Below are 141989 nucleotides of genomic sequence, written 5' to 3'. Positions count from 1 at the left end.
CCTGCTGGGCATATTGGGCAAGCGCCAGCTGCGCCTGGGTGAGGAGTAGGCGGACATTTCCCTTCCTGTGTGGCTTTTGGGCATAAGAAGAACTTGAGTCACCAACGAGGATATGGCAAGTGACCTCTTCTCTAGGAGTCACCCTGGGAACAGAACCCATCTCAGCTGGTGGCAGGAAATGGTGCCCTCAGGGCTGCCTATTACCAGTGCACTCAGGTGAGCAGCGAGAAGGTAATACATAGCTAATTACAATGCAGTGGTAGGAGGAATGACTGGGGCAACACAGGCTGAGAAGACAGGCGATCAAGTTGATGTTCTAGGTCCCTGGTAGGGGCCGCTCCTGAATCCAGAAGTGTGATCAGCAGTTAAGCCAGGATTAAGGGAAGACACTCCAGCGAGAGGGCCCCCGGAAGTGTGTGCTGCCTCCCTTCCCTGGCCCAGCCTCCCTTCTCCTTGCCTGCCTCTCGGGTGCCGCTGGCCCCTAGGAAATGCTGGTCTCTGTAATAGGGACAGGGGCTCAGCATGCTGATGTTTGCTCCTCGCCATCAACCTCCTACCCTCCCCCAGAGCTCCTATCCCTGCCTCCTCCTGCCCAGGTGACACGCCTGTGGTTGGGAGACTGCTATGAGCAGCCATCCCCGCTCCGCACACCTGGAGTCAATGAAGGCTGGGAAGCATGGTGGTGAGATGGGAGCATGGTCCTCGGTTGGCGAATTCGGGCCCAGCCACCAGGTCCCTCTGCAGGTGTTTTGTTGTTTGTTTGGTTTGTTTGTTTTAATCTTCACCCAAGGATATGTTTACTGATCTTAGAATGAGGAAGGGAGAGAGAGACATCTATGTGAGAAACGTCGATCGGTTACCGCCCATATGCACCCTATCAGGGATCAAACCCACAACCCTTTCGGTGTACAGGATGATGCTCTAACCAATGGAGTCACCCGCCGGTGCCCTCTGCACATGTTGAATGAAATTTTTTAGGGTAAAAGGCACTGCTGAGGTAGATTTACAACAAGCAAGTCAAGTCAATGTTAATTCCATTGATCTGCCATTCTGATCAATTCGATATCATTCAACCATCACTTACTAATACAGGTCAAATCCTGTGTGGGTCTGTGGAAGGTAGGACGCCAGTGAACCTTTATTGGGAAGTCTCCTGTGTGCTAGGCACCGTGCTAGCTCCTGTGGGTACCAAGTTAAGGAGAGCTGGTCTTCAGCCTCAAGAAACATCCACCACCACTGCACCCACACCCACAGCCACACCCAGGCAGCCTTTCTCTTCTCTTTTTCCATGAAACCTGGTCTCAGGAAAGTGACTGATCCATGAAGCCATGTCAGTTTTTCTCACTATCCCTTCTCTTCTTTATTTTAGTAATGAGTCTCACTCACTTCCCCGCCTTGTGTGTTGTGGCTAGACAGACAGATGACTGGACTGCCCAGCCAGAGAATGTATTTCCCAACCTACCTGCAGCTAAATATTGGCCATTTGATTGTGACCAATGGGACGTTGCAGGGAGTGAGTGATGAGCAGAATTTACTCACAGGGATGAGGGCAGCACCTGGTGGTTGGTGAGGCAACACCATGGAGAGAACCTGGGTCCATGGACCATCCCCGGAGCAGAGCCATCTGACCTCCTCAAACCTTCCACCAGCCCAGACTTCTATGTGAGAGAGAAACGAAATTCTCCAGACCATGGAAATTGGGTTTTGTTGAAGCAGTGAAATCAGTGGCCCAGTGACGCTCACTCCCGAAGCTGAAAGCCTGGAGGCGTAGGAGCCTTCTCAGGGGCTTTCCAGAGTAGCTCTCAAGTCGCTTGCGTTCAGCTTGCTGGGATGTACTTTACTTCACCGCGTGGAACGTGTCCACGGCCGTATGGCTAGTGCAACGCTGATGCCCGCGGCCAAGAACATCCCATTCTTCAGTGGAGGAGTCTACTTCCTACTTGGCTGTAAATCTATGGCAGGCGTTACCTAAGTAGATATCTTATCTCCACTCACAGACAAGGCATTAAAAACCCATCAGAGTCTTTCCCAAGAGCCCACGGCTAATAGAAGCTCAAGACTTCCCTCTATGAGCTCTTAACATTTCCTCGAAGGAAAAATGGTCCGCTCTCCTGGGGGATTCTGGTCCTCTGGCACCAACCAGGGAATACTACTAGGAAATCATTTTTGTTTTTTCTGGCTTGAAGCAGTTGTAAAAAGGGCAATTAAAGCACAGGCATGTGAGCACTAAAGAAGGAAGTTGCACAAGTCAACCCCATGCAGGTAAGAGAATGTTTAGGAATTATCAGTATTTGGAAGTCAGCAGTTACAGGTTCAAATAGTTCTAGTAAATGATCAACCACTGGGAAACTTTCAAATTGCCAGGTAGCCAATGGTTTCTAGAGTAAAAATACATACATTATAAAAGTAACAAAAACCCTCTCTCATTTCTGATACCATCTCAGCTTAGGAACAAAGTTAGGGAGGGCCCGTTACACCACACTGGACGCGCTTCCTGGAAATTTGCAAATACCAGACCACAGAGCTTGACTAATGCCTTCTGGACGTGGTGCCCACTGTGTGTGTTTAGAGAACTGGTGTGGGAAAGACCCGAATGTCTGGTCCTGACGTCAATGTCTTTGGCCTTGAAAATCACCAGAAAGGGGAGGCGAAGGTACCGGACAACCAGGGACACTCCTGTAGCCCAGAGCCCACCCACATTATTCAAACCAGCCAATCCTAAGCTTGCCCATTCCTTCCTGAGAAGACCCCAATAAAGGCCTGCTGTCCCCTCGCCCCCTCTGCCTCCTGACTAACCTGGGGTCCCCCTCCCCCAGCCCCTGTGTGGCCCTTTGTGACGGAAATGAACATCCCGTCAGGAGGCTGGGTAGAAGCTAGGTTTTTATGAGGGTCGGGCCAACCAGGAATATGGTGTCTACTATCCATCTTCCCCAAAGGTGGAAAACAAACCCTTTAAATGAGCGTGTGAGGTGAAGGGTAGCGAACATTTACTGACCGGCCCAGTGACTGGTGTCCGCTGTCTCCCAGGCACCCAGATGGCTCTGCTCAGCAGGACCTGGCTAAAGGAATGCCCAGCTCTCCTGCTTCCGGTTAGTCTTTTATTGAGGCCCACAGGACAGGATTTGAAGGTTTTTGTGGGTCAGAGGGAGTGGGAGAAAAACGGGAATGAATTCACAAGGCTCTCAACCTGGAATAGTGGGCCGCCTTCCCGGTCCATGACCTCGTTGCTGATGTAAAAAACGTGTTCATTTCCCGCAGGAGGGACCCCCAGCTGGCATCGGACTGTCAGTGGTTCGGCCCCACGGGGTGCGGAACTGCCATTTGAACAGAAGGGAGCTCAGCTCCCGGGAGCCAGCAGACAGGCGCCTGGGATCCTTCCTCGACTTCTCACCTGGTGTCTCCCCAGGTGGGAGGACTGCTCACCTCCACTGCAGCTCCCGTTTTCCCAACGGACCCAAAGCCACCGAGCCCCGTGGCCCGTGCAGAGTGCCGTGCGGCCGAGGAAGCTGGAGAAAGCTGGGCCCAAGTCCTAATCAGGCCATTTACCAGCAGGTGACTTAACCTCGATGAGCGGGTTTCTGCACCGACAAAGGAAGGATGAGAACATTGTCACACCTGCTGTGAGAGCAGATGAAACAGTGAATGGGGAGGGCTTTCTCCTTTCCTGCCATTCACAACCAGAGCTGGCACGGTGCAGCCTTCCCATTGGCCACAACAGTACTAGGTGCTTTTAGGCGCCTTGTCATTTAATCTTCACAAAGGCCCTGCAGGTAGGTAACATAATTATCTCCATTTAATTTTAAATACTGGGAACTGGGAGGATTGAGGCTTAGAGGTCAAGCCCTTGCCACCAAGAAGTGGAGCTGGTTCCCACCCCTGATGCCTGCCGGTCTCTTAACCTGGCTTCTCCTCCGCCTGCCCTCCCCCACCCACACCACCGAGAAGCCACCACAGCAAGCATGTGGCCCTCCAGCTGCGAGTCTGACCTGCTTGTGCCACAGTGGAGCACTGGGACAGCAGGCTGCTGCTGGGGGAGTGATCCAGAAGGGGGGCGCGTCACGCGCTGAGTCCTATGACGTGTCAGATGATGCTAAGGCAGCGGTTCTCAACCTGTGGGTCGCGACCCCTTTGGGGGGTCCAACAACCCTTTCACAGGGGTCGCCTAAGACCATCGGAAAACACATATAACAATTGTTTTTGTGATTAATCGCTATGCTTTATGTTCAATTTGTAACAATGAAATTGGGGGTCACTACATGAGGAACTGTATTAAAGGGTCGCGGCATTAGGAAGGTTGAGAACCACTGCTCTAAGGGGTCCTTTCATCACAGCTGTCACAAGCACACTGCCAACCTTGCCTTTGCTCTACAGGACACACAGGCACACGGAAGGTAGCGAGGGTCCCTGTGGCTTCAGGTCACATGTGGTCATGGGCTTGGCTGGGAATTAGGAAGCTGGGGTCACCCTCACACAGGAGGCAGCCCCAGCCCAAGGCAATGAACTCAGGCTCAGCACAGAATCAGAGGTTTTCAGAACTGTTTATTCCCATTACTCCCACTCACCACCCTGGAGGGGTTGCATGATCCAAGGATGGGCCCCAGCTTCTCGAAGAGAATCAGCCCCCATTTCAGACCTCCTGTGCCGACAGGAGGCTCTGGCCTCGGGGCAGGGGGCCACACTGCCGGGACCCTGCTCTGTGGGGTCTGCCTGGCCTCTCGGACAGAGAAGCAGGAGCCGCTGGCACCCGCCACCGACCCCCTTCCTGTGTCCCAGGGCTGGGAATGCACTCATCAGAGCTGGTGCTGGAGAGGAACTTACTAGAGTTCCCCAACGGGGCCTGAATGTTCCAGCGGCCACAGGGCCGCTGACAGGCTCATGAGCCCCCACAAGGCCACAGCGGTTACTCAGGTGCACGCAGGAGCCTTTCAAGGTGGAGGCTTCTGCCCACCAGCCTGGGAAGAGGAAGATGAGTGAGGAGAACAGCGTGGGGGCGTGGCTGCGTCCTCCAGTCCAGCTGCACCTTCGGATGGCAGCCCCGTCTGTCCCCCAGCCCACCTGGCCCGTCTGCTGTCGGCTGCAGCTGCTGCCACCAGGGCAGCCCGCTGGTGTCAGTCGAGTCAGGAGATGCTCCATTGCTGGCAGAAGCCAGGGCGTGGCAGTGGGGCTGGTGGCTGGTGGTGTCATTTGTTGGCCACGGCAGAAAGCTGGTCCCGGATGCGGCCCAGCCCGTCTAACATAGTGTCCAGCGTTTCCTTGCTCAGCTCCATGGTGACAGCTGAGACGGAGGGGCTGTCCCTGCACAGCCTGGGATCTTCCTTGATCTGGAAACAGAACACAGCCCCAAAGTCATCGCCGTCTCACCTCCTACTGCCCAGCAGGTGAGCCCTGGACCCGGGAGCCCACCCCCATCCAGGGAACCTCTGAGAGGCTCTTTGCTCAGAGCGACTGTCCTGTGGGGTGCGGTTTTGGACAGGTTTGGACTGAGGAGAGGGCACAGGCCTCTCACTGCCACGTGCAAGTCCCAGCTTAGAGGGCAGAGCCCTCACAGCACAAATAGAGCCAACAGGTATAGTTGTGAGCTTGAACCTATGGTCCGAACACATGGCCCCACGTGCCTGAGTGATATGGGCTTGACAGAGTTCACATGCATGTAGTTGAGTAGGCTTGAAACCCACGAGAATGTTGTAAACATCTTGATCACGCCCTTACTTTGCCTCGTGGCATCTGCTATAAAATAAAGACACAGCTTGTGGGCGCTGGTGCCGTCTCTCTATCCGGGAGCAGCATCCCACCGAGACCCAGCTTTCCTTCTCTTGTCTGTCTTTTCTCAATCCTTTCACCCCCCCACTCAGGGTCACTGAACCAGGCCAAGCTGGCATGGCACCTGAGGCGCCCTGGGGCTGAGTATGCCATGGCCGTGCCGGCTCGCCGCACTGTCCTCGCCTTGGAGTCAGTCAGCAACGGGGGAGGAGGAAGGCGATGGCTCTGAGGCTGGGGGTCAGTTTCCATTCGCCACCAGTGCTCAGGGCAGGAATCGGGGAAGCCGAGGCTCACTGACTCTCACTCAGCCTTCAAGTGAGAAAATGTCATGTGTTCACACTGACAATTCACGCAATGGGCTCTAGGGGTCCGTGAGGATCCAGTGGGATGCAGGGAACATCCCGGGGTGGGCAGGAGGAGGTTCATGAGGAGCTCTGTGCCACTGTGTGCTTCGCATAGCAAGTCGACTACGAGGATGTGTAAATGAAGGCAGGCAATCGGAGCACTCACGCACCCAAGTGCACTGTGCCACTTGCCATTCCGAGTTAATGAAGCGACTGCAATAATCAGAACCTGCATGTTTCGTTCCATACGAACAACCGCCAGCCTGCCTTTGCCCACCGCTGTATTACGACCTGTACTTATGTTGATAGCTTCCTTAAACAGCAAGCTTTCCTAATATTTAAGAACGTCATTGTTAGAGGCACCCTTACGTTCTCATTTTCTTCAGGTGTTGAGTTTCTGGGTGTCTGGTTAAGTAAATACAGTATTCCATTATCTAATTTTACGCAAACAAACCCTTAAAATGGGTCCGTGGCTTTAAAAGATTCCTGGAAAGAACTGTGAAGATAACACCAGTGAGGCAAGAGCGCGAAAACAAGAAAATGAACGGACCCGTCTCCAACTGCCGGCAGGAGCCCCTGCCCAGTGCATCACGAGACATACTATGTCTATGTCACTACACATATACTTCATAAATCTATGCCGTGTTTGGGGCAGCTTTTTTACTTATGGGGCTAGAGAGCCCTGAACCCTGGCATTTCCCATGGCCCCCGGGGGTGCCAGTCGCTGCCGCCCTCCTGTCCTTCTAGTGAGGATGACGATGGCCGTACCTTCATCTGGAGCAGGCAGGTGGGGACCACCATGCGGCTGATGCTGTCAGAGGCGGTTTTGATGTCCACTCTCCAGTCCAGATCCACCAGGCGTGGCAGAGAGACTGTGGGGGAGGAGGAGGAGGACAGCCCCGCTCAGAGCTCACGTCCCCGCGTTTACCGAGCCTTTACTCTGTGACAGGCACTGAGGGCTGTCACAGCCTTCAAGTGAGAAAAGGTCAAGTGTGTTCACAATGGCAATTCACGCAATGGGCTGTCCACGTGTCATGCACGTGATCCATGGAGGGAGACAGGCAGACGGGCCCACTGCTCCGTGCCACCTGCGCTTAGGGCTGAGCATCCCCAGGCTTCTGCCTGAACCCCGGCCCTGCAGAAGGCAGGACAGGATGAGAAGTGGCACTGATAGAGAAGACGGGTGGGGGCCTGAGGCTTAGGAAATGTGCAGCTTCAATAACAGTGGAAAGAGCTTTTGTTTGAGAGACAGAGACTTGGCTGGGAGATGGGTTCCACCTCTGAGCCTCTGCTTCCTCATCTGTAAAATGGGGATAATCTGAGCCTCGCTCCCGGGTGCTGGGAGGACCAGTGAGCAATGCAGGCAGAGTTCTTCAGCGGAGTGACTGGATCAGAGTAAGTTTCGTGATCCTTTATTAAATATCCACTTTCATTCAACCTTTCAAACTAATTTCAATGACATTTTTCTTTCCTAATGGAAATATCATTATTTTAAGTATTTCACTTACTACTTGGAAATTTCAGTTTATTTTTTTTTAACAACATGCCTGTATTAAGTTTATAATCAGAAAAAAATTAAAAAGTGGAATTTAAGAAAAAACCCACATACACGTTGAGCTTGGGATCAGGTTAATTCCCTTTGATTTTCAGTTAAAAACTCGCCACCTGGCAGGTTCGGAGCTGGGCTGGGAAGCAGGGTGAGGAGGAAAAGGCACAGTTCTTGGTACTCACTCAGATCAGCTTGGGCTTCCGCTCTCCACGTAGATCTGTGTAAGAGGGAAAAATGAGGAGAAAATGATGGCACAGGATGAAATCGGAGTCTCCTGATAACGAGAGGCCCATGGGCCTGGGCCTCTGCCCCCCGTGACCCCCAAACCTGTGATCACCTCCTGACAGGGAAGGACCACAGAAACACCTCATTCCAGTGAGCAGTCGTTTGTGTGTTTGTTTGTAAAGCTCAGTGACTTTAAGGACAAAGTGCTGTTCGTTTTCACAACTTAAAAAAAAGGAAAAGGCTCAATGTATTGCAATCTTCTTGGCCATCGTTCTCAAACAAGCATAGAAAAGGTTGGCCTAGTCTTTTTTTATATATTGATTTGAGAGAGAGAGAAATATTGATGCAAGAGAGAAACTTCTATCGGTTGCCTCCTGCATGCCTGCTACCGGGGGTGGAGCCCATGGCCAGCATGTGCCGACTGGGAATGGGACCAGCAACCTTTTGGTGCACAGGACGGCGCCCAACCGACTGAGCCACACTGACCAGGGCCGCCCATTGCCTTTAGCCCAGTAAGAAAGTAAGTGAAGCAAGTTTCTATGATAAATTGTTCACTGAAGTGAAAATGGCCAACAGCATTAGTATCTAACCCTTGGGAATCTCTTAACTGAATTACACAGAATTTCTTTACACAACGGAATATGTTTAGCCACTAAAAATGTTACTGAAGGTAAATATGTACGGACCTGAAATATCATTGACATTAATACTGTTCATTGCAAACCAGCTCGTTATAAAGGGGCATCATCCCACGGGGTTAAAAACAGACACGCCCACCTCTCTGCAAAACATAAACACGCCCTGAGGCTCCCACTAGGGAATGCACACTGCCAACCCTCTGGGGGGCGGGATTAGGGGGGCTTTTTTGCTCACCCTGTGTGCTTTTCAAGAATGAACGTATTATTTCTAGAACAGGAAGAACAAATATAAACCTTACAAGGAACGCTAAAGAAACGGGCACTCACATGTTTTCTAGGATGATTTTTGTCAGCAGGTTTTTGAGGTTCTGGTGGAAATTGGCAGGAAAGAGAGCCAGCACGGCCTCGGCTGAGGACAGGTCCCGGAACGCCGCCAGCCTGGTGAGGCGGTGCAGGGCCTGGAGCAGCTGCAGGAGAGACGGGGAGCCCCGGGCAGGCGGTGAGAAGTGGGCCAGGAGATGGGGATGGAGACAGGGGAAAGGGGGCAGGGCTCTACCCCCCGCCTGCCACACATTGCTGGTCATTCAACAGAGTCCCACCAGCCCCGAGGCCTCTGTTGCAAGTGCCAATGTCCATGTGCCAACTTCAGTGAACAAAGCTCCAGATTGAAATAATAACACCACCACCAACAACAACATGGGCCAGTTTGGGTGGCCTCCTGTGTTAGAAAACTGTTTCCCTGGAGAAATAAGGCTGTGAGCGCTCCATACCAAAAGTCCCTTTCCCCTTCCTCTTGGCCGTCAGCTGAGCTGAGGCGAGGTCCGGCCGGCGCACATCCTCCCTAACAGTGCTTGGGCCTCGCGGTTTCTGCCCAGAGGTCCCTGAAAAGTCTGCCTAAGTATCCGACAATTAATGAGCGTCAGCAAGTTACAGGTCAGGAAAGAAAAGTCTTAAAAAGGTTGTCTTGTGGCCACACTGTTTAGGCAACAAGTCAGAAAAAGAAACGGTCAGGGGCTCTGGTTCTGGTAAGTTCTCCCAGCCATGCTCATTTACAACAAGGAAATCAAGGTCCAAAACAAAGATGTTCAGTTCACTGACACTAAAAAAATAATCTATTTTAAGTTTGCTTTAATGTCAACAGACATTTAAGGGGAACATTTCCTTGGACGCAGCAATGACTGCAGGGGGGTCAAGAAAGAGACTGATGAGTTGAGAGTCTGATGCTCAAAGGTCATTTCTGGTCACACTTACTTGCTCTGCCTCCTCCTGGGTCACAGACAAGCTGGAACACGTGATATCCAAGAGTTCTTTCGAGCCAAGGGCTGAACTGGAGAAGCTCTCTTGGCACAGCTGTCTGACAACATCTTTTGAGGAAGCCTATGAATTAATCCACAGGTGGAAAACAAATTAAGTCGCCGAAAATACATGTTTTAGAACAGAATGCACATAGGGAAGATGGATTAGAAGTACTTTTCCTTCTTCTTCCCATTAGGTACAACCAGCAATCCTGGGGACTATATAGAAAACAAACCCAAGACGACTCTGAAAGGGGGTGCGGAGAAGACAGACCTGCTGTGGACCTCATGACCAAGGAATGACAGGGTGGTGAGTTCCTGGGTTTTCTTTTTGTTCAGACATCCCAGACTTTGAGCTGAAGAAGAGGGCAATGGAGGATGCCAGTGGGTGCAGGAAGCAAAAAACTCCAACGAATTCCTGCTCTCTCTAGCCAACAGACCAAGAAGGGGCAGCCTAGCAAAGCAGAAAACCTTAGACAATATGCTCTACTCCAGCCAAACACCGCGGAAAGCACTGTGGCCCCACCCTTACCCAGGTCAGCAAAGGCCGAGTGGGAAGCCTAGACTTCCACCTTGGGAAGCTGTAACGAGGTGTCCCAACATCCCTGCTGCCGTGGTGTCAGGCAAGGCCAAGCAGGAGGCTGGGGCTAAGTGGGGAGCTCCCTGCCAGGCAGTCACAAGTCCCATCACCCAGAGGTATCAGCAGAGGCTGACCTTGAAAGTCCATACCTCCAATAGGAACTCGGGGAGGGGGTGGGCAGCCACAATGAGGGTGAGCAGAGCGCGTTAGGTTTCCAGTCCCAGCTTTATTACCTCCTTCATTAATGCATCCAACAGCTATTTATTAAGCACATGCTGTGTGCCAGGTGTTGGGGGAGCACTTGTTGGCAACACATTTGTGAATAAAATAGATGCCTTTAGGGACCGAGAATAGGACAGAACACTGGGGAGGTGGTTAAAACAGCAGAGGGACCATTGCATGAATCAATGATGTTGTGCCATGAATGATGAACGTGTGCTACACACAAATGCTGAGTATTGCTAACTCAATCCTCTTCGTCTGGTGGGTTGTTGTTTTTTAAAAAGTCCCTCATGGATCTTAAATTCTTGTGAGGAAGAAAGACGACCAACAGACGCCTAAGGTCCGCTAGTGACAAGAACTGCGAAGGAAGATAAAACCGCCCCTTCCTATAGAGGAAGTCAGAAGTTAGGCAAATAACTCCATCATCTCATTACATCCTTCCAAGCTCTATGAAGTACGACCCTTTCAACCTCACAATCCTTCAAACGATTATCAATTTTTTTGGCCCTTACATGGGTCCGAGGAGTACAGAAAACCCTGGACTCGGAGAAGGAAGAACGCACTTGACTCAGGGGCTGGCGCGCAGAGACCATTTCTCCACCACCCCGCCCGACGGGCTGCTGGGTGCGGCCTCAACTGGCCACGCGGCCTGGCAATTACCCCTAATGCACCATCGCCAAAGCCAGCCCCAGAGGCTGTAGCAGGAGGCATCTGTACGGCGCCTTCACAACCGTTATCTTAGGTGCTCCCCACCATGGTTAGGGCGGTATACATTTTATTCCTTCTTTTGAACGGCTCGGAAGCGCGCAACGACTTCCCCGGGCCACAGAGAGGTAGTACCAGAGTTCTGACTCCAAATCAAGGTCCCTTTATTCCCAATTCCTACTCCGGCTAAAATCCCGGGGACAAAGGGCGCCTCGGGCTGTCCCCACCCCTCCATTTACCTTCAACAGGCTCTGGAGCGCCCCAAAGTTGTCCGCCGTCAACGCAGCCATTTCCCCCTAGTCATGTGACCGCCTCACGGGGGAGAGGCGCGGTCACGTGGTCCCTCGGCCGCCGCGGGGCATGCCGGGAACTGTAGTCCTTCGGGGTGGCGGAAACGGCCGGGCGGGGGGCACTGCGGGATGGGAAGGAGCTCAGAAGGGCACGGTGACTGGCTAGGTCCGCCAGACGACGGGAGGGCGATGGGGTTGGGAGGACGCGGGCGGGGGTTTTCAGAGGAGGAAATGACTGGGCTCGTTTACTTACGAGATCAAGGGAAACTCTGATTTTCCCTCCTAAGTGGGTAGGCTGGCTGCTTTGAGGAATGCGCCTGCATGGCACACGCCGTGGAAAGCAGTGACCAGCTACCTGGCTGGGTGGAAATACAGTGTGGCTGTGCATTATCGGAATTCTTGGAACTCGCCCCTCTCCCCTAGCTCCAAGAATGCATAATTGCTTTCCCGTGTATAGCTTCCTTCTGTGGGAGATAGATAGGAGCTGGTATTATTTGCATTATCCAGATGGGGAATCTGATTCACTTAGGGTTTTAGTGACTTTCCTGTAGACCTAGTGCTGAAGTGCTGGTGAAGAAGCCTTAAGAAGAGGGGAGTAAGAAGGAAATCGAATGAATGGAATGTTTGTTAAATAATATCAAAATTAATTTTGTGACTTTTTAGATTAATTTCTGTGACTTTTTTTTGAGGGGACATTGCCTTATTATCTGCAGCACGGTGCCTTCTTGTCTGGCTCTAGAAAGGTGAGCAGCGTGGCCACCAGCCTTCAAAGTGGCCCCCGATGACCCTTGCCTCCCTGTATTCACACCCTTGTGTAGTCCTCTCCACGTTGCACCAGGATTGGTCTGTGTGACTCACAGCAGATGGCAGAGGTGATGGCGTGTCACTGCTGAGATTAGTTATAAAAGGCCGCAGCTCCTTGATGCTCTCTCGGTTGCCTCCTCTCTTTTTCTTGAATCTCTTGCTCTAGGGAAAGCAAGCTGCCATGTGTGAGCAGTCCCCTGGAGAGATCCATGGGACAAAAAACTGGAGCCTCTGGCCAATAGCCAGCAAGAAACCAAGGCCTGCCCACGGCCTCGTTCCTGAGTTTAGGAGCAGGTTCTCCAGTCCTGGCAGAGCTTTGAGATGACAGCAGCCTTGGCCAACATCTTGACTATAACCTATGAGAGATTCTGGGGCTGAGACATCCAGCTAAGCCACTCCTGGATATCTGATCTTCAAAAACAGTATGATTATAAGTGTTTATTGTTTTAAGTTACTGAATTTTGAGATAATTTTTTACAAAACAATAATAACTGATACAAGGAGGCAATAAAGCAGAGGGACTTTAGAATTCATTCTCAGTTTGAATCCCAACTCTACATGTTATTAACCATACTTTGAACAAATTCTTGAATTTCTCTGAATCATATATATATATATATATATATTTAACCAATATATAGGAATCGAACCATGACCTCCTGGTTCATAGGTCGATGCTCAGTCACTGAGCAACACTGGCTGGGCTCTGAGCTTGTTTCCAAATCTGTAAAATGATATTGATCACAACTGCCTCAGAGAGCAGAGCTGAGTAACAGGTGCTGCCCTGGTGGGAGGGTACCAGCTCTCCTTGCCTTCGTGGGCAGGTAAGCTATGAGGGGATCCCCTGGGCTCCAGTCTGCCAGGCAGGTCCTCAAGCCTGCACCTCGCCATCCCCCTGGGGTAGGGCTGCCGGGATTGCTTTTAAAGGTGTGCCTGTGGACCGGGGAGCTTCCAGCAATTCCTCAATCAGAAACCTTTTCATGGGAAGAAACAGAACAGGATGTCAGAGTTCATTGCCATGCGTTGGTCCCTCTGCCTGGCTCTCCTTAGGAATCATCTGACTTCCCAATTCTGGGTATGTTGAACTGTGCTTTCTTTCATTTATTTCATAAACTTGCCACTTGCCAGCCTCCATCTAAGTCTCTTCCATACTTATTGATTTATTTACTAGTACTTCCCACAACAATCCCATAACACACACACACGAGTACTGTTCCCCCATTTTGCATATGGGGGGAGATTAAATCACAGAAAAGTTTAGCCACTTGCCCAGCAGAGCCCACATTCAAACTGGAGCAGACTGACGCCACTGTCTGTGCTGTTAACCACGAGGCAGTTCCTGTCTCCTTGTCTTCCCAGAGCTAAAGACTCCTGCTTCTTCTGCCTGGACATCTGACTGCCTTCCTCAGGGGGCCAACACAATTTAAGGCGTTCCTGGGCATCTGGCCCAGTGGTACGGTGAGGGACAATATGACGAGTAGAAGGGGTACGTACCTTGGGCTTTGGAAAAAGACCCAGGTTCAGTTCCTGGCTCCGGTGTACTTTTGGCAAGTTACTTCATCTCTCTGAACCTCAGTTTCCTCATCTGTAAAATGGGGACAGCAGTAACGAGATTATCTTTTGACTGTTAGGAGGAGCTTAGGGATGATTTATACCCCAAAGGGGGAGGATTGTTTATCTGTCCTTGCCAATGACAGCCCTAAAGGGCAGAGCTTTCCTCTGCTATGGGAATGGGTTTGCCCGAGGGTGACCGACCATCTCAGTTTTCCCAGGGATAAAGGATTTCTTGGGACACGGGCTTTCAGTGCTAACACTGGGACAGCATTGGGTAAAGCAGGCCAGTGGGTCACCTGGTTTGAGGTCTGACCCCCTGGGGAAAGCATCCTTTCAGAGCCCTTTCCTTCTTCCCTCGGGGACCTCGTGGGATAGGCGTGGGGCTGATGTGAACAGAGCGATATGGATGCAAAAATTTTTTAATTGAAGGCAATTAAGGGTCACAATCATAGTTTGGGTTTCTTTTTTTGGTGATAGCTTTATTGTGGTATAATTCACATATACAATTTACCCACTGAAGTTTACAGTTCAATGGATTTTAGTTACTTACAGAGTTATGTAACCATCACCACAGTCCATTTGAGAACATAATACCACCCCCAAAAGAACACCATGCCCTTTAGCCACCAACCCCCCAAAACTCTCCATTACACCCAGCCCTCGGCAACCACTAACCTACTTTCTCTCTCTATAGATTTGTCTATTCTGGACATTTTATATAAATGGAATAATCTGATATGTTGTCTTTTTATTGTTTTTCCCATCTCTTATCCCAGTATTTTTGAGGTCCATCCCTGTTCAAAGAGGAAGCGAGAGGGAAAGAGAAATAGAAACATTAATGATGAGAGAAAATCGTTGATCAGCTGCCTCCTGCACGCCCCACACTAAGTTGCCGTTCATATTCCCAAGGGATTTCTAGGGAGTAAGCACTGTTCTAAGAGTTTTACACGGATTCACTTGTATAATCCTGACAGTAACTCCAAAAGAACCCCAGTTTTCAGGCGGGAAAACTAATGGTCAGGCAGAAACCTTGCTCAAGGTCCAGGGGTAATAAGTGGCAGAGGCAGGATCGGAGGTGGGAGCATGTGAGGTCATGCTGCAAGCTGTGGGGTTCCCATGGATGCCACCGCATGATGGCTCATCTGGCCTTGCCAACAGCGATGCCTAGGCTGTGTGGCTGGACAGTGGTTCCAGCCAGGTGCCGCCTCTCTCAAGCCAAGATTTGGAGCAGAGGATATGCGTGTTTGGAGAGGTGACATTTGTGGTTCTTTTCAGCTCTCACTCGAGGCGAGTCTCTGGAAGGTGCTTACAGAAGAGGAGAGGGTGCAGGCATTCCTGAGCAGGCGTGCCTGTCCCTGTTACAGAACACCACGGGCTCCCACTGGTCTGGTGGCTCTGATGCGTGAATTCCAGAAGCATCCGACCCAGGAGGGCACTGTGGCCCCGTTTCTCATCCTTCCATCCCCAGGAGTGACACAGAAGCGGCTGATAACACGCAGCATTGTCCTCGCACACACAGGGCCCCATTGTTTCCCCCTTGCACAGCGAGGAGGCCCTGACAATGGCCTTGAATGGCACCTTGCTCTGCTTTCTCCAATGTTACACTTGTTTTTCTTCGGTCCTGGATTTGGCTAAACAATGATTTCCTGCGGGGTGTATCAGCTTTTCATCTTTACCACCTCTTTCTCCGTCAGTCCTCAGGCCCCAGCAGTGGGGAGGCAGTGGAGAGCCAGGCGGTGGTGGGGGGAGGAGGGGGGGAAGCTGGGCCTCTTGCAATGCCACCATCTCAGGAGGCTGGAAGGCCGGGGACCTCGCCTCTGCCCCGTGAGGTGAGACCTGCCCTGGAGGAAGGAACCAGACCAGGTAACACAGGAGAAAGGCTGAGAGCTGCTGGGGAGAAGGGGGGATAGAGGTGGTGCCGAGGGCCCAGCCCCAGCAGGATGGGCTTCTGGGTTCGAGACATTCTGCCAACAAACAAGAAAAGTAATTGAGGTGACTGCCTGTCTGACCCGCATTCAGTGCCTCTGAAGTGTCTTGGTGACTAGAAACTTCAGGACCCACCTGAGTTGATTGAGATGCCGCTTCCCTTAATAACAGCTGCCGTGACTAAGCTCTGACTACCTATATTGCATCTGCGTACACCAGCGGTTCTCAACCTTGGCTGCACATGAGAATCACCTGGGAATCTTTTTAAAATCCTGATTTCTGGGCCTCATCCTCCGGAAATTCTGTTTCTTTCTTACTAATGTTGTGGCCCCACCCCATCACAAAGAAACAGAATTTCCGGAGGATGAGGCCCAGAAATCAGGATTTTAAAAAGATTCCCAGGTGATTCTAATGTGCGGCCAAGGTTGAGAACAAATGGCGTACACAGTGCTATACTCATCTTCATCTAACACTTATGCAATGTGCTTCCCATTCTCGCTTGCCTGCACCCAGGCAGTCTGGTTCTAGAATCCGGGCTTTCCCTCACCGCACCTCTCGCATAATGTTCTTTACGGCAGGCCAAGGCTTCCCTTTGAGTGGCAGTGATGTAGAGCGATCATCATGTGTCTCAAGGCCTCTGCCCCATGCCGGGCAATTTTCTCGGGTTGGCACCTACTTCCTCCTTTCTCCCACCGAATGCCCCTGTGGAAGGGGTGCTTTTATTATATCTATTTTGCAGACGAGGGAATGGAAGTATAGGAACGTTAAGTAACTTGCCCAGGGGTCACAAGTGGCAGGGGCAGGACTCGAACTCAGTTCTCTCTGGAGTGCCGTGTGATTCTAAAGCCTGCCCCGCCCTGGGGCTGGTCTGGGGCTATGGAGGGTGGCATTCTGTCCCGGGCTTGGCAGGACTTGTTGGCTAGAGGAACGCAGACGCTGTTCGATGGTTTGTCCGCTGTCCGTAGCTTTTGTCTTGCTGGAAGAAGCAGGTGGAATTGCTTAGTGGTGAGGGAAGGAATGTAGAATAACAATTGCTCAGTGAACGCTGTCTCTCACTTGGCCAGACACGGGCTACGTTGCCACAGGGGGAGGATGTTAAATAAACAGGACTCCCAGGGTGTTTTCAGGAAGCCAACTTCATGTTTGCCTGTCACTGCCCCTAAGGTTTTTCTGTGCAATCACACTCTTTCCTGGCCGAGGGATGGACCTTAGGGCCGGTCCATGACTCTTCTGGCTGCCTTGCTGGTTCCAACACGGTCTCAATTCAGTAACTGGTGTGTCCACGTCTGTGGAATCACCCAGACCGTAAAACATGGTGCCGAGTGGACGCTCCTCTTCCTCCTCCAGCTGGGGCCTGGAGCTGGGAGAGGGTCTGTGGTCAGTCTCCCGCACCCCCCCGTAGGCTCCATCTGGCTCTCTGAGGGATCTGAACCCTGGTGGGGAGAAGGAGTCAGGGTGGGGAGACAAAGAGGAAGGAGAGGAGCAGGAAGTTCTTGCTGGATGGCACCCCAAAGCCCTCTACTAAAAATCATCTTGGCGAGTCATTTGTGCTCGCAACAGGCACCACCAGGCATTTCATGTGCATGTCGCTCAATCCTCGCCACAGTTCTAGGACCCGGGTATGGGTGCAAACATGGAATTTGCGATGCTAAGTGATTGCCCGCCTGTGCGCTGCTGGTCCGTGGCTGAGGGAGATGCTGGCTAAGACGCCCTTACTGTGAGGCAGGAGCCTCGCCCCGGGATGTTATATCATCTCCTTGACAAGCGAGGGCCTCGTCAGGCACGTGCCGGGGGATGCTCCTGCGGCAGTTCAGTGATGCCCTCAGGATGCTTGTCCGTGTTTCCATTTCTCTGATCTGCCATCTTCCTGCTGTTTTCAACTTCAGGAAGGCGTGGGGCTCTGGCGGTGACACCTAGACGTGGCGAGGGTCAGAGAAAGAAGGGAGCATCGGTTTCTTTCCAGAGCGTTCTCCTTGGCATGAAGAAACTTTATCCAGAAGCCCCTCCTCACTCCTTCCAGCAATCTTTCCCCACGGGCACCCGATTGCCTCCTTGGCCCACCCGAGGTCCCTTACTGTGGAGAGCGGCTACAGTGTTTGGACAGGTTCAAGCCTCGGACTAATGAGAGGGCACAGTCCTCTCATGGCCACGTGCAAGTCCCAGCTTGGGGGGCAGAGCCCTCCCAGCACAGTTATAGCCAACAGCTGTAGTTGTGAGCTTGAACCTATGGTCCGAACACGTGGCCCCACGTGCCTGAGTGATGTGGGCTTGTTAGAGTTCAGGTGCATGTAGTTGAGTAGGCTTGAAACCCAGGAGAATGTTGTAAACATCTTGACCACGCCCTTACTTTGCCTCGTGGAATCTGGCTATCAAATACATGGCTTGCAGTCCGTGGCACTGTTGCTAGCTCTCCATCAGAGAGGACAGCGTCCTACCCAGACCCAGCTTTCTTCTCTTGTCTGTCTTTTCTCCATCCTTCACGGCCCCCCGCTCAGGGTCACCCTTGGCCGAGCTGGCGCGGCACAAATGGTGCCCGAAAGGGGCCTGAGTTTGGGGTTACTGCAGTGGACAAGTGAAAGGAGGCGCCAGAGAGGCGTGCGCAGAAAGCAAAAGGAGAAAAATAGAAGGAAAAGCTGAGAGCAAACGGTAAGGAGCCGAGGTTTGGTAATAGCTCGGTGTAAAACATGGAAAAGTCAGGGTCCTAGGAAGGGGATCCCTAAAAACGATGCTTATTGGAGCATTTTTAAATTTCTTACGTAGAAAATAAGCGTTAGAAAGTAAGCGGTAGCCCTAACTGGTTTGGCTCAGTGGATAGAGCGTCGGCCTGCAGACTGAAAGGTCCCAGGTTTGATTCCAGTCAAGGGCATGTACCTTAGTTGTGGGCACATCCCCAGTAGGAGGTGTGCAGGAGGCAGCTGATCGATGTTTCTCTCTCATCATCGATGTTTCTAGCTCTCTATCCTTCTCCCTTCCTCTCTGTAAAAAATTAATAAAATATATTTTTAAAAAAGAAAATAAGAAGTAAATAAGAGGTACAAAATAAGGTAGAAATCTCTTAGGTTTTGTTTAAGCCACTGCAAAGCAAAAAATGGCTATGGTTGATGTTGTTTGAGGAAGTAACTTTTATTTCTGACCTAGATTGTAAGCTCTTGGGGCAATTGCATTGTTTCTGGGCTTTGGTTGTTTCTTTCTTGTGCGGCCTGATAGCTCCCTGGGACTTTGGGTCTGGTGAGACACTTCCACCGGCACGGACGGGGCTGATTTGACTGGGACTAGTGCCGACTCAGTACCAAGGCCAACGGTCCAAGCAGCCTGATCCAGGGGCACCAGCCTAGCATCAAGGACATCTTCGCATTGGCAGCATCTTACTACGCAAGGGACCAAGGTGTCAGCATAGGGTCAGCTGAAGAAGTTAGGGACTGAGGCCCAGCAGATGGTAAAAAAAAGCGGGGAGTGGAAGTTACTCTCTTAAAGTCTTGCACAGCCAAATCTGAGGACTCTGAGTAAGATAGGCTTCGGCAGCAAAAGACACTTTTATTTTGCAAAAATAGTCCTGAAAATGTTAACATGCCTAAAGTTTGGTTTTTCTCTCATTGCTGTGTTGCATTGGCATTGCTTTGTTGTTATCAACAGCCAGAGTTTTGTTCTCTCTTGTTGCTGTATTACATTAATACTACTGTGTTTGTTTTGTTAAATAGCCAGAAGTCATGGAAGTCGTCCCTGGCATTGCTAGAAATTGTGTAGGATGGAGCTCATGAGCCACCCACATCGGTGTTTCTCTCTGTCTGCAGGTTCAGTCCTCTCGGAGAGGAGACCTGAAAGCTTGATTTGGGGGAGATCAGGAGGAGGGAAGTAGCTGACATGAAATATCCCAGTCTCCACTAGATCATTTCCGTGTTGGGATCTCACTGGGAGACTGCCATTTCGCTCCCCCGCCCCCGGGGTCCCTCAGGAAAGGTCCTCTGGCAGGCTACCTTGATGAATGGGGCAGTATCCGTCCCTAGCTTTACGGGATTTGGAAGAGATGTGCTCCACTCCCTTCCTGGGAATCAAGCTTTCAGCTGACATGACAGATTTGGAGTATTACTCAGCAAATCTTTCCTCACCTCCCCTGCACCTTGGGGCATAGTATACACCTGGCCCCTCTGACCTGGGGCTTAATCAGTGACTTGCTTCTGCCAATGGCATGTGAGTGGGTCTGACTGTAGCAGAGGCTTTAAATAATGCGTGTGGTGTGACTTCTCTGGGCTCCTGTAACCACTATGGGGAGAGCTTAATTTGCGTAGCCAACTCCTGCTCTCTGGGCCCCAGAACTAGTCACATGGATCAGACCCAAACCCGACCTGAATCAGAGTTGCCCTCGCCACACGGCGCACCTGTGAGCGAGAAAAGAAATGCTTGTTTTTGTAAGTCACACATCCTTACTTGGCAGCAATAGCCGACTGCTACAGGCGGTGTTTCTGGGTGTTGCCCAATGGGTTTAGATGGTGGCCGATGTGTAGGACCAGCCATGAGAGAACGTCCCATCCAGCAGCCCTAGAACAGCGAGTGCTGAGTATGGTTCAGAGAGGGGATGACCTGGAGATGTTTGGGTGAGTTTCTTAGAACAGCCCAAACTGTGAGAACTTTCTATAAACTCTTCTCTGACCCATTTTCACCAAAATATTCTTCATAGCCAAGAAATTACTAAACATGGTCTTTCATCATCTGTGCTCAGACGTGGTAGGATGTAGAGGAAAGGCTGCTCGCTGGGCATGGTGTGTTTTGTACCACGGTCCAGCCCAGACTTTGGGTAATTCATTTAATCGCTCTGAACCTCACTCTCTTCACCTGCAGCTGGGAGTGATGATAAGAATAAAATGATGGTGTACGGGGATGGCTTTCAAAGTGTACCGTTAGTAGAGTGAGATAGGCAAGAGAAGACAGCCAATGGTGTGTTCAGGCAAGTTGCCACAATGGGCTTGATCCTGCTGGGGACATTGGAAACAACACAGGGTGCGACCCTTGGCCTGTTCCCACCTGCATGGCTAGGGAGCCGGGGAATGTCTTTATAGCGACTTTGGTCAGTCAAAGGTTGAAGGCTGTGGGGGTGGTGATGGTGGTATTCATTGCTGAGTGAATACTGGCAGCCAGAGAAAGCATAAGGCAAAGGGATGCAGATGCCAGTCATGGAAAGCCAGGTCTGTGTGCCCTGCAGTGGTGCCACCCAGGAGAATGTGGGCAGGGCACCAGCAGCATCCGTGACAGGGAGGGAGGTGGAAGGAGTTAGCTTGAGAATGCAGAGACTGGGGTTAGGGAAGGCAAGAATGTCAGGACAAGTCAAAGGGCATGCAGTTGTCCTCATGCACAGGTTTTAGTGCTAGTCCTATGCTAAGGGGACGGCTGCTTGGCATCGCTGTTTTTAGTGAAAATATAAGAGAAAAAACACTATCTTTTTTTCTTTTCTGTTTATATATTTTTATTGATTTCAGACAGGAAGGGAGAGGGAGAGAGATAGAAACATCAATGATGAGAGAGAATCATGGATCAGCTGCCTCCTACATGCCCCCTACTGGGGATCCAGCCCACAACCTGGGCATGTGTCCTTGACCACAATCGAACCTGGGACCTTTCAGTCTGCAGGCCGATACTCTACCCACTGAGCCAAACCAGTTAGGGCCACATACTATTTCTTGATGACAAATCGAACACCGATGTGACATTTTCACAACCACAGGGCTGCATCTCTGGCTTGGATGGGGACGGGCTGGGGGTGCTGATGTCCTAGTGGAGATGACTGTTGCCTGGTCCCTAATGGCGCCCTGGAGTTGGCAGGCTTGGCTGGGTTAAATTGTATGTTATCTTAACGAGCCCTGCGACATTAGGTTTTAAAATGTTCTATGTATAGATGACCTCACTCAAGACGTCACATTTTTCTGGGCCGAGGAGCAATGGGAACTTTGGGGCAAGGTGAACATGGCGCTCTCTCCTGGTGCAGCAAGACCTCGTGCAGTGGGGCTCCTGTTGAGTAGGCTTTGCTTCTCGGCTCTGGTAGACACAGTGGTGGGGAGTGTGGGAATTTGGGGATGCCCAGCATCTCCCTCCTAACCAGCTGAGAGATCTAGACACAAGGGGTGAAAGTATCAACTTATGAATAGAAAGGAGGTTGAAGACCACCTGAATGTTTGTTAACAGGGGGAAGTTTAGTAAACATAGTCCGTCCACGAAACGGAATACGGTGCCTCTATAAAAAAGAATAAAGATGCTCTCTCCAGGTATTCTCATGGGAAGAGCTCCAAGAAAATGGGCAGGAGTGAAGGGGGTAGCATAAGTGTGTATTGTCTTACATGTACATAAAGACAGTTTGGAAGGAAGCACAAGAAAATAGTAATAGGTAGTGCTTAGGGCTGCGAACAGGGTGGGCGGGAGACTTTGCACTGAATGCCATTTGTGATAAACGTGTAAATCTATTGCCTATTTAGATCTAGAGATCTAGAGGGTGGCTCAGAGAGGGAAAGACATCGAGGTGATGGATCAAAACAGTTACTTTGCCCCTCGTTGTCAGTCACCTGGCTGTCTGTGACCATGGCTTTGGGAAAGGGAGAAGGAAAAGGGCAGGTGGGAAAATGCAAGAGGCTGCAAGTGAAGGCTAGAGGGTGGGGGTGTGTGCTCTGCCTGAAGGTGGAGAGTACCATCTCCGTGTGCTGAGGATTGCCGGGAGCCGGTCCATCCTTGCTGTTTCAAGGGACCTGGCATATATGGCATACTGTTCTTAATATGTTTGCTCACCTTCTTGGCACTATGTGTTTTAACCAAGGCCTCCTCTCTGAGAAAGGTTGTTTCCTCAGGTAGGGATTTTCCCCTGAAGTTAGGGAGGGAATAAAACCCCTCAACTAAGTGCCAGGTGGGTAATTAATCACTTTAACTACGAACAATCATGCTTAAGCTACATAATCTTTACTCCCTGGAATGGAGATAAGAAACGCCCTAACCTTTGTAATAGAGATTGATAGGATTGAATCAACTGGTATAAATACAGATGCAACAAGACAGCAAGACACAGAACTTAGAACACAGAACTAAGAAGACAGAACCAAGAAGACAGAACCTACACTCAGAACTTAGAATACAGAGCTTAGAACACAGAACCTACAGACAGAAGAACTTCGCTGGAGAGAACATGGCAAAAGATCCTGGACTGAACCTGACTACAGAAATTGGCAAGAGAACCTGACTAGAACCTGGTGACTGAACCTGGCTGGAGAACCTGGACAGAACCTGGCTGGAGAACCTAGCGAGGGAACATGGCTACAGAACCTGGCTGGAGAACCTGGAGAACCTAGCAAGAGAACATGGACACAGAACCTGGCTGGAGATCCTAACCAGAACCTCTCAGGAGATCCTGAACAGAACTTGGCTGAGGATCCTGGCTAGAGATCCTGGCTAGGCTGCTGATCAACTGAACTCTGCCTCCGTGTCATTCCTTCTTCGCCGACTCCGTCTACACCTTTGGGAACCCCTGGACCTGCTGGGGTTGGACCCCGGCAGAGGATGCCATTGCTGTGCTTCCTACGTCTCAGTTCATTGGGTGTCAGTGAGCAGGTGCGTGGAAATACGGCTGCTAAGGTCTGAGGCAGCCCTGTGCTCTGTAATCCACGGGCACCGCTGTTTATCGCCACCCACCTGGGAGCCAGGATAGGGTGGTGGTTAAAAGCATGGAATCCGGCATCAGAATAAACCTACATTCAAGTCCTGGCTCCACCGCTAACTAGATGCGTGGGCTTGAGCATCTAATTCGTCCCCTTCGCGCTTGAGTTGACTTATGAAACAGGAGTGATCCCAGCACCCACCTCATGTTATAAGCGTCATGGACAGAGCCTGTTAGAGAGGCTCAGTAGCCTTTGCTGTTGACTCTACTAGGTGAGCCATTGATTCATGTGGCCAGGAGCATAGACCTTGACTCTTTGTACTTAAGACAGAGAGAGCAGAAGCTACCGTTTCTCGCCAGGGCAGGGCAGTCTGCACCCCCTGACCTGTTCATTGGCTGCGCAGCCTGGCGGGGGGCTCTCTGGAGGAGCGGGCTGCAGCCAGATGTTGACTCTAGGATTCCACAGGTCATTCCAGATGTTGGCGTGCAGCTGTGCTCACAGAACACCCCATCAACGCTTATTCCGCACGTAATGGCAAAGTAAGAGGCTCAACGTCATTGTGAAAATGACTCTAAACGTTAATGGTCCCTGGAAGAGGAGGAGCCTCCTCCCACCTCCCGACCACACCAGATTGCTACCTCTCTGTCTTCCTTACGTCTCATGGAAGGAGTTCCTTTTGTGGTGAGCTCACCTTGCTCGGGGCGAGAAGTAAAGCGGCCGTTAGCTGTGTTATTGGGGATCCCCAAGTCTTAATATTATTTTGTTTTTCACTCCTCTGTCAAAGACATTGGAAGCCACTGGACCAATGTCCAAAGTTTAATACATCAAAGAGAGTTCTGTCCCGATCCCCATGTTCTGGTCAGAGACAGGCTTGGCTTTGTTGTGTTGCCAAAGGCTGTCTCTTTCTGAAGCAGCAGGTGAGCCGAGGACGGACAGGCCTGCCCTTCAGATGTAATCAGATCACAGAGGCTGTGCTCAGAGCAGGGAGGGGCCCGGGCACCATCTGGCTCGAGTCCCATGCATTCATTCCCTTGTGTCTTTTCCTGTGCGAAAAGCCAGACACCTCAAAATCCATCGCCCTTACCTGCATTGCCAATGAACTCGGCCTTGAAGAAGACTGCGAGGTAGAGTGTGGGCAGGAGCTGTGGACTGAGGTTAGAGGGCCCTGCGATGACTGCCATTACCGCATCTCTCAGCACCTGTACTTCAGGCAGCCTGCACACCCGGGACATTGCGGGCTCTATCCAGACCACCACAACAAACTGAGCCATCTTCATATTCTTGCTGGTGGAGGGCCTTGCCTTCAGTTTGAAAAAAAAAAAAAAGTAACATTCGTGGCCCTAGCCAGTTTGGCTCAGTGGATAGGGCATTGGCCCGCAGACTGAAGGGTTCCGGGTTCGATTCTGGTCATGAACACGTACCTCAGTTTCAGGCTCGATCCCAGGCAGGGCACACGTGGGAGGCAACCAATCGATGTATCACTCTCACATCAATGTTTTTCTCTCTCTGTCTCTCCCCCTCCCTTTCACTTTAAAAATCAATGGGAAAATATCCTCGGATGAGGATTAACAACAACAACGAAATAAAAAAGTGACATCTGTGAAGCGCAATAAAATAGTGAGCAATAAAGCGAGGATTGCCTGGCGGGGTTTGGATCCTAGCCTCTGAAACCAGCCGGCCTGAGGTGTAGTCCCAGCTGTGTTCGTCACCGGCAACTGTGGGCTTTCCTTCCGGCCACTGAACTTCTCTGTGCCTCAGTTTCTCTTCTGTAAAACGATCATAGTAGCACCTACTTTACAGAGTTGCGTGAGGGGTAGAGGAGTTAATATGGGCAAAGGGCCTGTTTCCTAGTGAGTGACGGGGAAGTTGAATCTCAAACACCTTGTCATGAGTCTTCTTTGTCTGGGTTGGTACCTGGTACCACAGAACACTTGATTCCGTTGAATCGTGTGGTTGGCAAGAAGGAACCGAAATAAGCTCCCTGTGGACGATGTATGGGGTGTGGATGGCTGTCAGTGGGCCCCTGGGCCTGGGCCTCTTGTGTCCACACAGATAGTCTATTGTGGCCTTGAAACAATCCAGATCTTGATGCCTTGTTGAGTTACCCTAAGAAAATCTCTTTGCACGTCAGTGAGCATGGTGGACTCTCTAACTATCTCCTGACGAGCTCTGAGGAAGGGATGCGGGGTGCCCATGGCAGTGTGCGCACGCATGCGGGCGCGCGCGCGCGCACACACACACACACGCACACACACACACACACACACGCGCGCGCACACACATGCACACACCGGCACCCACACCACCGCAGACTTCAGCCTCTCTCTGGGGATTTCTTGCCTCCAAAGTCCCTGCATGGCTGTGCTGTGAGGGTTTCCTTTGGTGCCCTTTTCCCCACACCAGCTTCCCATGTTGCTCTCTTCTCACTGCCCACTGGGAACTTCACATTTCTTACTCCTTTTGCCCCAGCCCCAGCGCACAGACTTGCCCAATCAAATGCGTCATCGCTCGGCGTCTCCAACTTGAGACATTTGATGTCTCAAGACTGTGCTCTCCTGAGGGGCATCGAGCACTTTGCAGCTGCCCATTCCTCTGTTGGGCACTACCGGCTCTGTCGTGTACTCGCTCCGTGACAGTGGCCATGTTACTCAACCTCTCTGAGCCCCAGGTTACGCATCTGAAAAATGAAGAGCATGATAGAACTGGCAGGGCCGTGCTGACGACAAAGTGAGCTCATGCTGCAGAACGCAGAACAGTGCCTGCTGCTCAATAGGAATGCAATCTCTGCTTTTTGAGAAAATAACAGCCTAATCTCTCCCTAATCATAAACGGGATTTTTCCCAGTTGATGACTTCCTATGAGATGTGTATAGGGCACGACGGGGCAAAAGGGAGTACACACTGAGGTCTGTCTAGATGGCGATGGGAACTTTTGCAAGTGTCTTCATCATTCTTCCCCTTAGTTTCCTCCATTGCAAAATGGGGATAATAATAGTACCTATTTATATGGATGTTGGGAAGATTAAATGAGCTCATGCCTATAAAAACAGAGCCTCATCCAATTTAAAAGTTTAGAAAACCGTAGCTATTATTTTTTTATTATTTTTTAAAATATATTTTTATTGATTTCAGAGAGGCAGGAAGAGGGAGAGAGAGATAGAAACATCAATGATGAGAGAGAATCATTTGTTGGCTGCCTCTTGCACGCTTCACACTAGGGATCAAGCCTGCAATTCTGGCATTTGCCCTGACCAGGATTCGAACCATGACCTCCTGGTTCATAGGTTGACACTCAACCACTGAGCAACACCAGCCGGGCTGTAGCTGTTATTTTTCAGTTATGCCTTGAATTGAACTATTAGGATAGGAAAGTGTCCTAGCCTCCTTTCCTGGTATAAAATTCAAATTTGCAAAGTTCAGATGCACTTAGGGAACCTCAATGCTATTTTACTGAAGGCTTTAGTCAAGACAGAAATTGTTTAACTTAAGCGGATAGCTTTGGTTTTAGAAATTTTAAATCACTACACAATTCATAAGCTTACTAATGATTCTCTTGATATGCAGTTTAGGGAATCTCAACTTCTCTGGGGGCTGCTAGCTTTGTAGTAGTTTCCTTTCATCAGCCACATCAAGAATTAACTTGGCGTATGAGCTAATAGCCCCCCACTCCTGATCGGTGTTCCTTTTGATTTTATGTAAATTGTGAGCAACTGACCATATTCCGCAAGCAACTAGTTACGAAGACGGAATATGCATGAGCAGAGTTTAGTGTTGGGATCAAATAAGGCTTGTAACAAATTTACTGTGGTGTTGTAAAGGATATGCAAAATACTACAGTGCCGTGGAGTGACTCCACAGCAGTGCAATTCTCAGATGACTGTGGTCACCTTGCCCCAGACAAGTCCACCCAGGATTAGCTACCAGAGGAGGGGAGCAGTTAGAACAGAAAGTATCCAGATGTCTGTCTTTGGGGATGGAGCCCGAGTGACCAGGAGACTTGTTGTCTGGGGCCAGGACATGATGAAATCAACGTCCTCCTGGTCCCTATAGGGGTCTGACTGCAGGAAGTTTATTAGTCGGCCAAGGGTTGACAATCTTTCTATAAAGAGCCAAATAGTAGATAGATTAGGAACCGAGGGCCATGTGGTTTGTGTGACAGCTACTCAACTCTGCCCTTGGAGGGCAAATGCAACCACAGGCTGTACATAGACTAATGGATCTGGCTATGTTCCAATAAAACTTTATTTTGGAAACAGGTGATGGGCTGGATTTGGCCCGTGGGCTGTAATTTACAGACTCCTGGTCTAGGCTGAGGCTCTGAATGGGAAACTGGAGAAGAGGAGAACCCAAGGCCACGTCTTCCTGAGGCAGGCCAGCATCTGGGTTGATGGGTGAAGTAGAGGCGAGGGAAGTTGGGGCACAGGAAAGTGTCAAATGCCCTTTTCTCTTCCTTCCTTTACCGGGTTTGCCTGTCCTCAGGAAGGCAACCAGCCGGAAAGGTAGGACAAAATGGGTAAGAGTGTGGGGACTGACTGGGATCAAGTTTAAATCCTAGCACTTTCTGATGTAGCCGTGTGACCTTGGGCACGTTTTTCTACCCCTCTGAGCCCATCTGTAACCTTGGGTGGATGGAACCTGTCTCATAGAGTTGTGAGGATTAAATGAACTTTGTTATATAATCTGGTTAGCACACATTCAGTGGTGGATTCGGTGTGTTATGGGCAATTTTAAGGAAAGTTCAAGAGTAATTTTGCTTTTCGGGGATTTTTTTTTTTTCTTCTGCAGACTTTAGAATGCACCTCCCCAACAACTGGGTCTGTGTTATTTGACTAGATCCGTGATGGCGAACCTTTTGAGCTCGGCATGTCAGCATTTTGAAAAACCCTAACTTAACTCTGGTGCCGTGTCACATATAGAAATTTTTTTATATTTGCAACCATAGTAAAACAAAGACTTATATTTTTGATATTTATTTTATATATTTAAATGCCATTTAACAAAGAAAAATCAACCAAAAAAAATAGATTCGCCATCACTGGACTAGATCCATGATGTTCCCAGGAGTGGAATGGTTAAATCATAGGTTTTCCATGTTCAGCTTTAGTAGATACTAAACTGGTTGGTAGATAGTAACTGGGTTTCCAAAATGGTTCCACCTGCCTGGCTGGTGTGGCTCTACTGCTCATTCAGTTAGCCGAACACTCTCAGTCTCAGGTTCCTTATCTGTCCAGGGTGAAAATGGCTCCAGGCCTCTTGTTTTTGAGGAGTAAATAAGAGAATATTTTCAGAAAGGCTTTGGACGATATAAAAAAAAAGTGACATAAATGCATGGCGTTTTTACTGTTAAAGACCATAGCAGGAATAAACAAATCCCAAATGCAGCATTTCCATTTAAAGTTTGACTTCTGAAGCCCATATTCCTGCAAACTAAAATTTTGGTTGGGCCATCAATAATACCGATCAGGATCATAATGTGGAGTGTGACAAAAACACGAACCACTAACATCTATCAAGGGCTTCTTACGTGCCAGGCACTGTTCTAAGCATCTTTTTGTATATAATTTCATTTAATCTTCAAACAACTTTATGAGTTAGGTACCATAATTACCCCAATTTTATAGACGAGGAAACTAAGCCACAAAGAGGTTAAGCCACTTGCCCAGCATCCCCCGGGTAGCAATGGCCGAGCTGAGGTTCAAGTCCAGGCAGCCTGTCTCCAGAACCCAAACTCTAAGCTCCTATGCCATCATCCATCGCTCAGAGTGATGAAATCTACCACTTTGCAAGTCAAACGATGGAGCCAAATTTACCTTCACCATTTTGTGCACTTATGTATCAATTGATGCAAACGTACATTAATGGACTCATTAGCCTGTGGAAATAAATACCTCAATAAAAACATTGATTATGTTGGGTTTTGTTTTTTCTTGTGGAGACTTGGTTCTTTCGCTTTGATCTGTGGGTGTGTGGACACATCCCCAGGCAAAAGCATATTTGTGGGATTTCCGTTTGTGGGATAATAGACGTGTGGAATCAAAGGATGAGAATTACGGGCACAGTCCAATGACCAGCTATAACCATTTCACATTTCTGTCTTCTAATTTGTAACGTAGAAATGCTGTCTACTCCAGAGTGAGCGCGGGTTCCAGATCAGATGGTGCGTAGGACTGTGCTTAGAGAGCTGCCAAGCACTATAGATCTAAGATGCTTATTAATTTTCTTATTAATAATTCTCCCCAAGACCATGTGTGCTATCACTGAATCATGTTCCATAGGAAGCACTTTTCACCCTGTCTGTATTTCCATGGGATTGTGCTTTTAAATTCCCTTGGAGTCTGGCCCTCCTAAGTGGCCTGGTTTCCGTCTATGGTGGTGACTGGTCCAGGTGTCAGTATGAGGCAATGGGTTCCCTTCCCTGTTTGGGGGTCCACCTGAAGTCAGCATAAAGCGATGCTTTTGGAGGTCCTTGGGGGATCACAGCAGCCTGTGTGAGCATACAGGTCTCTAGGCATATAGAGGGAGGGGTTGTTTCTCTAGGGAAAAGTAGGGAGCCATTATCAGAACTGGCCCTGGATTCCCCAAATCAAGCATGTTCAGCAGGCGCCCCACACACGAAGCTCATCAAAGGCAGTTCTGTGTTAGGTAAAAGCTCTCTTTTAACAGAAGACCTGCATCCTAGTTGCGCCCCTGCCACTAACATGCTGTGTTGCCCTGGGCAGGACACGAAACGTCTCTGGGCCTTAGTTCTTCAAGTAAAAAAGAAGGGGATGAGTTAGGAATCTTGAAGGCCCCGTTGAGTGCCAGGTTTTGAAGGTTCTTTCCACATCTCAGTGATCTAGCCTGTTAGTCTCTACGGTGAAATACTCCGGGCCCTGGGTGTGGCTCACCCATTTGCATAATCGCTAGCTGTGGGAGCTCCCTGCTGTTACTTAATTTCTGTGAGTATGAATTTCCACATGTGATTGGCCCTGCCCTGGAGAGTGGTGTGAGGATTAGGATTATGTACGCTATGTGCCTAGGAAGGCAGCTGTGCCCTGGATCTGAGGAGGGGTTTGGCAGTTAGATTAATAGGACTTGATCCTTGTTTGGCCTTTTTCTTACTGTACCATTGAGAATTGTTGTTTCCTCATCTGTAAAATGGGGATATTTATAACCCTGTTCATGGGATTGTGGTGGAGGTTAATTGAGATACTGCATAGAACAGGCTTAGTTCAGGGCTTGGTACATGGTAGATAATCTGTAAAGGATAATTGTTTATTATAACAGCTTATAATGATTTTACTTGGCCCACTGCACACCCATTAGAATATCTGACATTTTAACAGGTTTTTGTTGTTGTTGTTGCTGCTGTTTTTTTATTGTTGTGGAATTTTTCAAAAGAAATCCTTTGGGTTTTAATGCTGTTGGTCGCTTCTAGTTATTTCTCTAAAATTGTAAAAGTAATACATGCCTATTTTTAAAAAGTGTTTGATTTTCTAGCCATTTTAGTAGGCTGCTATATCAGAAAGTAGTAGGATATACTTACCTCAGAAAGGGCATCTATTGGTCCGCGTAATTGCACAGTCATCTAAAATCCAATACAGCACTCAAAAGTGTCACTAAAGATTGTTTTCTTCCTCTGTCTACATTCTGCCTTCTGTTGGGGCCATTTTATGGTAAAACGATCTCAGGTCACGGCCATAGATGTTGCCAACAGGTTCAGGCGTTAACTGGTTCCTCTTTCACATTCCACGGAAAGAGAAAAGGTCCTTCCCAGTGGCTCTCTCAGAAAAGCGAGAACGTTTCTTTTTTAAAATTTTTTTATTAAGTTATTACATATGTGTCCTTATCCCAACGTTACCACCCCCCCCCACTCATGCCCTCACCCCCCTGTTGTCTGTGTCCATTGGTTAGGCCTATATGCACGCATATAAGTCCTTTGGTTGATCTCTCCCCCTTACCCCCACCCTCCCCTACCCTCCCTCTGAGGTTTGACAGTCCAATCGATGCCTCTCCGTCTCTGGATCTGTCCTTGTTCATGAGTTTATGTTGTTCATTATATTCCACAAATGAGTGAGATCATGTATTTATCTTTCTCTGACTGGCTTATTTCACTTAACATAATGCTCTCCATTTCCATCCATGCTGTTGCAAATAGTAAGAACTCCCTTTTTACTGCAGCATAGTATTCCATTGTGTAGATGTACCACAGTTTTCTAATCCATTCATCTACTGATGGGCACTTAGGCTGTTTCCAAATCTTAGCTATGGTGAATTGTGCTGCTATCAACATAGGGATGCATATATTCTTTCTAATTGATGTTTCTAGTTTCTTGGGATATATTCCTAGAAGGGGGATCACCGGGTCAAATGGGAGTTCCATTTTTAGTTTTTTGAGGAAACTCCATACGAGAATGTTTCTTAACCACCGGCCTCTAACAAATGCCTTTTCAAGACGAATGTGGCCGATTAGGTCAGGAACTTCTTCCTGAAAGAAGCTGTGCCCATACAGGCTGGGCATCACCAACGTGCTGAGTGGCCCACACTGCCTCAGAGGTCTTTGGGAAGGACCCTGGCAGGCGCTCTCGGCACAGGCTTCTGGTGACGTCGCCTGATGACTTTGAGGCCATCCCACTGGACTGAGGAAGGGTTTCCAGAGCCACTGGCGACGCTGACAGGGTTGCCACCGAAGCTGAGCCATTGCCAGCCCCCTTTCAGGTGACTTGGACATGTTTGGGGCAAAGAGAATGGCGGTGAGGAGTAGCCTCTGGCGTTAAATGAGCCTGGTCTGCCACCCCGCCCTCTGCTATGTAACCCGAGAGATTTTCTTCACCCTCATACTTGACTCGTTACTGGCTCTAAATCCATTGCCCCCTAAATATCTAGCTAATCCATCCCCCTCTCTCCATCCCCCCAGCCCTCCCTTACTCCAACCCTCCACTATCTCTTATCTAAACCACAGGAGTCTTCTAATTGGCCGCCTTCCTTCCATTCTTGCTTCCTGTATTCCATAGGATTAGCTTTGGCTGAGAGTTACAGAAATTCCAAAATAGCACAATTAAAAGGTAATTTTTTTTTTCTCACACAAAAATCCAGGTAGCCCACTGCACACCCATTTAGAATATCTAAAATTTAAAGTACTGGCAAGGATGTGGACCAGGGGTGGGCAAACTTTTTGACTCGAGGGCCACAATGGGTTCTTAAACTGGACCGGAGGGCGGAACAAAAGCATGGATGGAGTGTTTGTGTGAACTCATATAAATTCAAAGTAAACATCATTACATAAAAGGGTACGGTCTTTTTTTTTTTTTTTTTTTTTTTTTTTAGTTTTATTCATTTCAAATGGGCCGGATCCGGCCCGTGGGCTGTAGTTTGCCCACGGCTGATGTGGAGCAACTGACACTCTCATTCACTGCTCGGGGGAGTATAAAACATTACGCTGACTTTGAAAAATTGAAACATTTGGGGGCGGGGTGATGGAAAAGGAGTACGTTTGTGGAGATGAAAGTTACTGTGAGTTCATGAACTCCTGTCTCCCAGTGGGGGAGCTTTGAGCAATGTAGGGCAGGAACAGGAGTGGTAGGCAGAAGGCAGCAGCGGGCTGGGAGGTGTTCCTGTTGTGCGTTTCACTTGGAGGTGAGGCTCTGTTGATCTACTGGAGGGACAAACCATTCCCAAGTTCACGGTATTTATTAGATGCAGGTACAGTAAGGGCTGCTGAAGTGGGCGCGTCGGCAGGCTAATGACAGACTATACTAATAGATTCAGAGAAACGGGTTCTCCGTCGCGCAACTTGTGGTCAGCCAACTATATAACAAGAGTGGAAACCACGTTCCCAATAAAACTTTCTCCTTCAGCGTTTCCTTGATTTGCACAGCTTTGCCCAGTTCATCCAATTAGTGGGTTTCCTGATCATTCAGAGTGCAAATGCTCTGACTTCATCTTAGCTACATCTCCAAGCATAGTCAAAGCAATAAACAGAAAACACAAGCTATAAGCAGAGGGAGAGAGGGGCTTGGGGTGGGGCTGCAGAGCGCCAGTCTGCACACACCTTCCCACGGGCTCTAAGTGGCCTGCCCCTGGCCCAGGGCATCCCAGATGCGGCTCGATTTGTACCCCCTTCACCGTTCTGGCCAAATCGGCCAACCCGCCAGGGATTGTTTTATTTAATAAGAACCGACCCAGCGTTGCCGGTCTTCGTCACCGCCCGGCGGTTTTAACACTCTGTCCCCACTGCGCTCCTGTGCGGGCTGTCCCGGACACTCCGCACTTTGTCCCCGTCTCGGTGCACTCAGCCCTCCCGGAATGCCTTGGTGCTTCGTGTCCGAGCCGCACCTTTGTTTCCACGAGGCGTTCCCCTGACCACTCGACTCTGAGATGGTTTGTCCCGAACCCGAACTCGTCCAGCCACGAATGAGCCTGTGTGTGATTCGCTCACGTAGCCACGCTCTTCTTTGGATGACGTGAACAGCGTTCAGGCTTTCGTTGTGAACTTTTTGCTCATTTAGGTCTCATCCCCCACACCCCCCCCCCTCGTTCTAGATTCCCTGAGGACAGGAGCCCTTACTCAAGGAACATTCCTTGGCCACCTACCCCTCATGTGCCCCCCCCCCCCCCCGGGCACCATGTCGGGGGCTTAGTAGTGAATAAGATATGGGGTCTCACCTCAAAGCCCTAACATTTCCCATGGCGCCTGTTTTGAAACTTGCACACTCGGAGGTGCTTGATCAATTTCTGATGCTTTGTTGAGCAGTACGAGCTGACATTTGTTTAAATGATTATTACTTATATTCATAACATTTACTGAGTAGTTACTATGTGCAAGGCACAGTGCTAGCCCTTCACATGCGTCACTTCCTTCCTTTCTTACGACAGCTCTGAGATAGGCACTATTAATTTTTACAGGGAAAGAACAAGGCACAGAGAGGTTAAGTTACTTGTTCAAAGTCACACAGCTGGGAAGGGGTGGAGCCAGGATTTAATCCATGCAACTCGATTCCTGAGCTTCTAGTTACTGTACTACGTTAAGGTGACTGGAAAGTAAGGGCGATCTCATGATGCGAAGGTTCAGTGGCATCATTTAACATAGCCATCCACACTCTGGGCAGCGCCTGCACCCTGTTCCAACAAGAGGCTTTCCTAGGCCATGATGCCCTTTTCCTGAGCAGCGCCCCCAGCTGGGCACTGCCAACCTGCCGCTCCCCACCTGAGTCTCAGCTGCCCCTCCTGCGTCCCTCCTTTGCATACAATGAAAGCAGCTCACCCACCTCCGCATTCCCTGGGGCTGCCAGGCTCCTCTCTCATCCACTCTGCAGAGGCAGGTGGGAGCTACTGAGCAGATGGTGTGGTCCCAAGACTCCCGGCTGGATCAAGACCACCGACTTGTTTTGTCTTGCCCAGTGCTTATAATGGTGTTTAAACATTGGTTGTTAGCATTTACCAATTAGAAAATGCCATGCTGCCCTGACTGGTTTGGCTCAGTGGATAGAGCGCCAGCCTGCGGACTGAAGGGTCCCAGGTTCGATTCCAGTCAAGGGCATGTACCTTGGTTGCAGGCACATCCCTAGTCGGGGGTGTGCAGGAGGGGCAGCTGATCAATGTTTCTCTCTCATCGATGTTTCTAGCTCTCTATACCTCTCCCTTCCTCTCTGTAAAAAATCAATAAAATATATTTAAAAAAGAAAAAAAAGAAAATGCCATGCGAAATCTGGACTTTCGGCTTTTTAGGGAAAACTGGAAGAAGATCTGGGAAACATCGAGTCAGGCTGCCAAGTTCAGATGGAGCATGTCTGTCCGAATGGACACAGTGCCTTCTGCCTATTACCCAGACACCTACAGCCACAGTCATTTCTCCTACCAGCCTGCAGCAAATAAGAATAAGAATACAAAATGCATTATTTATATATATATATATATTCTCTCTCTCTCTCTCTCACTGTGTGTCAGACACCATCCTAAGCACTTTCATTGCCTCAGTCCCCTTTGGAAGAGGCGCTGTTACTACCCCACCTTACAGATGAGAAAATGAAGGCCCACACTAATAATAGGGCAAGGGCTGGACTCAGACCCACGTGCTGGCTCCACGCTCTTGGCTTTTCCGTCCCATCCTGCTGCCTCTCTGTGCAGCATTGGCCCTGGCCCTGTGCTGCCTGAAGTTGACACACTGAAAACCCTCAGAGCTGGTTCCCGGTACAAACGGCAGGCACAGGGCAGGGCCGCCTTTCCTTGCGGCTCTGAACAAAGCTGAGTCGCAGAGGACATGGGGACAGTGAAAGGACCCGGTGCACACCTGCCAGTCACTCCAGGGCCATCTCAGAGCCAGCGGTGGGGGAGCATCCCCCCTTATCTCGCTTCCCTCTTGGAACAGAGGGAATTACTACCGAGTCTCCATCCAACTCTCACTTGAAACATTAGCCCATAAACAAGTGTAATCCATCTCAATCCCGATTCTCTCCCTGGAGGTGGGCGGGGGTGAAGCGCGATGGCAGGCTGAGCGACATCTAGGCCTTCAGCTGGTCCGAGGTGGCCGCCCAGCCTGCCTGAGCCCCTCTTAGGCTGCACAGCGAGTCCGCAGGGAGATCAGTAGAGCCTGCAGCACAGAGAGAGATGCATTTGGTCAGGTTTGCTGCCCGCGTCTCAGGAAACAGCCCTCTTCACAGGCTCCCAAGAAGAGGCAGGGGGGTGTAGCCACTCCAGGTGGGTGATGCCTGTCCCCAGACCCACTGGGGAGAAGTGTCACTGAAGCTACTCACCAAGCACTTCCGTGCGCCAGGTGCTGTGGCTGCAGAGATGAGCAAGCCTAGGACGTAGTTAGGGTGATCCTAAGATTCCAGTTAGGGCGGAAAGAAAGAGGAGAAATGAAGAGACAGCCGAGGAGGGAAGAAATGTGGGGGTAGTGATGGAAGGAGACAGCTACTGGAAAACTCTGGAGTTACCGCTGTGCAGCATACACTGTGGCTCAAGTCTACGTGCCCATCTCTGCATGAGGCCTTCAGGGGAAGACCCGTTGCTCACGGAGGGCTTCTAGGTGTCTTGGAGGATGCAACAGACTCAGGGTGGGTGGGCGGTGAGAGCTGAGCGCCCCTGGGGAAGGCTCACGCCAGGTGAGTTCCTGAATGCCAAGTGCTCGGCCTCCTGCTGGCCCACAGGGAAGGCTCCCTAAATGCCAGTTCCTGCTCTTAGATGGCAACTCTTCTCATCATCAGGTTCCCTCCCACACCCACCTGGACACGTGAAGCTGAAAGCCAGCGGGGCAGACAGGACGGAAAATGCCCCGTGAGGACAAGGGGAGTGTTAGCCTCGCACCATTCCTTGCATTCGGCAGGACAGGGCGCAGGACGGACCTCGGGCAATCCCAGGCCAGCCGTGGGCAGCTCCGGGACTGGCCCAGCCCACCTCTGGGAGCCGAGGTGGCACCCCTCCCAGCTGGGTTGTGTGCAGAACGAGAGGAATGTTAATTAATCCTGTTATCTGAGCTGAACGCTTTCTGGTTTAATTTCTCTGATAAAACCTCCCTGAATGGAGAGCTCTCAGAACACCAAAGGAGGCCTTTCTTCGGGATTCCTGAGGTGCAGTGAGACCTGGCGAGGGTGGGGGAGGGGAGGGGAGCCTTTCTGGCCCCAGGAACCCTGAATTCAACAGACTCTTTCTTCTCAGTATTCTGACTGCAGACCCTTTACCATCCAGTCTGCTTGTCCCATTAAATGTGGCTACACTTCAGAAAGGAATGGGAAGATATAAGTTCATTGAAAGAAAGAAAGGAAGGAAGAAAGGAAGGAAGAAAGAAACCCTGGTTTAAAAATCTGTGAGTAGGTACATGTAGGAAATTCAAAATTCAGAACATGGGGTTGCCTAGAATTTTTGCACCAGATTTAATAATCATGTAATTGTTGTGTGTTTACACGTGCCAGGTTCTGTCCTTATTGCTTTACAGGCACTATGCTTGTAATTTACTCTGAAACACTTCAGTGTAGGCTGTGCCGTTTAGCTACATTATTGGAAGTGACAGCCAATCAGGCATCTGTTCTTGAGGGGAGGTCAGCTAGAACTGTATCCGAAAAGTCTCACTCCAGAAGAGGCGTTTTAAGCATTTTGGCTTTCTTTTTTGTTTTTTAATTTATTTCAGAGAGAAGAAGGGAGAGAGAGAAACATCAATGATGAGAGAGAATCATAGATTGGCTGCCTCCTGCTCACCCCCTACTGGGGATTGAACCTGAAACCAGGGCATATGTCCTGACCGGGAATCAAACCGTGACCTCCTAGTTCATGGGTCAATGCTCAACCACTGAGCCGCACTAGCTGGGCAAGGGTTTTGGCTTCCTTAACCTCAAGAAATTCCAAATGTTTTGCCAGTTAGCAAACTAAGTTTCAAAAATGGGCTTTCCTTGATGACATCAGTAGCATGTTGATGGGTTTAGTGATATTAGAAAGGGGCTCTCAATTACCATTGGTGAGTGGTATTCAAGAGCATACAAGAGTTCAAGTCTTGATTGTACGTGACTTTTTAACTATGTGGTGGTCTGAGGCTGACTATAAAGGTTTGTACAGTCCCATCTCTGTACAAACCTCTAAACTATTGGGGACCCTCTCCTGTGTTATAAAACAAGACAACACACCCAAAATGGAGTTGTTTATGCTATATCCCATGTAACCAAACCGACACTTAACAATTCCAGTTTCAGTCTCCCAGGAATGGAATCTTAAATCAGCCGATCAAGAATCGCTTGATCAGAACTAGATAGGTTATGTGCCTGATAGACCCCTGCCAACCCCTGAAGGAAAGTGACTTTGAAGTAACCAATCGGATCGGCTTTTTTGCCTACTATCACTTTCTTATTCCTATACCCATCCTTCCTCCTGCAAAGTTTTTCATTTTGCAGTTGTCTAGCAGACAACTCCTTTCTGTCTGCTAGATCTGATTCTGCCAAACTAGAGGGTGTTCTTGCTTAAATAAACTCTTAAGGTTTGTAATATGCCTAGTTTATCTTTTAACACATTTCGTACCGCTCAGGAGTTTTCTCGTGTTTCGCGCGCCATCTGTTAGGACCGCTCACGAGTGTTCTCGTTTTTCACGCCCATGGAAAAAGGAGCGAATCTAGATACTTATGTAAATTTTGTTTGGTCCCTCTTCATAGAGGAAATGTTTTACGCAGTACCATACGTTAAAAAAGTACTAGGAACTTTAATTGTTTAATTGTTTTTGTAAATAAAAATGTTATAATTATTGAAAAATAACACCGAAAGTACATTATGATGATTTAAATAACGTGCAGTTTGCCCAAAAACGTGCGGTCCCTGGCGTATGTCTTAGAGATTTCTATGCGGTACGCAATGTGTTAACAAGAAAGGCAGCGGTTGGTCTGAACATCTAAAAAAGACAATGAGGAGGGGCTTTAAATGAGCGTAGAGTGCAGGTTGTAGAAGTTATATTATTCCTGTCCACTCATAAGACTTTAGCAAATGTTGGCAGAGTAGGGGAGGAAAAAAACTTTCCTCTATTCAATTAGCTTCAGAATCTGGGGTATGTGAATTATACTGACCAAAGACAGATCAACAGGAAAAGGGTTTATTTTGTATGTAAAGAGTGGTTTTTACACACACACACACACACACACACTCACTCCCCCAAAGTGGTTGGACCTGAGAGCTTACATACCATTTTAACAATGAGTGATAAATTGTGGAGAGGTGACAAGACAAAGGAAACTGGGTTTGGGCTTCTAGGGGTGGTAAGTTGTGAAAAGGTAAATATATGGCGGGGGGCAGGGGAGAGGGAGGACTGATGGGAGAGAAGGGTTGTTATGCAGACTCCAGTCCTACTATAATTCTGTGAAGCAGGTTTTATTATTACCTCCACTTGCTGCTGAAACAGGTCCGGAGAGCCTGAGACACTCATCCAAGGACACAGAGTCAGAATATGAATCTAGGTCATTTGGTTTTAAAACCTATGCTTTTCCACCATGCAGAAATAAGTTTTACTATTCTTGATTTTACAACTATCACACAATCACAGGAAAACATGAATATATAAAACTAGAGGCCCGGTGCATGAATTCGTGCACAAGTGGGGTCCAGCTGGCCCGCCCCAATTGGGGCTGGATTGGGCCTGGCCTGCTGGGGGGAGGGGTTGTGGGCAGTTGGCCAGCTGGTCCCACCCACTGGTCAAACTCCAGTTGAACTCCCGGTTGAGAGGACAATTTGTATATTACCCTTTTATTATATAGGATAGCCTAATTCTACTACTCAGAGAAAACCACATTAACCTTTGGTGTATTACTTACAGGCATTTTTATGCATATTTAGTTGAGATTGTACAGTGCTTATGGTTTTGTCTTGCTTATTTAATGTTATAAATATTTCCTTATATCCTTAACAATTCTTCACTAACATTATTTTAATGTGAACATAATATTTCATCCTATGGTTGTGTCATACCACTTGCTGTCAGACATCTAACTTTGTTCTGATTTTTCACTACCGCAATAACAACATGGCCATCTCTGAAGGAAACCTCTTGTTTACATTTCTTGCTATTTCTTCGGGGAAGAATCCTGGAAAGGAAATTTATGGGTCAACAGGCAAGAATGTTTAATGGACATTATGAAGCATTAAACTAGACCACAGTGTGCTCTGCCTTTGTGAACAACAAAGGAAAACATGGCTTTCTAAGACAGATTTGAAATCAAGATAAATTAAAACTGAGCATTTTGACTAAGAATGGATAGACCAGCAGTTTACCTAGTGGTGCTACTTTTCTAACCAGTAGGGGGAAGCACAAACAAATACCATCAGAGATCCTCCTTGGCCATTGAACTTGACATTTTTGTAGCGTGTGTGCGTGTATTGCCAAACTTCCTTTGTTAAAATTTAGTAACAACGAAGTCATCAAATTTACAGGGAAGGGCCAGAGAGGAAAATCTATTTGACTCGAAAGATTTACAATTTGTAGGAATGTTCTGGAAAACTGACCCAGATGGCAAAGGGCTAAAGAGAAAAGGGTCTTTCCAACATGGGCTTGCTCCAGAGGCTAGGGAAGCAGGTCAGGGTGAGAGCAGCAGCAGAAAAAAACAGTGCTGGTCCGTGGGAGGGGTGGTGGTGTTCTGTGCCCTGCAAGAGGGAAGGCTGGGAAGTGAGTTTATCGTCTCAAGCAGGATAGCCAGAGGAAGGAGTCACATGCTAGCCAGCCTGAGGAAGACCTTTGGAATAGCAGGCACAAGGTCAATGATGCAAGGAAGGGAGGTGTTAATGAATCACAGAGAAATATGCTGTGTCTAGAGTAATGCCAAGGGGCGGGTGAGCCTCAAGAAGGAACATGACGGCAATGTACCTGGAGCCGGGCTTGCTGGCCCGAGAACTGTGGGCCCTGGAGAGCATCCTTACAAAGCCCATGCATACCCCGAGTGTGTGCACGGCTCATACAGAAAAACAGGCAGTTTTCTGGGGGGGGGGGGGGGGGGGGAAGAGCTACAGCTTTCAGGAGTCTATGGCCCCCAAACGATTAGGAGCAAGTGATCTGTGTATATTCCTCCAACTCCAGAACCAAGAGCACTCTCTCCCCAGAGCTGAACCCCTCTGCCCTGTTCTGAAGACACCTCTGTCCCTAAAAGTGGCAGGAAACCCTGCCTAGATGGAGCGGTGGGTGCACCAGCCTCACGCCTGGGTGATAGAGGGCTTGGCAAGAGGTGTGGGTGGGTCAGATGGTACATGAAAGACCCAGGCTGTGCACTGGGGGAGCTCAGTGCAGGACACAAATGGGAGGTGACTTGAGTCACAAGCCTGGAGCTGCCCACCTCATCCTTCTTTGTACCCAAATCCTGCTCTTCCTTCAACTCAAGTCCCGCCCCTTCTGATCACTCAGATATCTGCCTCTCAGAACTTTCCGGCCTTTCTGTTATTATTGCCCACTTGGTAACGCTATGCTGTGTTGCCTCGAATCATAAATGAGTCACTTCACACGTATGTGTCGCAGCCACAACCAAAAGTGAGATCCCAGAGAACTGGGACTTTGTCTTCTGCATTTCCAAGTGAATAATTATTAATGAGAAATTAATTGAAAAACTAATCATAGGCGCTAAATTCTAAGAGATCACTGTGTTAGATGCCTTCACATACAATTAAAATTTAATAGTATCCCAATATCCCTATAAAGTAGGTATCAATGTTCCCAGTTGACTGGTGAAAAATGGGGTTTGGGAAAGTAATTAAGTAGCTCTAGTAATTAATTCAGGACCACGCAAATATATGAAGGGGCCGGTTCTTTTTAAGTCTCTCAGTGCCAAGCACACAGTCAATTCAGAGTAAAAATGAAGTAAAGTGCCTTTAGCATCCCTCTCTGATGAATTTGAGATTTTAAAAATTGTTATATCGAAAAGTAACTAAGTTAGCCCTAGCCGGGTTGGCTCAGTGGATAGAGCATGAGCCTGTGGACTAAAGGATCCCAGGTTCGATTCTGGTCAAGGGCACATGCCTAGGTTGCAGGCTCGATCCCCAGTGGGGGGCGTGCAGGAGGCAGCCCATTAATGATTCTCTCTCATCGTTGATGTTCCTATCTCTTCTCCCTCTCCCTTCCTCTCTGAAATCAATTTTAAAAATATTTTAAATAAATAAAAGCAACTGAGTTAGAGTTAAAAAATAAGCAAAACCCAACAAGCCGTCTGAGCTTGCACTCGGTCCTTTCTGACCTCTGTTTCCCAAACAGGCAGAGGACTCACCTGGAACTGAACCAGGGCGAGTGAAGGAGGGGAAGCAGGAGGCCCTAGTCGGCTAGGGTTTCCTGCGGGAAAACCCAGGGGCTGAGTGTCCCGCTTCCTTCTGGTCGATTGTTCACAGGAAGGAAGGAAAGGGGCCCCTGTTCTTTCTCCAGAATCCCGTGATGCCCACTGTTAAGCAAGCAAGAATATTGATTCCCCGCCCCCACTAAGAAGCTCTCCACATCTCCCCTCCCTGGGGCTCCTGAAGCGGGTGTGGGGGTGCTGGTGGGCGCAGCTTCCTTTCTTTCCTCCTTGATGGCAAATGCGTGCACGTTTAACTTATCACCCTTTTCTGAACTCATCATTTTTGAACTCTGCTCCAGAGGGGACATCTTGGGGTAGTCCAGAGGTAACTGGGCTCATTCTTTCCTTTAATAACCAGAAAAAAATACGATGAGACCTGCACATCACCACAGAGGGTTCAGCAAAGGAGAGAGACCAAAACCATTTCTGGCTCTGAGCTCCTGCCTCCTGCTTTCTCCCATCACCACAAGCCCTGTCCTCATTGGTGCTGGGGGCGACTTCCAGCTCTCTGCACCATTTAGCCCCCAGGATAATGAGGTTCTATGTAATTCTCAATGTTACTTCCTATATTTTTTGGGGGGGGGCGGCTAACAGAATTAGATACATCATAGAGCAAGCACACTCACCTGCAATATAGTAAAATGGTTAAAAGTACAAATTTCCAAGTCAGACTGCCCAGGTTCAAATCCCAGGTATGCCTCCTACCAGGTGTGTGGTGTCAAGGAAGTCCCTTAACTTCTCTGTGCCTCAATGTCCTCATCTGTAAAATGGGCATCTCTATATATAAAATGCCAGTGTCCGTGATGACTCTGATGACCAAACCACCGGCCACCATGAGGGTGGGTGGGCAGGGCTGCGAGCAGCAGCAGGCTACCGAGTGCGATTTCACGGGCTGGGCCTCTAGTAATTAATAATACAAATGGGTTTGCTGTGGGGGTTCATTTGTGTAAGGTGCTTAGAACCCTGCCTGGCAATTAGTAAACACTAGACAGAGAATCAGTTATTAAATAATTCCCATAACTTCCAGGACATCTCTGCCTTTGGCCTGGTCAGTTCTGTGTTGCTGGAGCCTGTGCCCCAGCTTTCCTTGAAGGACACCTGCTTTCATTTTCTTCCCTTGTATGATTCCTGGGCCTCTCCACGATGCATGTGGCTCAGGCTGAAGAGGGAAATGGAGCAATCTTGTTACTTTATTATGGAAGACAGTTTTAGCTTCCTTTATTGCTGCTCCCTCATTCCAGTGGGAGGCAGACAACATTTCATACCTAAAGGCTTCTCACCATGCCTTTCCAAAGAGAAGATCAGTCCCCTCCTCCCCCCACCCCTGGAACAATAGACAATGCCCCTAACTGTGTTCATGATGCAGAAAGAGCTTGGTCGTAGGGTTTTAATAATAGCCTTTGTAGGGGAGGAAAAACTATTTCTCTACCCTCTTGGGTTCTGAGCCTCAGGATTGTAAATGACAGCATAACAGGGGAAAGCATACATATTTTACGGGATATTAATATTTTTACATGGCAGAGGGCTTCATAGAAAAGAAGTGATCAACTCAAAGAAACAGACTCAGGGGCTAACATACCATTTTAACAAAGGCGAGAAATTGTGGAAAAGAGATTAGACAAAGGAAAGGCGTGTAGGCCCCTCGGGGTGGTAAACTGGGGGAAAGTGACTAGGAAGTATATGGGGGAAACTAATGGAAGATAAGGGTCGTTTTATCAAGGGTTATGTGTGCAGGCTCATCTCATTGCCAGCTCCCTGTCTCTGGGTAATAAGAATGTTTATTTCTTCCTGGCACCATGGAAATTACTGCCCTGCTTTTAGGCAGAAAGGGGTAGTAGAGTGTGGGCAAAGAAGAGGCAAGTCAGCTGACTTCGGGGGACCACCATGAAGAAGGATTCTGAATCATCAGTGGCTCTCAGGGGAAGGTGGAGAGAGTGTGAAGAGGAGGGAAAACGTGCCTCCGGTCACAACTGGGGGCTGCTGGTAATCCAGGCCAACCTCCTCCATCTCACAAGGATTTAGCCCTGGAGAAACGGAGGTGGATTAGGAATTTCCACCTATAATGCAGGTGGTGATAAGGAGGGCCTGAGGGGAGAAAATGTGTGTGTGTGTGTGTGTGTGTGTGTGTGTGTGTGTGTGTGTGTAAGAAGAGATTGTCAAAGAGTGAAAAGAGGCAATTGCAAGAGATTCTTACAAGTAAATATAAAGCTTTACTTACAGAAGGATACAAAAGGAAGGGAGAAAGGGGGAGAGAGAAAGAAAGTTCAACGTTCAGAATTTGTTAAAACTAGAGAATTTTAGAGCTATGAGGGCTCACCCCAAACCTTGCCCAAACACACCCCCTTTTCAGATGAAAAGTTGAGCCTAACCGCTTGCAGGAAATCATGTTAGTTCCAGGTTTCAGGGTCAGAAATTAGATTCCTGGACCCCCAAGCTGCATCCCCAATTTTTTCCTGTTCCTTTCATTAAAATAGCAGGGCAGTGCTAACAGGGGAGCTTACTGTCCCTGGCCCATTTCAGCCACTAAGGCACACGTTTTAGGAAGAACAAACTCTTATATCAGGTTTCTCAACCTCAGCACTATCAACATTTGGGGCCAGGTAGTTCCTTATTGAGGTGACTGTCCTGTGTGTTGGAGGATGTTTAGCGACATCCTTGCTACCAGATGTAAAGTGCCATTGGCATTTGCCCCTGCTCCCAGTTGTAAGAATTAAAAATGTTTCTAGACATTGCTAAATGTCCCCGGTGGAGTAGAGGTGGGGTACCAAATCACCCCTGGTTGAGAACCAGTGCCTTATATCAATGTGCTTACAACGAGTTCCAGCATCTCATGGATTAAAAACCCATAAAATCTTAAAGGTTGAGGGCCTTAGGTCATTCATCAAGAATTAAGTTATTAATATATTCCAAATGATTTTTTAAAAAATGAATTTCTATTAATTTCAGAGAAGGAGGGAGAGAGAGACAGAAACATCAATGATGAGAGGGAATCACTGATGGGCTGCCTCCTGCACACCCCACACTGGGAATCAAGCCCGCAACCAAGGCATGTGCCCTGACTGGAATCAAACCATGATGTCCTATTTCATAGGTCAACACTCAACCACTGAGCCATGCCAGCCGGTCTCCAGATAACCTTTAGAAAGGTGATTTGTTTATCCATTAATTCAACAAACATGTATTGTTTAAGGACTGTGTACCAGGGGCTGTGGATGACTTTAGAGAGACAGCGGTGAATGAGATGGCTTTCAAGGATTTAAAGCAAGACCAATGATGTGACAATGAATGGTCATCGTTAGGATTTAAAGGGTTCCACAAAAAATGGGAGAAGGGAAAGAAGCCAGAGAAGAATTCAGCAGTTAGAGGATGTGGACAGAAAACTAGAGAACATACCGCCACACAAGTCAATCTAGGATTGGACTGCTGAGAGCATGGACTTCAAAGTCAATTGCACCTGGGCCTGAATCTCGGCTTGATATGACTTGAGCAAATGCTTTTCTTACCCTCAGTTTCCTTATCTGTAGAATGGAAATAATAACAATACTCAGCTCATGACTGTTTTGAAGATTCAATAAGATAATGCATGTAAAGTTCTTTGCACATAGCCTGGGACCTGGTAAACAGTAATTCTGCAGAAGTTCCTCTACTCATCTTTCAGCTCTCACTAGTCTACAGTCAGGAACAAAGTCCTGCTCTAGGCAAAAGCACACCACTGCTACCAAAGAGAGGAGTAAGTCCTTGGGCAGTTATTTTGATTTCAGGCATCTGATTGTCCCTTATTTATGGCCTATTGGTTGTATGTGTGCTTGGTTTTGAGGTGTCTTATGAATATTACAACATCCTTTATTTCCTATATGCACAAAAGCAATGAGAATGTTGAATGTGCTACTTTACAGGAGATGTTTGATCATAATGGAAATGCAAGTGGAGGTCATTTTTTTAAAATTGAAAGTCAGATCATGGAGAATTTGCATGTGCATTTAAGGCAAAGCATTGGGCAGTGGGGACAATGGTACATATAAAGTGCTTAGTAACAAGCTTGGCACACAGTAGGCACTCAAGAAATATCTTCCATCATCATCACCATGCAGAAAAGAGGGAATCCTAGAGTAGGTAAAAATTATAGAGATTATGCACTCTACAGTTACCAGCCAGAGGCAAGGAAAAGAGACAAGCAAGTTGGAAAAAAATCTCAAATATGTGGCTAGAGTTGGGCATCAACCTCAGAAGCCTCATGCAAATTTAGGAGGCAACTGGGGATTGGAGACACAGGGGCTTAGCTCCCAGAAAGTGGAACTTGCCGCTTGGAGATGTTTGTTGCAAGCCATGGGTTTTCCACGAATTTAAGGTTCCTTTCAATCTGTTCCTCGTTAAAATGAATCGTGGGTGGTTGGGGTATGGATCACATAGATCTCTGAGCCCTTTATGGAAACCATCTGGGAAGGGAGTGTCATTTGCCTCAACAAACGTCCAAATTGATGTATTTTAAGGAACTATGCCAAGGGAAGGCTGTATGACTGCAGCAAGGAGAAACAGTAACTTCAGAGCATAACACGTTCTCTTCCGTGGATATGCAAACTTAAACTCTGCTTGGTCACCTTACATTTACAACTCATTTTTATTGACGATGTAATATGTGCCGGACAGTGTTCTAAGCATATTTCATGGCCTTTCACCAAAACTCTATGAGCTGGATACTGTTATGTTCTCATTTTATACATACGGAAGCTGAGGCTCAACTCGCTTAAGGGATCCATGTAGTCAATTGTGCAAGCAAGAGGCGAGCCAAGCAGTCTGCTTCCCCAGGCCATTACCGACTGGCCCTTTAACACCTGACCTATTTTTATGTATAAAAGCTTCTGTAATATCATCATATCGCTATCAGGGAAACACAGTCATTGAATTGACGTCAAGGAGAATTATGATCAAGACAAAGCCATTTGATTTAGAAACAAGCACATCATTGACCCTTGAGTGGGTGAATTCTGTGAAGCTTAGGGAAGTCAAGGGAGGTGAGAAAAGGGAGCTCTGGGTATATATGTCACGTCCAGGAGTTTGGCAGAAACAGGTGAAAAGAAATAGAATTTTAACTACAAGGAGCAGCCAGCCATGTAAAGGCTTGTTTCTCCTTCTCCCCAAGGTGAGGAAGGCACACTGGAAGGCAGGAAAGGAGGCTGGTAGAGGGGACGAGGATGAAAGGGAGGAAAGATGCTTCATGGGAACACGTGGAAGGGATGGAGCTCAGGACAGTAGGGGGAGATTTGACGGCCAGTTAGATTTGGAGATGATTTGGGCTTTACTTGTTAACGATCCCCCGATGAATCAGTGGTTAAATTTTTAGTAATCTGGACCCACACCAAACTGAAAGCCCACATCCTCCCGGTGTGGATGGTTCATGTTCTAATTATTAGAGGAAGTGGGTGTGCCTCTCAGAGCTGCTACTAAATAGCTCTGTGATCTTGGACCAATAAGTCACTTCTTATCTCTGAACCTCAATTTCCCCATCTGGAAAATGGCAGATTTCAACGAGAGATCCTGGGGTCTTTTGCAAAGTAGTAACTTCCAATAGGAATAGAAGAACATCCTGCCCCTTTATGAAGGATTAATATCCCTACTGTGCGAGCCTTACCTTAGTGTGGGGGAGCGGCCACAGTCACTTCCCTCCATGCTGAAGAGAGAGAGGTGCTTTGACCAAAACTGTAAACAAACCTGTATTATATTCATAAATGCATATAATGCTCATTGACATTGTCTAATTTGTTACCGGGATTCTAAGGGCATCATTCTAAATACTATGAAAACTCATGACCTTCATTAGCCGTGTACGTATCTGAGCCTCAGGAACATCATGGCTGTGTCTGGCTTGTTGCTGGAGAATGACATTATTGTCATCTGAACGTACAAGTCCACCCGTTAGTAGAGGGATTACTGAGCCCCCTACGAGCCCCATTCTCAGGAAGGAGACACATGGTGTATTTGTGTTGCCAACCACCAGCCATTAGCAGCAGCCAATAAGCAGAAGTTCCACTCACCATCAGAACTATCCGATTCAGCTCGGCTAATGCGCAGAGTGCCTACTACGTGTCAGACACCAAACAGGAAAATGGGGACCGTAGATACCAGTTTTGCTGATCAAAGCCTGTAACCACAATACAAAACACAAAACAGGAAACCCTGACAAGTATCTGACTAACTGGTATGCGACCATTAGGAATACAAGGGGCACAACCCATCAGCTAGAGGGGTGTGTGTGTGCTTGTATGCATCTGTGGTGTGTGTTCAGTGTGACCGAATAGGCTGAAGGAGGTAGAAGGTTTTGAGGTAGGCCCCCACACAGAACACCTGCACTAGTGATGCTTTTTTTTTAAACTTAATTTTATTTTTTTAGTGATGCTTTTATCTCATTATGGATCTGCTATTGCTCATGACCATGTATCATGTATACCTGGTGTTCCAGCAGCTCCAACACACACACACACACACACACACACACACACACACACACACACACACCTCTAGAGTGCCTTGCTGTACACTAATGGCCCTGAACCAGCCATTTGATTCAAGATGTAGGCAGTATATTACAGTAGCAGGGCCCCAGGCTCAGTTGAATGCCCTGCTGCAGCTGCCTGGAAATTCTTAATGACTTTTTAAATTTTGTTTTTAAATCTTCACCCGAGGATATTTTTCCATGGATTTTAGAAAGAGTGGAAGACAGAGGGAGAAACAGAAAGAAATATCCATGTGAGAGAAACACATTAATTGGTTGCCTCCTGCATGCCCTTGACCAGGGCCTGGGCCGGGGAGGAGCCTGCAACTGAGGTACATGCCCTTGACTGGAATCGAACCCGGGACCCTTTGGCCTGCAGGCCGACACTCTATTCACTGAGCCAAACTGGCTTGGGCCTTAATAACCTTTGAGCAAGGCACCCCACATTTTCAGTGTGCACTACAAACTATGTAGCTGCTCTTTGTTGCTTGATACCCTTTTGTGGGGCCCGTGAGCTTAAAACGATTTTAATAATAATAACAACACACAAGAATAATACATAATTTGCCTTTCCCACTCTCCTCTCACACAAGTCCACAGTGGCGTTTTCCTGTGGCCGCATCACATAGGTATTGTTACAGAGTGAATGCAGAAGCAGATACGAGAATCCAGCTGTTTTTGTCTGCAGGAAGGCACTGGAGAAACATCCAGAAATCAACCGATGCCACTCTTCTCACTGTATGCATGGTATGCATGCTGCTTTTGGAAAATATAGTCAGTTTTCACAAAAATATGTTACTTGTGTTCTTAAAATTGTTATTAAAGGAATGAATAAACTTAATTTTTTCTTCAGTTTTAGTTTTTAACATATTAAAATATGGGTAGATACAATTCACAAAGAAACGAAGGGTTTTTTTTGAGTCACAAATAAATTCTAAGAGTATACAGAGGCACACAATGCAATATACAGATCATGTATCCTAGAAATGCGCCCTTGAAAACTATAGGATCTTATTAACCAATGTCACTCCAATACATTTAATTAAAAAAATAAAGGGGTATTGAGTTCAAAAAGTTTGAGAGCCATGGTTCCACAGATAACTACTGTTTCTACTAGAAGAAAAGGACCATGAAGGAGTGTGATAAAAAAAGATACAGTGGGTTTGGTTATACTTGCTATATTAGCCAGGGTTCCACAGAAAAACAGAACCTTTGGGAAATGAATGTAAATGGAGGCTTAGAATAGGGATCAGCTCATGTGACTATGGAGGCCAAGAAGTCCCACGACCTGCCCTCTGCCAGCTGGGGACCTGGGAGAGCCAGTGGTGTCATTCAATTTGCGTCCCAGAGCCTGAGAACCTGGGGCCCTCGTGTCCAAGGGAGAGAAGACGGCTGTCCCACTCAAGCAGAGGGCAAATTCCCCCTTCCTCTGCTTTGTGTTTGTTTTTGTCCTATTTATACTCTCAATGGATGGGACGATGCCCATCCACATTGGGGAAGGCCAGCTTCTTCACTTAGTCTACCAATTCACAGGCTAATCTCTTCCAGAAACATCCTCACCGACACACCTAGCAATAATGTTTCATCAGCTCTCTTGGCATCCTTTAGTCCAGGCAAGTTGACACATAAAATTAACCATCATACTTGTTTATGTAGATAAAGATATGTCTATGAGGCACAGAGATCATCTTTTCCTTACCCTTGAACTTCTGCACAATTTCCCAAATTGTCATCTAACACAATGCACTTGTTTTTACTTGTTTTTCTCCTTCGTAGAAGTTCCAGAGTGGCAGGTTTGGGGTTCTACCTAGCCATTGGAGCATTCCAGAATGGAGTGGCTGCTTAGAGAGGCAGAGAACACCCCTCCCCTCAGAGGGTTCCAGCAGAAGCTAGCTGCCCACTTCTGGAAGGTGCTGCCCACTTCTGGGGGGTGCTGCCCACTTCTGGGGGGTGCTGTCCACTTCTGGGGGGGGTGCTGCCCACTTCTGGGGGGGTGTTGTCCACTTGTGGAGGGGGTGCTGGAAAGGAGTTGAGCATGAGGCAGAGAATTGGACAAAGTGACCTGAGAGGTCTTCGGCACGTCTGGAATGTTAGCACATGACACAGTGTTCTTCCTGACCACATCCAAACTCAGGGCTGAAGTAGTAATGAAAGGGTACAAAAGTTGAAAAAGAAAAGAAAAGAAAAGAAAAGAAAAGAAAAGAAAAGAAAAGAAAAGAGAGAGGCTATTCTGCCAGCTCCTAAGAAGTGGGTAGACACCAGAGGTTCTGGTCTTGCCCAGAATGGGCACCAGCTGGAGCCTGGGGAGGGGAACTTTCTCCGAGTGACGCGTGTACGTGAGGGACAATGGGGTGGGCAGGGCAGGGCACAGTGGGAATGAAATGGCATGTTCTCATTCTCATGACTCTGACTCACGGAGATTGACATTTTTTAAAGCCACGGATCGCTCCCTTCCCTTTTAGGGGCCTCATTCCTCTACTTCTAGCACCAAAGTGTTGACGTGCTTTCTCCCCACTTGCCCTTTGAAAGTCCATCTTGTACGGGAATGCTGAGGTGTTTGCTGTTGATAGTTCAACACCTCACCCCTGGGAAAGAAACAAGGAGATCCTGGAAACCCTGTCTTTACTGCAAGGAGCAGATCTCCCAAGGAGGAAATCTGAGACACTGGGTAAGCGAAGAAGGCATTTGGGTGGGTGGGTAGGAGCTTCCTAGAATTTTGCCAACTGTGCCTACTGTTCTAAAGGCGTAATTGGTTACATCTGACCTTCCTTCTCTGCATCTATCTTTCCCTCTCCCTCCCCGCTTTCCCTCTTTTCTCCCATAAAATCTTTTACGGAGCCTCTGGTTATATCCCAGGCATTGCCTACGTGCCATACTGGGGATTCAGAGATCAATAATGCTGTTATTCATTTTGTAGTTTGTGAGGGGAAACACAGGTGAGCTGATCACTGTGCCAGATGGAGGCAAAGGCTCTAGGGGAAGGAGAACCAAATGCTAGGGCGCCCCGCCTGGGATGGGGGAGGACACTCCTGGCCTTGCTCCTGGAGGGGAAGTGGGTGTTTAGATGGGGAACGAGAGGATGAGGCGCTCCAGGCCCCGAGAGGGGAGGTCGTGTGCCCAAGTCCGCGCCGGTGCGTGGCTGGGCCAGCGCTGACACCTGGTTCCATAGCCTGTACCCTGGACCTAAACATAAGCAGCTCACCTGGCCCAGGGTGAGGAGGAAGAAAAGGAAGAGTGACCGGAATGAGTCAAACTTCACACAGCAGCAGCCCTGTCGTCACTCTGGTGAGCAGGTAGAGGGGCAGGCACGGATGGACCAGACGCAAATAAAGCCCGCTTCTTTGAGGTGCTGGGAGCTTGTAGTCACATCACAAGCTGTCTGGCATCTATCCACTGAGCGCCTGCCCTGGGCCAGGACAGACATCACTGCCTCCCCTTCCGGAGCTCTTGTCGTTCCCCAGTAGCTCCGGGCAGACACAGTGCTAAGCAGGACTCACTGTTCACGGCTCAACATCATTTCTGTAGATGCTGTGGTTGCCACTTCTCACCGCTTCCTCAGAAGACCTCCTGCCCCTCCTCCTAACAAAAACCCCCCACTCACGCCTGTTCTCTCTCCTTTCCTTCCTCCTGCTCCCCCGTCAGGGGTGCGGAAGAGTTGGCAGCTGACCCCAGGGCAGGTTTCCTGCGAAGAGGGGAGGCAGGGGCCCTGCGGAATAAGCAAGAGTTGGCCGACGTCCGCCAGCTCGCTTGACAAAGCCATTTGGTCCCCTTTACCTGCCTGACGCCCCGCTGAGAGCTTACTCTCCCGGAACCAGCGGCCCAGGGAGAATGGCCACCCCTCCCACAAGAATGCAAATAAACAATTGGCTCTTAATTTCAAGTAGCAAGGACAGGAACCCATCCAGCCAGGAAATCCAAATTGAAGAGTGATTAAGTCATTCAAGTCCCTGGCTGGGTTTAACCTCCAGGCTTCCAGGGCCGCAGATGGCTCTGCATTCCTCTTAGAGACTGTGGTTGTTTGTTTGTTTGTAGCCACAGGTTTTAGGAGAGAATTTCACCTCAGTGAAGAGCCTCCTTGTTCTTATCTGGCAGCTCTCTGGGTGGGCAAGCCTGAGGACAAGGGAGCCAGACTGCTTGGGCTTGAGCCGTGCCCTGCCACTTGCTGTGGGACTTTGGGCAGATTCTTTAACTCCCTGTGCCTCAGTTTCTTCATCTGTGAAATGGAAATAGTAATGCGGCCAGCCTCATACCGCTGTTTTGTGGTATGAGGAGAATGACATTAGTTGATATTGGTGATGTGCTTCGAACTATGTGGACGCTTTTAAGAGTTAGTTAAACTCACAAAATAAATACATGATGCAGCTGTGGGTGGTACTTGCTTCTCTCTTGTCCTTCGCTCACGATGTCAGTGATTGGACAGAAGGAGTGGATTTAGCAAAGAGGCTTAAGGGCCAGGAACTTTGGGGTCGAACTGTCTCCGTTTGAATCCTGACTCCACCACTTAATTAGCAGTTGTCAGAGAATCTCTCAGTTTCCTTGTCTATAAAATGGGTTTATGACTGTACCTATTTCTTAGGATGGTCATGGGGAATGAGCTGTGTCAAGTTCTCAGTGAAGCGCATGGAAATAAGAAGCATGCACTAAGTTTTAGCTATTATTTTCAAGCATTCTGCAAAAAAAACAACAGTGCTGTATAAACACAGCAATTTTAATGGCATAAGTTACAATAAGGCCAAAGCTAACACACTGAGCAAATGTGGCCAGAGCCCCAGCCAGCTCCTAGAAGCTGGCCCTGTGCAAGTTAATGAACAACTTGGCAGCTTGGCGAGGTGTGGACGAACTGCGCTGTCCTGCCTCTGACTCCTGGCTCTCCGGCTTGCTAGAGGCGCGATGTTGGGCAAGTTAACATCTCCAAACCTCAATCTGCTTCCTTCCGCCCACCCTTCCTTCCTTTAATAAAGATTTATTGAGTGTCGACTCAGTGGAGGCACGGTGCCAGGCTCTGGGTCTTCCCCTATGGGACAAGTCAGGGATGCAGCCCAGGCAGCTGTAAGGATGAGAGGAGTCACTGTCTGCTGGGGGCCCCGCCTGGGACCTGGGATCCAGTGAGCCCTGCTCATGCTAAGCTCATGTCCTCAGCTCACATCTGTACTTGGGTTCGTCATCCCTTCTCGTGGCTGGACAGGTCAGGGGAAATCATTGTTCAAAGTTACTCGTTTTGTTTCTGTAGTGGCAAGTGAGCGGGGATAATTTTTCCCAGTAAATTTAGGATATTATTGGTAGATTAGTCATCCAAGAAATTAAAAAAGCAGAAAGCACAGGCTACCAAGTAGACTCAATTAAGATTTCCTCTTGATCTTATTTAGTCCTGGGCTCTTTTCAAAGCAAATTTGGCCAACATACAAGTCTTCTCTCTAGGACAGCATTTCCCCAATTATACTGTGGAATGCTAGATTCTCAACTGTTAATAGTATTCCATGGAAAGAAATGAAATTATTGAATGTTTCTCCCCTGCAGACCACCACCAAGTTATTTTTTTGAAAAAAATATTTTTATTTTTATTGATTTCAGAGAGGAAGGGAGAAGGAGAGAGATAGAAACATCCATGATGGGAGAGAATCATTGATCGGCTGCCTCCTACACGCCCCACACTGGGGATCGAGCCCGCAACCTGGTCATGTGTCCCTGACCGGAATCGAATCTGAGACCCTTCAGTCCACAGGCCGACACTCTATCCACTGAACTAAACCAGCTAGGACCAAGGTCTTAATATACTCATGCATATTACGCTATTGTATGCAGTATTTCCAAACATTATTTGACTAAGGCAGCAGTTCTCAACCTGTGGGTCGCAACCCCTTTGGCGGTCAAATGACCCTTTCACAGGGGTCACCTAAGACCATCCTGCATATCAGATATTTGCATTACGATTCATAACAGTAGCAACATTACAGTTATGAAGTAGCAATGAAAATAATTTTATGGTTGGGTCACAACATGAGGAACTGTATTTAAAGGGCCAGAAGGTTGAGAACCACTGAACTAAGGGATCTTTCTCCAGCAACACTGGGCACATCCTGTGGTATCAGCCTTCCTCGGAGACCAATTTAAGAAATGTCCAGCTGGGAGACCTAAGACAGACTTCATTGATGAAAGCCAGGCTGAAACACCCAAACTCCGGTACTGTGAGTATCATATTTATAAGGAGAAGTGAAACAGGTGTTGAGTGAGGGGCTGGTCTGTGTTCTTGTCAGGCCAGAACTGCCCCAGTTAATGCTGGAGAACGAACAGAGAGTCTTTGTGAAGGGCGGCCATCTACATGCTGGCTCGGCTTACCTTGACTGGGGTGGACACCAGACCCTGCCAGGGACCGTTGTTCTAGCGGACGGGGCATCTTTGCTCCACCCACTTTCTACCACTGCGGAATTCTCATTCCCCACATCCAGCAGGCAGGCAGCCTCCCGGCAGTTGGTGGTTTGGATGAGAATATTTATCTTCCCCAAGCAGCTCTGCAACTCCCTCTTCCTAAATTGGGAAAAAGTCGGGAAGAACTTACAATGGGAAAGAAAACCGTGTGCTTGTGGTTATTTCTACCTCTGAAGAGCTATGTGACCCTGGGAAAGGACTAAACCACTTCTTTTAGTCTCAATTTCTTCATCTGTAAAATGGGGATAATAATAGCATGCATGTCATAGTGTTGTCTGAAGAAAGAGAGTTGTAATGGTAACCACGTGTGTGTGTGTGTGTGTGTGTGTGTGTGTGAGAGAGAGAGAGAGAGAGAGAGAGAGAGAGAGAGAGAAAGACTGTGTCTTTTTTCCTTTTAAAGGGGCCACTAATCCCATTATGAGGGCCCCATCTTCATGACCTCACCTAGCCCTCATTACAATGGAGAAACACTGATGTGAGGAAGACACATTGATTGGTTGCCTCCCACACGTGCACTGACTGGGGCTGGGGATCAATTCTGCAACCCTGGTACATGCCCTTGATCGGGATTGAACCCATGATCCTTTGGTGCGAGGGCCGATGCTCTAACCACTGACCTGCATGCTCTAACCTGGCATGCAGGCTGGGGCACAGGGGGGCAAGGAAAACAACTACTCTTTATCACAGTCCAGTGATACAGAGTGCTAGAGAGGAACCGCCAAGAGAGAGGATTTTGGGGGGGGAGAGGGTCCTCCAGGGAAAGCCAGGGTTCAGTTAGAACAGTGGTTCTCAAAGTGTGGTTTGGGAACCCAGGGAGTCTCTGAAAACTCTCAGAGGCTCACAAATCCAAAACTGTTTTCATGGTGATACTAAGATATTTTTTGCCGTTCATTCTCATTCTCTCAAAAATGTACAGTGGAATTTTCCAGAGGCTACATGATGTGTGATAACACAACAGATTGAATGCAGAAGTGGTTGGGAACCCAGCTGTCTTCTATTACACCAGAAGTTAAAGAGACTCACAGAAATGTAAATCAATGCCATTCTTCCCCTGACTTAGAAAAATACATAGTGATTTTTCATAAAATATGTGATAGTTTTATTACAGTTATCTTATAATAAATTAATTTAATGTTTAATTTCAAACTCAGGAAGTATTGATAGATATAACCCACACAAACAAAAGCAATAATTTTTCAGAGTACCCTGAGACCGAAGGGAGTCAGAACCACTGAGTTAGGGCACCAAGGCTAACAAAATGTTTAGAAAAAAAGGTGAAGATATAGGAGATTCTGCTGACGATGGATGATGAGTTGCAGAACAATAATTAATCCCAATGGGTTAAATCTGAAAAGAAAACAACAAGAATACTATACACACTGTTAAATGTGTATAAATTTTTGGGGGGACACCCTGTACAATCAGATGGAGTTAAATATCAGCCCTTTAGAATGGATGACAGATATTTCCAAAGACAAAGAAGAGAGTAAAAAAACCAATATACCAGAAATACCCCATTGCTACCAAGAAAAGGAAGTGAAAACTGTCTTATCTGTATCATCCAAACTTCTTCCAAAAAGAACAAACTTCAAGGCTCTCAGTTTTCTTCTGGAAGTTAAGAAGGGAGCAGAAGGAAGGAAAGCTAGTTTTCATGTGCGCATGAAGCTTTGCTGCTGGACCAAAGTTCACCGATTTTACACCCTGGTACTAGATCAGATGCTCAGCTTACTCTCCAATGGTCCCGTTTTTATGGAGGGTGCGATACTGCTGATGTATAGAGAGGGCTGATGCAAGTTCTATATCTAGATGAGTATTTCTCATGAGTAACTACATTAACTTATTTTATGACTGGAGCTCGGAGGACCTGAAAAACTGTGTGTTTTAACACTGCCCAGGCCTGGGGGACCTACCTATACTCCTCACAACCTCTGTACTGGCATCAGCAAAGGGTCTTCCCGGGGCCTCCATGTGTTCCGTCTACATTAAGGAGCTAAGTTATGGAAGGATATGAGGCTTTCCTTCACTGGCATAAATTTTTTGACATAGTATGAGACGTTGAAGTGTTGTGGAAGGAAGTCCAACCTGGGGATCAGACCTTGAACACCTCAATTCAGTTTATTCCCTACCTGTTATAGATCAGATCCCAAGGCATTAAATGCCATGATTCTGTAAAACGGAAGTGGGTTTCCCTAGCAGTCTGGGATGGACGCCATCTGACCTGGAAGGAGTACAGTGTAGCTCAAGAGCACTGAATTGGGATCAGGCATCCCTGTCCTGTCCGTTCTTGTCTGTGTATAACTTTGGACGAACACCTAACCCCGAACTCAGTCTGGTGCGTCTTTGGGGATGGATGTGCGTCACGGGCGTGGGGTGGGCAGGCACTGTTCTGGAAACAAAGGAAAAGTAGCAGAGCAGGCCTCTGGATGAACAGGAAGTGGATGGTGCTTTTGATCCCAAGGCCCTAGGGGGGCCTCTGCTTCTTTGCCCTGTCTTGAGACGTGCCAGCTTCCCTTCTATACCTGCATTGCTGGCAGGGGAACGGGTGAGTAGGTTGGGAACAAGAGAAGGGGGGGCGGGTAGGAAGTGCCTGGGCTTGTGGCAAACTGGAAGCTGCATGCCCTGTCCAAGGGGAGAGGGGTGCCCCAGCTCTAGCTGACTGTGGCTGTGCGGGCCCACAAAGTGATCAATGCCAGGTCTTCCAGAGTGTTCAAGGCAAGCCGAAAAACCATATTTTTGCATGAAGTTTTCTGATGGTTACATGTGAGCAACTATTTTTTTAAATGTTGACACACTGGGGATCAAAAGATAAACACGGAATGTACATCTAACTGGTCCACGGGCAGCCCGTCTGCAGCTGCTAGAGTCTGGAGTTCAGATAGTCATGACCTCTTAGCTTTTGTTCTAGATTCCTGCTACAGTGTGTGTGCGCACACAGGTTCACATTCCAGTAAAGGAATCTGATGGCTCAGTGTACCTCTTTCATGCCAGCGTTTGTCACAAAGTTTGGCTGCATTTGGGTCAAAAGCTTAAAAGGGGCTGCCTGAGGCCTACCTTATCAGCAGGGACCTGGATTGGGCCAACTTTCATTTCAGCGGCTGGTGTGCCTAATAAAGACCTAGAATTTACTCTTCCATAAATGAGTGTTTAAATAGAGTGATCTGTATTGGTTTGTCCTTAAAAAAATTTTTTTTTTATTTCTTAATAAGAAAAGGCAAGGTTCCAGTGACCTTTAGTTAGAATTTTGGTAAAAATTTGGGTGGTGACAAGTACAATGTATTAATCATCCTTAGGGCAAAGTTCTGATTTACACCAAAATGTCAGCTACTTCTTATTTTAAGACAATTCCATTTACAGCCCAGCCAGTGTGGCTCCTTGGTTGAGCGTCGACCCATGAACCAAGAGGTCCCCGGTTCCATTCCCTGTCAGGGCACAAGCCTGGCTGCAGGCTCGATCCCCAGTATTGGGTGTGCAGGAGGTGGCCATTCTCATCCATGATTCTCTCTCTCCCACTCCTTTCCTCTCTAAGAATCAATAAAAACATATTAAAAAAATTTAGCAACCTCTAGGATTAGAAGAGACTTTAACCTCTATAAACCTTTGTTCCAGTCTCTGAATACTCTTTTATGGCATCTCCACGGAGCTGGCATCGCCTACATTGTGGATACTCCTCTTTACCAGCGAGTGTACTTCTCCCAGAGGGAGCTTCTTTTATCCTTGGCTAGGCCCGGTGAGTATGTTTTAGCTTTTTTTTAAAAAAGTTAATTGCACAGTGCCCAACCCGCCATAAGCACTCAGTATAGAATAAATTTGCTAAATGAATCCACTTATTCCCTTATCATCATTTACTGGGTGCACGGGATATGCCAGGCACTGTTCCAGAATTTGGGGCAATCCCAGTGAACAGAACAAGCCCACGATCTTGTAGAGTTGAGGTGGCCTGGGAAGGAAGAGGTGGTGCAAGCCACTTTTTTAAAGAAGTGAATTATGTGATATGTTACAAGTCACAGATGCCATGGAAAAAGAAAAAATAGAGTTGAATGAAGGTGGGGGAGGGAGGGAGTTACCATTTTAAATAGACCCAGCAGGATGGAGCTCATTGAACAAAGACTTCAAGGAGACGAGGGAGTTTGCAACATTTAATGAATGTTCCCAAGCCAGTCTTCCTGTAGCCTTGTAGAAATAGTTTCCTTTTCACCTCCCGGACCTGCGGGATAATTATAGTCATAATAGCTTAATATCTGTTGCACCTCAGCAGAAACTCTAAGCACTTTCTCTGTATGAATTCACTGAATCCTCATAACAACCCTCAGAGATAGCTACTCTGTTATACCCATTTTCCTGGTTGCAAACTGACACACAGCACAATTAAGTAACTGGCTCGTACCCTGCAGCCAAGGGAAAGACGTGGCACACGAGCCCCCACCTTCCGGCTCCGGGCTTTGGCGCCGAAGCCCTTGGAACAGCTGCCTGGAAGACATAGTCAAATTCCCTCCCAGCCCGCACTGCCCCCTCAAGCCTTTCTTTCTTTCCCAGGCACGTGCCTGGCGCCGCGTTCCTTTCGCTGTGTGCGATTCTTGGGATAAGATTTAAAGCGTTCCTTTCGCTGTGTGCGATTCTTGGGATAAGATTTAAAGCGTTCCTTTCGCTGTGTGCGATTCTTGGGATAAGATTTAAAGCGTTCCTTTCACTGTGTGCGATTCTTGGGATAAGATTTAAAGCGTTCCTTTCACTGTGTGCGATTCTTGGGATAAGATTTAAAGCGTCTCCAACATGCCGGGGTTTGTACTGAGAATGCTTTAGCTTTCACTGATGTCACTGGACAAGTGGGGCACCCAGAGCTCCATCGGTTCCGCTCCCCTTTGGGCGCACCATGACCAGCCCCTTAGGTAGGCTTTGTAAGGGCGCAGTGATAAAAATAAACACGATTCTCTCCCCTCTCCCCCCCCCAGTTCTGACTTAAAAAGACATATCTTTTCTTCAGCAAATGTCACTGTGGTTTCAAAGACAAAGTGTGATGTGTAAGTGGGCAGCATTTTTTAAGTATTTCCTGCTCAACCATTGGGTGAAATTATGCAAGGCAGTGAGTCCTGAAAAACAGCTGCGTCTAATTCTTAACACCTGCAAAAGAAAAAGAAAGTTTTGAAAATAATTTTACGTTGTTTTTCATTTTGGGATTGGGTGGTTTTCTATTGTTTCAAGCTCCCAGGGACCTTCCAATTCATGAAACCTTCATCTGGAAAGAGACTTTGGGAGCTTTCAAAGAGTTCTGCAGATCCAGGGGCAGGCTGCACTGAAATGATACCTGCACAAATGCACTTCGAACAACTTCTGGAATGGGCCACGGGGCTGCTCCTTAAAACAACAGAAGCTCTAATTCTCTAGGGAGCCTTAGAATCACCCCTTGGCTTATCCGTGGTGTTTCTAGTCCCGGGTGGGGGGTGGGGAGGGATGATCCCGTCGTGGAAGGGGAGGGGAAAGGGGAGGGGTGTGTGGTCTCCTGTGAGGGAAGCGCAGCACCGGTCTCCCAGACCTGTGGCATCCTCCCAGGCTTTTCAAGTTCAAGAGTTGGATTTCCTGAAATTGTTGAACTGGATGTAAGTGCAGGCGCCCCCTCCCCCTTCTGCCCTCCTGCCCGGCAGCGCGAGAGTGGCTTCTGGGGAGGAGTGGGATGGAGGGAGGTGGGGACCCTCGGAGAAAAACTGAAGGGATGAACACTGAACAGGAAAAGTGGGAGGAGGAGGGGGAGGAGGAGGAGGGGGAGGAGGAGGAGGAGGAGGAGGAGGAGGAGGAGGAGGAGGAGGAGGCGGCTGTAAGATGAGAGAGGAGGGAAACGTGTCACCAGCCGGGCTGTGGGAGCTCCGCAGCCGCCTGGTTTGCTGACTCGCGCTGGAGAGGACTGGAGGCTGGACGGGACCCCGCGGCCCAGGGCAGAGCTGGGAGGGGACGGAGGAAGGAGAGCTGGGCAGAGCGCGGCGGGGAGAGCCCCCCCCCCCCCAATCCCTCATTTCTCTCGGGTGAGAAAACGTTCTCGGGAAGACAGGAAACTTTTTCCTAGGCGCGGCGCGCGGCGTCCGGGGAGGCGGCGAGCTGCGGGTGTGCACGACTCGGAGTGACTCACTCCGGGGACCCCGAGGGCGTGCGCGGGGAAGTCTCCCGCGGGGCCGGAGTCCTCGGCTCGGCAGTGGCACGGGCTTGAGAACAAAATTTCCGGGCACAATCGGGTGGGGCACAGGGAAAGGGGACTTGGGGAAAGCGTCACTTTTGGGGTCAACCGGCTGGGGATCCTCCAATCAGACGCCGCGGGCGGGCGTAGAGGATCGGACTGGAGACCCCCCTCCCCCCCCCCCCACCTCGTGGGGCCGGGAGAAGGCGCGCCCGCGTCCGCGATTGGGGTGGGCGAGGCACCCATGTGGGCGTGGGGTGGGGAATGCCGCCGATCATGGGACCCGGGCTGAGCCCAGAGATCGAAAAAGAAAGTTCGCTTGTCTCTCTCACCCTCCGTAGGCTGGTGGGGCAGATCACTGCCGTGCTCCGGCGCGGGCGACTCTGCGCCCCCAACAGCTCATCTTTTCCTGCCGCCCCCTTTTTCCGGGGGGAGGCGTGGGAGGGGAGGGCCGGGAGCGTCACCGCTTTGTCCCGCGCGCGGCTGGACCTGCGCCGACTGGGGGCCGGGGCGCAGCCCGCGGGACGCCCTGCTGGGGCTGGCGGTTCTCGGCGCCGCCGGGCGTCCCCTTTCGCTTCATCTTTCCCGCCCGCCCCCCATTCGGCTAGGCTTTCCCCTGCGCGCCTACGGTGCGTGCGCCGTGTGCTCACCGCGCACAGGGGGCGCTCTGGAGCCCCCGCCCGAGCGCTCGGACCCTCCCTTCCCAGCCCTCTTCCCCGCCGCTGCCGCCCCGGATCCGATCGGGCTGTGTACTCGCCAACAGTGCTTCAGGAATCGGCTCTGGGGTGCCTCCCTGGTCGGCAGCAGGGTTTTCCCCTCTTCTACTCGGCCCCTGCCGTCGGTCACACGCCGCCGCCTCTTCCCCCGCGGTGGCGGGAACCCGCGTTCCGTGCGTCAGCAGAAAAGCGGTGTTTATGGAGACCACGGCGGCCCCAGTGCGCGCGGTTTCAATTACTGCGATGCGCTCGTCGCTTGCAAGACCCGCACGGACAAAGCTCTGGGCCGGAGTCTCCAGGCGCCCTTGCTGGGGCGCTGTTCTGGGCCAGAGGAGACGGGCACATTCAAATGACCCGTGCAAAGGACCAAAGCGGTCAAGGACGCTAAAGGTCCAGTGACCTCCAACCTCTGCCCTCCACTCGCACCAAAGGGTGCTCACTGATCAAGCTCGGGAGCCTGCCTGCCCCTTTTGCGCCCCCCCCCCACCCCCGCTTTGGTGACTCCGACCACCCTGCTTTGCAGACTTGACATTTCGTTGGCCTACATGCAGCAAAATGTCACAGTGCCGCGCTCTGGTACACTGCTCTGGGCTGGAAAGCTCAACAGGCAGCAGCAAGTGAGTCAGGAGGGGAAACGGAGCTTGCAGAAACGAATTTAGCCACATTTTAAATTTAGCTCGCCGTGAGGTTCCTAGTGCGACTGAGAATGGGGCGGCTAGCTAGCCTGGCTGGCCTGCCTTCTCTGCTTGCAGGACTGAGACCCAGAATCTGACCTGGGTGCTGCGCAGAGCCTAGGAGGTATGCAGCAGATAAAGGAAACAATGTTTGGCCCATTCACAAGTTGTCTTCCGGTTTTCCAACCCCAACCACTGTCCTTTCAGTATTTCAGTGAAGCTTCTAACAGCCAGAAGCATTAATGGTGCAAAAAAGAAAGGCATTCGAGAGAAGTTTGTACAGTTGGCTTATTTCTCAAGGCCTCAGTTCAGACCAGCTTGTTTTGAATGAGACCTCATTTCTTTCAGATCCAGAAGGTTATGGATGAATATCTCAATGAGTCAGATTTCGATAATAGTCTGTATTTAAACATTACAAAAATGTTCCCTATTTTAAAATGGTTCAACATCACACACACACACACACACACACACACACACACACACACACACACGGTGGAGTTGAGAATGGATTCCATTGGCTACTCCAGGCTTACAGTGCCAGCCTGTACTGGAGCTGTCTCTCCCCTCAGCTCTTCAGCAGTTGATTAGAGTATAGTTGATTAACCCTTTATTTTTTTTAAAAAATATATTTTATTGATTTTTTACAGAGAGGAAGGGAGAGAGATAGAGAGTCAGAAACATCGATGAGAGAGAAACATTGATCAGCTGCCTCCTGCACACCTCCTACTGGGGATGTGCCCGCAACCCAGGTACATGCCCTTGACCGGAATCGAACCCGGGACCCTTCAGTCCGCAGGCCTACGCTCTATCCACTGAGCCAAACCGGTTTCGGCAATTAACCCTTTAGTTCCATTCCTTCTTTCCCTCCCTCCCTCCCTCCCTCCCTTCCTTCCTTCCTTCCTTCCTTCCTTCCTTCCTTCCTTCCTTCCTTCCATCTCATAATACACAGAATGGCTCAATTATTGAAAGAAAAGAAAAATACACCCTGGTTGGTGTCCTCCCACGCCCTGAAACGTTGCTGGTTTGATTTCTGATCAGGGCACATGCCTGGGTTTCGGGGCTGGAGCCCTGGTGGGGGGTGTGCAGGAGGCATCTGGATGTTTTTCTCTCACATTGATGTTTCTCTCTCTCTCTCTCTCCCTCTCCCTCCCTCTCTCCCTCTCCCTTCCTCTCTCTAAAATCAATAAAAACATATTTAAAAAGAAAAAATCCTAATATTGTCTTTAGAACCCTGTTATACTGGTATGTGAAAACTTCATGCTGGCAATCCAGACCTATAGGTCATAATCTTTTTTGTTCATTGATGATCTATATGCAATATTTAAACTATTTATCAATAGAAAATTGAGTTTAGTAAGGACTTCGTGGCTTTCTTAATTATTTCTCTACCCTAAGGGTTTGTATGCATGTATATATTTCTCTGTGTCCTGCCCTTGCGAAAGGTAAAATGTACCAAAATCTTGATTGAGTTGCAGCCTTTTTTCTTTTAATCTTTTTGCAGAGCTAGATCAATACAGAATTGATTGGAGAAATAGAGTTCGAGTCCCTCTGAAAGTCCCCTACTGTGTTTAACATCCGTCATTAAAAGGTTGTTCCCTGAGTTGCCTCTACATGCAGAATGTAAATGCTTGTTAAAAGCAAAGCTTACAGAAACAACCAGTGTGAAGTAATATCTCAGTTGCTGAAATTTGGGAATCAAACATTTTGTGGGGTTTTATGGAGGATGGGGTTAGGAATTTGGCAACAGAGAGAACAGTGACCGGTTCAGCAGAAGGCACGGTTTTACAAGGGGAGATTCCACTTTGGTGCCTACAAGGAAGATGGGAGCGTGGATGGTGCAAGGTGATGATGGGGCATTAGAGGTGAACTTGATTCAATTTACATGTTTGTTAAGGGCTGGGGAGTTAAATGAGCTAACTGATGTATTGGGCAAATACTGTGAACCAGGTACAGCCACGGTTATGTTATTTGAGCCACCCAACAACCTGAGCAGATAGATATTCTATTCTCTGCGTTCACATGTGAAAACGGAGGTGTAAAGAGGTTCATAAGTTAAGGTCACACAGCCGTTAACCTAAGCTCCTTGTTCTTCCCAGGACATTTTGACACCTAACCTGGAAGGCCTTCCATGAAGAACCCAGGGTCCCAAGTACTCAGGAAGGGCCTAGTGGTTCACCTGGAAGTTTCTGGATCGGAAGTCAGGACCAGAGCAGTGCAGGAGCTCTGAAATGAGGGGACAGGAGGTGGGTGGACAGCGGGGGAACTGAAGGGACGGTCAGGATAGTGCTGACAGTAGTAGTGATTCCGCAGAAGGAGAGAGGCCCTGTAGGAAGTGTGACTATAGAATTACCAGCACTGATCTGGCAGGGGGTGGCCGTCATGTTGCAGAGCAGGACCAGGCAGGCGGCTGGCATGCCAGGTGAGGTGCCCAGAGGGGAAGACAGTGGTGGTGTGGGGGGAAGTCCCCTTGACCTCCTTTGGCATATAAATGAGGGAGCCCCATGAGACCTGCTTTCATTTTCACTGGACTTGGCCCTTTAACATTTGCCCAATCCCTCTCTTTCAATATTCTTTTCCTATGCTTTGCCAGTTTATGGCCTTTGTAGGTCAATTCTTGCATTTTATTTAGAGGAGAGGGAGGGAGGGAGAGAGAGAGAGAGAGAGAGAGAGAGAGAAAAAAGAAAAGATTACTGATTACCAAAATTGGATTAAGTTCTGTCTGGCAGGGTTTAAAGAAATAGTGTTTACTCTCTAATTACCATCAACTAGGAATTTAAACGGTCTATTAAATTTGACTTATTTTTTTAAAACTCTCGATTGTTCCAGCTCTAACGTGTTCTGGGATTTGGGAGGCTTTTGCTATTCTTCAAATGTATGGAGGAAATTCTCTGCCTCCCCCCGCCCCCCCATACACACACACACCGCTTTTTAAACATATTATATATCTGTAGCAGGATAGTACATATTATATAGACTGGCTTCCTTAAAAAGCAGAAGCTTGCCCAGCCAGCATGGCTCAGTGGTGGAGCATTGACCTATGAACCAGGAGGTCATGGTTCAATTCCCGGTCAGGGCACATGCCCAGGTTGTGGCTTGATTCCCAGTGTGGGGTGTGCAGAAGGCAGCCAATCAGTGATTCTCATCATTGATGTCTCTCTCTCTCTCTCTCTCTCTCCTTTCCTCTCTGAAATCAATATGAATATATATTTTTTAAAAAGCTGAAGCTCACAGCCAGGTGCAGCTGGCTCTGCCAGCCTCTGGAGAGCAAACAGTTCACCAAGTTCTTGGTCAGAAATTTAAGGACGCCTGAGTGATGCCTTTTGGATAGAGTGTGGCTTGTTCATCACCCCCCCCCCCCTTCTGTAGTAAAAGATTATGCCTAGAATGAAAACCAACCACCTTTATTGTGTGTTTGAGCTTTGGAAAAAAGGTATGAGTATTCCTTTTCAAAGCGGGTGGTGTGTGGGCATGGGACTTGGCTGAGGCAAGAAGGGTGTAAGCCTGACCCTCAGGGAATGCCTCGCTGGCCTGACCCTGTTCTCCAGGGCCTCATGTGCTCATGGGTCAACTGTGCCTTGAAGGGTTTGGGGAGCTACGAAACTCACTGAAAGACCTCTCTCCCTCTTTATTAAAGTAGGTTTTTATTGGTTTTCAGAGAGAGAGGAAGGGAGAGATGGAGCGAGAGAAACATCGATGAGAGAGAAACATCTATTGGCTGCCTCCTGTGCGCTCCCTGTTGAGCCCGAAACTGGGGCGTGTGCCCTGACCTGTAACTGGCAACCTCTTGGTGCATGGGATGACGCTCAACCAACTGAGCCACGGCAGCCAAGACTCTCTCTCCCTCTTTAAAAAAATGTGTTTATTGTTTTACTTATTTATGCGCTCACTGGTTGATACTTGTGTGTGCCCTGACTGGGGAACAAACCCGCAACCTTGGTGTATCTGGACAACGATCTAACCAACTGAGCTCCCAGGACAGTTCTCTCTCTCTCTCTCTCTCTCTCTCTCTCTCTCTCTCTCTCTCTCTCTCTCTCTCTCATGGCCTATGGGAAAACCTGGTCAACATCTACCCCGTTCCTGCCCAAACCGCCTAGCGTAATTATTTGTGCAGGTTATTTTGCGTATAATCATAGGTTACATGAAGGCATCTGTTTACCTCTCCAGGCTTTCATCTGTTTCCCTCTCCTCAATTCTGAGGTGTAGATTTCTGTCATGCACCCTTCAGTGTTCTGTTTCATTTTAGGGGCTTGCCACACACCAGCAATACCTCCAGTTTCTTTTCTTTTTAAAAAAAAAAATATTTTATTGATTTCAGAGAGGAAGGGAGAGGGAGAGAGAGAGAGATAGAAACATCAATGATGAGAGAGAACCATTGATCAGCTGCCTCCTGTACAACCCACACTGGATGGAGCCCGAAACCCGGGCATGTGCCTTTGACCAGAATTGAACCCAGGACCCTTCAATTTGGAGGTTGACACTCTACCCACTGAGCCAAACTGGGCAACATCTCCGGTTTCTTGCTTCTTTCCTCACTGGTTCCAGAACTTTCTCCAGTTTGTTGGTTCTTTTTGACACAGGCCGGGTTCTGTTTTTCATTTTTTAATAGTTTATTGCTTTTTAGAGAGAGAGAGGAAGGGAAGAGGGAGAGAAAGAGAGCGAGAAACAGCGATGTAAGAGTGTAGTGACTCCCTCAGCTGCCTTATGCATGCCCCCTACCAGGGATCGAGCCTGCAACCTGGGCATGTGCCCTGACTTGGAAGCAATCCCACAACCTTTCATTGCATTGGACTACACCCAACTGATGAGGTATACCGGCCAAGGCCAGATTCCGAGTTTTGTTGAAGGCCTCTGTGTCAGCAGTTCGATCTCAAGCAAAGACTAGGGTTAAGGGACCACTCGGGCTCCCTGGCCATTCAGGAGCTAGATGAGGTGTCCGCTTAAGCCAAGCCTGGGCGAATACCCAAGCGAACTTGTTTTCGTCTTTTTCCCGAGGACTGGGGCAGAAATCCAGCAAGGGCTGTGATGTGTGTCTGCTTTATTCTGCACTAAGCTGCCTGCCACCCTGCCACAACCTGCTCATGACCTCAGCTGCGTAAATCCTCCGGGGAAAACCTCTTACACTTGCTGCTTCATTCTGAACCCGGCTCTGGAACTGGTTTGGGACCGCTCCCCAGTTGTCTATGGGGGAGGCCACGTCAGCCACTGCGGTCATTTTGGAGAACTCTGCTGCGGCCTGCTGGCTGCTGGTCGCTGGGGCCCACCGCCGTGGGAGCCGCGTGGCCACCTTCATTGTAAACGTCTGGGGTCAGAATTAGCGGGCAAACATGGTAATCCTTTGTGATGTTCTGAGATAATGAAAAATGTCATTGACTGAGAGGACAAGCAGTTCCTTCTAAGTTTCCCAAAAGCTCTCAAACCACCCAAATGTCCTTTCCAGTCCCCACGGGCCACACTCTCCCACAGAACGGGACGAGGCAATGGAGGCCTCACCTTTTTCGGTTGGCCTTGCCTTAGTTTTGCCTTGTAACTCGAGAAGAGGATGTCACCTTTCTGCCTCCGTCTTGTTTCAACTGCCCATCAATCACAGCCCTTGGTGTGTCCAGCTGCATGTATAACATGGCTTTGGGGTGTTTCCTGTGAGCCCCGGAGCCCCTGGGGCACGGGAGCCCATACTCCCTTCTTTGCCCCAAACGGCTTCCTCTCCTCAGATCCTGGCACCCCGTGAGCCTTCCATCATCTGGTGTTTAATGCACCGGAGTTGAACTCGTGACCTCCGGGCAGTGATGGCTCTGAGAGCCCATTCGGCTTTTTGACCCCCCGATGTTCAAGGCTGTCAGGCCTGACGGCATGACCCGGGAGAAGGTTCCTTCCCCTTCATCTCCTTGTCTTCTGAACAGGCGTTTCATCTGTCTGTGCGGCTGAGAGCGCGCAGCTAAATCTTAATAAGTAGCACATGTCCGTCTAGAGCACATTTCCCCGTCGTTAAAACTCCCGCTGGCTGCCAGACAGTAGCGTTGGCCTGCTCTGTCCCCCACCGAGGTTTTGTGTATGTTACGTGTCAGAAATGTAATTGCTCCCATAATGGCCAGTTAAGCTCCCGCTGGCTGATGTCTAGACTTTTGGTTTATCATCTGCGCCAGGCACTGCAGAATCACCCTGGACGGCGTGTCCGAGCCACGCCCAAACGATTTGCACTCGGAGAAACTCGGTACTTAAACGTGAGGTTTAGAGATGAGTAAGTAAGATGTGTGGTTCTTCCCCACAGTTTTGCTTGACTGGTACCAAAGCGGGGGTGGGGGGTGGCAGCGAGGGAGAGGATTTCTGGTGATTACACAGTGGCTTGCAGGCCAGGGGGATGGTGATGGGGTGATGAAATGATCATTGCTAGACGATTGGTGTTAGTTGTCAGTGCCTGGAGTCCTGTGGATGTTTAGCGAACGCTGTTAAGCAGACAGACACTCGAGCTTGCATCCTGTGCGCGCAGTGTTTACTGCCTCACACATTCGGACTTCCAGGCTCTTCTGTCTGCACTCGCTTTCCAGTGAAGTGCTGAGGAACTTGTCTCATTCTTCCTGGGGAGCCTTTTCCGTAGTCCAAACGCGACCTTAACATTTTCTTCTTTGTAGGGGTGAGTGTCTGTCTCCGGCCGGCCTTTGTCTCCTAAGAGTTGGGAAGTTGGTCCTCGATCAAAACAAACAGGCTGCGCTATGCAGAAGGCCTGTCTCCTCTGCCAAGTTTGTAGGCTCCACTAGCCAGCAAACAGACCCAGGGGCCACGTTCAATAACGCTTAGGTGGCCCGTGTGGCTCAGTGGTTGAGCGTCGACCTATGAACTAGGAGGTCCTGGTTCTATTCCTGGTCAGGGCACGTACCCGGGTGGTGGGCTCAATCCCCAGTGAGGGGTGTACAGGAGGCAGCCGATCGATGATTCTCTCTCATCATTGATGTTTCTATCTCTCTCTCCCTCTCCCTTCCTCTCTGAAATCAATACAATTATTAAAACATAATAATGCTTAGGTGGACCTGAGTTCAGTCCACTGTGAAGGAGATGTTTCTGGTCCCTTTTAAATGGGAAGACCGTTCTCCCTGGTGGCTTGAAAGTCCACGTTTCATTCTGTCACTCAAGACTACTTCCCTGTGGCCAGCGCTGCGCTCACAGCAGGATGCTGCAGTGAACGAGCTGGGCAAGGGCTGTGACTTTGAGGAACTTGCATGCTCTCAGGCCTGGTCAGACGGTGAACAAGTAAACAAACACGGTGACTTCAGCTTGCTTCGCAAGTGCTGTGAAGAAACAGCCTCCTTCCTGTAAGGGCAGAGAGCGCACGCTTGCTGCCTGGACAAGGTAAGAAGCTGTCCGCGACCTTCAAGAAGGGAAGCCGCGGGTGGCGTTCAGGTCTCGTCTCTTGCACTGGCAGACAGTGTTGCTTAACAGAGAGGGCTTAGGAGCTCAGGCCCTGGAGTCAGATAGCATTTGACTCTGGGTCCCTCTGACCAGTCTTCTGACCTTGGGCAACTTAATTCCCAAGTTTCTTCATTTACAAAATGGGAATATAAAACCTACCTCACTGGTGTAGGGTGGAAATGAACTGAGATGTCAGATGCCAAGAGCCTTGGTGCCCTCTGACCATCATGACCAGCCTGTGATGGTAGAAACTATATTCTTATCAGCAGTAAATATAATACAACAGTCTATGATAGGCAATTGATTTGCAAAATGGTCTCACTGCTCTTGAAAACCTACTTCTGATTTGATTTCCATCCAGGGGGCAGGGCGTGGTGTGGAGTTCAGACCCAGTTTCTCAGGTTGGCTCGATGGGCTCTGTTCGCTGTGTGTTTCTTTCAGCCACAGCCCGGGTGCTGCTGGCTTGCCTGTTGGAACTGTGGATCTGTGGGTTCAACGCAAAGGGGAATTGTGGACTCGGTGGTGGGGTAAGAATGAGATGAGACCGAGAGCTGGTCAGTTGAGAGGCTGGCCAACTAGATGCTGTGGTGGGTGGGAGTGAAGCCTCAGCAGAAGGTTCTGGGTTTGCGCTGTGCCACCTGCTCTCTCAGAGGTGACCAGGGCTCTCAGGCAGGGGCTGACTGTATACCTGGCGATGCTGAGAGATCATCATGGCCATCGGTTAAGCTGAACTCTTAATGGATAAGTCAGAAACCCCAGGGAAGGGAAGGGACTGGCCCAAGGCCACAGTGGCAGCGTAGCCCTTGGGTAAAAGGTGTGAGAAGGCTGGTGGCCATAGCTGGGATGGGATCAAATAGAAGTCACACACCTATAGGTCAGGCTCCTAAAGTACCCGTCAGCTTGGTGAATTCATTGCCAACACGTACACAAAAATCGGGTGATTTTGCATTTCTAAAAATCTGGATTTCTTGAAAAAGTCAGACCTGGCAAAAATTGGGCTTCTATCCTAAGACGGTAAAAACCAGATTGGACCGAGTCGTGGCTGCCTCCCGTAAGCAGGTGGTGTTGGAGGAAATGAAGGCAGGCCAGGGAGCTGGCACGCTGTGGCGGGAGGGGAGGGTGTTGAGAGGACGGACTGTAATGGATAGAGCGCTGAGCTTGGGATCGGATCAGAAGCCAAGTTGGAAGCCTGACTCCCTCCGTGAGCTGAGCGATGTTGAACAAATCCTATAAGCTGTCTTTCTGTCTTTCTTTTATAGGGGGCAGGGCAGGGGGCCCATGGTTGTTCTCACTTACGTATTTGGGTAAGTCCTACATTTTCATGTTTCAAGATCCAAAGGCACAGGAAGGTTTATAGAGACAAGTCTTCTCCACTGGGTTCCTGCCACCCAGCTCCCTCCCCCGGGAAACCAGTGTTAGCGGTTTCCGGTGGGTCCTTTCAAAGGCTTCTTACTCACATTTGATGAACTATGTAAACGCTCTTCTCATCTTTCTTTTATGTCGATGGTGGCGTGATGTGTACACCTACGGTTTTGCTTTTAGCTTTTTAGCACCCTTGCATTCAGTGTGTCCCCTGGAGAGCACCCCGATCAAGGCAGAGTTTTCACCCTTCCTTGAGCTGCATAGGGTTCCAGCGCAGGGGACACGCTAGGTCCCATGGCCAGCCCTCTGTTGGCCGACATTTAGGTTCTTTCCCATCTGTTCCCGTCACAAAGAAGGCTGCAGTAAAATCCCTCCTTATGTGGGTCACTTGACACGCCTGGAGTAAAATTCCTGGAAGTAGAATTGCTGGGTCAGAGGCGGTAGCTTTTGTCTTTGCGGTCGGTCTTGTCAAATTTCCCTCCATAGCAGCTGCCCCACACTGCTGCCCAAGCAGTGTGTGAGAGGGCCCGTTGCCCCATACCCTGGCCCTGTGTCACCTTTTGGAGTCTGTGAGGGTTTAGTGAAGAACACAGTGTTTTATAAAAATGTTAATGCTAGCTACAGTTTTTGGGGGACCCTACCATGGGCCAGGCTATGATCTAAGCTGTCTTATTTAATCTTCACAACGCTGAGAGCAGTATCACACTCATTTGACACACGAGGAAACAAGATTCAGAGAGTTTGAGTCGTTTACCCAGGGTCACATAGCTCATACATTGTAGAGGCTGGATTTAAACCAGAATGATCTAATTTCAAAACCAGGATATTTGCATCGGTAAAGCCCTAGTTTTGGGTGTTGGTGTTCTCAGGTGATACTTGCTTACAGTTCCTGTGTCCCTCCCAGCCACAGCTCGCCTCGCATGGCTGGTTCCTTTGCTCATTCATCAAATATCTGTGAATCTCTGCACTGCAGTAAGCCCTGGGGATGCATCTGAGAACAAGATAGACATAGTCCCTGCCCTTATGGACTGAACAAAAGCAATAAGAAATAGATCCGTAGTCATTTATTGTGGTAGACTATGACAGGACAAAAAAGGAGGTGAGGAGGGTGGTCTATGGGGTGATGTGATCTAATCAGGGGTAGAGGTGAAGGAGGGCCTCTGAACAGGTGATAAAACGTGTGCGGGTTTGAACCTGGAGAAGTGGGGGGAAAGTATTTCACACAGAGGGCACAGCATGTGCAAAGGTCCTGGGGCAGGGAAGAGCAGGTGGTGTTGGAGGAAATGAAGGAAGGCCAGTGAGCTGGCATCCAGTGGTGGGAGGTGAGGGTGTGAGGATGGGGTTTGGGGATTTATCCTGAGAGCTCGATGGAACCTTTGAAGGCATTGAAGCTGGAGGGTGATGTGAGTGTAGTGGGCTCTGGACTGTTGGGTTCTTGCCCCAGCACCTCCTGTCACAAGCCGTATGACCTTAGACAAGTTAATCACCTGGCACTTCCATTTCCTTCTCTATAACATGAGGATGGTAATAGCATCCTGGAGATTGTGAAGATCAGACGTGGGGGCTCTCACACATTTTGACTGCTACATACAGTCTGAAGTATGTGATACATTTCCTGTGGGTTCACATGAGTACACATGTAACCTATATGTCTCCCCAACATGCAATTGATGCGCTCTGATGTTTTCTGTTCTAACCTATTTCATTAAAGATTGTTGGTCGAGACCCTCTCCATTCATTTCATTTTTTATTTTATTTTTAAAATATATTTTATTGACTTTTTACAGAGAGGAAGGGAGAGGGATAGAGAGTTAGAAACATCGATGAGAGAGGAACATCGATTCAGCTGCCTCCTGCACACTCCCTACTGGGTATGTGCCCACAACCAAGGTACATGCCCTTGACCAGAATCAAACCTGGGACCCTTGAGTCTGCAGGCCGACGCTCTATCCACTGAGCCAAATCGGTTAAGACCTCTCCATTCATTTTAAAAACACAGAAATGATACATGTTGAGTGTCTGTCCCACAGTTGGCCTCATGAAAGGGTCCTGTTGCTCTCATCCTTGTTGTCATGATAAAGGTAATTCCGGCTGCAGTTCGAGTGGATGGGTCGAGGTCAATGACAGTATCTGAGTCCCGGTGGCTGAAGGACGCTGGTCTCCCTGCCCCTGTCCCGGGACGGGGAAGAGCCCCACGCTGGGCCTCCTGACTGCGGGAGCTCCCGAGGGGCGCCTGTGAAACGGGCTGCCTGGGTGGTTTCCTGGGAACTGACTTTCCCTCCTTTTCAGGCTGCCACTTCAGACTGTGCTGTTTTCTTTGACTTCTTTGTTACTTACGCGCAGAGTGGCTTTTTCCTGGAAGCCTCAGTCATTACAAGCCTCCCACTTCTTTATTTCAAGTTGTGCCATGATTCGACTTCCCTTTTCAGAGCCAAGGGTCGGTGCCTTAGTGGAATTCATTTGCATTTTCCACGAAGGGTACCACCTTCTGCCCGCTGGCCCCGCCTGCTGGCTGTGCCTGGTCCCTGAGCCCTGCCCTAGGCCGCTGGGATGAGAAAGCAAGATCCCACCTTCTTGTTCTCCAGGAAACACATCCTGGATTCTGAGTGTGGAGGTTCTCAAGGTGAGCCTGGAGACCGAGGGCAGCGATCGGGCCTAGTCACCCCGTGTCCGCCACAGTGTGTCACGAGCCCAGCACCCCAGCTTTCCAGGTAATGGAAGCGAACCCTTTAAGCACCAAAAACTTAACCTTGAAATCACTTTAGAAGCACATTTTCCTAAAAGTTAACCGCCTTGGTCCTTCAAAAAAGAACACCTACCAAAAGACAGTGGTTTCTTTATTTTTATTTTTATTTCCAATATATTTTATTGACTTCAGAGCGGAAGGGAGAGGGAGAGAGATAGAAACATCCATGATGAGAGAGAACCATTGATCGGCTGCCTCCTGCACACCCTCTACTGGGAATCAAGTCCACAACCCGGGCATGTGTCCTTGACCGGAATCAAACCTGGGACCTTTCAGTCCACAGGCTGACGCTCTATCCACTGAGCAAAACCAGCTAGGGCAACACTTTGGTTTCTTTAACTCAGAGACATTAGATAAAGAACTTTTTGTGATGATGATGACGACGACGACAATGATGGTGGTAGCTGTGGTGGAATTGTGTCCTCAAATTCATATGTTGAAGAGCTAGCCTCCAGCACCGTAGAATGTGACTGCATTCGGAGATAGGGCCTTCAAAGGGGAGGGTAAGTTAAAATGAGGTCGTGAGAGTGGGCCCTCATCCAGTCTCTCTGGTGTCCTCATAGGAAGAGATTTGGACACACAGGGAGACACGCCAGGGATGCTCACACACAGAGGAAAGGCCACGTGAGGACACAGTCAGATGGTGGCTGTTTGCAAGCCAAGGCGAGAGGCCTCAGAAGAAACCAAGCCGGCTGCCACCTTCACCCTGAGCTTCTAGCCTCCAGAACTGTGAGAAAATTAACGTCTGCCGTTTAAGTCTCAGTCTGTGGTATTTGGTTACGGCAGCCCTAGATGGTGGTAACAAAAATAAACAATAGGTACCCTTTACCAAGCACTTACCGCAGGCCAGGACTATTTTAAACCGTAGTTGAATCATCTCATCCAACCCCTTAGCAATCCCGGGTTACATGCCCGGGTCACACAGTAAGCCTGGCGCTGGCACCTTCGCTTGACCCTCCACTGCACCTGTGTCTGGCACCTGCATAGTTCCGGGAATCCTGGCAGGCACTGCATAGGCAATCTTTCTCATCGCCACAGCGGCTCGCCAAGGTGGCTTCCTACTCCCACTTTTCAGATGTACACACTGCAGTTCAGAGTGGTCCCACAGTGAGTATATTCCTTTCTTGTGGCTGCAGTAACAACTGTGGCTGCTTTAAACAACAGAAATTTATTCTCTCACAGTTCTGGAGGTCAAGAGACCAGAATCAGGGTGTCACAGGGCCATATTCCCTCAAGAGGCTCTAGGGGACAAACCCCCCCCCGCCCCCCCCCCCCCCCCCCCCACCGCATATCAGTTTCTAGCTGATACTAGGAAATCGGTTTCTTTTCTCTTCCAGCTTCCTTGGCTTGGGGCTGCATCCCTCCAGTCTCTGCCTCCATCTTCACATCACCTTCTCCTCTTTGTAACTGTGTTTTTGTTTTTGTTTTCCCTCTTCTGTTTCCAATCTCCTTCTGCATCCCTCTTACCAGGATACAGGTGATTATATTTATGGGCCCCCCTGGATAATCACATCTTCCGCCATCGAAGGTAATATTCAGAGGTTCTGGGGACTAAGAGGTAACTATATCTTTGGGGCGCCACTTTTTCTTCCCACCACAGTCAGTGAGTGGCAGAGTAAGCGTTGATGCCAGGGGTTGCCTGATTCCAAAGCCTCTAGTGACTGCTCATGCTTTGGAGCTCCAGGCCTGGTGCCTCTCGGCTCCTTTCTGCAGGGGCGGGTGTCGCTAGCTAAGAATTCCCCGGGCGCTTTGACCCTGCAGTTCCACTGCTGGAATGCATCCACACAAAGGGTCATGTGGTTGCTAAGACTGGCAAAAATGCTCATTCTTTGTGGTAACAAAAAGTAGGAACTACTGAAAATCCACCTGTAGGGGACTGGTTAAATGATGTATGGTAACCCTTAAATGAAATAGTTAAGAAACTATCCTATATAATAAAAGGCTAGTATGCAAATCGACCGAACAGCGGAATGACGGGTCACTGTGATGCGCACTGACCACCGGGGGCAGACGCTCAATGCAGGAACTGCCCCCTGGTGGTCAGTGCGCTCCCACAGGGGGCACCGCTCAGCCAGAAGCCAGGCTCATGACTGGCAAGCACAGTGGTGATGGCGGGAGCCTCTCCCGCTCCACAGCAGTGCTAAGGATGTCCATCAGTTGGACTTCTCCGAGGGCTCCCGGACTGCAAGAGGGTGCAGGCTGGGCTGAGGACCCCCCCCCCCCCCCCGGCCCGAGTGCATGAATTTCATGCACCGGGCCTCTAGTTAAAAATAATGAAGTAGGTAAATGCATAGCAAGTGATATGGGAAGATGTCCATGATGTATTATTAAAAGGAAAGAACAAATTACCCATTTTTAAAAAATATATTTATTAATTTGTATTTTTTTAAATATATTTTATTGATTTTTTACAGAGAACAAGAGAGAGGGATAGAGAGCTAGGAACATTGATCAGCTGCCTCCTGCACACTTCCCACTGGGGATGTGCCCGCAAACAAAGAACATGCCCTTGACTGGACTCGAACCTGGGACCTTTCAGGCCACAGGCTGATGCTCTATCCACTGAGCCAAACCAGTTAGGGCAAATTACCCATTTTTATTAAAATATTATGTGTGCACTTGAGTTTGGCTATTAAAAAGTAAATTAAAATTTAGTCCCTCAACCATGAAACAATATTTCAAGGGCTCAGTAGCCACATATGGCTCATGGCTATCAGATTAGACACACAGACGGAGAACATTTCTGTCGTCTCAGGAAGTTCTGGCCAGAGCTTCCTACGTTATTACGTGGCCAGAGGGAGGCCTTTCATTCTGTATGTGGTAGCCTTCTGTGAATGTTTACATTTTTTATAACAAATCAGCAGGTTTGCCATTATCAGAAAAATAGAAGCACATTCTATTTCTAAGAAAACATTCTATTTCTTTTTTTTTTTTTTAATATATTTTATTGATTTTTTACAGAGAGGAAGGGAGAGAGATAGAGAGTTAGAAACATCGATGAGAGAGAAACATCGATCAGCTGCCTCCTGCACATCTCCTACTGGGGATGTGCCCGCAACCCAGGTACATGCCCTTGACCGGAATCGAACCCGGGACCTTTCAGTCCGCAGGCCGACGCTCTATCCACTGAGCCAAACCGGTTTCGGCAACATTCTATTTCTTAACTTGGCGGTAGTTTATTACCATTATTGGAGGTGTATGTGCTGGTGGGTGTATAGCCTCCTTTTAAAGTATGTGTCATGAAAATATTTAAACATATATGGGGGGGAGGGAAAGGAGACTTGCCTGGTGGGGCACAGGTGGCAGGCCAGGCCTGAGGCTGGAGGACTTGCAGCCGAGTCTGGTTCCTGAACCCAGGGCTTCCCAGCTTGGTCACATCACTCAGCTGGTTTGAGCCTCAGTTTCCTAATTTGACAGAATTCTGCTCGACCTGCTTTATAGGGTTAGAGTAAATCTTAGAAGTGTGATGACCTGTGGAAAACTCCGAAACTGCCTGGCCTGCGTGGCTCAGTGGTTGAGCATCTACCTAGGAACCAGGAGGTCACGGTTCGATTCCTGGTCAGGGCACGTGCCCGGGTTGCAGGTTTGCAGGTTGATCCCCAGGAGGAGGCGTGAGGGAGGCAGCCAATCAGTGATTCTCTCTCATCCTTGATGTTTGTATTTCTCTCCCTTCCTCTCCCTCCCGCTCTGAAATCAATAAAAATATATTTAAAAAAAAAAAACCACACGAAAAGAAAAACTCTGAAACTGAGGAACATGCTACAGAGACTGGAGGAAGGGTCAGTAAACAACACATGGGTTACCAAAGGCCTGGGGAGGTGAGGTCCCAGTACAGCCCTGTGACCACCACTGGGACCAGCGACCTTGTCTGCTCCCGGATATTTTCTAGGTCTCGCTGAGGTCGCCATGAGCAGGAGGAAGTGTTGCCACAGTCCCACTAATGACCTCGCTTGGAGATTTAGAAACAACCGTTTATTTTATTTATTGGACAAGCAGTGATGTGGCGTTTGCTGTTTGCCATGCACAGTTCTAGGTGCTTTACAAACACGTACTCATTTTATCTGAATGCAACCCTGAGGTAGCCACTGTGAGCATGCTCATTTCATGCAGGAGGAAACAGAGGCTCAGAGAGGTCAAGTCACTTGCCCGAAGCCACACAGCTAGGGAGGGGTGGGTGTCCAACTTAGGCCATCTCTGCTTTCTCCTTTCACCCTGCTCCTCTTGCCCCCATCAACTGTGGTCAGAGAGTCCCTTGTGCCAGTTTCTCTATCTCAGGGGCATGAGGTTCAAATTTTGATATGAAATCTCGTGACTGAGTGTTCCTGACTAACCTGTTAGGCGCGATTCCGATGTTCTGGCTGAGCTTGGTAGCATGACTAGGTGGGAGTGGGCTGTAGCATTAGGCCAGTCTGGGCGCCGGTCCTTGATTTGCCACTCATTCGCTGTGTGACTTCTGGCAAGTTGCTTAACGTCTGTGATCTTCCAGGGGGTTTTGTGAAGGTGACGTTTACCGACTGTGACAGTGCTCATCGTCCTGTCGGGCAGGCGGTCGAGGCCTCCCTAGTCGCTCTCCTTTCCTTCCTCCTTACCTGCAGCCGCAGTGTGCTTCAGAGATGAGGTCCCCATGCCTGTCTTCCAGGAGTCCACAGAAGGCCCAGGTGGGGGCTGGGGAACCTTCGAGATCAGGAGTCAGGGGACTTGCGCTGGTGCCATTGGAGAGGTTTCTCTGATTACCTGTAAGTGGGCGCCTGGGTGGGCAGCTTTCTGATTTGTCACGTTTAGGCCAGGACAGGCCTGTGCCGGCGGGGCCAGCGCCGCGGCGGGTGGGCATGGGGCGCGTCACCTTTTCCCTTCAGGCCACTCTTGTCACCGCTGTGCAGCTTCCTCCCCACAGAGCTCTGCAGAGCCTGCTGGCTCTGTCCAGAGTCGGAGTGGTGGGAACACAGGCAGCTTCGGGTGCCCTCCGCCCGCCAGGACCTGGGGGCGGCAGGTTCTGCAGGTGCAGCATGAGTCAGACGCAGCTCCTCGTGGGTTCCTCTGCAGTGAGGTCGGGGGGGGGGGGGGAGGCTGTGGGAGCCGCAGGCATCGCCCCTTTGGGCTGAAAATTATGGAAAAGGGTCATCTGTGTGTATGGGGCTGCCCATGGGTCTTGTTGGATATGCCCGTGGCTTGGCGTGGGAGGCCTGGGGGACACCAGGTGGGAAGTGGAGGGGGACTCCTGGTGTCACGCAGCCTCCTGGAGAAGTGGCTGTCTTGGCAGGCAGCCGGAAGGCGAACACGTGGAGGAATCCGTCCAGCTCACTTTTCTACTTCCCCGTACAGCTGCCACTGAAGGGGAGGTGGTTCCATCACCCCAAGTTTAAGATTCTCGTAAAGGGTGTTAATATCCTGTGATGACACAGAGGAATTGCACTTAGCAGGCCCATTTAAAGAGGGGCTGGGAAATGGACCCTCTTTTAATAGTGTGGCCTTTACTGGGCAAGTTAACTCCTTAAGCCAGCCAGTGTCAGGATCCGAGGGGGTGTCTGTGGTTTTAGGGCTTCTTTGCCTCATTCATTGATTTGTATAGATCTTTCCAAATTCCGGTGGCACCTGTGGGGTTATGGAGAGCCTCTGAAATGTGAGCATGCGTATGATGACTCCCCCAGCATTCATTGATAAATCTTGGTCACTATTGACTCATTCTGAGAATGGGGTGGAGGGGCAGGAGACTGGAAAAGAAAATGGGGCATGACTCTGCTTTCCTCTAAATTTCACAGGTGGAGGACAAGCCATTCCCTCTTTGGCTCTTGGTCTCACAAGTTCATTGTCACTGGGCCCATTGCCTATGGACAGCTGCAAGCCCCTCCTATGCTCTCTGGATGGCTGGCCTCAGTGTCTGTCTGACAGCCTCGTTCCTCTTCTGACCAGAGCAGCATTGAATTGGGAGGTGACACCTCCGTGTCTCTTTCTTCAAATGCAAAACCCTCTCCCCCTCTCAACCCAAGGATGGACATTTATGGCCAAAATGTCTCCTTTTCTTTCAGCGTTGGTTTTTGGGTCATAGCAGAGTTAGCTGGTGAGAAAGGTGGCCGTGGGAATACTTCTGGGCTAACCTGTAAACCCTGGAGAAAAAAATTGACCATAACCCTGGTGATGTTTCCTTTTGTTCTTCACTCTGATGGGATCCAAAACTCACTCTAAGCCACTGATTGAGACTTGAGGTTCACTAAAGAATAAGAGACTGACAGGACAGGTGTAGAGGTGCCAAGAAAGAATGGTCTGACAAATTGGCAATTACAAAGTAGTCATGGGACGTAAAGTGCAGCATCGGGAATACAGTCAATAACATTGTAATAGCTGTGTAAGTGCCGGTGAGTACTGGAAATATCGAGGGGAACACTAGGTAGAGTATATGATTGTCTAACCACTAAGCTGTACACCTAAAACCCAGCTATATATATAAAAGCCTAAGCAACCATCTGATCATTTGACCATCCGGCCCATAGCTATGATGTGCAATGGCCACCAAGGGGGCAGATGCTCATCACAGGAGCTGCTGAGCTGCAGTGACTTGGCAGCTGGTGTTCTCGGGTGACACATCCAGAACCAGAGAGGAGGGAGCCCAGTTCTGGTGTGCATCACCTGAGAACTGCCCTCTTGTAATCCAGGACCCCTCGGGGGATGTTGGAGAGCTGGTTTCGGCCCGATCCCGGCAGGCCAGGCCGAGGGACCCCACCAGTGCACAAATCTGTGCACCAGGCCTCTAGTACCAAATAAAATTGAAAGGTAAAAAGGAAAGGAAAGCTATCGGTCTGAATGGAAATAGACAATTCCTGTGGGTGTTGGGTCTGATGTCTGCTGGGTATGTCATTTCACATCTTGTCAGCCCTGTGATGTTGGCGGCTGACAGCTAAGGACTCTTAGACTCCGTGTACTCACAGTCTCACCACTTGGGAGTGGCCTCATTAAGACTCGAACCAAGGTTCACTCCAAAGCCATTGCCATTAACCAGGAAGCCATAAAGTCTCCCAGGAACTGCTCAGGGGACAGTATCCATGAACTCAGCCTGCAGGGTGAGTTAGATTTAGATACGCAGAGAGGAAAAGGAAGAGAGTTCTGGGCAAGAGGAGCAGTCAATACAATCAGAAAGCCTGAGAAAGGGAATAGAATGAGGACATGGAACAGTGCCTGCTGGTTGTAAGCTACAGAGGGCAGAGGTCGTTCTCCAGGGTCACCGTGGTCTCCCCAATGCCTGAGTGAGGGCCTGCTGCCTAGCAGGTGCTCAACAGATCTTTATTGCATGAATGAATACACTGACAGTTATCTTCTCCACAGACCAGGAGCCTCTTGAGGGCAGGGACCAGGCCTTGGAAATCTTTGGATGCCCTACAGCTCCTGGTGGTGGTAAACACGTAATAAATCTGTTCTGATGGGATGAATGAATGAACGGCAGGTCAGGGATGGTGGGAGATGTGCCCGAGTGAAGAGACACTGAGCAATACTTTACGAAATCCTGAGCACTGCACATGGGCTGGCACGGTGAGGGCATCCCTAGAAGGCTTTCAGTGCCAGGACAAGGAGCTGTTGTGTTCTCCTCAAGGCATTTTTTTAAGCTATCTTTTAATGCACCCTCTGGGGGCTCTGCAGAAACCCAGCCAGTGCCTAAACTTTGATGGCATTGCAAGGGAACTACAGTCAAGCACAGCTTAGGAATCACGTTTCTTTTTTCGCTTTCTTTCTTTAATATATTTTTACTAGTGACCCGGTGCACTGCTTCGTGCACATCGAAAGGAAATTAATTAAAATTCCTGGGGCAACATTGTGGCTCAAAGGGAGTGTTTGGAGTGAGGGGTGGGGGAGGAGAAAAAGAAAGAAAACTCATGCTCGGGTCTTCCGGCTCGCAGCACTGGCTCCGGTGTAGGGACTAATGCAGGTGGTCCAGGGTGGCGGCCAGCGGGATGGGACTAGGCAAGATGGACAGGACACGCCCTGGAGCCAACCTCCCGCGGTCCCTCCCCAGCTGGCTGCACCTGGGGTGGCACCACAGCTCAAGGGCATCTGTGGAGTGTGCGGGCTCCCTTTGGCAGATGGGGTCCCTTGGCCTGGCCTGCAGGGGTCAGGCCGAAACCAGCTCTCCGACATCCCCCGAGGGGTCCCGGAGTGCGAGAGGGCACTCTGCAAAGTTGCTGTCGCACAGGGTGTGGAATGCAAACACAAGTGTGCAGTAAACCAGATTCGGCTGACAGTGCCCTAGCAACAACATAACCCATGGCCGAAGGTGGAATTGCATGGCTCTGCAAGGAATTGGGCTCTCTCCTCTCTGGTGTCGGGGTGCATCACCTGAGAACCACCACTGCCAAGTCACTGCAGCTGGGCAGCTCCTGCGTTGAGCATCTGCCCCCGGTGGTCAGTGCACGTCATAGGTGCCAGACGGTCGGACGGTCACTTGGCCATATATATGTATGTATAGATTTCAGACAGAGGAAGGGAGAGGGAGAGAGAGATAGAGACATCAATGATGAGAAAGAATCATTGATTGGCTGCCTCCTGCACATCCCCCACTGGGGATCGAGCCTGCAACCCTGGCATGTGCCCTGACCAAGAATGGAACCATGACCTCCTGGTTCATAGGTTGATGCTCAACCACTGAGCCACACAAGCTGAACTAGAAATCACTTTTCTGTCTGGATGGTCGCAAACTGATCCCCTTCACTCCCTACTGTGGGGTGACCACACTGTTTAAACCAGTGGTTCTCAACCTTCTGGCCCTTTAAATACAGTTCCTCATGTTATGACCCAACCATAAAATTATTTCTGTTGCTGCTTCATAACTTTAATGTTGCTACTGTTATGAGTCATAATGTAAATATCTGATATGCAGGATGGTCTTAGGCGACCCCTGTGAAAGGGTCGTTCAACTGCCAAAGGGGTCGTGACCCACAGGTTGAGAACCGCTGGTTTAAACCAAAACAGACCTGTTAAAAGTTCTGGATGGGACCCCGTAGGGTAGAGGTGCCTTGGGGGGGTGGGGAGGGGGAGGGGTCTTGGAGTTGTTTTTAGGATCGTTTGGCTCAAAAGTCCCAGCTGACATCCTCCAAAACGTGGTCTCTCAGTCCAGGATTTCTCAATAAACGCCGCCCTCTCTTTCCAGGTGTTGGCTAAATTTGTGGTTTTAAGAAAACCCGAGCCTGCAGGCAGCCGCCCTGGGAGAAGCCCTTTCCGTGGGCAGTCGGAACCTTCTGGACCAGAGGAGAAGCCGTCCCCTCACCTGGACTTATGACCCGCGGCTTCGCCCCCAGCCTGCCCGCCGAGGTCCACAAGATGGGCTCCTTCCGCAGGCCCCGGCCGCGCTTCATGAGCTCCCCGGTGCTCAGCGACCTGCCCCGATTCCAAGCCACCCGCCAGGCCCTGCAGCTGAGCTCCAACTCGGCCTGGAACAGGTAGAGGAGGCGGCCACGGGTGGGGTGGGGGCTGCCCGGGCCAGAGCAGGGCCGGGGCCGGGCTTGGCGTCTGCTGCTTCCGAGGCCTCTGTGTCAGAAGGTCATGGTTACAGGGACAATTGACGAAGAGAGGATGCTTTTCTCCAGGGACTGTATCCGAGCTGTCCTGGTTTTAGCAGGGGCAGAGTGGACCCCTGGGGGCCTCCAGGCCAGCAGAGCCAGTTACCTAGCCCTGGACAGTGGGGTGGGAACTGACAGGACTTTTGATGCTCATTTGTCACATCCCTACTCAGAGGACCCACGGGTGGGACCATCTAAGTAAACTCAAGTCACCTTCTACCTATGTGGGAAGGTAAGACGCGTATCTGTGAACTATGTGGGAAGGTAAGACGCGTATCTGTGAAAAGCTAAGAGACCATCACGTGACGTGAGCCGCAGTCGGCTGGGAGAGGAGACACTGGGCTTTTTAATTTTGTTTATTTTATTACTATGTCTGCTCCTCCATCTAGAGTAGCAAGTCTAAACTCTAGAAAGAGAAAGTCCTTTGTGCTGTTAACATTTCCAAGTTGGGTGATAAATAATTGCTACCCATTTGCTGAGGTGGTTCGAGACACTGGGCTTCTTTGTAAGGTGTCTCGCCGACCTTTTGCACACCAAGCAGAGTAGAGCATCAATACTCTGTCTTGCACTCCTGTGGCCACTATTTTTCAAATCTCTGCACTTACTCTCCGGATAAATTAAAGGCAGCATTCTCTGGAAGCATCACTGACTGCTTTGGGGTCAGAAGTTGAGGATTTTCTCAGTGAACGTGGCTCTTATGATGGGGAAAGAGCGGAGGCTCTGAAATGTTTTGATGTTCACTGGATCCTTGTTCTTTAAAAAAGGCCTTGGAATCAGCTCCTTGTGGAACTATTGGGGTCCCAGAGAAGGTGGAGTGGAGACTTGACTGTGGCCCTTTAAGAGATTAACTTGGATGGGAGTGGAAGGGGCAGTGAGGCTGGCCCCAGTGAGATTCTTCCAAGGAAAGTACTGTTAGAAAAAGTAAGACAAGGAATGGTCATTTCCCACGAGCCCCAGGCTGCCCTCTGAAGACAGGGCCTCCTGGGAGAAGGAACCCCAGGCCTAGGTCCCCGCTGCTTGCAGAAAGCACCATCAGGTTCCTCCAGGCTCAGCAGGGCTGCCAGTGAGGGAGGAGGAAGGCTGCCGGCCTGGAGAAAGCAGGGCGGGGAGGGGGCGGGGAGGGGGGGCTGCCTTGGGGTCCTCGTGACTTCAGTCTTCCTCTCCAAGGGCCCTGGTCAGAAAATGATGGGCTCCGGGGATGAAAATGTGGCCCTGTTTATGCCGCGTTTTTTTCCCTTCCAGCCCCCCTCATCCCTGAGCTGTTTGTTGACATGGCTGTGGGCAGATCCTCTAACCAGAACTTGCTTCTATTTATTTCCCTGCAGCGTGCAGACCGCCGTGATCAACGTTTTCAAAGGCGGAGGCTTGCAGGGCAATGAGCTCTATGCACTGAATGAAAACATCAGGTACGCACAGGCCCGGCCAGAGGGCAGAGGGCGATAGCCCACCCGGGGCCTTATCTTAAGTTTTGTTTTCTGCTTGATTCTTATTGCTGCTTCTGCTGGCTTTGTGCCTCTTATGGCTGTTCAGTTCTGAGACCCTGATTGGTCTAGGTCAGGGGTCCTCAAACTACGGCCCGCGGGCCACATGCAAACACAAATATTGTATTTGTTCCCGTTTTGTTTTTTTACTTCAAAATAAGATATGTACAGTGTGCATAGGAATTTGTTCATAGTTTATTTATTTATTTATTTATTTTAATATATTTTATTGATTTTTTACAGAGAGGAAGGGAGAGAGATAGAGAGTTAGAAACATCGATGAGAGAGGAACATCGATCAGCCGCCTCCTGCACATCTCCCACTGGGGATGTGCCCGCAACCCAGGCACATGCCCTTGACCGGAATCAAACCTGCGACCCTTCAGTCCGCAAGCCGACACTCCATCCACTGAGCCAAACCGGTTTCGGCCATAGTTTATTTTAAAACTATAGTCCGGCCCTCCAACGGTCTGAGGGACAGTGAACTGGCCCCCTGTTTAAAAAGTTTGAGGACCCCTGGTCTAGACTTTTACTCCAGAGGGGCCCATCCATTTGTTCATGGATGTACTGTGTGTGTGTGTGTGTGTGTGTGTGTGTGTGTGTGTGTGGCGGAGGGGTAGAGGGCTCATGGATGGTAGCTGTCTTCTGTTCTATAAACACTGACTGTGCTCTGCTTAACCTTCAGGCACCATGTTAGGCAAGATGCCACGCAGTTGTAATCACTCTGCTGGGGATTTTACTGCAGGTCTTTTTACTAAGTGAATGACGGACTTTTTTTTTGTGCCTCAGTTTCCTCTTATGCGAAACAGGGATAGAAAACATGTCTACATCCATAGGACTCATGTGTAGATTCGAGTGAGTTGTTACACAAATTATCCATTAGAACACGGTTGGAACACACTAAGTACTTGGTCCTTGTTGCTCTTTCTGTTGTTGTAGTTGAGGTGACATTTATTCTTTCTTGTTCTCCCCATGTGTGGACTCACTTCATAATTGTTACTATCAGAATACAGGCTGCTGTAAGGAGCAAAAATCTGACAAATGGGACTTCAGCAAGTAAGGGATTTTATTGTCTCACTGTCTAGGGAGGCCGGTCCAGGGCTTGAGTGGCAGCTACACTTGTCCTTCAGCTCTGCCATCAGAATCTTGGGGCCTTTGTGCCTTGGGCACCTGTGGGCATCGCTTCTTCATTCAAAAAGAAATTAAAGGCCAAAATGCCATGCAAGTCCAGTTTTCCCAGAGCTCTTCAGGCAGGACTGGGGCCCTTAATTGCAAGGGAGTCATTTTTACTGGGCATATTACCCTCAACAAAAGGAGCGGAATGAACACCTAAGCCATCTTCCTCCTGGGGGCTGATGCCACTGGCCTGTCACCACCTAAGTCTGGGGTGTGTGAGTCCTTGTAGTTCTTAACATCGTTATCAGTTACTGTCATTCCTGGTAGGTTTTGGGGATACAAACCTCAATAAGACATGGTCCTTGAGGAGTTCATTGTCTTCCAGAATCTTCCCAGTGGAGTAGTGTCAGCATTCATTCATTCATTCATTCATCTACTCATTCCTACATTCATCAAATACTTGAGTCCCAATAGGGTAGTGTCAACTTTCATTCATTCATCTACCCATTCATACATTCATCAAATACTTGAGTGCCTCCCTACTGGCCAGGGACTAGAGAGACATCAATGAACAAAGACAGACATGGACCTTGCTCTCCTGGAATTTATAGTCTGTCAGGGAGATAATCATTAGTCAGTCAGTCACGCTTGTAAAATGTAGAAGTGCAGCTGTGACAGCTGCTACCACACAGCTGAGTGAGGAAAGCATATGTCCCCATAACCCGACCCTGCCCAGGAGGCCAGGAATGGTGCTGGGATGCTTGTGCTGTGAGTTGAGGTATCAGTGGGAATTAACTAGGCGAAGAGGGCTCCAGGCGGTGGGAACTGCAGGTGAGAGGTCCCGTGGTGGCAGTGAGCAAGGAACTGGGTAAAGACCCATGTGCATGGAGCACCAGAGGTCTGGTGGTGGTGGGAAGTGAGGGCATTGAGGCGGGCAGGGCCCTGAGCCCCAGGGCCTCCTGGGGGCAGGAGGTTAAAGATCAGATCTTTTCATGCCCTGGCGTTCATTCCACTCTGCTGTGTTAAGTACAGACATGAAGGCAGAAGATCCCACCCTGGAGTGGGCAGAACAATAAACAAGGCCATTATTCAGGTCCTGTTTACATTTAGTCAAGGTCTGTGTTAAGGGTCAACGAGGTGTTTGAAGAGCCCTGCTTTCCTGAAAACCTTTCCAGCTCAGAAGTAAACAGGGTTGTGTTACATTTCTACCCAGGTGCTTGAATTTCACATCATAATTACACAAATATGGGAAGAGTCCATAGATAGCATCTAGCGCAAGGCCTCCTCAAGGCCTCCTCCCGCAGAGGAGGAAGCCCAGGCCCCAAGACAGAGGCAAAGCTGGGTCAGCCAAGCCCAAGGTATGGGAGCTCAGTTTTCCTCTCAGAACTCAGGCCCTGGCCTCTCCTGGGGGTTCCTCAGCTCACAATCAAAGCATAAATAACAACAGTGACTCAGGAATGTGCTAATTGTTCCTCACCTCGGGAGACCTATCCTGAAATTGTATTTAAAACCTTTGTTGGTGGGCAGCCAGGAAAAGTGGAGGCCTGGCCAGATTTTACCAGCTCAGGGATGCTAACTCGGAAGCCTCCGGGTGCCAAGCAGGTCTTCCACGTGGGTGAGGCCCACCTGGTGCAGGGAGGCGAGAGCTCACCCCCTGCAAAGGGGATTACCCCGGCAGAACACAGGTCCAGCGACTTGTCATCTTATTTCTCAAGAAGAACAGGAAATTGGGATTTTTATGTGAAATTTCCTGGCTTTTAAATGTTGATAACGAATCCACATTTCCTCAAACATTGGCGCAGGCCAAACAAAACACATCTGTGGGCTGAATTTGACCAACAGGCTACCTGTCTATTAGGTCAGCTGTGGCCTGCATAGGACAGGCATTGCTGACGGGGTTGGGGGGGGGGGGCGTGGGGGGGTGTCACATCCCAGAGTCTAGTCCAGGGGTGGGCAAACTTTTTGACTCGAGGGCCACAATGGGTTCTTAAACTGGACCGGAGGGCTGGAACAAAAGCATGGATGGAGTGTTTGTGTGAACTAATATAAATTCAAAGTAAACATCATTATATAAAAGGATACGATCTTTTTTTTTTTTAGTTTTATTCATTTCAAATGGGCTGGATCCGGCCCACGGGCCATAGTTTGCCCACGGCTGGCTCTAGTCTCAAGGCCTCTCGAGGGGGAAGAAGGGAGCCTGGAAAAGCCAGGCACCTTTCACATCCATCAGTACATTTACCCTCCTCACTGCCCTGTGAGGCAACCACTGTCATCAGTAGCTTATCCACAAAATTGTGGATAAGTAAAACCAAATACCTTGTCCAAGGTCATGCAGCCAGAAGGGTAGAATCAGGATTCGAACTCCTGTCTGACTTAGATGCCTGTATTAGTTTGTTCAGGCTGCTATAACAAATGCCATGGACTGGGTGGCTTAAACAATAGATATTTCTCACTCTTTTAGAAGTGGGAAGTATGAGATCAAGATGCTGGCAGATTTGGTTCCCGGTGAGAGCACTCTTTCTGGCCAACATCTTGCTGTGTCCACATGGCTTCTTTCTTATGTACACCAGCGGGGAGAGAGCACGCTCTCTGGTGTCCCTCCTTAAAAGGGCACTAATCCCACCATGGGGCCCCACCCTCATGGCCTCATCTAACCCCAGTTACCTCCCAAAGAGCCTATCTCCAAATACCATCATGTTGGTGGGGGTGGGTGGAGGGCTTCGATATATGAATTTTCCAGGGGAACACAGTTCAGTTCATAGCAACACCTGTGCTCTTTGCACTCTATTGTAGTGTCAGAGAGAGGGGTTTTAGGTTGGAAGAAGGTTAAGGCGATGGTCTTGAACTTCCTGCCATCGTCCCTTTCATGAGCCTGTGAGCCCATCCCTCATCATGTGCTGTGATTCTCAACACCCTCTGAGGAGCATCACACACACACACACACACACACACACACACACACACACACACCGCTGATGGGTTTTGGGGGCTGCTGAAGGTTCCCCTCTCTGTTTTGAGCGATTTTTCAGGTTGATGGGAAATACATATGGTTGGGGTTTGTTCCTATGTGAATTGAACCCAGAGTCAAAGCTGTTAAAAACCAGAGCTTCTGTTACCCATGTTCTGAACCGTCCATCTCCTGGCCCTTCTCTGGGAGGGTGGCTAGACTGGAGATGGGCTTTCACATCACGGGAACAACTCAGAGTCTAACTGAGAACGTGAAACACGCCCCAGGCCTCGATGTGACCTGGTCATCTAAGTTGAATGAAGCGGGCTGACCTGCACATGGCCCACATCCGTAAGTGCCTGCACAGAAATGAGATAATGCCCTTCTTTCAGCGATTAAAATGCCAAAAGAGACACGTTATTCTCTACTTAACGTTCACATCGAGAGTTGGGTTTTGCTTTTCCTTTTCTCTTCTTTTTCCTTTTGGAACACCTGTTGGCAGCCTACATCCAGAAACCCCACAGGTTGAGGCATGACTGGTGGTGGGGTGCATGCATGGGGGCGGTGGGGGGTGGGGGGGCACATAGGATGGTAGGAACACAGGGAAGAAGATGTGGATGGGCAGAATGTAAGTTATTCTCAAGCCACTTTTCAATCCATTGTGACAGTTCTCTGTGCAAGAAGACCCGTGCCAGGTTCAGCAGGATATTTTTTCACTTGTTAAAAGAGTAGCTTTTGGATTCAAAGAGACAGGGGATCCAGATTGAGACAGGGGATCCAGATTGGACTAGCTGGGCCTTGGCCAGTATGGCTCAGTTGGTTGGGCATCATCCTGTGCTCAGAAAGGTTGCCGGTTTCATTGCCCAGGTTTGGGGCTTGATCCCCAGTGAGGGCGTGCAGGAGTCAACAGATCGCTGTTTCTCTTTCACATTGATGTTCCTGTCCCTTTCTCTCCTCTTCCTGTCCCTCCCTTCCTCTCTCTCTATAAATCAATCAGATATCTTTTTTTTTTTTTTTTTTTTTTAAGATTAGACTAACTGTAGAACCTTGGGCTCAGCACGTCATATTTCTACGATTCTTTTTTTCTTTTACGTAATGGGGGCAATGATGACGTCAATCTCAGGGTGGTTGGGGAGTGAGATAATGCTCAACATGTCACTGGTACAGCGTCCAGTGCATAATAAGCCTCAGCCATTATTATCCTGTTACCATGGACACTTAGTCATACTAACGTGATAAATGATGGGCGCACCCCGCGTGGGAGCTCGGGGCAAGGCATTTACCCTCCTCACTGCCCTGTGAGGCAACCACTGTCATCAGTAGTTTATCCACAAAATTGTGGATAAGTAAAGCCAAATACCTTGTCCAAGGTCATGCAGCCATAAAGGTAGAATCAGGATTCGAGCACCTGTCTGACTGAGATGCCTGTATTAGTTTGCTCAGGCTGCTACAACAAATGCCAGGGGGCAAGGCGATGGGTTTCTCCAGCAGCTGGATGAGGGGAGCCACTTTGAGGAGAGAGACCCTGAGGGGCTCCTCCAAGGACGTCCGGGATTTGACATTTGGGTGAGGCTCGGTTCCTACGCGGAGAGCCAGCTGTGTCTCCTTTGCACAGAGGAAATGACCCTCTCAGTTCTCCATTCTACTTGGGCCAAACGGTGGTAAATCTTGTTGGATTGTACAAGCTCAAGGTCAAAGCCTCCATCCACCAGCTTCCCCGGGTCACCCCAGCTGGCCCGACCGTCTTTCTAACTGTGGAGTTTGCATACTCCCTGGAAAACCTGAGTTCCCTTAGATACAGGAACTCAGGTTTCCCAGGCAAAAGTAGGTTTGCAGTTGTTTGTGTGGCAAATAATACAACCATTAATACAGAATAACACGGGAATAGATTCTCTTTTGCGTATTCACAACTGTAAGCCTGCTTTTGCCCCACCCTGTATTAGCCAATGCGAAGTTTTATGTCATGGGGTCCTGAAGTGCAGTTGTTACAAACAGCTGGTCCTTTCTTTTAAGATATGTCATCAGAAATGAACCCCAGGGTACATTTTATCAGGTAGACTTTGGGCCAGCTATGAGGGAGAACTTGGGACCGAAGATGTCAAATTCTACAACATGTTGTCAGCTCAAGAGAAGGATGAGGAAACCCTATATAGTTTGAGGGGTCCTCCAACTACGGCCCGCGGGCCACATGCGGCCCCCCGAAAACATTTATCCGGCCCGCCGGGTGTTTTTGCTGCCGCTGTGTGCATAGGAATTTGCTCATAGTTTTTTTTTTTAAATTATAGTCCGGCCCTCCAACGGTCTGAGGGACAGTGAACTGGCCCCCTGTTTAAAAAGTTTGAGGCCCCCTGCCCTATAAGAACAAATTCATCGGGAATGGCCCCACTCAATAAAGTGGCAAATTTCTCCCAGATTAAAAGTCAGGGCACGTGCTCTGTTGGTGGGAAGAACATACTCTGAATGCTTTCTATTGAAACTGCCTTAGGAAGCAGGGTGCACTCATGTTATATCCCTCAAGGCAAGGAAAAAGTGACCTTTCAGAATAGATACAGTCGCCCTGGCTAGGTTGGCTCAGTGGATAGAGCTTCGGCCTGCGGACTGAGGGGTCCCAGGTTCGATTTTGGCACATTCCCGGGTTGTGGGCTTGATCCCTGATAGGGGGCATGCAGGAGGCAGCCAATCAATGATTCTTTCTCATCACTGATCTCTCCCCCCCCCCCCTTCTTCTCTGAAATAAACAAAAGTATATATTTTTTAAAAAAGAATATATACAGTCTAGTCATCATGACCTACCCTCTACCTGCTCTGAATTTCTGTCTGCCCTGGCTTGGGTGGGTCCTCTGTGACTTCTTGGCTTAAGTTCTCTGTGGGACATCAATGTGGTTTCTCCCGTCTCCGGCCAGCGGTGGCTGCGTTTTGGCCGTGGGGATGAGTCGGGTTAGAGCTGCGGGTTTCAGGAGCTCTTCCAGGAAGAAGCATGGCCGAGCTCTGCGCTACCGGAGCACGCTCTCCCAAAACAGTCTTTTCAGCCAACCATTCTACCGATTGTAGGTGACCACGCGGAACTGGAGACGTGTGAGCAAGCTGCGGGCTCTCTGTCTGGTTTCCTATAAGAATCTGTGCAAACAGGTTCTTCAAAGTGCTTTCCCTTTTGGACTGGCTGGAGCGGGTGTGTAGAGGGGGAGGGTAATCAATTCCCTGACTCATGGCTTCAGTGGCTATCTGTGGAGTGTCTGCCAGGTACGCGGCCAGGTTCTGGGGCAGCATGGAGGTGTGCGGTTCTTGTCCTTGGAGAGCCGACCGCAGAGTGAGAGGGGGACTGAGCAGGCTGTTATCATACGATGTTCTAGGTGGGGTGATGGCCGAATGCAGAGGGCTGTGGGAGTGCGGAGGACGGGCGCATAATTACATTTAGGAGAAAGTGATGCCCCAGTTGAAATCGGAAGGAGGAGCAGGTAGGAGTCCTGTGGAGAATGTCTTGCCGCCCTTCTCTCCCTGCCCTCCCCTCCCTTCCTTCCCTCTCGCGGGATATTGTTTCTCTGCAGAAATAAAAACGCTCAGAGGTGAGGTTCCCGGAAACCAGAGATGAGTTATCTGCAGCTGGCCTGAGGCAGGAAACTAACATTTCCCTCCTCTCTCCAACCACCCTGCTTCTGTCCGTGCGGGGAGGGGGTGTCAGGAAGGAAACCCCGGAGCTTTTCAAGGAAAGAGGAGGTTCCAGGAACTGTGCTTGATAGTCACCAGGTCGGAGTTGAAACGTCCTCCTTCAGCTCAGTTGGCTGCTGAGCCCCCGAAGGGACATCCACCTCCGATTTTTCCGTCCCCCCTGAGGGAGCCTCTGGGACCCACAGCTGGGGAAGGGCTGGGAGGAGATGGGAAGGCGGAGAGCCCGGGAGAGTAGACAGCGAGCTGGTGTTCCGTGAGGGGATGGTAATTGCAGACATTTGTGTAGCGTTTGGTAGGAGCCGTGCTTTAGATATAGCCACTCTTTTAAAACTCACCATATCCATTTGGGACGGGTCCTATATCCTTTGCCTTATAGATGGGGAAATCGAGGCACGGAGAGGTGGATTGACCTGCCCAGAGTTGCATAGCCAGTTAGTAGCGGAGCTGGGATTTGAACCTGAGCCTCCTGCATTCTTAAAAACACAGGAAGTAGGCCGCAAGAAGTACACAGAGCTGGCATTGTCCAGGTTTTGGCCTGACGTACTGGGACATAGATGCGTTCATAGAGCAGAGTTGGGGAGGTCACCAGCCTGGACCCTAGTTTGGGAGGGGTAAGTAAGGTCTTCTCTCATTTGGGCCCAGGTGACTGCCTGTGTGTTGACACCTTTTGTCTGCTCTGGTTCAGAAACGCACTTGACTTTGGGGGTGGGATGAATAGTTAGAGGGAAGTGGTAAATCTGAAACCTCCAGGGCTGGCTTGGATGCTGTTTGGCCTGCACAGTGTTTAGAAAAAGACATCTCCCCTAAAAACCCAGGCCTCTCTGGGACGTTCATATAGGGCAATGCTGGACCCACAGTCCGGCCTGGTACCCGTCAGCGTGAGCCGGAGCCTGGCTGCTGGCTATAGAGGCGTTGGCTGCAGCCCCACTCTTTGTGCCGGGCACCTGCCCCTGTGGGCACGGGAGGTGCCACTGGCCGGCGTTCAGGCTGCCTCAGTGTGAGTTTGGATCTTCCCGTGTAGGAAGATCTGAGCATTGCTCCCCTCGCCTGCACAGCGAGGATGCATTCCTCCCGGAGAGGCTGTGGGAGAGCTCGGGATGCCGAGTGCCAGCATCTCCTAGCACCACAACCAGGAGCTCCGGAAATGCTCTTTGTTGGTTTTCTCCGCCTTTTCCACTGTCCCCACTGCCACCCACTGGGGTGCAGAAACAGGGGTGGGGGTACTAGCATTTCACCCAACTCCGATGGGCCCCACAGTGGACCGAGGAGGGAAGGGGTGTTTCCATGTGCTACGGCTCGAAACATTTCCTGCTGCAGAAGCGAGGTGGGTCATTTGAGGGGGGAGAGGGGATTAGCGACCAGGTTGGGTAGGTACTGACCTGCTACAGGCCAGGCCCAGGTTCCTGGGGCCCCTGCTGGTCCCTGAGGAGGCCGCGCAGGATCCCACCAAGGGGTCAGGGCGGAGGGTCTGGCCACTTGGGGGTGGCCCCTAATTGCCAAATGGCATGGAGATATTGAGCAACTGATAGGTGTCCTGACTCATGCTGACTGACCTGCCTCTGAGCTGCCTCATCCTCCTTTGGGGTGTCGCTGCCTTGGGTCTTTCTGGGTGCACACGGGAGATGGTGGCTTGCATCAGAGGGATTTCTTTACCTCGTTTCTGCTGCTCCCCACTCTCCTGCCATCCTGCCACCCCTGTTCCTCTCAACCAGCCGGACCCCAGCTCCGGTCACACCTCCCTTACCTTCAAGCCCCAGAAGTGGGAAGCTGAGTTGACAAGGGCATGAGGGGCAGGACGGCGGGTCGTGTAACAACAGGAAACCCTGTCCTCCGCGGCGGTGTCTCACTGGGTCAGCCTGGGAGGGACCGGGGATGAGATAATGCAGACAGTGAGGGGTTCCCCATTTTTCGTTTGTTTGTTGTGGTCCTGTTGGTTTCTGCCTGAACTTCATGCCCCACTTCCCTTTGGGGCTGGGTCCCACAGAAGCGTTCCCTTCCCACCGTCTCACGCCCCCACTTCCCTCTCCTTGCGGCTGGTGGGTGGCAGCAGGATCCTGTTTTCAAACGCAACCTGGACGTCCAATGTGTGAAAGAGATGAATGGGAGCTGCGCAAGCTGGGATGTTGCTTCCACCACAGTCTTCCCCCGAGCTTTGCCCCCATCGACTTCATTCCACCTTCTGTTGGGGTGGTCTGGCCCCTACGCTGCGGCCCCCTTCGTGAGCTTCACCTGGGTCCTTAACGCCAGGTTAATCGCTAGTCTGGCGATACTCTTAAGAAGGTGCCAGGAGCCAATCAGAAAGGATATAGGCACCCCTATATTCATAGCAGCACGATTTACAATAGCTAAGATTTGGAAACAGCCTAAGTGCCCATCAGCAGATGAGTGGATTAAAAAACTGTGGTACATCTACACAATGGAATACTACGCTGCTATAAAAAAGAAGGAGCTTTTACCATTTGCAACAGCAAGAATGGAACTGGAGTGCATTATGCTAAGTGAAATAAACCAGTCAGAGAAAGATAAATATCACATGACCTCACTCATATGTGGGATATAATGATCAACATAATTTGATGAATAAGAATAGATCGATCTAGAGACAAATGGTAGGGGAGAGGTGGGATTAGAGAGAGACTAAAGGACTTGTATGCATGCATATTAGCATATTAGAATAACCAATGGACACAGACACTGGGGCAGTGGGGGCTTGCCCGGGGTGGGAATGGCTGGCGGGGGCAGGGGGGGGGTCAATTGGGGAAAAAGGAGACATATGTAAAACTTTAGACAAGAGAGAGAGAGAGAGAGAGAGAGAGAGAGAGAGAGAATGGAGCTGTTAGAGGAGTATGGGCTTGGGGGTCAGACGACCTGGGTCAAACCCTCCCAGCTGACGCTCACTGCTATTCGCTAGGAACTCCCGGTCTAGGGTTAATTCCTTCAGCCCCTGCAGCATCCTATGGAGTCTGTGTCTCTCTATCCCCAAGTTCCCACTGAGGAAACAGCCACAGGGACTCCCGTGTGACGTGCACCTGCACAGGTTATCGCTCAGGCTACAGCCCCCGGCGCTGCCTCCAGGCCCTTGCCGTCGGTGAGGTTCCTCTCCGGGATGGGCTTGCTGCCCGCGCTCCCTGGTCACCTCCGAGGGTCCCTTTCCTTGGGTGTGGAAAGTGGAGATGTTACTGCTACTGATGTTACTGATGGAGAGTTTTGTTTTAGCCTTAAATGAGGAAGCACATGGAGCTTGTTGACAACGGTGCCTGCTAGTTAGTAAGCGCTCAGTAAACTTGAACTGGGGGGGAAAGCCAGGCCTCATCCTAGCAGCAATTTGGTTTTTATCCCTTATTCATTTATCTGCCCATCCGTCCGTCTGTCTGTCTGTCATCTATTTTTGCTCCAAGAAGTCATTCCTTTCCTGTTTCCGGGGGAAGGGTGGGAAGGGTGGGAAGGGTGGAAGGAGGCTGCGGGATGCCAGGCCGCTGTGCTGGGAGGAGCGCACATCCTAGCATGGGGGTTTTCGTCTCTTTGCATCCAGGCAACCACAAGCCACAGGCTCCTTCACTCTGTTGTTTTCCTCCTGCCTCTCTTCTTCCTTGTGCTCTCCAAGCTGAACTGGCTCACTTAGTGGGGCAGGGGGCGGGGCGAGTTGTCCCTCTGCGATTTTAGGTCTGGGACTCCCAAGTTTTGGAGAAGGAGGCGCTAGGAAAAAATCTGTCCGAGCTCCGGGTTTGTCCTCTCCTTCTGGCTCCTAGCACCACGTCTAGCACAGCGCAGGCTTTCCGTAAAGGCTAGGAATTCCCAGCCTTCCTATTCTCCATCAGGCGCTCTTTCCCCCATTGGGGGAAGCCACTCCCCCATCCCCCTGGAGGCGGTGCTTCGAGTCAGAGGGGTGGAAAATCCCTCTTTCTCTAGAGTTTTCCGAAGCATCCTTTCCTTGTAAACCAAACCCGAGCAGAATAAACACAGAGTATAGAAATAGAAGGTGGATTTTGCATATGACTCAGCCCTGGTCTGTTCCCTGGCAGCTGGGCCAGCTCCGCCCTCTCCTCTCCCTCCCCTTGCTCTGGGTTAAGCTCACTGGTTACCAGCCTGAGAGGCTGTGGGATTCTCTGAGGGCCCTAGGACAGCCTGCTTCCTGCTCCTGTGCCCTTAATGGGAACTCCCTGCTACCACTTCTTCTGGGCTTAAAGCCATCCAGGTCACCTTCGTGGTGGTGATTGTTAATAAAAAGATTTTTTTTAAAAAAATACATATATATTTTTATTGATTTCAGAGAGGAAGGGAGAGGGAGAGAGAGATAGAATGATGAGAGAGAATCATTGGTCAGCTGCCTCCTGCACGCCCCACACTGGGGATCAAGCCCACAACCCAGGCATGTGCCCTGACTGGGAATCGAACCGCAACCTCTTGGTTCATAGGTCAGTGCTCAACCATTGAGCCATGCAGGCTGGGCAAAACCGAGGGCATTTATACATAATATTTAAAATGTATGTGTGTTGTGCGTGTTTAAAAAGCAAGGTGCTCATTTCAGCACCGAGGGCCTCCTGGGAAGCAACTCACGTAGCCATTCCAGAGTAAGCAAGTGGGAGCAGTTTTGACAGATGAATTGGTTGACATTGTGTAAATAAAAATGTGTATTGTTCCCTTTTTCACAAGGGAGCGTGTTACCCACACGGTTCCGCATCCTGCTTTTTTCTCTTTCCTTCACGTAACTTAGAGCTTTTCATAGCATTGCTCAGCGCACTTCTGCACCCTCTCTTGCTTTCTCACAGTCACGTGGAATCCTGTTGTCTGAAGGGAGCACACTTTTTCTGGGAGCACCTCCGTGGTGCCCATTCAGGTTGATTCCTGTGTTTTGCTGCAGGGGACACTCTGCACACACAGGCAGAGACCCTGTCTAGCCTGTAACGTGCTCGGGCAGGAATAAGACGGGGTTTCATAAGGGACAGAGGAGCTTACTGACTTGCCCACCCAGGACAAGAGAGGGAGAGCTTGAATGATCAGAGAGGGCCAACATTGTTCAGATAGATAATTCTACGTGACGATACCCGATGGGGAAGGTCTTGAACTCAGGAAGCCTGTCCCAGGGAACTCCCTGGACCTGGAAGCCAGTTAGTCTTGCTTGTAGCTCCCTCACCTGGTTTGGATCCAATTAAGGGAAGAGCAGTAGGGAGAGTCCCATCATTTGTCACAGGAAAAGGAGTGCGGGTGCCCATAGCCCTATTTTTCATTTTTTTCTTAGCATTGGGACTCTCTGAACTCACCTTGTGAGGGTGAGGGTGTTGATTGACAAGCTATCTGTCCACTCTCCTCCCCCTGGAATAGAAGCTGCATGAGAGCGAGGCCCCCCCTGTCCCGTTCATTCCTGTGTGCCAGGGGCCGGAAAAATCTATGGCACATCACAGGCAGTAGCTGTTCGCTGCCTGGATACATATGCTCTGTCCTCCCCACTGTGGTCCCCTCCCCGCTGCCACAGGTCCCTGGGGATGCCAGTGGTCCTACCGCCGTAGGACCACTCAAACCATGGCACCACGTTGCATGTCTCCCATGGATTTGGAGGAGAGACGGGGTGGGGTTATGGGAAGAGATGTTGAGTTTGCAGAAGGTCTGGGTTTGAATGTTAACTCGGCCACTGACTTGTGTAGGGGACCTCTCTGCGCCTCAATTTCTTTCTGTAGGAGAGGCAATCATTGCCCCTCCCTCTAACCAGACTTTATAATCCTTGGTTGAAGAATGCATAACAAATGCATTTAGGCTGTAAAGCCTGCAAATGTGGGGGCTTGCACAATTGTGGTCTTTCTCTTTCTTGGTATTGTGTTTATTTATTGGTTGGTTGGTTGATTTCACATGAAGCCAGGCACCCTGCCTGCCTCCACCAGCTCCATTCCTGGGACCTCCGGTGACTGCCTTCCTGAGAAGGCTGTGTTTGTGAGCTACGGAGCAGACCCCCTGTAGGATGTTCATCACCCCAGTTCCCTGAGAACATTGGCGGAGCGGTATCACCGGGGCCGGGGAAAGTTCACCCTCCGAGGCCTGGCTGGGTCCCTGTCATTGCCCAGCACCCGTCATTGTGTTGTGTCCGTGACCCGGACAGCGGGAGCTGTACCATCGAGGGCTGCTTGACGGTGTTTCTCTCTCCCCAGGCGGCTGCTGAAGAGTGAACTCGGAGCTTTCATTACAGACTATTTCCAGGTAAGTGTGTGGGTCTGAGCATCCATCATTATTGTGCCTGTGGGGACATGTACCTAAAAGGATGGACCCTACTCCTACTGTACTCCTGGGTCTTTGTTCAATGTCCCGAGTTCCTGCAGGGCACGGGGCGTGGGGCACGTGTGGTCCCACTCTTACGGACACATCACCATCTCAGGCTGTGGTTCCTGGGGTCTTTGGTCTCAAGATCCCTTTATGCACTTAAAATGTTATCTTATTGGATTAGCTCTACCTTCATTCACCATAGGAATTAAACCCAAGAAATGTTACAATGTGCCGTAATTCACTTAATCATAAGCCTAGTACACGTTGGCATAAACAGCGCTTTTATGAAAAATAACTTTCAGCGTAAAAAGTAGAAGAGAGCATTGTTGGGTATGTTTGCAAATCTCTGCCCCATCTGGCTTCCTAGAGGGGCCCTGGAACCTCGAATCTTCCCGCTCAGCCTGTGGCGATCTGTGGGGGGTGTCTCTGGAGAACCCCGCAGGACACGCCCAGAGGATGTGAGGTAGATAGCAGCCCGGTGTCACTAAGGAAATAGTTTGGACCATGTGGAGAAGGTCTGACCAGTGCCCCAGGGAACCCCAGACCACACTTTGAAAACTGCTTCTCTAGTGACTTTCCCTCCCGCCCCTCTGTGTGGCAATCTAATTGGGTTAATTATATGTACCCTTTAGCCAAGTGATTTCTTGTGGGGAAGCGTCTTGGTCTGCTCTGTTAAAGATGGAATTGTATCAGATGATGTAATGTTTCTCCTACCTAAACACGATTGTTATGGGGCAAATGAGTTCCAGGTTCCATTAAAGGATGGTTGCTTTCTTTCTTTTTAAAAATATATTTTTATTGATTTCAGAGATAAAGGGAGAGGGAGAGAGAGATAGAAGCATCAGTGATGAGAGAGAATCATTGATCAGCTGCTTCCTGCACGCCCTCCACTGGGTACCAAGCCCGCAACCCGGGCATGTGGCCTGACTGGGAGTCGAACCGTGACCTTCTGGTTCATGGATTGACACTCAACCACTGAGCCACAGCTTCTGGACAGAGAATGGTTTCTAGTCACTGACACAGCTGCCTTCCTGGCTCTACCCACAGGGACATGAGGAAAGGGTATGGGGAGGTGTCCCATGACACCTGAATGGAGTCAGAGTGCCCATCGATTGGCTGAGTGGTCTTGGGGCAAGCCGCTTTGCCTTTCTGTGCCTCTGTTTCTTCATCTGTAAAATGGGAATAAAAGTATGATCTACCTTATAGGTCACTGTATGGTTTCTATGAAGTAACACATGGGAAGCACTCAACACTAGCTATGGGGGACAATGGAGCGGGGTGGTCAAGAGCATGGCCCTCAGAGTCAGGCTTCTGGGGCTCAGCACCCATCATAGCCATTTACTAGCTGTGTGACCTTGAGCAAGTTGCTTTACCTCTCTGTTTTTAGTTTCCTGTTCTGTAAAAATAGAGGTCATAGTTGTTGTGAGGATTAAATACATTATTATTTGTAAAGTGCTTAGAACAGGACTAGCACAGAGTAGCGACATATTCATTAAATTTTTATATATTCACCCAGGCTGGCATGGCTCAGTGGTGGAACGTTGACCTATGAACCAGGAGGTCACAGTTCGATTCCTGGTCAGGGCACATGCCCGGGTTGCAGGCTCAATTCCCAGTAGGGGGCGTGCAGGAGGCAGCTGATCAATGGTTCTCTCTTATCATTAATGTTTCTCTCTCTCTCTCTCTCTCCCTTGTTTCCTCTCTGAAATCAATAAAAAATATTTAAAAAATTTTATATATTCATATTTGTTATTCTAAAGTGTAACCCACCTCTTTTAATGGGAAAGTGACAGAAAAATAGATAACATCTTGGTTTCAGGTTGATGGTATTATTCTGTATCTGAGGAGAACATACTTCTAAGGCAGTTTAAAGAGTTTTTAGGTTTTAAAAACAACACAGGCATCCTTTTGTTTATTTTTTTAATGATTCAGGAAGCATAGACTTTTATGTGTACTTTAAAAGAATGACAGATGCCAGGCGTTTCGTGCGCACACACAGTGGAAAACGGCCACTCTCAATGTGGACCAAGCAAGACCTTACAGAAGCCTGGGATTCTACTGGGTCAGATGTCTCACTGCTGGACAGAAAGCTCCTGCCCCGAGAGACGGACATAAAGATTAGGAAAGAGATAATTAGTCACAAATGTGAGTCGTTTCAGGTGCCCTTGACGTTAAGGTCAGAGTTGTCCTCACTCCCTCCTCTTGCTGCCTCTAATGACTGATTTTTAAATCTCACTATAGGGAAGTGGGTTTACAGTGGGTCTTGGAGAAGCCTGCCGGCCCAGCTGCCTTCCCCGTTGACATTTAAAATAGACAGGGTTTGGTGTGGTTTCAACCAAGTTGTAAATGTCAGTCGCCTTTTGGCTCGGGGGGCCACCCTCAGGACAGGTGGGGCAGGACATTTGGGGGGGGGCGACTTATTTATCTGAGGAGGCCCTGAGGTTTGCTGAGTGGTTAAGGCTGCTTGCGAAGCATGCCAGACACTTCGCAGCTAATAACCACATGGCATTTTCTATTGCGAGCTTCATCAGAGGAACTGCTGGGTGGATGCTGAGTCGCTGGGGGGGTGGGGTGGGACCAGGTTTTTGCAGTTTCGAATCTGGGGTTTTCCTGAGCTTCAGGTGCTAGACTGGAGAGAAGGCTACCCTAGACACTTTATTTAAATATAGGTTTTATGTCTCATGTGGGTGCAGAGCCACTTTATTTTTATTTTTAATCTTTATTTTAAAGAATATTTTTATTGGTTTCATAGAGGAAGGGAGCGGGAGAGAGAGATAGAAAGATAGAAACCTCCATGATGAGAGAGAATCATTGATTGGCTGCCTCCTGCACACCCCCTACTGGGGATCGAGCCCACAACCCAGGCATGTGCCCTTGACTGGAATTGAACCTGGGACCCTCCATGGCTCGGCTTTTGGAGGTGAACACGTTGAAGTTGCAGCTTTAAAGAAAGAATCACAGGAAGAAAATCTTCAGCGGAGAATAATGAAAATGCCCCGAGGGGCAGGCAGGGGGAGCGCGCGAGGAAATGGTGCTTATCTCCGGACTGCACACAGAGAAGGCGCTGTTTGATCCGCAGAAGCACAGAGAGATTTCCGTGAGACGCTGCCCGGCAGAATCCCTGGTGTTTCCAGTATTGATTTTCCTTTTTCCCCTGTCTGTTTTGAATGACACCTGGAAGGGAAATTGGGGTTTCTAAGAGGAACTCTATATCCTAGCGACAGCTCTGAGAGATAGTTGGTTCCTTATAACTCCGGAAACTGATGCTATGAAACGCTCTGCATTTTTCTGTCGCCTAATTAGCTACCGTGGTGTTCAGGCCTTGGGACGGGAGGTTTGTACTTGCTGTCTGTCTGCATCTGCCGGCGGCATTGAGTTTGCTAAAAGCTTTTCCCGGAGCCCAGGAAGTTCAGCTCCTTGTGGTTGGAGTTAGTTTTGCTTGACACAGAAACTCTCTTGTCAGTGGCTCTGCATAAGGCAGCACTTAGGAGAAGGAAAGATTAGTCACCACAATAGCCAATAGGTCATGGGCCGTGTAGTGTTTGGTATAAAGATTTCCATTTGCGACTCACGTCTGAGAAAACTGGCTTCCCCTTAGCTCATTATGACCAGAGAAGATGCATATGCTTCTGGCACATGCTGGAATGCCAGAGGAGACCCCACGTCCTGGCTTCCATGGAGTTTGAAACCGAAGACGGTGCAGCGATAGGGATGCATCCACACGGGTGACACACAGTAACACACAGCGTTGTGTTAACTGAGCACCCGAATGGGCGGTGAAGGCCCAGAAACAGGCCCAGATTGAATATATTTTGCAGGGACAAAGATGGGACTTGGGGAGAATTCCACAGAAAGTTGGGGGGAGAGATGATAAAGGGTGGGGGGAAATTTTTTTGATGCTCAACCACTGAGTCACGCTGGCCAGGCCAGCTCTTCTTTAATCAATCTGGGAAGGTTTCCAAATTGAGTGGAATTCCCCAAATGGGAAAAGAGACGGAGGGTAGTAAGGGACAGCTCACCTGTACTCTGCGTTGAAGGTAAAGTCGGGGCCAGTGTACAAAAGGGCTCTGAACAGGAGCTGGGCTTCAGTGAGGGGACAAGAAAGGGAGAGGATGGTGGCTTTGGTGCGAAGGTCATGGTGAGGGGAGGAGATGGGGTAGCGCCCCCCGAGGGCTGCAAAGAGGACCCCCGATGTTTCAGGCCACTGTCCAGGGGGGCTGCCCGCCAGCCAGCGATTACCTTCCAGCAGCTTTATTCTACTTACCAGTACTCTCCCTGGCCGTTACAATGATCTGAATATTTTTATTATACTCGTCTCACGTTTTATGAGGATAAATAGAAAAATGAATCTTGAAATTGATCACCACAGGGCTCAATCTAATTGAGATAAAGGTGAAAATCAATGGGCATGCTGAAATGGCAAATCTTTAGCCTCATTGGACTTCGGTCATTGCCCATTTTCGACTGTGAAAGAACCTGTGGGTACAAAATGCCAAGAATACATCACCCGGAGAGGAGCTGCGAATACGAGGTTAATTAGGGATTTTATAGTCCTCTTCAGCTTTATGGGCACAGAACGCCTCCTTCTATCCGGTAAGCGTCTCCTGCCACATGAGCACTTGTTTTCAGGAACCCATTATGTATGAAATTGGTGACTTCCTACGGACTACGCAAGGAATCCAGGAGCCAGCTTTAGGGCGCTTGGAGCGGGGGTGGGGGTAGGAGTGGGTGGCAGGGCTAGACACTGGAAACGAGGTGTTTACATAAATGGGGACGTTGGGCACCTCAGTGGCCGTGAGAAGTAAAGACTGAGCTAGAAGGGCTGAGGAATATTGGTCACACAGGACAGCTTTCACTGAGGCTAGGAGCTCCGAGGAGGGCACAAGTAATGATAGTCACAAGGGCTAACACTTTCAAGACTTCTGTGCCAAGCGTTGTTCTCAGCGGGCGGTTCTCAAAGCGTGGTCCCCAGACCAGCATCTTCGGCCACGCCTGGGAACCTGTCGGAGACGCAGATTCCCAGGCCCCGATCCGAGGGACTCAGAAACGGTCATGATTCCGACGCGCACTCCCGTCGGAGCCCTTCTCCAAGCAGCTTTCCCGTGCTACGTCGTTCACGCCTCCTGACAGCCCGCGGGGAAGATGTTGTCCGTGCCCGTTTGCAGATACTGCAACTGCAGCTCCGAGAAGGGAGGTGATCCAAGATTGTAAAACTAGTAAAAGGTAGAGCAAAGATCAAACCCAGCCACCTGGCTACGGATGAAAAGAATTTGGATTCTACTTTCAGTGTTGAAATGCCCTTAAGACAGCCCCTGAAAACTCCAGAGAAGAGAAATTTCAGTGTGTTTTGTTTTTGTTTTTTAGCGGGGAAGAGAGAAGGGTGTTCAGCAAAACAGGCATGGACTGTTTTCCTGCTTCTTTGTAAAATGCCTTTTTCAAGAAAATCCCCATTCACCTTTTAATAACCACTGACCCGGTGCCGAAGGAAGAATTAGCATTTGTGCCAGGTTTTTCACCTTCTGCGTTCCCCACTGGGCCTTTCTCTCTGGTCTCGTCACTTGCACACACACCCCAGAACTGATTTATTAGAGACTCTCTGGGCCCGGTGGGGTGAGCTGTGTTTATACGACTTTTCGTGGCTTATCTTGGAAGGATCAGGGTTCACAGGAAACGCAGGCATCCTTGGAGGTGCTGGCTGCACTTTCAAAGTCACGGAGGGAAAAGGCAGAGGCGGCTGCGATTTCCATCACTGGCTGGGCGCCAACCACAGGAACTTGCGTAGTCTCGGGTGTCCCTGCAAACAACAGCCTGGGGTGGAATTGCTGGTTCCTACAGCTTCTCCGTAGGCAGAGTGACACACTGCTCGGCCCTCTGGGGTCGGCAAGAACACCTTCTTTGGGAATAGACTGCACCTGGGAGCCAGGTAGTCACCATGTTAGACATCAACTGTGGACGGTGGAGACCAAGGGCCTGGGAAAGACGTGGGCGAGGCGTAAGTTGGGAAGCTGGGAGCAGCAGGAATGACCGGGTTGGATGGAAGCTGTGGGCAGGTGGGGGGAACCCAGTTACCTGGCTGGAGATTGCCCACCCAACTGCCCCCAGCATCTGGAAACCTGAAATGGGTCTCTTCTACTTCCCCCCATGGGCAAGAACCTAAGAAACGCCTTCATTTGACAGGGCAGGAGAGTGTGAGGCTAACAGCGCCAGCCCTTTTGCCAGGTAGCTCTGGATTCCAGTCCTTGCTAGAGCACTTATTGGCTGTGTGACTGCAGGGAAGTCACTGAACCTCTCTGGGCCTCCGTTTTCTTAGAAGTAATCTAGGTGTAAACATGGTAACTTACTTCAGAAGGTTGACGAGGCTAGTAGGTGAGATGCCATATGCAAAGTGCGTGGTACATAGAGAACAGTCGACAGAGGGTGGCTCTTCGTACCTTAGTGCTTTTTTAATTATCATTGCTAAAGTATAAACCAGAGGAATATATTGGGGGAAAAACATGGGCATTGGCATCAGACCAACTAGATTCTAGTCTCACATGTGCTAGTTGCTTCCCAGAGTCTAGTTTCTTCGTCTGCAAAAAAGGGAACAGGATTGTTGCAAAGGTAAGTGAGATATGCATGAATAGGGTCTACTACCGGGGCTGACAGGAGTAAGAACCAGTACACAGCTCTGTCATTCTTCCTGTTACTGCCATCGCCACCGCTAAAGCATTAGACGTGAGGGAGGGCTAGCAGCCCTTGCATTTACAGAACTCCTACCGTGTGGAAAGTTCTTTCTTCCAGAAAGATACAGGCAGTAGCATCACTCTCCAGCCCCCCAGCCTTGTTGGTTCCCTGGTGTCCTGAGTCCCAGTGGCCGGTTTGCGGAGGTGCCTGCTTGACCAGCCCCGCACTAGGGCCACCCACCCTCCCCTCTCTGCTGCCCTCCCTGCCTCCTTCCGCCCACCCTGTGTGATTACCCAGAAGGAGCTGGGTCTCCCCAAGCCCCTGGTGGTGGGATGGTTTGGGGTGCCTTTCCCCAGACATCTTTGTTGTTTGCCTTCTTCCTAGCTGAACCTCATTTTTTTGTGTGTGGGCAGCCCATTTTTCGATGCCTTAGAAAATAAATGTCAGCTGTTTTTCGTTCTGGGCTTTTCTGCCACTTCATTAAAGTGCTGTGTATTCCATGTTCAAGTAACAAAGGCCCAGTTCCAAGTCCCCAGTCATTTCCTAGGTGGCTGCTACTTAATGCAACTGTTTCTTGGCTTGAAGCCTTTGGCTGGGGAAGGGGGGTGGCTGGTGCCTCGGGGCAGGGAATGGACAGAGAAGAGCGGGCTCTTCTGCAGCCCCGTTGCCATCCAGCCCCAGCCTTGCTGCCTGCGGCAAACATCGCCCAGCCCCTCCAGAGTCCGGCATTTGTCAGGGGCTGGGAGCACTGGGAGGTGAGGCCCGGGGAGCACAGATGCTTAGAAAGAGGAACACAGTGCAGATCGCGGCCCGAGTCAAGGCCAGTTTTCTTTCCTTCTTTCTTCCTTTCCTCAGGTCTCACAGCCTTAAGCCCCCCAGACGTCCAGTTGGCGTGTCCTTGGGCATCATCATTTGCAGGGCCCAGTGCAAAATGAAAATGTGGCCGCTTCCGGCTGGGCCTGGATGGGTGACCCCCAAGAGTTTGTCACCGCTGCACTCTGGGTACATAGATTAGGGGGGTCAAGAGGCCGCTGTGGAGTCACCAGTACATGCATCAGGGCATTGCCTGCCCAGGTCAGGGAGGGCTACACCAACCGGAACCCCTCTTAGCCCCAGTGCCTGAGCCCCCCCACCCCCCCTCCCCCCACACACATAACACTGTCACATTTAGGGGCTAGGATGACAGTAATGGGGCAAGGTGGTGGCAACCCCCCTGGGCCAGGCTCCAGGAGGTGGGGAGCAGGAACCTAAAACCCTTCTGTGGAGGTGGTAGGAGGCAGGCCCATGAGTGAGCTGAGGCCCCAACCCCCCGTGCCTGCCCCATTGCCCCATCAGACGTCACTTACGAAGCACAACGTCAAAGGTAAAAATATTAGGAGTGTAGGTGGCGCCCTCACAGGTATGGGTCAGTGGATTAGAGTGTTGACCTGTGGACTGAAGGGTCCCAGGTTTGATTCCGGTCAAGGGCATGTACCTTGGTTGCGGGCACATCCCCAGTAGGGGGTGTGCAGGAGGCAGCTGATCGATGTTTCTCTCTCATCGATGTTTCTAACTCTCTATCCCTCTCCCTTCCTCTTTGTAAAAAATTAATAAAATGTATTTAAAAAAATAAAAAAAGAAGTGTAGGTGGCTACGGCAGAGCATTGAGCCCCAAGCGCGGGCCCTTAGGCAGGCAGGACCCATTGGGGTCAGGTGACTGCAGGTTCCCAGGAGAGAAGATGATTGGCTCAGTCTGAGATCAGGTGGGCAGGAACCAGGCCAGTCCACGAAGAGGGAAGATGGGGGTGCAGTTGAGGCGGTGAGCATGCATGATGGGGCTGACTCCACCATGTGGACAGCAGGGCTGGCGAGGCCGACCCGAAAGCCTTCTCTAGTGGCCTGTGCTCCAGCCGTAGGAGATGGAGAGAGACCCTACACGTAGCCTCAGCTTATTCAACTGAGAAATAACAGTATCTGCCAACTCCCAGGAATCTGAGACTTTTCAAATGCGATTGGAAGGTGCTTGAGCTCCCTGGAAGGCGGACCCACCCAACTGTCATCAAAACCGCATTGACCATTGGATCTGACCTCAGGACTGGGGAGGGGGAGCAGGAGAAAGACTAGATGTCTTTGAGGTGCCTTTTAACCCCAGTTCCAGAAATTCCATGCTGTGTGTTATGAGGATTTTAAAAAGAATGTTTTCCATTCTCTACAAGACACAAGCACCTTCTTTTCCTAAAAATCCCCCCCCCCCCCGGCGCCCCCGCCCCGCCCAATGTCTTCTTGAAGGGGAAAGAACTGGAAAGAAAGGAAGGAGAACCCAGGCCGTTTGTTAAAGTTTATTCCTTAGGCTACAATGTGATTTTTGTATCACGCAGAGGAAATGTCCGCAGACTTGAGGACGGTTTTACTGTCTAGGTCTGGTTGGTGCTCAGGGCTCGTGTTGCTTTCTGACCCGGAAGCTGCTGGCTTACCTTTGCTTGGCAGGAAGGTGGAGAACACAGTTAGGGTTTCACCTCCATGACCTGTCCATCCCATCATGTTTTGTGAAGGAGTTCTTTGTAAATCACTTTGATTTTAGGCTTTCGTCTGCCATCTGGCAACTAGTGACCGGTTTTTAAAATTAGGCCGTTATCTTGTGAATTTTACGAGGACCTATGAAATGTGGTTTATGTTACATTAGTCACAAATGTGACAGTACCTTTGAGAGAACATTTTAATGTTTCGGATGTAGGCCTATTTATTGTAGACTCCCGTTACTTCCCACTCCTGGTATGAAGATAGCTGGGCTAAGAGAGCAATTCTTGTCATCACTACCCACCACTGATTACTAAGGACGTAAATGAGCGTGTGTGTGTGTGTGTGTGTGTGTGTAGCGATTATTATTATTTTAATATTTTTATTGATTTCAGAGAGGAAGAGAGTCTCGTTAAAGTGCTGAAGCCTTCGGGCTGGGGAAGGGGTGGGGCTGGTGCCTCAGGAGAGAGAGACAGAAACACCAATGATGAGAGTGAATCATTGATCAGCTGCCTCCTGCACGCCCCACACCGGGGATCAAGCCTGCAACCTGGGCATGTGCCCTTGACTGGCATCGAACCCGGGACCCTTCAGTCCGCAGGCCAAAGCTCTATCCACTGAGCCAAACCGGCTAGGGCATGATTATTCTTATCAGAACTTTATGATATTGCTGAGATGATGCCATTTTCCAGAGGAGGAACTCAAGACTCAGGGAAATTAAGTCCAAGACCACAGAGCTTGAATGTGGCCGAGCTGGGACTTGAACCCTTGGCCTGATTCACAGTTCTTTCCTCTCTGCCACCCATGCCCTCATCATCTCTGTAACAGGGCTCTTTATAAAGGAGAGAACTAAGAAATGCATGAAGTTTTGTTATAGGATACTGGTCATCCTGGGCCCCCCACCGCATAGCGTAGGCCTTGCATAACCTGGTAATGAGGCGAGTAGAGAGGCAGCAGCTCACTCGTGCTCTCTGAGCTGCTGGGACTTGCAGAGAGGCTGCTCCGTAGCTTAGGGGACCAGCTTTCTGAGGGAGGGCAGGGGTCCGCGGGAAGCCTTGCTGGAGCGCAGCAAAGCAGAGTGGAGAGCACACAGCTCCTGGAGCCAGGTGGACCAGCGCCGTCTCCCGTGGGCAGGCCTCACTGTGCGCACCAGTAAAGTCAGGGGAATGGCACCAGTTGACAGGATGATCCAGAGGGTTGGAATTGGGTGAGATGAGGGGCCTGAGCCCTCTAACAAACACAGAACGTTTAACTATGGTTAGTTGCGGTTGCAAAGGGACTAAATCTTTCTCTCCCCACAACCTTCCCCTGCAGACACATGACGGACACATCCTTCTGCTTATGATTTTGTGTGTAGTCTTTCATGCCAGCGTGAGAAACCTAAATTTATCTTTTTGAAAAAAAACTATTCTTTCTGCCTAATTTCCCATTGCCTTCAGGTTCTCTTTTCTGAGTTTAGATGAAAGGCTGGAAGGACATTGGGCATCAGTGTCCGTCCATAGAATCCAGCCAGGCTCGCCACATGCCGCCCCTGCGGTTGGAGGGATGGCCATGGTGGAGGTTGGGTTTGGCGCTTGTCTCACTCTGTTGCGATGGGCTGTCTTCTCCTGGAGCCTCGGCCTTCCGTGAGGACAAAAGGCTTCTTAACCTTGGAGGCCGGGCGAGCTCCCAGCGCCCAGGAGGCTGGCGGGGGAGAGGGCTGCCACCTGCAAAGGAGCTCAGCTCTCATGTTCTTTGTTCTCTTTTGGCAGAACCAGCTTCTTGCGAAAGGACTGCTGTTTGTGGAGGAGAAGATTAAGCTGTGCGAAGGCAAGTATGAGGCTGCCCTCGCAGAGCGGGGTTCCCCGGACTCGGGCTTTGAGGTTTGGGCGGCCGAGGTGCTTCTGTCCAAATGCGGCCGGCCCCACGCGAGGGATTCACCCCGGCCGCTGCCTGTCCGGCGAGGCGGCAGCATTTCCATCTGAGTCAGCCTCTTGTGCCACGGCAGCTGCCACTGTGCTTCAAAAAGGGAAGTGGAACCGGGAGGTCGCTTTACAGACCTCGTGTAAGGGGGTTTTCACGGGGTGTGTGCAGCGGTCCCCTGTGATGGGATGAGTTACCCGGTAGGTCTGGTTATGCTGTTCTCCCTCGTCTGATCCAGGCTATTTCCTATTGGCCTCTGTCCTGTTTCTTGTCATAAGTGACCAGGGGCCTATCCGCTAGGGAAACGTTAGGCTAAGCAGAGGGCCACTTCAGGGGGTCTCGTTTGATAGGCAAAGGAACGTTTTCTGGCTGTAAAAGAGGTTTAGAGCCCATTGGACAAGACAGGATGGAATTGGAAGGTGGGTCCCAAGGCAAGAATCACCAACCCCTTGGACTAGCTCCACCTGGGACTATGTCAGCTCCCACCCATGTGGATCCTAACCTCGGCTGCCCCTGCGTTCATGGGTGACTGTTTGGCAAGTTTCTAGTTTCTCTGAGCCTTGGTTTTTAGTGTCTTTAACATGATAAAATGGGGGTCAGGATGGTAGGGAGGATCAAGTGCATCACCGGCACAGCACCATACCCAGCACACAGTAGGTACACAAACTGGTTCCTCCTCCTTTTGTTCATCCTGCTCTAGCCTGAGTCCTCTGGCTGTAGGACAGACTTACCTCTAGACCCAGACTTACCAGGCATTAGGTCACCCCTTTATTCTCCCATTCCCTGGGAAAGAGACTGGCGTCCAGGGAAGTGGCTCCCAGTCAGGCAAGGCAGGAAGAGAAATGCGAGGCCGGCAGGGCAGAGGGCGTTGTCTGGCACACAGTGAGTGCTCACCAGCCTGCGAAGATCAGAGATTAGACACTCGCCTCTCTCTGTCTGAGAGCTGCTGAACCTGTGGCCTTGTTTCCCTTGCATCCATCTATGCTGAGACTCCTCATGCTTACAAATACCCACCGGCCCGAGGCCTTGCTTACAGCGACTGGCTCTGATGAGCACTTAGTGGGCCTTCTGCATTTTGGTGGCAGGCTAGGACACGTGTGTGGAAGGTGGCAGGCTAGGGAAGAGAGGAAACAGGAGCATGGTCTCTGGGCACATTTGTCTAAGTCATTGGGGGAATTTTTACAAGCTCTTGCAAATATGGACAAATACCAGCTCTAGGAAAAGGATGCTGAGCAAAACCAGAGATCTGAGTGCCCTTAAAAAGGAAAGGGGACCCTGGCCGGTGTGGGTCAGTGGATGGAGTGACGGCCTGCGGACTGAAAGGTCCCAGGTTCGATTCTGGTCCAGGACACATGCCTGGGTTGCGCGCTCGATCCCTAGTGAGGGGTGTGCAGGAGGCAGCCTATCAGTGCTTCTCTCTCATCATTGATGTTTCTATCTCCCTCTCCCTTGCTCTCTAAAACCAATAAAAATATATTTTTTTAAAAAAAGGAAAGGGAATGTCTCTCGCCCAAGTGATGCTCAACAGATGCATCCAGAGTGAAGCCTCAGAATGGAGCTAGACGGGTGAGCAGGTCATCCGGGCTATTGGGCCACGGCCCCACCGTGGGCCGGCGAGTTCGGGGCCCGGGTGGTCTCTCTGTGGCCCCCTAGTCCCGGGCCTGGGTGCCAGGTCCTCTCTGCACAGTGAAGGGGCCTGAGGGGAATCGTTAAGGGTTTCATCCCCTCAGCCAGAATGTCTCTGCTCTCTCTATGTTATGCATGACGGCTCCAAGCAAGATTTCGTTTGGGGAAGAGGACTCTCCTGCTATGAAATAGAGGTTGGGAAGGACTGAGAGGACCCTCCCTGTCGCTGAACAGAGTGCACTTCATTGACCTTTTTGCTAATATACGTCCACTCCGCCTCCTGGCCGCAGACAGGGCAGAGGCAGCTCCTGTCCGCGGGGCGTTCTGTCGAGGGATGTGCCATGTGACTCGCAGCCGTCCCTTCTGAGCTTTAGTGACCTTGACTTGAAAGACGTTTCCCGTACCTATCCTCCGGACCTCTGGTGATCTCAACTCTCATGGTGCATTAGAGGAGAGTTTTCTAAGAGAGTCATCTAGAACCTTCCATCCAGGGAGGACTTGGCAGGGAGCTAAGTCCTTGACGTGGGGCTGTTTCTGGAGGTGACGCCACCTCCTTCCTTGAACTCTTGCTTCCCCGGGGCTACCCTGTGTCTGTCTGAGGTTGTTTTCTGAACACGTTCCAAAGCCTCCATTCCTCTCTGGAGTCTGCAGCCAGCAATTAGGCCCAGGCTCCCGGGACAGGCGCCTTCCGGCTGCGGGGCTGAGGGATGGCCTCACGTGCCCACGAGGGTTCCATCTGGGTGGGGAAGGGGAGCAGACAGGCGCCAGCAGGTCCGGCATCGACCTGCAGGATTCACCACCCTTCCTTCAGGGCAGGGGGGGCCTCTGCTTGTCCGTGTACGGAAGGCTTAGCCTAAGGCAGTGATGGCGAACCTTTTGAGCTCTACATGTCAGCATTTTGAAAAACCCTAACTTATCTCTGGTGCCGTGTCACATATAGACATTTTTTGATATTTGCAACCATAGTAAAACAAAGATTTATATTTTTGATATTTATTTTATATATGTAAATGCCATTTAACAAAGAAAAATCAACCAAAAAAATGAGTTCGCGTGTCACCTCTGACACGCGTCTCATAGGTTCTCCATCACTGGCCTAAGGGCTGTCAGTGAGGAGCTGGAACAGCCTCTTCTCCTTGGAGACACATTCATCTGGGTGTGGGGGTTCACCTTGGTTTTAGGTACCGGGCTGACTCGTTCCTGCAGAGAACTAGCATAGCCTGCATTTGAAAAGAGGATGCTGATGGACTGAGTCAAACATTTATTGATTATCTTCTATCGACCAGGTTCTCTCCTAGGTGCTGGGGACACAGGGGTGCACAAAACCATCCTAGGATTACAGGCCCTTGTGGCGCTCCCGGCCTGGTAGTGGAGACAGATATTAATCCAATCATCACAAAATGTAAAACTGCAGCTAGACTAAGTACTAACAATATCGTGCAATCCATAGTAGGAGGATTTGACCACTTTCCTGTGGCCCAGGGCACATGCCTGGGTTGCGGGCTCGATCCCTAGTGAGGGGCATGCAGGAGGCAGCTATCAGTGCTTCTCTCTCATCACTGATGTTTCTATCTCCCTCTCCCTCCCTCTCTGAAATCAATAAAAATATATGTTGGAGCTGAAACTACAAAGATAAACAGATGTAGGTTAGGCAGAGAGCGGAGGGAAAGAACAGTCTGGGCAAAGGGACTGGCCTCTGCAAAGGGCCTGAGGCACAAGGGACCTGGTGAGTGGGAGGGGCTGAAATAAAGCCCACAGAGTGAGGGCTAGAGGCTGAGGGGAATATAGAAGACGATGACGACACAGAGGGAAGCAGACTCTCCCCTGGCCAAGAGGCCCACATTATGGAGGTTTTCTTTAAGCAAAGGAGAGTGTTGGAGCTAATCAGGAAGTCCTGTTCTATCCTGTCCCATATCTGGGTTAAATGGTAACCTCCCTCCACTCACCAGCCCTAGTGTTTGCAAAAATAAACAACAAACCACAACCGCCTGGCTGGCATGGCTTGTGGTCGAGCATCGACCTATGAGCCAGGAGGTCAGGGTTCGATTCCCGGTCAGGGCATCTGTCCAGGTTGCAGGCTTGATCCCCAGTAGGGGTGCATGCAGGAGGCAGCCGATCGATGATGTTTCTCTCTCACCCATGTTTCTATCTCTCCATCCCTCTCCCTTCCTCTCTCTCTGAAAATCAATAAAAGAATATAAAAACAATAACAACAAAAACAACCCCACAACCCTGTACACTTAACACTTGCCATTCATTCATTCATTCATTCATTCATTCATTCATTCATTCATTCCAAGATGTCTAGAAATTGATTTATCATGCTAAGCACTAGAAATAGAATGGTGAGCAGGACAGAAAGAGCCCAGGCACTCACTCCCGTCCTGGTGGAGTCAGGGAAGTGAAACAAGCATAAGCGAGCCCAACAGAGAGTAATTAGCGCTGTGCGAGGGAAAGGGGAGGGCGCTAGGGGTTTGCGTTTTCCCCACCTACATCTCGCACTGACCTTTCCAGATCTGCATGCCTTCGGCCCTGCTAGCTGCCGGTCATGCCCTTGCTCTGCTCTCTCCCCCAGCCACTGCTTTTATTGTCCATTAAACTAATAGATGGAACGTACTACATGGAGCTCTGTATCAGTTCAGTGCAACTGGCGGTGTTGGGCCAAACGCAGCTCTCGGTGTCTAATCTTGGTTGACCCAGTTTCTCTGCCTCAGATGAGCAAAGACAGTGCCCAGTCAGCTCTGTTATCTGGGTCATTAAACAGCAGCCACCGTGCAGGCCCCTCTCAGCCACGCCCCCCCGCCTTTCCTGCAGGTGCAAAGTTCCTCACACAGCCTTCCGGTGGCACTGGGTGACCCGTGTCATCTAGCCGGGGGTGGTGCGTGGCCACGGCTCAGGCTCCCTGGTCCCAGGGGTGAGAGTAGGCCCTGCCTCGGGATTCGGGTCCTGTGTCCCACAAGGGACCGAAATGCTGAAAAGCAGTGGGTGGAGTTTCTCGGCCCTCTTTCCACCTCCCTCAACTGACAGCTCAAATCCAGAATAAAAAGCCATTGTCTTAGCGATCAAAGAACAACAGCCAAGCACTATATAAGCGAGGACAGGCTTTGCCCAGTTTATGTTGCTCAAGAGCATGGTTCTGGAATCCCGACTCTGCCTTTTTGCTGTGTGACTTTGAGCCAGGTACTTGACCTCTCTGAGCCTGTATCATAGGGTAATAGATCTACTTATGAGATGTCTCATGGATGAGTAATTTAGCACAGGGACTGATAATGTAACCATTCTCGTGATAATAACAATTGTTATACGATTTTCAAAATTCAGCTCCCTTTTCTGGGTTGGGCCCAGAAGGCATAGTTGCATGTTTCCAGTTGAGTCTTTCCATCCAACCCCGTGGTTACTGTAGTAACACCTTACAGATCAAATGTAGGTGAGGGGCCTTCGTCCCCTGCGCCCCCCTCTCCCCATGCCCCCCCCTCCCTATGTGCCCCCCTCTCCCCATACTCCAGTTGATGGAACTGTCTTCTGGCCTCTTCTGCAAGTAATGACAAGTTCTTTTCTTTCTTCCCCCTCCCGTCTTCTCGCCCCTGTGTAGGTGAAAATCGCATTGAGGTTCTGGCTGAAGTCTGGGACCACTTCTTCACTGAGACCCTCCCCACCCTGCAGGCCATATTTTACCCCGTTCAGGTCAGTCTCGCCGGAACAGCCTCGGCTCGGCCTTTGCCACTTGCAGCCTCCTGGTGACGGGGGAGGACAGGAGGTCGGGAGCCTGAGTTGGCTAAGGACTGGGAGGTCTCTGCAGGGTGCTTGGTTCCATCCTTAGCATCTCACCTCCAGCAAAGAGGAGGCCCCGCAGAGGTAGTGATTCGTAGGCCCGCGTTGCCCTCTTGGTTTGGAGAATGTCCGCATATTCCTGGAGTGGCCTGCTTCTTACTCTTCCTTTTCTTTCCCTTTCTCCCCCCCCTTTCTCTGAAGCCCGATTTTTAAGCAACTTCCCCGTTGCTCCCAGGTTGTGGAAAAGGAGTGGTGTTCCTTGAAGACCACGTGGCAGAAAGAACCCCGACTTGGGATCTCGTGGGGTTTGGGCAAACGCATCTCACTTCTCGGAACGTAGCTCCATTTCGTCTCCTGCAAAGGGAGGAATTTAGGCAGAAAGAGCAGAAGTGCCTCCTTCTGTGACCTCAGCTCATTCTCCCACTTATTTCCCGCCACCCTGCTGCAGGGCTGGTCAGTGCCAGGTCAGCGTGGACACCCCCTAAGGCAGGTGGACCCAGGTGTCACACCCCTGCGCTGCCATGCGCACTGCCCCCCCCCCCCCCACCTCCCCTGGGTTCAGGGTCCTGTCTGCTCGGGCTATTGGGCGCAGCCACAAACCAGCCATTAGCCATGGTGGGAACTGCCTGGTGCCAGAGGTAATGACCCACCTGCTTTGTTTGCTCTGAGTGCTGTTTTAAAGGAACCTGGAATTCTCTGAACTATTTGTCAAATGTTTAAAACTTGGGAGGTTATGCCTGTGGCGTCCATCTCCCATTCTGGGCCTGCCCCCTGACAATTCTGGTGGAAACCCCCAGCCTGCAGCCCACAGCTCTCCTCCCCCCATTCCCAGCTCGTCCTGCTCCCCTGAGAGAGGACTGAGAGCATTGATGTGGACAGTTCAGTCCCCTCCTCCAACACCCCGTGTTCAGAAGCGTCTCCCTTCCCTGCTGTGGTCACTCCTCGGCCAGCAGTGGGTCTTAAGAAGGCAGTCCTGGGAGGTGGGGTGGGCAGATCTAGCCAATGAAAATACAGGATGCTGAGTTAAATCTGGATTTCAGATCAACATAAACAACGCAAGGTCTGAGACATAGACTAGAGAATCATTCACATATAACTGGACACCCATCTGCAGTGGGTTTGCCGTCATGGGTGTCTCTTAGGACCATCTGGGCGTGAAAATCCTAGGTGAGGGTGCCCAGATGGGTTTAGGATGGGGCGTGTGGGATCTGGGTGGGCGTTGTCCTGACACAGTCGCCAGGGGGCCTAGAGGAGCCCAGCTGTGCAGGTCTGAGGCTGGTACCGCCCCACTTCTCTTGAAAGATTGTAAAATGTGGCAACAATTGGTTTTGTTCCTGTCCACTTCCCCCTAATTTCCCAAGTGCTGCTGCTGCTGCTGCTGGTCCAGACACCCCACTTTGAGAACCCCTGACTTAGGAGTGCTCATTATTGGTAGTAACACCCTCTGAGGTGTCTGTGAGTCCAGTCGGATCCTTCTCACAACTCCCTGTGGGTTGAGGTGTCTGCCAGACCTACTCCTCATTGGACAGCTGTGTTTCTGAGCACCTGCTGTGCTCAAGGGGGTGGAACTTGGCCTTTGGTTTTCCCTCTTGTAAACTGACAGGCTCTAGGAGATGAAGTGAGGGCAGATACCTACCAGATAAGTGGTCAGTGCCAAGTGCTGGGGCATGATGCAAAACATAGAAGCTACAGAACCTTGGAAAAGATTGGGGAGGGGGTGGACCACTGCCAGTGAGGCAGTCAGGGAAGGCAGTCCAGGGGGTGGTGGAACTGGGCCTGGAAGGCGTGGGTGGCGTTATGTGTGTGTGTCTTGGGACTGGAGGGTAGAGGGATGCAGGGTTGGCCACACCACTCTTGCCCATGTTTCTGTAAAGCCTTCCTAAGGACTTATAAGAAATGCTAAACTTTCTTAAGCTTTGGTAGTCTTGAAGGGTGGGAACCCATATCCTATTGGCAGGGTATACTTGAATGATACCTTTGTCTCTACTGAGAGCAATTGCTTTTTGGAGTGTTCTGTGTATATATGTGCAAAGGAGAGCCTGGAACATGGGCCCTTCTTTCCCTTTCTGTTTTGGCAAACTTCGGGAACTCCAAAATCAAATAGTTTAGGGTTAGCCCGGCTGGTGTGGCTCAGTGGTTGAGCATCAACTTATGAATCAGGAGGTCACAGTTCGATTCCCGGTCAGGGCACATGCCCAGGTTGCAGGCTCCACCCCCATTGGGGGTGGGCGGGGGGGCGTGCAGGAGGTAGCCAATCGATGATTCTCTCTAATCATTGATGTTTCTATTTCTCTCTCCCTCTCCCTTCCTCTCTGAAATCAATAAAAATATATTTTTAAAGAAGTTTAGGTTTGCCATCCAGCTGTACGGGCTTTAGGATTTTTCACCTTGAAGTGGGTTTTATAATAGTACCTCTCTCAAAGGGTGGTCACAGGTGTTCAATCTACATCAAGAATATCTAGAATCATGCCTAGCCATGGTCAGAGCTTAGTGTCAGTTCTTAGGATTGTTAGCTGTTATTTTCTTTCTCTGTCCCCACCCCACGTGGCTGAACAAGTCCCTTCCTTCTACTTCCCCAGTTCTTTTTCTTCCTGAGTTACTTGCATTTATATGAATCTAACACAGTGGTTCTCAACCTTCTGGCCCTTTAAATACAGTTCCTCATGTTGTGACCCAACCATAAAATTATTTTCGTTGCTAATTCATAACTGTAATGTTGCTACTGTTATGAATCGTAATGTAAATATCTGATATGCAGGATGGTCTTAGGCGATCCCTGTGAAAGGGTCGTTCGACCGCCAAAGGGGTGGCAACCCACAGGTTGAGAACCGCTGATCTAACAGGTCCCATGCTTTCCTCCTTCTCCTGGCATGCGACTGGGGCTCAAATAGTTAACGGATGAAGCTGAGGAAGCAGCCTTGAATGTGGGGAGGAGGTGGTGATCTTTGATCTTGTTTCTCCCATCTGCCTCTCTCTTCCTTCTTTCTGACCCTCAAGGGGCACCGGGACAGAATGGCCCCCAGGACAAGCATCTGTATCACCTGTGGGTTATTTAGGCAGGTCCAGCCGCACCTTATGTTAAGCAAAGCTTCCGTTCTGAAGGATGGAGGCCAAGTCCCGCCTCTTTAACAACACCCATGTGGCTGATGGCAGGTCCAGGGAGCTCTCTCCTCCCGACACCGCCTCTTCTCTCCCCCAGGGCCAGGAGCTGACCATCCGCCAGATCTCCCTGCTGGGCTTCCGTGACCTGGTCCTGCTGAAGGTGAAGCTGGGCGACCTGCTGCTGCTGGGCCCGTCCCAGCTGCCCCCGTCCATCGTCCAGATGCTGCTCATCCTGCAGGTGAGGCCCCGGGGGAGACGCGACCCCAAGGCCGAGGGAAGGAACGAAGGAAAGAGACTGTCGCTGTGGACACGGGGGAAGGAAGGAACCGAAGGACCAGAGCGCCTTAGCTTAGGGTAGTGTCCTTTCGTCGTTCATGTCCCTTAGCTCATTTTCCTTTTGCTGGACAGCCCCTGAGCATCTCTGAGGTCCGGGACGCTGAGCTCTGTGCTGGGGTCCCGGTGGGAGGGAGACGCAGTCCGGTCATTCAGGCTGGGGGCACCCTCCCCTCCTCCCCTGTTCTGTCAGGGAGTCAGGGGTTACAAGTAACAGCAAGAACCCACCGCGACCTAGCTCAAGCCGGACCAGGGCTCCCTGGAAGGTTCCTGGGGCAGGGGGCTTCCTAAAAAGACAGCAGCCAGAAGGGAGACCGTGTCAGGCCTCCGAGGGACTTGGCTCTGCCCTTCAGGTCTAGGCTCAAGGCTCCCGGGTTAGGTTGGGCCCTTCGGGGCTAGGTCACCTGTCAGGGACTAGCTTTACCTCCTCAGGCCTTGACGCGACTCCTTGGGGCTATGCTAGGCCCCTGGGGGCTAGTCTCCGCCCTTCAGGACTTGGCTCAGCCCTCTGGGACTAGGCTGCGCTCTTAGGCGCTGGGGTTGTCCCTTCGGGACTTGCTTCAGCTCTTAGGGCTGGGCTCGGCCCTTCGGGGCGGGGCTCAGCTCCCTGGGGTTAGGCCAGAAGACTGTTTTGCTTGTTTTTTAAATATGTTTTTATTGATTTGAGAGCATTAACCCCTTGAGTGCCGGGGAGCGCGATCACGCGCCTCCTGTCTTTCGCCAAAAGTCCCGGGAGCGCTATCAGAGCTGCGAAACGGCGTCCAGTTCTAAGTCTGCTTTTATTAGTGATGATGATGTTGCTGAATATGTCAGTGTAGTAAAGGTCTCCTTAAGCTTTTGAACATGTAACTTCATTTACTTGCGATTCATAATTTTTTTTCCTAAACTGCTGTAAAATCAGCAAAAAACGCCTTGGCAATTTTAGCATAGTTCCTAGGATATTGGTTGGCACTCAAAGGGTTAATTGGCTGCCTCCTGCACGCCCCCTGCTGGTGATCAAGCTCACAACCCAGGCACATGCCCTCACCGGGAATGAAACCAGAGACCTCCTGGTGCGTGGGAAGATGCTCAATCACGGAGCCACACCATCTGGGCACCACCTTGAAATTCTTCATTATTTTTGAACAAGGGACCCCGCGTTTTCATTTTGCACTGGGGTTTGCCGGGTGGGAGGGTGTTTTAAAATCCAATCCACTTTGAGAATTTGACAGGACGGCCTGTGGGCTGAGCACGGCACCCATGGTCCTTGCCTCTCTGCTCCCCGGCAGCCCCTGGGCCCCAGAGAATGGCTTGGTGTCCTTTCCAGGGATCAGCTGGGTCCCCTAGGAGTCTGCTGGTCTTCTAGAAAACCTTGGTCACTTCTGGCTCCTTTCCGGATCTGGCGGCTGTGGTCATTGTTTCAGCTGGTGTTTGCTCTGGCCTGGGCTCTGAGGACGCCAGTCAAGCTGGGCTTTTGGAACCGCCTCTTCATCTTGGGGCTCAACACGCATCTCGTTCCACTGTGACTCCCTTTCTTCTGCTGCTCTGGACGTTTTCATATTCGGTCCCCCTTTCTTTTCTAGCCTGTTCACAAGTGGCAGGAAGATGTGCTCGGAGCCAGACAGCCTGGGTTCCATTCCTGTATTTTCTGTTTTTGTTTTATTGATGTCAGAGAGGAAGGGAGAGGGAGAGAGAGTTAGAAACATCAACGTTGAGAGAGAATCATTGATCACTGCCTCCTACATGCCCACTACTGGGGATCGAGCCTGCAACCCAGGCAGGTGCCCTTGACCGGACTCGAACCTGGGACCCTTTAGTCCTCAGGCCCACGCTCTATCCACTGAGCCAAACCGGTAGGACCCATTCTTGGGTTTTTGCCATGGACCGGCTGTGTTCTCCTGGGCAACTTGCTTAAGCTCCCTGGGCCTTCATTTCTTCGTCTGTAGAGGGAGATGACGAGACTGTCACCTTCCTTGGGTTGGTGGGAGGCCTCTGTGCTTTGATGGTGTCGCGTGCTTCTAGAAAGAGCCTGCATGCCGAGTGTGACCGTGAGGGTGGGATTCCTTTGGTTGGGGCCAATGCTCAACCTCGGAGCCGGGGTGGGGACTGTCCACTCAAGCTGCATGGGTGGGACCCGGGGGAGAGGCGCCATGGCACCCTCCACACACCGTTCTGATCACGGGGACCCGTGGCACGTGGCTCGGGCTGCAGGCCTCGGTTCCCTGCGTTCCAGCCACGGGGATCTGCCTGCTGGGGCCACTGCCTTGGACGTGGCCGGAGGGCCCGCTGGCCTTGGCGACTCTGAGTGACCTTTGCCCCTCTTGGATGTTTGTTTCCAGAGTGTTCACGAGCCCACGGGCCCCAGCGAGGGCTGTTTGCAGCTGGAGGAGCTAGTGAAGCAAGTGGTCTCTCCTTTCCTGGGCGTCAGCGAGGACCGCGGCATCTCGGGCCCCACGTACACGCTGGGTAAGGGCCACCGCTCTCGAGCTGCCTGGGGGCCTTGATGATAATGCTACCGGCCACAGAGATGTGCCGGGACTGTGGCTTCGGATGCAGGCCTGTGCAAATGTGTGCACGTTCACCCTCACGCTTCCCCAGTGGCCTGTGTCTTGGTAACCTGCTCCCCACTCTGGGATTCCCCCCCCCCCCCCCGGGGGCCCTCTCTGTGCTTGTCTGGTCCGCATCTCTGATCTGTGGTTTTGATCTTTCCCTCGTGCCTGCCACGTTCATGTCTCCTGGATCTGCTACCAGAAGCTGCCTGATTGCACCCGCCTCCACTGAGTGGAAAAACCGCCCGTGGTGGATTTCCCTCTGAAATCACCGGGAAACGTGAGGCCACTCTTTTGCACGTGTGGTCAGATGCGGTGGAGCTGCTGCTCCCGCCTCCGTGTCTGTAGGTACCGCCAGGGCCTGTGCACCAAGGAAAGGTCGGATTTGGGGACCAACCCTTTTGGGGCCGTTTTCTGGTGCCTGGTAAGCTAGCATTAGTGAGAGTCAGGCTCGGGAACAGGCTCCCTGGAGAAGCTAGAGTCGGATTCATTCCTTCTCTCAGTGCGACCTCCGTCTAGATAGGGAAATAGCTCGATACTAAGGCATTTTTATCGTGAAAGATGGTTCAGTTACCATCTGAAACAAAAGTTCCCTAAAAGTAGGAACTTTTTGTTGGTTGTTCTATCTCCAGTAACTGGAATGGTGCCTGGTATACAGTAGGCACTGAAACATGTGTGTTAGATGGATGGCATCTGTACCCCGAGGCCAGGGCGGCCAGCACCCACAGAGGGGTGCAGGGCCGGGAACGGATTCCCTAGATTGAGGACCTTTTGCCCCTCTCCTTGCTTGACTGGAATTGGAGCTGCCTTCAGAGCACAAAGTGGAGGGGCAGCCTCCAGCGAGGTTCTGCCCCTTCCCAGGCCTCCCCTGCAGAGAGAGAGAGAGAGAGAAAGAGAAAGAGAGAGAGAGAGAGAGAGGTCTTCCCCTTCCCGGGCCTCTTCTGCAGAGAGAGGCAGGGCTGCCGCGGTCTTCACCACCCCTTCGTGTTTCTCTGGAGACATGAGCTTAACCACAGCCACCGCAGACGGGGTGCTGCCCCGGCCTGCTGCCTGCCAGGTCCCCCCCTCCCTGGCTCGCTCATCACTTACTCATTCCACCCAGGAGCTGGAAGGAGGCGGAGTAGAAATGACAGCTGAAGGAACCCTGCCCTCCCAGCGGTGCCTGGGCGCCCTGTGGCCGCTCCCTTCCTGGAGCCCAGCTTCCTGCTCTGGTGGCCCACGGGCTCACCTCACGGGGCGGGGTGGGGGATCCAGGCCGAGGTCCAGGATGCCAGCAGGTTGGGCCGTGGCGGGACTCCATCCATCATCGCTGGGCCTAGAGCCAGGAATAAGGGTAGACCCAGCAGTTTGTTCAGTGCAGGACTTACTCTAAGAGGCATAGCTCCAGTTTTCCAGCTAAAGTAATACAGTACATGCTCTTGTCCAATTAGAAAGCAGAGGCGGGAGGATTCATTCTTGAACCAAGGACCACCCTTGTCTCCCGGGTGTTGTCTCAGAGGGCGCCCAGAGGGGAGGAAATGACCCTCCTTGGATTGCTTTTGTGGTGTTACTCCAGCAAGGCCGTGCTGAGACCCTGTCCAGGCACCTTGCGAAGTGCTGCAGGTCTATCCCTGACCAAAGCTGACCCACCTCTGCCTTCTGGCGAGCACGGTCAAGTGAGGAAGTCACAGTCAATAGCTGACGACTCATCTGTGTACAAGTGCTCCGAGTGGGGAAGTCCAAGGGTGTTGGTTCCCCACCACCGGGGGACTTTACCTGGATGGGGAAATCAGGGAAGGCTCCCTGGGGGAGGCAATATCTGCTGGGACCTCTAGGATGTATATGAGTTAGCTGAGTGAACAGGAAAGGCAGCCTGTCCCCATAGGAGGGCTTTGCAATGGTCCTGGGGCCTGGCTAGGGGTGGGAGCGGTCAAGGGCAGCTGAATAATCATCTGAAAAGCCACCACTTACCAAATGCCTGGCACATTCCAGGTGCTTGGCATGTATTCCTTTCATCCTGGCACAACCCGCTGGGGGTGGGGACTGTGGTTACCTGGGTCTCAGAGTCATTAAGAAACTTCACACAAGAGGGGAGGTGACCAGGGCTGGGGAAGTGGTTTTTTTACATGTTTGATCTGGGATTCTTGGGATCTCTCTCTCTCTCTCTCTCTCTCTCTCTCTCTCTCTCTCTCTCTCTCTGCCAGCCAGGCCCATGGGCTTGAGGAACAAGCCTCATTCCCGGGATGTACAAGGCTCGCTTCAGAGAAAAGATGAGTCGGAGGCCATGATGGGTTGTGTGTGTGTGTCTCCGCTCCAAAGCCATCATTTTTCTGAGCCAGTGAAATCTTAAATAGGCCGATATGTCAGGACCTAGCCCTCACCCTGCCTTTCTGTAGAATTCCCAAAGTTTCCAGGCCGCTGCCCGGGCTACTTCCAGGGCCCTCTGAGCAAACACAAAAGCCCTGGCCTCCCCCACCCCTCCCCCACGGGTCTCCAGTTGGGGGGGCGGGGTGGCTTTGCCTCCAGATACCATCGTTCTCTTCCTGACAAGCAGGCATTCAGGGCTTCAGGTGCTGGGGCCTGGTGGGGATGCCCACAGTGGCCTGGTGTGCAGGGTCACAATGCCTGCATTATGGCCGCCCCTCCCATGGGGCCCAGCCAGTGAGCCCTGCAGATCAAAGGCTGGGAACCGAGTTCCCAACAAAGGGCCAGGGAGCGCCTCACCGCTTTCTTCTCTCTGGGGTGTGAAAGGAGCTGCCATCACTGGCTCTGTGCAGAGGGAACGTATGCCAGAGCTCAGGGGGTGGGGGCGCGGGGGGGGGGGGGGCTATTGCAGGAGGAAGGAAAAGAGGCCTCCCCTCCCCCACCCTGTGTGACAGGCAGGAGGCGGCTTGGAGGTAGGTGCCAACAGAGGGGGCGGACCCGGCCCCTCACCCTGCTCAGAGGGCCCCAGGCCCCAGGGGCACTGACAGCTTCATCCGTCACTACTTGGGAGGTTTTTTCCTCTGAGTGGCAGGGCCTGGCCTTCCCTGGTGTGAAGAAGACAGTCGGAGAAAGCAAACAGCGACAGTGCGAGGAGCGTCTGTGAGCTCCGGGCCTCCATCAGTTTTAAGGCCTCCCAAGCGGGGGCGGGGGGGGGGGCGCCTTTGGGGGCTGACCCCACTGGGGAGGCAGCTGACATTTGTCTTGGGGTTGCCTCTGGAGTCTGGTGGGAGTTTAGCGAGCAAACACTGTCTTCCCAGGGGACTTGACACGGCCCAGCGGCTCCTGTGGTCTGGGCTCTGCCCACACCCCGTCTTGAGAACCAAAACACTTTGCCCAGAAAGCAGAAGGAAGAGCAGTAGGCCTCCTGGGTGAGTCATCACATGGAAGGCAGAGAGCAGCAGTGAGGAGAGAGGTGGGGCCAGCTGAGGAAGGAGAAGGGCCTTGGAAACGACAGGGCTGGCTTCAGCTGTGTGGCCTGGAGTCCGTTAATCAACCTCTCTTAGCTGAGCACCACGGAGAAAGAAGCTGCCCTGCCTTAGGGCAGGACCCAGGCAGAGCTGCCACCTGCCGGCATTATGGGCCCAGCTAGAGGTGGCCTGGCCCCAGGGACCATTCCCGGTGAGGCATGTGTGTGCCTCTGCCTCCCTCTCCGGACCCCAGGCCACATGCTGAGCCCTCTGCAGGACGTCTCTGAGTCCCTGGAGTGCTGTGTTGACCTGTGTTAACAGTATTTGAGTCGGGGCCTCCCAGTAATCACAACAGGGGCTCTGCTGGCGGCCTGGGCCTGAATGAAGATCTCAACCTCGGGCTCCTTTTCTACAAAATGGGCTCATTCATGTCGGTGAAGCACGCTCTTCTTTGATACAGAACTTAGCACGTAATAGGTGCTCAGTTAACAACTGCCCCTGAGACAGCTGCCCACCACACACACACACACACACACACACACACACACGGGCACTGGGCTCAAGCCGCTGTGGCAGGCCCCACATCACATGTATGCTTCTCTTTCTCCTTCTGTGAGCACAGCATTTCACATGTCTATTGCAGGAGTCATGGGGACCCCCTCCTCCAGGCTGCCCACCTCACTCTGGCTCCAGCTCTCAGCAGCAGCCCGGCAGGCCTCTCTTCTCAGTTTGCTGCCCGTTAACCTTCCCAGGGCTTTGGGCTGCTGGACTAACGGCGTCAGAGAGGTGGGCGACTTCCAGGCACCCAACCGAGACACCTTTCCTGGCTCATTCTACCAGGTTGGGGTCCCTGGGTATCATCCAATGAATTCCCATTTCTTCCAGAGATACTGCCTGGGTCCGCCCGGCACATCTGTCCCCTGTACCCCCAAATCCCCTGTGTCCTGGGCCCAGCTTCTGTTCTAGCTCTTTCCTCTTCCTTGGCCTGCACGTAGGGAATGCTCAGCGGACAGCCCAGCCCCACCTCCTGCCTGGCTGCTGGTAGAGTTGGGGCCACAACACAGGGTCTTCCAATGGCCAATCTCAGGTGCTTGCTTTTGGCAGCAGTGGGAGAAACATGAATTGTGTTCAAGGTCGTTTTTAAAGGCTGGTTCTTTAACGGGGTTGCTGCTGCTTTGAACTCCCTGCTGCTTCTGTTTTATAGGTATCGACTTTTGTGATCATAAAAGTAATGCATGGCGATTGTAAAAAATGTGGGAACATTACAGAAACGGTGCCTCCAGCCTTCCGAGAGCACCTCTGCCACAGGCTGGCATAGATCCTTCGGTCTTGGTGGCCCCTTGGCACGTTGCCCCCTAGTCATTCTTCCCCATCGATGAGGAGTATTTGACACCCCTTCGCCCCCGCCCCCCCCCAACACACACACACTATTTCCTCCTCCATGACAGCCTCTGTTGCTTTCTCTCTTGCAGCCAGGCGCCACTCCCGGGTCCGGCCCAAGGTCACGGTCCTGAACTATGCCTCCCCGATGGCCACCGGCGGCCGGCCCCTGAATGAGATGGCCCTGACCCCTCTGACGGAGCAGGAGGGGGAGGCCTACCTGGAGAAGTGTGGCAGCGTCCGGCGGCACACCGTGGCCAACGCCCACTCGGACATCCAGCTGCTGGCCATGGCCACCATGATGCACTCGGGCCTAGGCGAGGAGCCCAGGGCCGAGGACCAGTGCCTGCTCCTGCCACCCCGCTTCTCGCCGCCCCACCGCCAGTGCTCCAGCGAGCCCAGCATCACCGATGGCCCCGAGGAGCTGGAGGAGGTGGCCGGGGGCTGCCCGGAGGACTTGGAGGCCAACTGTGCCTCCCTCAGCTGACTGCCCACCGGGGCACCTCCCAGCGCTGCCCAGCAGCCAGCCTGAGGACAGCCCCATTCTGTGACTCACCAGCGGGCGCTTCCTTGGGGGCAAGGCTGCCTCGTGTCTTCTTGGGGACAAGCCTAGTCTGAGTGCCCGGGGGGAATCCCTGTTGTCAACCTCTCCGTTTTTGTGCCTGTGACCACCTGTTCGCAGCCATGCAGACCCAGCGGCCTGGTGCCCACTTTCTGATTTCCTGCCTGGCCTGCCTGACCCGGGGTTCATCTCTGGGCTTCCCCCCTCAGATCCTGGACTGCCCAATGCCCCCCAGGACACAGCCCGGTGCCCGTGGCGTTGCTGTGGCAGGAGGCTGTCTGGGCCACGCCTAGAGCCCAAAAGGATGTGCAGGAGTTCCCCTCTGGGTCTGGTGATGCAGAGGCCAGAGGCGTGTGGGTGAAAAGGTACCTCTCCTTCCCTGTTTGTGGGGAGTGGATGGAGACGCAGCCCCTACCCAGCAGGGCCCTGGGAAAGCGCCTTCCTCCTTTTAGTTTCAGGATTACAGGGAAAGAGTTGCCCCCTGGTGCTGAGGGTCCCCTATGTCACATCGTCACATCGTCACATCCCGGAAGCCACCAGGTTGGATGAAGCCTCTGCATTTCCCCCCAGGCTTCCTCCCAAACTCACAGAACCAGCCTCCCTGGGGGCGGTGCCTTCCTCCCTCTCTGAGACCGTTCTCCTGTTGTGGGTGAAGGGCCGAAGGGCCGGCTGATACCAACCAATTAGTCTTGTTCCTGGATTTGACTTGAATTTTTAAAATGTGCGTCGTTTCAAAACCCATTGTTTGCGAATATTTGCACGGAGGGTCTCGCCCTGCTCCTTCCCACTGGAGTGTGTCTTCAGCACCCTCCGGGAAAGGGGACGGAGCGTTTGGGGGGGGTGAAAGGGATCTGCCGTGGGCAGGGCTCACGGGCTACAGAACTCCGGAAGCAGCTGGGCTGGGATCCAGAATGGCCTGTATTTGTGAGTGTCGTGGTTTGTAGGAGGAGCCGCCGCAGTGAGGTAGGGAGGCAGCTGCGCCCTGAGCAGAGGCTGTAGCAATGGAAGGTCTCCGTGCTTTACTGTGGGGAGTGGGGGCGGAGAGTAAGGTGGGAGTTTATAGGACCTTTTGGAGAGATGTTCATTTCCTGTGACTACAGGGAATTCAAATGCCTGGAGTTTCTAACCCCTGAGGCCTCCAAATGCCTTTTGTAGCGCGCTGTCTCCTTACCGCTGCTGCCAGGGCTGGGTTTCTGTCCACCAGGAACCTCTGTTCTCTTTGTCTTTGCCTATTGGCCCCACTCGGAACAGCTCCAGAAGGGAAGAGAAGGCTCCCCGGGACCCTTCTGGCACCTTCTGGGTATCCTGTTAGGCTTGGAAAGTTTGTTAATAAAAATCTGAGAGGCGAGAGCCAGCTTGGCTTCGAATGAGGCGGGAGGAGGCCACGGGGGGATGAGGGCAGGTTCGCCACCAGCAGGGGAAGGGCCTTCTGGGGGCCTCTGAGCCTGGACAGCATTCCCCTCCCGGGCGGAGATCCAAACCATGACCAGAGCTGTGCTCTGGGTGGCTGCTAATTTGGAGCTTGTGTTTTAACAAGTTGTTTCATGTTCATCCTTCCACGAGAGTGACGGGAGATCTGAGAACGTCAAACAAACACAACCAAACTCTCGGTGGGTGTGCGGCACAAAACCCACACGTTGGCGGATGTGCGTTAGCAGACGGAGCATCAGTAGGTAACAGCACGGGATGTGCTTAATGGATGGCTTCGGTCCATTAGCACACGGAGCACTTGAGACTGGGCTGTATTGATCCAGGCAAAGTAATTAGTCATGCTTGGGTTTGTTTGTGGGCTTTTGGTTTTGGTTTTGTTTTTTTTTTTCGTTTACAACGTTAGCACTGCATACGTGTTTCAATGCCTTTTCCATATAGTAAGTGGCCCCGATGCAGATAGCGGTCAACGAAACACGTGCGCTCCCAGGTGGAGAAGGGGAGGGTCAGTCCAGACCCAGGGAACTTGACTTTGCTGAGTGCTGTTAGCCAGTTTCACCTCTGATGTCCACACCGGGTGTTTGCACAGTAAACACTTCAGACTGTACCTGTCCACACGCTATTGATGTTCATGGGCATTCCAGCCATCAGAGGGCCCGCAGGAGTGGTAGCTGGCGTGTTTTAACACTTTCTCCCCTTCACGACATGAAGATCCCTTTTCGTCGTTGATCTTCCTGTGGCTGAGGTTCAAGGACAGGAAGCGATCACTTTAGACTCCCAGTGAGCTCACAAACCCAAAAACCTTTCATGCTGCCCGTTTCCGAAACGGATCCAATAAACGTCATTTCGTCCACACCACCTTCCCTGCTCCCTGGGGTGGCGCCTGGACTGGATCTGCCAGCGCAGCAAAGCATTGGGCGTCCTGTCCTCACGCTCTGTCCCCGCTTTTCCTGCCTCCACGTTCCTTTTCCTGTTGCCTCCCCTTGGGGTTCGGCAGCGGCCTTGCCCAGCTGGCCTCCCGGGGTTTTGCTTGCCGCCCTTGTCTGGATGGGCAAGTCATTTCCTGGAGCAACGGCCTATCTACGGAGCCTGGAAAACACCATACAGAGTCTGGGAAGGCGTTAGAACCTCTGCCCAAAGCGGCCTGGTCTCTGGGTGTTTGGGTTCAGGGGGATGCTCACCCTACTTACTCATGGGTGTCTCCTGCATTCCCCTCTAGTTTGGTTTGGCAGAAAGAATTTATGATGTTTTACTCTCGGCCTAAGTTTTCCTAGGAGGGCAAGAGCAGCATCAGCCCGAGGCCTCTGAAGGCTTAGGAAGCGCATTTATAGAGGCATGACCTGAACTGAGAGATGGTCCTGGAGGACGGAGAGGGGGGAGTGTGTACACTTTTGTTGAGTCTTCCAAGGTTGTTGCTATGGGAAACAGCCGCCACGCATTCAGCCTCGGCAGGTTTCAGTTCTCAGGGCACCACCGCATCCACTCACCCGTCCACTCATCAACCCATCACGTGTGTGGAGCTGCCACTGTGCCTGGGCACTTTTCTTGGTGCTAGGGATACATGAGGGATGTCTCCAGGTGCCTGTGTTTTGGGAGCTTACAATCTTATTAAGCCAACAGGAATTTCAAATAAAGAACCACACCTGATGGAATAAAATGGCAAAAGGCAGTTGAGTAGAGGGTTACCTGAAGTGAGGTGGCTAGAGAAGGTTTCTCTCTTTTTTAAAAAAATACTTTCAAAGAGGAAGGGAGAGAGAGAAACATCAATGATGAGAGAGAATCACTGATTGGCTACCCTCTGCATGCCCCCTATCGAGCTGGCCCCCTACTGAGGATTAAGCCGGCACCCTGGGCATGTGCCCTGACCAGGAATTGAACTGTGACCTCCTGGTTCATAGGTCGATGCTCAGCCATGCCAGCCATGCCAGCCAGGTGAGAATGTCTCTCTTAACACTGACTTGAATTGAGATCTGAGTGATAAGGAGCCATCCTTGCAACGTGCTTTCATTCTCTATGGCTGGTGCAACAGATCGACCACCGATTGGTAGCTTTACACACACACATTTATTGTCCCTCAGGGCTGCAGGCTGGGAGTCTGTCTCCCTGGGCTGGGGTCACGGTGTTGGCAGGGCCGTGTTCCTCTCTGGAGGCTCTGAGGAGGCTCCACTTCCTCACTTGGGAGCCTCCAGAGGCTGCCCTCTTCCCTGGCTCCTGGCCCTCTTCCTCCACCTTCAGAGCCAGCGATGGTGGGTGGCCTCCCTCTCTCCAGCCTGCACTCTGCTCCTTCTGCCACTTTGAAGGACCCTTGTGTGCCCATCGAGCCCATCCAAGTAACTCAGGATAATCTTCATGTCAAGGTTTCTGTGGGCACTGCCTTTGCCGCTCCCTCTGCAGACGTCTCTCTCAGGAAACAGGCCAGCCACATGGTGTGCTAGGGACCCTTGGAGAATGAGACTGCATCGGGCGGGTGGGTGGGTCTCAGTGTCCAGGGCGCACTGGCTGGCCTGGCCCACAGGCCTCGGAGCCCAGCCCCCACCCATCAACGCCTGGTCCCCCATTGACCGTGATTCTGGAATTTCTTGCTCAAATCTGTTACTTCTCAGCTCATATGCCTGTCGGGCCCTCATCACCCCCGTCTGGACCTCTACGACTTGGTACCAACTTGTCTGCAGATTTCATCTCTCCTGTGGACATCCCCAACTGATTTTTCTAAAATTCAATCCTTACTAAAACGTCTCCCTGCCTTCTAATTAAAGCCACACACCTGAACTTGTCTTACACCGTTGCCCAGTTCTTCACTCTACCTTCAGAAGTATGCCTTGTCACCAAGTCACTCATTCAATTGGTTCTTCATTTCTTTGGCCTTTTGGCCTACATTTGAGGGCCTTTGAGAAGAATCCTAAGCAATGTGAATATCTTGAATCTTAACAGTCTCCTGAATTCTTTCGTACTCTCAGGACCACATAACTTACAAGAAATACCTAAATATCTCATAGTTTTGTCTGGGGGGTCCAACTTATGAGGTCATTCCATTCTCTGCAGACTGATCTAGGATCAAGTCAATTGCCTGTCAACAAAAATGTTGGCTGCCCATACTAAGGTAGTTTGGAGACGGGCTCAATAAATAGAAACAGCATAAGGCTTCTGGTTCTGGCTATAGGGGAAGGGCTTGTCTCAGATTAATCTTCCTGCCAAAATAATTATAAAAGTTGGACAAAATATATAAAACATCTGTGTGAAGGAATTGGAGAACACCCAGTCCAGAGGGGATCTGAGAGGCTATGACCTCTAAGAGAAGGGAAATGTATTGGGCAATCTTCACATTCACCCTGGTTTTTCCTGAAGGCATTTTGCCAAGTCACTGGTGCTGGTGGGTGGAGGGGAAGAACGGTGATAGCAGAAGCAGCAGTCCTACGGGGCTGAGATCAGAATTGAAGGCTGCCAGAGTAGCTGGGACTCGAAGGGAGAATGATGGAGAGGACTTAATGAGACAGCTATTTTTCAAGCTGTTGGCTGACTTCTCAGATGAGCATACAGTGAGAACTCCAGGAAACCCAGCAGGAAACAGCAACTGGGAAGCTAAAGAGCTGAACAGATTTGAGCTGTTGCACAATGGTGAGGAGACAGAGGTTCAAGTCCCACTGAGGTAGAGGGGCTTTGACAGACATCCTGGGCTTTTGCTTAAGACCCCAGAAGGGCCACACTCTAGGAGTAAAAGTCATGCTCAATAGGAAGGTGGTGGACTAAAACACAACTATATCAGTAATTACATTAAACATAAATAGACTAAACATTCCAATGAAAAGACAGAGACAATCAAACCAGATTAAAAAAATAACAATACGCTGTTTATAAGAGACACTTTAAATGCTGAGACACAGGAAGATTGAAGATAAAAAGATGGAAATATATATACCATGTAAACACTAGCAAAAGAAATTTGGTGTTGCTAATTTAGTTATGCAAATTTCCTAATGATAAAGATTCAAAAGAAAGATATAAATGATAATACATTAATTATCATTTATTGGTCATCAATTACTAGTATATGCTAAACATCACCCAAAGTATTTCACATTCATTGTTTTGTGTAATCCTCTGAGCAATTTTATGAAGTAAATGTTATCATCTCCATTAGATGAAGAAATTGAAGCTCTGAGAGACTGAGCAATTTGCCTCCGGTCACACAGCTGGAAAATAATAGAGGCAAGATTCAAACCTAGTTCTTTCTGACCTCTTGCCAAAGGGCTTTTAACTATTGCTCTGCTTTCTCAGCACTGTACTGCCATTTGGAGAGGGCCGCTGAGGGCACCGGAGAGGACGTTCTGTGGGACTCCTGGGTCTCTGCCCGGGAAACCCTTTAAGAACTAAGGTTATCTAGCTGACTCTTGCGCATGCGTGCACATCACACACACACACACACACACACACACACACGTGTAAATGCTCTGCTCTTGCATATACATGATCCCCCAAAGGTACAGAAACCTTCAAGTTGATGGACTACCTCTTTGCATTTCTTAGTCCAAATTCTCAAGAATCAGGTCTGGTTAAAGAATCATGTATTCGTCCTTGATGCAGTCAATCACCAAATCCACAGAGAAACCAGGGGATGCTGTTTATAATTTAATCTTTCTCCTCAGACAGTCTGCTGCCACTGTGGTCAGTCAGACCCTTTTCCATGTCCAGGGACTGGGTGACCTTTGAAAAGTTACTTAACCTCTCTTTTCTTCTTCTGCAAAATGCAGTTAATTATACCTACTTTGCAGAGGAAAACACACACACACACACACACACACACACACACACACACACACACACACACACACACTGGAAACAAACATCCATCGATGGATGAATGGGCAGACAAAACGAGGTATGTCCACACAGTGAAGTTCTATCTGGCAATAAAAAAGGAGCAGCTTACATACGACATGCTACGTCATGGACAGACTTCAAAGACGTTATGCTGAGTGAAAGGAACCAGACACAGGAGACCACATGGTGCATAATTCCATTCATGTGAAATGCCCGGCAAAGGAAATTTATTGACACGGAAGATAGCGTAGTGCTTGTCTGGGGGGTGGGAGTGGGGATTAACTATACATGGGCCTCAGGGTTCTTCCTGGGGGGATGGAAATGTTTATTCTAAAATTGATTTATGACTTAGTAACTCGTAAAGTTACTAAAAGTCTTTGACCTGTACACCTAAAATTGCTTTTTTTTTTTTTAACCTGTGGTAAGAAATACATAACAAAATGTGCCATTTTAATCACTGTTATGCGTGTGGTTCTGCAGCATCAAGCACATTCACATTGAACCCTCATTGCTCTTCACCTTCAGAACATTCTCATTTTCCCCAACAAAAGCTCTGTCCCATTAAATAACTCCCGACAACCCCTCCCCCAACCCCTGGCAAGCACCATTCTACGTTCTCTTCTATGGTTTGATTATTCTAAGTACCTCATGTAAGTGGAATCATACAATATTTGTCCTTTTGTGACTGCCTTATTTTGCTTAGAATAGTGTCTTCAAGATTCATCTGTATTGTGGCATATGTCAAAATTTTCTCTTTTTTTAAGGCCAAGTAATATCCCACTGTAGGTATATAACACATTTTGTTCATCCATTCACCCATTCATCCATTGATGAACATTTGTGTTGTTTCCACCCTTTTTTTTTACTATCATGAATAAGACTGCTATGAATATGGGTATATGAATATCTTCAAATTGGTGGATTTTATAATATGTAAAACATATCACAATAAAGTTATTATAAAATAAAAAACAAAATATTTTTTTCGAAATCCAGAGACCTAATAAATGGTAGATGCTGTTATCAATAACTTAAAAATTGGTAAATTTGATCAACAAAGTGAGTGTTTAAAAATTAAGTTAATTTAATAAAAAAGATATGTTCATGATTAAGAAAAAGGAAAAATACAGAAAAGTATAAAGAAGTACCTGTAATCTCACTTAGAGATAAATAAACACTGAAAGGTTACTACACAAAAGCTACTAGATTTTAATTTTACTTTAACTGAGTAGAAGAAACTGAACTGAAATGAAGAAGTTGCTGAACTATCAGGTTCTCCATTTACAACAAAGCTATTCATTCCTAAACTACCTCTCCAGAGGCAACATAAGTTTTAAAAAATATTGAGTTTGTTTTTCTATGTAAATACATGTTACTTGAGGGTCAGAGTTTAATTCCCCCACATGGACAATTGTTTCATAAAAATCAGAGGACATTTCTGATGTTTAAACAAATAAAGTTGTCTGAGTTTTTAGATGAAAAACAAAAGAACAAAGTTGAAAATCTTAGCAAGCTTTTAGATAAACTTCAACGAGAAATTACTAGGGAATGACTAGTTTGCAAGCCAAATAACTACAAAGATGACAGGTCACTGATTTAAAAAGCAGGAAGAGCCCTGGCGAGTTTGGCTCAGTGGATAGAGCATTGGCCTGAAGATTGTAGGGTCCCAGGTTCGATTCCGGTCAGGGGCACATGCCCAGTTAAAGGCTCGGTCCCCAGTAGGGGGTGTGCAGGAGGCAGCCGATCAGTGATTCTCTCTCATCATTGATGTTTCTAGCTCTCCCTCTCCCTTCCTCTCTGAATTCAATAAAAATATGTATTTTTTTTAAAAGCAGGAAGGAGTGATTGTAGCTGATGTCTAAAATAAATCCCAGGAGGCTGTATATGAATTCTGAATGTCAGTCCGTTTTCTCCTCCCTCTGAATTGATTGGTTCTTGGTTTTGAATGTGTCTGCTCCAGCCCGAATGTTCTCACTCAGAAGTGGAGAGTAAACACATTCCATGTTCAGCTTTCACTCACTGCAGAAAAGGATTACTTAAAACTTGGAAATAAGGCAAAAAGTTAGGCTGCACGTCCTTTCGAAGTCATAGTTCAGGCTTACCTCATTTGCAAGGAGAATGTGTCCATGTTTTATTTTGCTATTTATCTATGATAATAAAAGGGTAATATGCTAATTAGACAAAGTCTTCTGGACATCATTCCGGACGCTCTTCCTGATGAAACTGGGGCCGGAGGGAAGCCAGCCTGGGTGCCCAGCGGCTGGAGGAGGGAAGCCCAAGTCCTGGGTGCCGAAGGGAAGCTGGTACCAGCAGCCGGGGGAAGGAAGGCCTACTCTTGCATGAATTTTCATGCATTGGGACGTTATTTCATGATAGCCCAGATACTGTGAAGTTACATGTTAATCTGTATTTTTTTTTCTATCTGGTAGGAAGGAAAACTCCAAAGGTTATAATTTTAGTAGCCTGAGGGACATGAACAGTTTCTTCTGTAATCTACCAATCTTATTCTAACACTAGAGGCCCGGTGCACAAAATTCATGCAGTGTGTGTGTGTGTGTGTGTGTGTGTGTGTGTGTGTGTGTCGGGGGGGGGGGGGGGCATCCCTCAGCCGGCCTGCATCCTCTTGCAATCTGGGACCTTTCAGGGGATGTCGACTACCGGTTTAGACCCGATCCCACCAACATCCCTCTCACAATTCAGGACTGCTGGTTCCTAACCACTGGCCTGCCTGCCTGATTTCGCCCCTAAAACTCAAGCTTCTTCTTTTTTTATTTGAAACATTTATATTTCTCCTTTACCAGGTGTACCAGTTAATAATGCAGTTTTTTTCAATAGATGGAGTTACACATATGTTGATATATATGCAATTTGATATGTATGCTATTTTGTTGTATTGACAGCAAGCTTCAAAACTTCATATGTCAAATTTGCTGAGGTGTTAACATCATAGATATTTTTACACTTAAAAATGTCGAATTTCATGCCAAAAAAAGAGCATTTGTGGGAAGTTTTAATTCATTACTTTATTTTGAAGAAAAAGTTATCATATACTTTGGGAAGCTTATGGTGAACATGCTCCAGCTCAAGATACTTGTGAACACTGGTTTAAATGCTTTAAAAGTGATGATTTTGATGTGAAAGACAAAGAACATCCAGGTCAACCGAAAAAGTTTGAAGACCAACAATTACAAGCATTATTGGATGAAGATGCATGTGAAGCTCAAAAACAACTTGCAGAAAGATTAAACGTTGCTCAGCAAACAATTTCTGATTGTTTACAAGCAATGGGAAAGATTTTAAAGGAAGGAAAATGGGTGCCACATCAACTGAATGAAAGACAAATGGGAAACCGAAAGTCATCAGTAAAATGTTGCTTCAATGGCACGAAAGAAAGTAATTTTTTTGCATTGAATTGTGACTGGTTATGAAAAGTGGATTTATTTTGAGAATCCCAAATGCACAAAATTATGCGTTGATTCAGGTCAACCATCAACATTGACTGCAAGGCCAAATCGCTTCGGAAAGAAGACAATGCTCTGCATTTGGTGGCATCAGGAAGGTGTGGTGTATTATGAGCTTCTAAAACCAGGTGAGCAGCACTTCAAAATGTACGAAGAAGTGGACAATTGGGTCTCTGAATGGTTTGCCTCAAAACAAGAAACGTTCTTTTGGGATGGTATCCACAAATTACCTGAAAGATGGCAGAAATGTGTAGCTAGTGATGGACATTTCTTTGAATAAAGCACTTTTGATGTTTCTCTTGAAATTACCATGTTTTCTTTGATTACAATATCCACATTAACTGGACACCTAGGATTTTTTATTTTAAAATTCAAGTTTCTTGAGCACATGAGGCGTTTAACATTATTCCATATTCCGTACAGAGAGCTAAGCATGGTAAACACAGCAAATACTTAATACTTATGGGCTTCTATACAAACACCTTCCAGCCAGGAATGTTTGATAGGCCGTCTCCAAACACGGGAACTGGAAAACCTAAAAGCAGAGTGCTCAGATTTCAGGCATCAGGTGCTATTAGCAGGATTTCTATCCCAATTAAACTCTAATTCTGAGCTCTCAACAGTCTGGACACACTGCCCTTCACTATCCCCAAAGTTTCTTATTTGTCACTATCCTATTTTCCTCTGCTTCAAACCAAGGTAACAAACGAAACCTTTCATTCGGATCTTTCTGGCCGCAAGGGAACAGCAAACCTCAATCGAAATAATTTCCCACCAGAAGTCACACTGCAAGGCTGAGGACTATAGGGCTAACCATGTCCCTGGTACACGCGCAATAACACGCTCACGTTCTAGCGGTAGGCGCCCAGGTGTCCTCCACAATTCCACAATCCTCTAGGTGCCCAGGTGTCCTCCACGATCCCACAATCCTCTAGGCGCCCAGGTGTCCTCCACAATCCCACTGTCCTCTAGGCTCCCAGGCGTCCTCCACAATCCCACTGTCCTCTAGGCTCCCGGGTGTCCTCCAGATCCCACAATCCTCTAGGCGCCCGGGTGTCCTCCACGATCCCACTGTCCTCTAGGCGCCCAGGCGTCCTCCAGATCCCACTGTCCTCTAGGCGCCCGGGTGTCCTCCACGATCCCACTGTCCTCTAGGTGCCCAGGTGTCCTCAAGATCCCACAATCCTCTAGGCGCCCAGGTGTCCTCCACAATCCCACTGTCCTCTAGGTGCCCAGGTGTCCTCCAGATCCCACTGTCCTCTAGGCGCCCGGGTGTCCTCCACAATCCCACAATCCCACTGTCCTACAATCCTCTAGGCGCCCAGGTGTCCTCCACGATCCCACTGTCCTCTAGGTGCCCAGGTGTCCTCCACGATCCCACTGTCCTCTAGGCGCCCGGGTGTCCTCCACAATCCCACAATCCCACTGTCCTACAATCCTCTAGGCGCCCAGGTGTCCTCCACGATCCCACTGTCCTCTAGGTGCCCAGGTGTCCTCCACGATCCCACTGTCCTCTAGGCGCCCAGGTGTCCTTCACAATCCCATTATCCTCTAGGCGCCCAGGTGTCCTCCACGATCCCACTGTCCTCTAGGTGCCCAGGTGTCCTCCAGATCCCACTGTCCTCTAGGCGCCCGGGTGTCCTCCACGATCCCACTGTCCTCTAGGCGCCCGGGTGTCCTCCACGATCCCACTGTCCTCTAGGCGCCCAGGTGTCCTTCACAATCCCACAATCCTCTAGGCGCCCAGGCGTCCTTCACAATCCCACAATCCCACTGTCCTCTGGGCGCCCAGGTGTCCCCCACAATCCCACTGTCCTCTAGGCTCCCAGGCGTCCTTCACAATCCCACAATCCCACTGTCCTCTGGGCGCCCAGGTGTCCTCCACAATCCCACTGTCCTCTAGGCTCCCAGGTGTCCTCCACAATCCCACAATCCTACAATCCTCTAGGCTCCCAGGTGTCCTTCACAATCCCACAATCCTACAATCCTCTAGGCGCCCAGGCGTCCTTCACAATCCCACAATCCTACAATCCTCTAGGCGCCCAGGCGTCCTTCACAATCCCACAATCCTACAATCCTCTAGGCTCCCAGGCGTCCTCCACAATCCCACAATCCTCTAGGCTCCCAGGCGTCCTCCACAATCCCACTGTCCTCTAGGCGCCCAGGTGTCCTCCACAATCCCACAATCTATCCTAGGTGTCCTCCACAATCCCACAATCCTACAATCCTCTAGGCTCCAGGTGTCCTTCACCATCCCACAATCCCACAATCCTCTAGGCGCCCAGGCGTCCTTCACAATCCCACAATCCTACAATCCTCTAGGCGCCCAGGCGTCCTTCACAATCCCACAATCCTACAATCCTCTAGGCTCCCAGGCGTCCTCCACAATCCCACAATCCTACAATCCTCTAGGCTCCCAGGCGTCCTCCACAATCCCACTGTCCTCTAGGCTCCCAGGTGTCCTCCACAATCCCACAATCCTACAATCCTCTAGGCGCCCAGGCGTCCTCCACAATCCCACAATCCTACAATCCTCTAGGCGCCCAGGTGTCCTCCACAATCCCACAATCCTACAATCCTCTAGGCGCCCAGGCGTCCTCCACAATCCCACAATCCTACAATCCTCTAGGCTCCCAGGCGTCCTCCACAATCCCACAATCCTACAATCCTCTAGGCACCCAGGCGTCCTCCACAATCCCACAATCCTACAATCCTCTAGGCATCCAGGCGTCCTCCACAATCCCACAATCCTCTGGTCGCATACTTCCGGCTCTTCTAGCTCCTCCTTAAGTGGTGTTTCCTTCAGTCTCCTTGCGAGTCCAGGGCCTCTAGTGGGCGTGGATTTTTCTGTTCTTTGGCATGGATAGCTGTTTACTATCTGGAATCAGTGAAGTTTCGGGAGAACTGCCGCTGCCATGAACCTGTCGGTCCCAGGCGCACTCGTGAAACCACCGCCCATTCAGTCCTCCCGCCCTGGTTCCCAATGAGAAAGGTACTGTGCTGAGCCGTTTCCCAATCGGATATTCCTCTTCCTTCCCCAGCACACTCCACACCTACTCCGGGCGACCACCCCAGCCCCACAGACCCTTAAGATCTTTCCCCTTATCTCTTTGACTTTCCCGCATCAAACTCGCACCCTATCGTGTTGCCTAGGGGCGCCCCTACCTGCTCCCTGGGGGGCAGGGCCAGCCGGGGCGAGGGGCCGTGGTGTTCTGGTCTCTGGTGTTCTGGTCCAGTCGCGGTTATGGTCGCTGGCCTTTTATATATATAGAAGATTCTTTTTTGTTTTGAAAATGCTTTTCCTGGTGGATTACATGCACTCTTTTTCCTTGAATGCTCTTGGAGTCAGCTTGGCCATCTAATGGTTACATCGTAAGTGAATGAGCTGAACAAATCCTGTGACACGTGTCCATTCTCCATTGAATGAGAGTCATGATTTTACCGTTTTAACAAAAATACTTAATGCAGTAGACAGACCTCAGATGATGCTTTCTCCTCCCATTTTCTGTGACTGTGTGTGTAGTATGTGCTGTTGGGTCGGCTCTGACTCTGGCAACTCTGAATGAGTTACATCCTCAAAGCCTTGTCCTCAACAGCCCTGCTCAGCTCCCGTAGACCATGCCTGTGGCTTCTTTTATGGAGTCGGTCCATCTCATATTGGGTCTTCCTCTTTTCCTGCTGCCTTCTAGTTTCTGAACATTATTGTCTTTTCCAAAGAACCCGGCCTTCTCATGAGTGCCCGGGTAGGACAGCTTCAGTCCTGCAATTACTTACTCTATTTTGCAGAAGACTCACTTGGATGCCAATTTAGTATGCAGATTCCCCAGGACCCCGTTCACACCCCCCACCCCCAAGTCTAACTCTGGGAGTTTGGTGGGAGGTCTAATGATACGCATTTCAATAGGCACCCAGCAGACCCCAAGGCTTTGGTCCTCAGGCCAGACACCTTGAGCAAGCCCTGCCGTGAACCGCCTGGTGGCGGTGGTCCTAACGCCGACTTGGCTCTCACTGTTCAGCGTGGTCAGAGATGAACAGGGTTAAACACTGGTGCCTTGGGATGGACTAGAGTCCAACAGTCCATTTTCCTAAACCTCAGTTTGGTGATAGCAGTTCATCTCAGATGTTCATCTCCCATTGGGTGTATCAGAACAGGGGCAGGGGAGAGGGGGTGACCAGGAATCAATCTATCTATCTATCTATCTATCTATCTATCTATCTATCGGCTGAAATTGCTGATATTTGACTCTTTCTGACCTTACAATAATGGTGGTTTTGTACGGGTGGGCCTAATAATTCCTCAGGTGTTTCTCATTTGAAGCAAATTTGGCAACCAACTTGTGAATGTGACAGTTGGGACATGGACTTCGCACTCTCTGGGGGAAGTGTTTTGGAGCTTTCATCAGGCTTAAAGCAAAAACGAAAATAAAAATAAGGATGCTCTTCCCATAAAAATGCACAAAGTACAACTTTCTGCATCCAATCTCGGGGAGATTGCTGGGCTCTAAGAGGCCAAGGACTCCTTATTTGTTAACCTTGTTTCACAGATTCCTCTCAGAAGGCTGCCTCCTCTGGGGGTGGAGCTTTGCTGCCCCCTACTGCCACCTGGGTCTCCAACTGGGTTGGCTCTATTCAGGCCTGGGCTCCGGTTTGGAGTTTTGTAGGAGCTAGAACCAGCTGTCATCTCACACCAGCTGATTGACAGCGGCCCCGTTCTGGGCAGGCGTGGGCACCACAGATGCACGGTTTCATAATTCACACATTACACTGAACAGTACTGTTGGTACAGGGTGTGGGGAAAGTTTGTGCTTTGACAGAACACCCATGCATCCCTTCAGGTCATCAGATGCTGATTCTAGGGGAGCTGTTTTGTAGCTCTGTGCTGTAGATAATGGAGAGCGAGGCAAAGCAATTCTTGTTTCCGGACCTCTTGACTTCTCTCCCCTACCAAGAATGAAGCCAAGTCTTGCCTCCTTGTGCACATTCATTTAGATATTCCTGGGCGGTGTGTTTGTTCTTTGAATTCTCCGTTGTCTGGGTTATAGCATCTGCCTGGCCCCTTCAGTAAGAGTTAATAACATCTTTTTTTTTTTATTGCTTAAAGTATTACAAAGGGTATTACATATGTGTCCATTCCCCCCCCCCCCGCCCTAGACAGTCCCCTAGCCTCCCCTATCCCCCAGTGTCTTATGCCCATTGGTTATGCTTATATGCATGCATACAAGTCCTTTGGTTGATCTCTAACCCGCTACCTCCTGCCCCCCAACCCTCCCCGGCCTTCCCGCTGCAGTTTGAC

At 50.1% G+C, this 141989-nt stretch overlaps 2 protein-coding genes across 8 annotated transcripts; one reads left to right on the top strand and one right to left on the bottom strand.

Annotated features, from left to right (window-relative positions):
- Positions 1 to 4519: 4519 nt before the first annotated feature.
- Positions 4520 to 11680, bottom strand: COMMD9 (COMM domain containing 9). The gene is made up of 6 exons (XM_036326169.1): positions 11558 to 11680; positions 9768 to 9893; positions 8844 to 8983; positions 7836 to 7870; positions 6873 to 6976; positions 4520 to 5321 (listed from the first exon to the last, which is right to left on the bottom strand). Exons 1-6 carry the CDS (start codon positions 11606 to 11608, stop codon positions 5181 to 5183), a joined length of 597 nt encoding a protein of 198 aa, XP_036182062.1. The 5' UTR covers positions 11609 to 11680; the 3' UTR covers positions 4520 to 5180.
- Positions 11681 to 51169: 39489 nt separating this feature from the next.
- PRR5L (proline rich 5 like) lies at positions 51170 to 130237 on the top strand. Of its 7 annotated transcripts, none has more exons than XM_036326162.1 (11): positions 51170 to 51429; positions 54823 to 54946; positions 58794 to 58914; positions 83386 to 83674; positions 85120 to 85200; positions 99144 to 99192; positions 110166 to 110223; positions 115535 to 115626; positions 118913 to 119053; positions 121467 to 121593; positions 126520 to 130237. In XM_036326162.1, exons 4-11 carry the CDS (start codon positions 83511 to 83513, stop codon positions 126912 to 126914), a joined length of 1107 nt encoding a protein of 368 aa, XP_036182055.1. In that variant the 5' UTR covers positions 51170 to 51429; positions 54823 to 54946; positions 58794 to 58914; positions 83386 to 83510; the 3' UTR covers positions 126915 to 130237. The 7 variants fall into 7 exon arrangements, with proteins under 7 accessions (XP_036182055.1, XP_036182057.1, XP_036182058.1 ...); XM_036326164.1 differs by having other exon boundaries at positions 54779 to 54946; XM_036326165.1 differs by lacking the exon at positions 54823 to 54946.
- The last annotated feature ends 11752 nt before the right edge of the window (positions 130238 to 141989 follow it).

This window comes from Myotis myotis, unplaced genomic scaffold (assembly GCF_014108235.1).
Source record: "Myotis myotis isolate mMyoMyo1 unplaced genomic scaffold, mMyoMyo1.p scaffold_m19_p_10, whole genome shotgun sequence".
In the NCBI taxonomy this organism is placed as follows: Eukaryota; Metazoa; Chordata; class Mammalia; order Chiroptera; family Vespertilionidae; genus Myotis; species Myotis myotis.
This window is presented reverse-complemented; position numbering and strand designations above follow the sequence as displayed.

What these genes read in the sequence shown, in the direction of transcription:
- PRR5L (XM_036326163.1), top strand. Translation starts at nt 83,511, where the DNA reads ATGACCCGCGGCTTCGCCCCCAGCCTGCCCGCCGAGGTCCACAAGATG. An exon ending in TCCAACTCGGCCTGGAACAG is followed by an intron (nt 83,675 to 85,119) that starts GTAGAGGAGGCG and finishes ATTTCCCTGCAG; the next exon opens with CGTGCAGACCGCCGTGATCA. An exon ending in GAAGATTAAGCTGTGCGAAG is followed by an intron (nt 110,224 to 115,534) that starts GCAAGTATGAGG and finishes GCCCCTGTGTAG; the next exon opens with GTGAAAATCGCATTGAGGTT.
- COMMD9 (XM_036326169.1), bottom strand. Translation starts at nt 11,608, where the DNA reads ATGGCTGCGTTGACGGCGGACAACTTTGGGGCGCTCCAGAGCCTGTTG. An exon ending in CGCTCCAGAGCCTGTTGAAG is followed by an intron (nt 9,894 to 11,557) that starts GTAAATGGAGGG and finishes ATTAATTCATAG; the next exon opens with GCTTCCTCAAAAGATGTTGT. An exon ending in CCTGCCTGCTCCAGATGAAG is followed by an intron (nt 5,322 to 6,872) that starts GTACGGCCATCG and finishes TTCTGTTTCCAG; the next exon opens with ATCAAGGAAGATCCCAGGCT.